Source organism: Embiotoca jacksoni, unplaced genomic scaffold (genome assembly GCF_022577435.1).
Source record: "Embiotoca jacksoni isolate LCO1_2020_lvr unplaced genomic scaffold, fEmbJac1.0.p SCAF_12, whole genome shotgun sequence".
Classification (NCBI taxonomy): domain Eukaryota; kingdom Metazoa; phylum Chordata; class Actinopteri; family Embiotocidae; genus Embiotoca; species Embiotoca jacksoni.
The window spans coordinates 2,467,903-2,612,081 of record NW_027185252.1 but is presented as its reverse complement, the minus strand read 5'-3'; the positions used below and the strand labels follow the sequence as shown (position 1 = coordinate 2,612,081).

The 144,179-nt window shown below is 41.4% G+C and overlaps 2 protein-coding genes across 2 annotated transcripts; one reads left to right on the top strand and one right to left on the bottom strand.

Moving 5' to 3' along the window:
- The first annotated feature begins 14,759 nt into the window (after positions 1–14,759).
- LOC138195123 (uncharacterized) lies at positions 14,760–22,534 on the top strand. The gene is made up of 6 exons (XM_069144209.1): positions 14,760–15,022; positions 17,144–17,271; positions 18,066–18,093; positions 18,592–18,630; positions 19,368–19,461; positions 19,562–22,534. The coding sequence occupies exons 1-6, from the start codon at positions 14,959–14,961 to the stop codon at positions 19,923–19,925; spliced, it is 717 nt and encodes a 238-aa protein (XP_069000310.1). The 5' UTR covers positions 14,760–14,958; the 3' UTR covers positions 19,926–22,534.
- A 27,467-nt stretch (positions 22,535–50,001) lies between these two features.
- Positions 50,002–136,918, bottom strand: LOC138195122 (contactin-associated protein-like 4). Its single transcript, XM_069144208.1, has 26 exons — positions 136,839–136,918; positions 121,041–121,162; positions 112,352–112,645; positions 96,716–96,826; positions 90,267–90,460; positions 85,489–85,636; positions 82,658–82,861; positions 75,667–75,842; positions 75,347–75,493; positions 73,778–74,045; positions 73,129–73,278; positions 72,846–73,020; positions 69,850–69,956; positions 69,506–69,625; positions 69,141–69,341; positions 67,969–68,131; positions 67,593–67,720; positions 67,295–67,465; positions 65,304–65,522; positions 63,169–63,408; positions 61,712–61,945; positions 58,209–58,342; positions 56,532–56,619; positions 55,515–55,730; positions 54,364–54,435; positions 50,002–53,120 (listed from the first exon to the last, which is right to left on the bottom strand). Exons 3-26 carry the CDS (start codon positions 112,434–112,436, stop codon positions 52,924–52,926), a joined length of 3,948 nt encoding a protein of 1,315 aa, XP_069000309.1. The 5' UTR covers positions 112,437–112,645; positions 121,041–121,162; positions 136,839–136,918; the 3' UTR covers positions 50,002–52,923.
- Between the last annotated feature and the right edge of the window lie 7,261 nt (positions 136,919–144,179).

Here is a 144,179-nt window from a genome sequence, read left to right as displayed (position 1 = left end):
CAAATTGTCCATCAGCCCTTACAAATGCTCTTGTAGTGTGTGGAATATAGATCTGCTTAGTGCATATGAGGGCTCATATGTTGTACGATAATACAATATAATTTGGGTTGTCTTCCACCTAAAAGTCATGTATATTGATGTATTCTTTGTTGGTTGGTGGAGGTGGGGGTTGTCTTCCTTCACCCCCTGGAGTCCTCCAGACAGCCATCTGATAATGCCTCAAAGAACAACTGTATGTGACCCCACAGGTTGCAGACCTCCTACTGTGACCTTTTGGTTTGGCCAAGCAGTATCACTCACATTTACATACACAGCCTTTTGTCTACACCTTAAGATTGGTAGTGATGGTACGACCTATATGTAAGTGATATGATATGATATATATATATATATATATATATATATATATATATATATATGTGTTGTATTGTTGTAAACATATCCTAGCACAGAAGCTCAAAATATATACTGACTGTAAGCATTGTAGAACACATTGCTTATGCAGGAACTTATCACATTGGGGTCACAGTGGGGTGCAACTCACTATCAGATCAAAAGGGGGATGTGGTTCAAACGGAGGACAGTGGAAAAGTACTGAGACAAACATACTATGCAAATGTTCCCGACTCACTGTAGGTAACACCTCTTCCTATAGTATAAGTGTATGTGCCGGAAAGGGGGAAGTCAGAATCCAACAAAGAGACCTCAGGTTGATGTTGGGCTCTCCAAGATATCTTGTAAACTACGCTTAATAAAAATCAACTAAGACCGGTAAATGCCTAAAGACTGCTTCTATCAACGGACTCGGGGAAAACAATTGGGGACAACAATTTGAGATACAACAATTTGGGGGCTTCGTCCGGGATAGAGGCATATTCGGACCTGATTCAGTGAAGCACAGGCACTCAGAGACCAGGTCGACCGCACGAAGGTAAGCAGAAAACCAAGTTTAAACTGAATTTCTGCGATTGACTACTACTAAAAAAGTCTCTGTGAATCTGTGTAAACTGAATCGCTAAAAAGGCTAAATAAAGTTGTGGAGAGCGGAATCTCTCGGGAAGAGAAGCGAGTAAAGTCCAGGTCGTGGCGGACCAAACCAGGGCCTGACGGGGCACTGGTAAAGCTGGGTGAAAGGCCCGGGGGAAGTAAGGAAGCCCCCGAATTAAGTCCTGGTGGTGGCGGACCCTACCAGGGTCTGACGAGGCCTTGGCAAGCGCTGGGTTAGAGGCCCGGGGGGGATTTCAGGAACCCCCCGAATTCTGTGGGTTGGAAGGCCCGGGGAGCGTGAATCTGAACAAGAGAGTTAAAAAGAGTTGTAAAATATAATACTCAGAGAACGGCGACTCTCAAAAATAGAGTGGTTGAAATGCCCGGGGAGTAAATCTCTCAAAAATAGAGTGGTTGAGATGCCCGGGGAGTAAATCTCTCAAAAATAGAGCTAAATAGAGCAGTAGCGAAGCTCAGAGAGCGAATCTCTTAGAAATAACGTTAAATAGAGCTGTAGCTTTAATACTGGGAGAGCGGCGTCTCTCAGAAATAGCGTTAAATAGAGCTGTAGCTTTAATACTGGGAGAGCGGCGTCTCTCAGAAATAGCGTTAAATAGAGCTGTAGTTATAATACTGGGAGAGCGGTGAATCTCTCAGAAATAGTTTTTTTGTTTGTTTTGGGTCGAAACGCCCGGAGTGTATGAACTCAGAAATAGGTTTTTTTTTCTTTTGGGTTGAAAACGTGGGTGGCTTCCAAGAACTAAGCAAGTTTTATAGAGACATCCAGTCTCGGCAAGTTCTTGTTCTGTGGGGACAAAGGGTGGTGTTGGTGAAGAAGTGAGCGTGAATTAAAAGATTTGTGGTATCTGGGGTGACCCCTAGAGTGAGACCGGACTGAATTTATTCAGCCTAGAAGCTTGTCTCACTAGATCCACAAATTGACCTAAAGGAGTCATTCACACTCAATCTCCACGTGTGTGTGTTGAATTATCACTGTGTGGTAGTGTTGAATAAACAGTAAAAAACAAATTAAAAAAGGAAAAGGAAGAGATGCAGGATAGGAGAAGAAGTTTGCATAATATGGCATTAGTAGGCGGAGCCACACAGCAATTGTGGGAGAGTAAACGGAAAGAGCAGGTGAAGAAAGGACTAGATGAACAAAATTACTGAGAGAGAAGGATAACATAAACAGAGGCAGAATCTCAGTCAGAAATAACAAAAATTGAAGTAAGCAAAAAATAAAATCAGAACACAGTAAAACTAACGCTGAAAGATCGCGCTAAAAACTTAGAACAACGGAGACAGACAAATGACTAGAATAATCCAGAACGTAACAATATATAAATAAAAGAACGGGAGCAATTAATAATAGTGATAAAAAACGAAATAATAAAAAAAAAAGATAGAGAAACAATATGGTTAAAAAAGCCAATTAAAAAAAAAGAAAAAAGAAACAAACATATATGGGTTAAAAATTGAAGAAAATACATGAATAAACAAGAATAACCTAAGATAAGTGATAGCATAGAGATAACAGAGGAAAAAGCAACAGGAGGAGGAGCTGAGACAGGCACAGGCTCAGCTTTTAAAATTCCAATTAGATGACGCCAGACGCAAAAGCTACTGATAAGTAAAAAGGACACAAAACAATGGGGAGAGTAAGGGAGAAAATTAGGTTAGAGACAGCAAAATCTGCATCACAGCCCCATGAGAGCCCTAAGGTGGGAAAATCAAACAAACCCACAGTAAAAACGAGAGCTATTTTAAGATGCAAAGATCATGGACAGATTGAGAGGGTTTGGGTGTGGTAGCCAGAGAGGGAAGCAGGAGGACTCTACCAGTGCAGAGGGAAATGAAACTCTGCAACAACACAGTCAAGACACCCTGAGAGCAAAGGAGGCAATACAGCAGACCAGCACCATGTCTGCACCGCAAGAAGTGGACAGAGAGAGTGAGGACAGAGACAAACACTCCTCCTCGGAGCAACCACCAGCAACAGGCATCAAAATAAAAACCAATAAAAAAAGAAAAGACACTGAAATCATGACAAGAGGCAGTAAAACACCGAGATGGATCCGGTGGCACAAGTACGGGAGGCACGGACAATCTGGGTGTCAGAAACAGTTGGCTGACCTCAACAGACTCCACCGACTCGAACTCCTTTCATACCTGTCAGGTGATCACTGCTAAGAGACGCTAACAACAGAATGCTACAGGGGACGAAAGGGGGCGGTGATGTAGAAAAATGCGTTAAACAATCAAACAGGAAGTCTGATGAACCAGCAATTCAACTTCTGAAACAGTACCTGTCTCAGAAGAATAGTTGTTTGATTGGATAAGATAAAGTAAAATAAATCAACTTAAAATAATATGAGATTAGTTAGAGCTGAGTTAATAGAAAAGATAGAACGAAGTTAAGAGATCAAAGTTAAGGATAAGATAGATCAAAGGAAATAAGAGAATACTAAGTTTTAAGACGTAAAAGTTAAAATTTAAAGGGGCCCAAAGACAGTGTAGTATAGGAGAGCGCTAGTCACACCAGAAGTAGAAGGGCGGATTAGAATAAGTAGATAAATAATAATAGAACCACAATATAAATAAAAGAAAAGATAATGAGCAAAAGACTATGAGGAACCTTACTGCCGCCTTATTCTGGACCGCGCAAGCGGCAATGGTGTTTATATCACTCAAAAACGCTCTTAGCACTGTTTCTGATCTTGCTGTCCCTGACTACAAAGTTCCATTATATCTGGATGTTTCTGAAACAGCCCAGACAGCAAATGGTGTGCTGTTTCAGAGAAAGGGGGGACAGGAAGGTGTTGATATACGTAAGTGTGAAACAGGAAGGTGTTGATGTACGTAAGTGTGACACTAGATGCTACAGAGAAGTGACACTAGATGCTACAGAGAAGTGACACTAGATGCTACAGAGAACAGACACCCCCATGCACCACACTCATACAGTACGTGGACGACCTATTACTGGCCTCTGACACAGCGGAGGATTGCCTCACTGACACACGGACACTCCTGTTGCATCTCTTTACACACGAGTTTAAGGTTAGTAAAAACAAACTACAAGTTGCACGACAGCAGGTGTCATTTTTGGGTCGATTAATATCACACCTGCACACCGAACATCAATCCTGCACCACACAAAGTCACTGACAGTCAAAACCATGCTCTCGTTTCTGGGCCTGATCGGATATAGTAGACACTATATACCCGATTTCACATGCCTCACCCAGAGCTTACGTAACATGGTGAGAGAGGTGGGCATATATAATCTCACTGGGCCGCTAAAATGGACGATCACGGCCGAACAGGCATTCATTACACTTAAACAATTATTAGCCAACTCGTCCGAGCTGGCATTGGCGGACTACACTCTACTCTTTTATTTGGATGTTTCTGAAACAAACACAGTTGTAAATGGTGTGTTGTTTCAGAAAAAAGGAGGTGATAGGACAATATTGACATATTTAAGTGTCATGCTGGATCCAATGAAAAAAAGGCATCCATCATGCACAAGACATGCAGCAGGAGTAGCCAAACTCATTACAAAATGCGCGCACATAGTCATGGGACACCCACTACACATCCTAACATCACACAGCATAGTGGCATATGTGAACTCACAGACTTCTACCATGACATCACTGAGACAACAGCGACTCTCAAAAGTCTGGAAGCACCAAATCTGGTGTTCACACAGGAAGGAATCAACATGGCAGACAGAATAGGAGAAGGACTGGTACATGAATGCGTACGACGAGTAGAAGTAGAGGACAAAGCCAGCACTGGAACCGCAGCGGACCCTGGAAGAGGCGAGCACCGACGTCGCCACAAACACCTCGAGCCCGGCTGGACCAGAGGACATCGCATCAAAAGGGGCAGAATAATCCCCTCAACGATTAGATACTGAAACAGTCTACTATCGGTATCCGAAACAAGAAGACAGCCGACTCGAACGAGGGAGGGCTCGTTTGCATCAAGTGTCTGCCACGTCACTAGAAGATCGCAAGTTGAAGATCCACATAAATAAATTTTAAGTTTTGTTTGGCTATTGATACCTGTGCTGTAAATTGATACAATAATTCTGTTGACAAAGTATGATGAACAAGAGAACCAGCCTCTGGGGTGACTGGAGATGGCTCATGGCCTTGGGACTCATCTCTGCAGGTGTAGTATGTGTCATATTATGGGAGATAGGAATTTCAGGTGTGCCATTGGGACCAAAGGAGCACCATAACCAGACAAGGGAACTCATCAGACGAAAAAGAGGACAACCAAAGAGGGTACAGTTCACCTACGAAATGGGCACCCAAACCACCTACCAATTTGACCTCTGTAAGATAATTACATGCGGACATGACACGGGTGCATGGAGAAATAAGAATGTTTACATGTGTATGGTTTATCCAAGAAGTGATGGGCAACTAAAAGGCCCTTTATGCAACAGTTGGAGTAAAGTATGGTGGACCACTAGCTCTACGGGTCATAAGCCACACATTCCCGGTAAAGGTAACCCATATAAAGATTGGAAAAAACACATTAGCCTGAGTAGAGGTGAAGGAACCGGTAACCCATTAATTCTGACAATACAAAACATTACCTTGACAATAGACTGCTATACCCAGTACTTACCCATAGGAGTAGACACTACCGGCACTGACCCAATTGGACTATTTAAAGTCACAATGATAAAGGTACACAACAAGCGAACATTATTACAGACTAAACAATTAGATGAGAATGGGAAAGAGGTAACTATAGTAGCAAAAGTTACCCCGGTAGTACTGTTAAGAATCGCTACTGGCTACAGTGAAAGAAACACTTGGTTGGATTGGATGTCAGCCACAGCTCTGTCCCAGAATATGTCTGAATGTGTGGCATGTTCTTCTGCACGTCCCACTTTGTTCACAGTGCCTGCTCCCTTATTTCCAGACACGGACCCGAATGGATTGAGGTGTGTATTAAACCTTACTCTGTCAGAGAAACCAGACGGATGTGACATTCTAGGGAATGTATTTCCAGTAGTGAAAAAGAACATCATTCCACCTATGTTCACGCCCAAAGCCGGTAATTACACCTGCTTTAATGGGACAGGAACAAACGATGTTGGATCCATAAATTCGGACTGGTGTATGAGATATCTAGACACCTCAGACTGGGCCAGCACAAAAAACCAACAATTAGGACAATGGGGACGGGGTGATTTGTTCTGGTACTGCGGAGGACTAACGATTTTGGTTCGAATGCCACTTAACTGGCGGGGGAGTTGTGCACTTATAAGGTTAGGTACACCTCTCACCTTGATTGGACAAAAACTAAATCAGCACAGAAGCAAAAGAGATGTAGGCCCCTTCGATTTCACCTCTACTACATATATGGATTCCATTGGAGTGCCTCGTGGAGTTCCAGATGAGTTTAAATTGGCAGACCAGGTGGCAGCTGGGTTCGAGAACCTACCCATCATTTCAGCACTATTCCCCATCACTCCGAATAAAAATGTGGACAGAATTAATTTTGTGCATTATAATGTCCTCAGATTGACAAATGCCACACGAGATGCTGTGGCTGGTCTCTCAGAGCAGCTGGCGGCCACCTCCTTGATGACTGTACAAAACAGAATGGCATTGGACATGTTATTAGCAGAGAAAGGGGGCGTCTGTCACATGTTTGGTGATCAATGTTGCACATACATTGCGAACAACACTGCCCCCGATGGATCAGTGACTAGAGCTTTGGAGGGCTTGCGTACATTATCTCAAGAGATGCATGAAATGTCTGGTATCGATAATCCCTTTAATTCTATGATGACTTCCCTGTTTGGAAAATGGAAGGGTCTTATGATGTCTGTCATGATCTCCATTTCTGTGTTCTGTGCTCTACTGGTGATTTGTGGTTGTTGCTGTATACCTTGTCTCCGCGCTCTACTGGTAAAACTAATCAACAATGCAGTAGGTACTACTGATCCACAAGTATTGATGCCTCTCCTCGAAGACGACCAAAAGGAGGTATTTGATTTGGAATTGGTGATCTCTTAAAAGAGATCAAAAGGGGGATTGTGGAATATAGATCTGCTTAGTGCATATGAGGGCTCATATGTTGTACGATAATACAATATAATTTGGGTTGTCTTCCACCTAAAAGTCATGTATATTGATGTATTCTTTGTTGGTTGGTGGAGGTGGGGGTTGTCTTCCTTCACCCCCTGGAGTCCTCCAGACAGCCATCTGATAATGCCTCAAAGAACAACTGTATGTGACCCCACAGGTTGCAGACCTCCTACTGTGACCTTTTGGTTTGGCCAAGCAGTATCACTCACATTTACATACACAGCCTTTTGTCTACACCTTAAGATTGGTAGTGATGGTACGACCTATATGTAAGTGATATGATATGATATATATATATATATATATGTGTTGTATTGTTGTAAACATATCCTAGCACAGAAGCTCAAAATATATACTGACTGTAAGCATTGTAGAACACATTGCTTATGCAGGAACTTATCACATTGGGGTCACAGTGGGGTGCAACTCACTATCAGATCAAAAGGGGGATGTGGTTCAAACGGAGGACAGTGGAAAAGTACTGAGACAAACATACTATGCAAATGTTCCCGACTCACTGTAGGTAACACCTCTTCCTATAGTATAAGTGTATGTGCCGGAAAGGGGGAAGTCAGAATCCAACAAAGAGACCTCAGGTTGATGTTGGGCTCTCCAAGATATCTTGTAAACTACGCTTAATAAAAATCAACTAAGACCAGTAAATGCCTAAAGACTGCTTCTATCAACGGACTCGGGGAAAACAATTGGGGACAACAATTTGAGATACAACAAGTGCGGCGAACTTTGTCAGTGTTGGACTTGGGCTCATGCTAGTACAAAGCCAAAATGTGTCAGCCCCCAGTCCTGCATGTTCTTTAATGAGGCAATAGGAGAATATGTCAGGCTTCAAGATATTTATTTAACAGAACAGAATAACCAGTTTACAGAGCTCTGGGTCCAGACTATGTTTCCCTGACTGCAACAGAGTATGTGTCAGTTCACGAAGTCTGACCTCCTGACTTTCCCTGACCCAGTCTTCTTATAGTCCAGACACCAAAAAGTCATGTGTATTGATGTATCCTTTGTTGGTTGGTGGAGGTGGTGGTTGTCTTCCTTCATCCCCTGGAGTCCTCCAGACATGATAATGCCTCAAAGAACAACAGTATGTGACCCCACAGGTTGCAGACCCCCTCCCGTGACCTTTTGGTTTTACACAGTACCTCAAAGAGAAACAGAATATGACCCCAAAGGTTGCAGACCTCCTCCTGTGACCTTTTGGTTTGGCCAAGCAGTATCACTCTCATTTACATACACAGCCTTTTGTCTACACCTTAAGATTAGTAGTTGATAATACGACCTATATATCAGTAATATGATATGGCATATATATATGTTGTATTATTGTAAACATAACCTAGCACAGAATCGCACATCAGTAGCCTGAGGTCCTATTGTGATCTTGTTGTCTGATGTCTGATTAAGAGGTATGGTAAGAGGTGACAAGTACCCCTATTGGTATCACCTCCCTTTGTAGCCAGACTTCACCACAGGGGAATGCCGGTTTACTTAATCTGGTATGTCTGTGTTATGTGGTTCAGGCAAAGGTCTCATCCTTTTGCAATGGCTGAGGTGTATCCAGGAGGTCCGTTCAACAGTCCGAACTGCTGTTGGGGTAGCCAGGAGTATCTTGAAGGCTCCTTCCCATCTGGCAGAGCTCCAATATTTCTTTTTTATCACCTTAATGAAAACCCAATCCCCTGGCTTTAGGTCTATTGACTGGTTTTCTACCACCTGCGTAGGAGGGACAACAGAAGACATAATATCTTTTCTTTTTAACATTTTGGCCATGTAGTCTGCAGTCGTCTGGTCAGTGGGCTCTTTCTTGTCCACAATAGGTCCAAGTTGTGGCATGTGATAGGGATGTCTGTGTATCATTTCAAACAGTGAGATGCCTCTTACACTGGGTAGAATATGCATATTTAATGTTATCAGTGGAATGCATGTTTAATGTTATCAGTGGAATGCATCTCATCCAATTCCACCCTGTTTCTGCCATCATCTTTCTCAATTTTAATTTGATTGTCTCGGCCTGCTGACTGTGGATGGTATGAGCAGTGATGTCTTAACTGTGTCCCAAAAGCTGTGGCTAGGTGTTTTATAATGTTGTTCACGAAATGTGTCCCGTTGTCGCAAAATATCTTTTCTCTGTATCCCAAATCGTGGTATAATGTCCCTTGTCAGCGCTTTTGCTACGGTCAATGCATCCGCTGTTTTAGTTGGGAATATTTCTACCCACTTTGAAAAGGTGTCGATGATAACTAGACAATATTTCTTTTCTTTGCATGGTGTTAATTCAATAAAATCCATGCAGAGATGCTGGAATGGATACTCTGGTATAGGGAACCTGCCCCTTGTGGGTCTCATGTTTCCTTGGGGGTTGTGTTTTGCACATATAATACATTTTTTTGAGTAGTTTGTAAAGCCATATGTTTTAAATGCTTGGTTTATTATAGATACCATCCCTCCTGTTGAGACATGGTTTATCCCATGGCTCAAAAGGCCGCATATCTATATAAACTTTTTTGGAGTATCATCTTGCCTTCCTGTCATCTTCATAAATCATCGTCTTTTTGTTGTGATTTATTTGTCTTCCACTGTTGTTTTTCTTTTTTGTTCTTTTTTTTGTTTGTTTTGTATCTCGTTGTCTAGGGCAGGCCTGGCCAACCCGCGGCTCCCGAGCCGCATGCGGCTCTTTGCCTGGTTTCATGCGGCTCTTACGTTCATATCGAAGTTTGTGTTTGGTTTTTTTGGTTTTTTGTTTTAAAATCTTTTTATTGAATTTGCAAATACTTTAGACAGAGAGGTAGGACAGGATTACCCCTCCAAAAAAATTGGGATATACAGAATAGTACATTCAGATGTAAGTCTCTTGGAGGTAGTGTTTGTGTTTTTTTTTTAATGTGCGTGTTCGCTTCGCGTGAGTTCAATACGGTATTTTCGTCAAACGCGCATGTGTGTGAAATGAAAATACCACAAAGTTTCCCAGTAGGGGCAAGATCATTTGAGTAAACAATTTGTGTCCAGTCAGAACCTGACCCTGCAGGGTAAGTTAAAAATGCTGCCTGACCTGGTGCAAAGTGTGTTTGCGTTTGTCAACAAACTGAAGCTGTTCAAGGCGCATATTCAAAAGCGAGATTTAACACATTTTCCCACTCTGCTAAAAGCCAGCGGGCAAGTCACCAGCGCCGCCCTGAATAAGCAAAGAGCCAGATATGCAACACTGATTGAAAACCTGCACGAAAGCTTTGTGACCCGGTTCCACAATCTACAACTGAAAAGGCCACAGATTACGTTCCTCGTCGACCCATTTAATGCGGAGACGGACTGTTTGAAAGCCCCGCTAGTCACAGATGAGGCCGCAGCTGAGTAGGAGATGATCGATCTTTGTGAGGAGGACCAACTGAAACCTACTTTAAGGGAAGGGACCATTGAGTTCTGGAAAAGTGTGCCAATGGAAAAATACCCCAATGTCAAACGGGCTGCGCTTAAGATACTGTCAATGTTTGGGTCAACATACGTCTGCGAGTCTGTGTTTTCTACCCTGAAACACATGAAATCAAAGCATTGATCTGTTCTGACTGACACCCATGAGAAAGAATTGCTTCGAGTGGCAACAACAGAATACAAGCCAGATTTGAAGAGGATTGTTCAAGACAAGGAATGCCAGAAGTCCCACTAAGCAACATGCATAGTAAAAGAAAAACGCTATTGTAAATTATTATATTTTTGTTTGTGGACTTGGTTGAACTGAGAGTTTGTGTGTGTGAGACAGTGCACACAATGTTCATTGTTGAAAATGACTGGCCTGTGGTCTTAGTACTGTAGGAGTCAATTTCTGTCATTATCATGTTGATGTGTGACATTTACAATAAATCTGGCTGAGCAGAGGTCTGTGTGTGTGTGTGTGTGTGTGTGTGTGTGTATGATGTGGCTCTTTGCGGTAACACAGTAAAAAAATATGGCTCTTAGTCTCTGACTGGTTGGCCACCCCTAGTCTTCAAAGGTCTTCAACAGCAAAATCTTTTGTTGATTAGACAATTTTTTCATATTTTTCAAAATCGTTTTCTGTTGTTTCTGGTGCCCATTGTATTTTATCGTGGGCAGCCATAAGGTCATCATAAATGAGTTTAGACAGTGGGGAAGTCGTTTCTGCATCATCTGGAATCCAATTCCAACAGAAATTTGTCATTCCTAAAAATGAATCATTTGTCTTTTTGTCTGGTTTTGGTGCCTTTAAAATGGCCTCCTTATGTCCTTTGTCTAGACTCCTAATAAGTGACCTATATGCTCCTGAATCGCACAACAAAGTTACTTCAATCTCTTCTATCAGTAGAGTCACAAAAGGTTTATCTTGAGTATTTCAACTGTACGTATCTCTAACACATCTTCATCTTTTATTTCTAGTTGAGTGTATGGAGGAGGATCGGGCCGCTGTCCCATGTTGGTTCGTTTTTGTACCACATAATCATCATCTTCATCATTTTTCCGGGAGAAATGTATTTCAATTATTAGATATAGTATTGGTGCATTAAAAGCTATACTCCCTTCCCCCGCCTTTTTGTTTTTAATCTCTCCCATCTCCTTCTCTTTCTCTTTTTAACTTTTCCTCTTCTCCCTTTTAACTTTTTCTCTTTTCAATTTTCCTCTTCTCTTTTCAAATATTTTATGTTATCCGCGCCTCGTGAGTGCATGCGTTTTACGTCTCCCTCCAGAGGTATCTCTTCGATCTTACTACAGCATGCTCCCATTTTTTCTATCTGTGAGTCAACCAGTTTGTATGGAGTTCACCCGAGCAACTGGTCTTTATACAGTGTACCGTTAGGCTTCGGCCCGCCTTTACACTGTAGGACACTCACAGTATCTATTCATTCATTTATTGATTATTTATTATTTATTTATTTATATCCATGAGCCAACCAGTTTGTATGGAGTTCACCCGAGCAACTGGTCTTTATACAGTGATATCTGCTTTTGGCACCGTTAGGTTTCCGCAGAGGAGAGTTTAGGTTCACACCGCAAGGTTTCGGCTCTCCTTTACACTGTAGGACACTCACAGTATCTATTTATTTCATCTTCCAGAAGTTTTCTTATATTTTTATTTATTTTATACTCCGGAAGTTTTTTTTTTTTGTAGGTCCCTGACCTATCTTTTAAGTCCCTGACTTAGTTACCTGTAGGTCCCTGACCTATTTTTGCGCGCGCGACTTTTAGTTTACCTCGTCTATTCAGACTTTTTAGTAGGTCCCTGACCTAACTCTTTAGTACAGGTCCCTGACCTGACTCTTTAGTACAAAAAAAAAAAGTCTTACCCGGGTGTCCGATGTTTGATGGTGAATCAGCCTTGTTCTAGGATCCCGTCACCCTTCCTCTCTCCAGTTAGTCCTGGCCTCACCAATGTCCAAACTGTTTCGATAAAGGAACAGGGCGGAGGTCTTTCCTCAGGAGTCCCAGACTCCCCCGTGCACGGTTTCATGCTGTGTCCGGAGAGAGGAGGAGATGTTGGGATCGGCTCGAAGGACCAATTATGTTGTAATTATGGTTGTAAAACCACTAATAACCTGAATATCAACTTGTAAAACAAACAATAACCTGAATATTAACTTGTAAAACAAACAATAACCTGAATATTAACTTGTAAAACCACCAATAACCTGAATATTAACTTTTTAAACCACCAATAACCTGAATATTAACTTTTTAAACCACCAATAACCTGAATATTAACTTGTAAAACAAACAATAACACGAATATTAGCTGTGTATTAACTGTATTTCCAAAGGTTTGGAAAGTTAGTGTGACTCATGGGACTGCCTAAATATGACAGATACCAGTCTGTGATAATCCATCAAGAAATTACAGTTTTATTACCATTATAATAAAAATAATTTACAATTTTCACTTTTTTTTCTCAAATATTAGAACAAATTTAATGAAAGTCAGGTGTATTGACCATAAATTAAAAAAATTAAAAAAAAAAAAAAAAAGTGTAAAACCAGTGTCAGTAAGTTGGAATCAAGTTGGATGACGAGGTTTGGAAAAAAAAACATTTTTGATTAATTTTCCATTGGAAAATATGAAATGGTTTAAAAAAAAAAAAAATATTCTGGCTAAAATATGACAGATACCAGTTATAATACACTTTATGCCTGTCAGTACCTAACGACAACAGCAGGTGTTAGCCGAGTCAAAGACAATAGATTTATCATTATCAGCATGACTTGTCAGTGGGAACAAGGAGGAGACTGACAGGCGTGACTGGGCACGTGCCCCAAGACCGCAGCTTTCCTATAAAAGGCTCGAGTGACGTTGCACTTATCAGAAGGGACGCGTGTCGTGGATGAAGGAGAACGGCAGCCGGTAGACGTCCTCATAGCTTCCTTTCAAGCTGGAAATACACTGAACCCTGAGAAAGACAAGCGGCATACGGCCATTCATTCATCGGCAGCTGGAGTTTATCGCTATGCACGGAGCAGGTTTTTGTTTTGCCAGGATGACGCAGTTTACATGTCACCTGTTGATCTCTGGTAAGTTTACTAGAACTTTTTATTGAATAATTATAGCGACATAGCCCGCAAATAGATTAGAGTGAGTTATCTGTGTGCAGTGGTTTATCTGATGTACACCGGAGAGATATGTAGGTTATTGAATCAGATGAGTCACAACTGAAGCTGCCCTCTCTGTTCCTCCTTTTAGAGGGGGGATTCACAAATAGGTTTAATTAATCCAAGCTGAACAACACGCTACTCGAGGACTAATTTATTGGATGTCTGTTTTTTATTATTATTATTATTATTGTTATTATTTTTATTGTTGAGCCATAGCGTTTCTTCTGTGATGGTGCATCACTCTCCGAGAGTCTGCAGTTCAGGTAAGGACAGGCCAACTTCATTTATAGCCACTAATTTACCAATAATAACCTGAATATCAACTTGTAAAACTACTAATAACCTGAAGATGAACTTACAAAACAAACAATAACCTGAATATTAACTTGTAAAACAAACAATAACCTGAATATTAACTTGTAAAACCACCAATAACCTGAATATTAACTTTTTAAACCACCAATAACCTGAATATTAACTTTTTAAACCACCAATAACCTGAATATTAACTTGTAAAACAAACAATAACACGAATATTAGCTGTGTATTAACTGTATTTCCAAAGGTTTGGAAAGTTAGTGTGACTCATGGGACTGCCTAAATATGACAGATACCAGTCTGTGATAATCCATCAAGAAATTACAGTTTTATTACCATTATAATAAAAATAATTTACAATTTTCACTTTTTTTTCTCAAATATTAGAACAAATTTAATGAAAGTCAGGTGTATTGACCATAAATTAAAAAAATTAAAAAAAAAAAAAAAAGTGTAAAACCAGTGTCAGTAAGTTGGAATCAAGTTGGATGACGAGGTTTGGGAAAAAAAACATTTTTGATTAATTTTCCATTGGAAAATATGAAATGGTTTAAAAAAAAAAAATATTCTGGCTAAAATATGACAGATACCAGTTATAATACACTTTATGCCTGTCAGTACCTAACGACAACAGCAGGTGGTAGCCGAGTCAAAGACAATAGATTTATCATTATCAGCATGTTGTTTCAGTGGAAACAAGGAGGAGACTGACAGGGGTGACTGGGCACGTGCCCCAAGACCGCAGCTTTCCTATAAAAGGCTCGAGTGACGTTGCACTTATCAGAAGGGACGCGTGTCGTGGATGAAGGAGAACGGCAGCCGGTAGACGTCCTCATAGCTTCCTTTCAAGCTGGAAATACACTGAACCCTGAGAAAGACATGCGGCATACGGCCATTCATTCATCGGCAGCTGGAGTTCATCGCTATGCACGGAGCAGGTTTTTGTTTTGCCAGGATGACGCAGTTTACATGTCACCTGTTGATCTCCGGTAAGTTTACTAGAACTTTTTATTGAATAATTATAGCGACATAGCCCGCAAATAGATTAGAGTGAGTTATCTGTGTGCAGTGGTTTATCTGATGTACACCGGAGAGATATGTAGGTTATTGAATCAGATGAGTCACAACTGAAGCTGCCCTCTCTGTTCCTCCTTTTAGAGGGGGGATTCACAAATAGGTTTAATTAATCCAAGCTTTACAACACGCTACTCGAGGACTAATTTATTGGATGTCTTTTTTTAATTATTATTATATTTATTGTTGAGCCATAGCATTTCTTCTGTGATGGTGCATCACTCTCCGAGAGTCTGCAGCTTCAGGTTAGGACAGACCAACTTCATTTATAGCCTATAGGCTTGTACAGTTATGTCCTGTACAAACCAGTTCTCCGCAAACATCAGACAATTAAAACAAATGCAACTTCCCCCAAGAGATTAAAGTAAATTGAGCAAATCACAAACGAGGAAACATGCAGGGCGCATTAATTAACGCAATGAATGAACTAATACTGGAAATTAAACTCTCTAAAGTGATGGTAGCAGCGGGGAACACCAGATCGTGCGTAAAAGTGAACCAGGTCAGACCTCTCGGGCTTTACAGTGACTCCGCACCAGACAGAAGCGCATGGGCCATTTCTGTAAAATAAAATGATTCTCCAGGAGGTGGCGCAGGGAAGATTAAAAGCCATTGGAAATATTTGGTATGAAGTCAAAGCAGCTAAGAAAACTTTGGGCACAATTTCGAGGCTCTGGTGCAGTGCGGTGTGACTGAAACTCATTTTGTGTTGAATAACTGATTTCCATGGAGTATACTTAAGTAACACAGTAAGCCAACTAACGGATTACTTAATATGATGATGGGAGTCTTGAGTAGGGAGCATTGTCAAATTTGTTATTTTAGCTGTGTGCTTAGGGTCATTGTCTTGTTGGAAGGTGAACCTTCGGCCCAGTCTGAGGTCCAGAGCACTCTGGAAGAGGTTTTCTTCCAGGATATCTCTGTACTTGGCCGCATTCATCTTTCCTTCAATTGCAACCAGTCTTCCTGTCCCTGCAGCTGAAAAACACCCCCATAGCATGATGCTGCCACCACCATGTTTCACTGTTGGGATTGTATTGGGCAGGTGATGAGCAGTGCCTGGTTTTCTCCACACATACCGCTTAGAATTAACGCCAAAAAGTTCAATCTTGGTCTCATCAGACCAGAGAATCTTATTTCTCATAGTCTGGGAGTCCTTCATGTGTTTTTTGGCAAACTCTATGCGGGCTTTCATATGTCTTGCACTGAGGAGAGGCTTCCGTCGGGCCACTCTGCCATAAAGCCCCGACTGGTGGAGGGCTGCAGTGATAGTTGACTTTGTGGAACTTTCTCCCATCTCCCTAGTGCATCTCTGGAGCTCAGCCACAGTGATCTTTGGGTTCTTCTTTACCTCTCTCACCAAGGCTCTTCTCCCACGATTGCTCAGTTTGGCTGGACGGCCAGGTCTAGGAAGAGTTCTGGTCGTCCCAAACTTCTTCCATTTAAGGATTATGGAGGCCACTGTGCTCTTAGGAACCTTGAGTGCTGCAGAAATTATTTTGTAACCTTGGCCAGATCTGTGCCTTGCCACAATTCTGTCTCTGAGCTCCTTGGACAGTTCCTTCGACCTCATGATTCTCATTTGCTCTGACATGCACTGTGAGCTGTAAGGTCTTATATAGACAGGTGTGTGCCTTTCCTAATCAAGTCCAATCAGTTTAATTAAACACAGCTGGACTCCAATGAAAGAGTAGAACCATCTCAAGGAGGATAAGAAGAAATGGACAGCATGTGAGTTAAATATGAATGTCACAGCAAAGGGTCTGAATACTTATGACCATGTGATATTTCAGTTTTTCTTTTTTAATAAATTTGCACAAATTTCTACATTTCTGTTTTTTTCTGTCAAGATGGGGTGCTGAGTGTACATTAATGAGAAATAAAATGAACTTTTTTGATTTTAGAAAATGGCTGCAATGAAACAAAGAGTGAAAAATTTAAAGGGGTCTGAATACTTTCCGTACCCACTGTATACCTGGAATAAAGGCCACGGCCAAATCACGCTTCTGCTGATGTTTTTGTCTTGTCTTTCCCAGCTGTCGTAGTACAGCTCTGCTTTGCACAAGACATTCCTTGCAATGTCACTCAGGAGCCTGGAGGGACCCGTTATAGCATCCCCAAGCTCGAGGGAACCGACTGCACGTACTCGTGGAGCGACAGCAACGTAAGTCACACAAGCCAGAGGTGCTCAGTTTAGCCTTTTCAGATTATTTGTTTTTCTGACATGAGGCGTCTCTAAATTTTAAAAATCCCAGGGCACAACACCATCTTAGATAAACGTTTCTCATGACAAACATTTTGACGTGACGCAGGACGAAAAGCAAGACAGTGAAACGAATAATGTTGACGTTGCCTGGGTAGTATGTGACACACGTTTGCAGTTGCAGTCATGTGCTTGACAAATACTGAGTCACACAGATGAATTGCAGGTAAATCTCTCAAAAAATGTTTTGATCCCCTGGTCCTCCTGTCCACATGCCAAAGTGTCTTTGGGTAAGATAATGAAACCCTAACATTTGTGTATGAGTAGGTGAATGGGTGGCAAACTGTAAAGCGCTTGTAAAAAAGTGCTGTACGAGTTCAGACCATTTTCATGTGATTCATGAGCTTGTTTTAAATGTAGATCTTTTGATTCCAGTGTTTCTGGAGGTCACTCTCTATTCAATCTTAATTTCTGATTTTGATTGCGTTGCTGCTGTGATTTTGTCATCTTCCACCTGTTGACTTTAGGAACGTGTGCTGGCGCATCAGGAGGGGCATCTAAAAGTGTGAACATGGCATGTTAATGTGGAGAGTTACAGTCTAATCCCTATTGATTGTGAGGGAGATTATGAGAGATTATGAGTTTTAGATTCCTCTTCAATTACTTTTAACCCGACACGTGGCATTTCAGCCGAAGTGGGGAGCCTGAAAGCATCATTCTGCTTAACAATCATCTCTTCTTTTATTTCTGCTCAGGGATATGAATACACTGTGAACTGTTTCAGTAAGTATCTGTTTTCTTATCACGTCACAGGTAGTTTATAATGTGTTTCCCATACCATTGTCTTGGGAGGGCGGGCCTGCAGTTATGTTTACTTACTTGCTGCACACCTGTTTCATTTCAGCTCAGTGTGTGACTCGCTCATGTGTTTTTCTGTCACTGAAAGTCGCACTAATTTGTGTGTTTCTCTGCTCTGCTGCGGGTCTGTGTTTTTAATGAAGGGTCTGTGCTTTGCTAACACAGAGACACAGAAGGTAGACACAGGTGAACGTCACCCAAGTTGATGAACTACACTCGTTACATGACTGTAAAAAACGTGGAGTAAAAGCCTAAAGTTTAAGCGATAAGCGGGGCGGGATGGCTGTCTGCCCCAAGGGAAACACTGTACACTGTATTTATTTCCATTTCCATCTTAATGTTTAGTTTTCTTTATTTATTTTGACGTTAAATATATTTTACTTGAATCAGTGTTCTGATGTAAGAGTGTCTCCTTTTTTCCAGCCACCTGCATTGAAAAGACTGTGCATCAGAAGAAAGGAGGTCAGAAACAACTACAGGAAACTAATTATAAATAAGATTTGTAACAGAGTTACATTGGAGAAGAGGTTACCTAAAAATCAGATAAGACTCAGATGTGAAACGTGATCTGAACTGAGCTGGAACGCATAAAGTCTCAGACTCAGTTAATCAGTAAACAGGAATTAGGGACACATGACATAATCTTACAGTGAGTGAACACTGCGGTTGCAAAAATTGTAAAGAATGCACCTCATATCACTTTCCATTTAATTGCTGTCTAGTCATGTAGCCCTGTTTATTTGACATTTGTAAGTATGACCCCCTCTTAGTCCCAGTTAGAGTGGAGCTGGTAAGTGTGTATTATCTACACAATCTGTTCAGGACAGGAAGTGGGTTTTTAAAAGTGTGATGAGTCTGACAGTCTTACAGTCTAACACATGGAAGTTGACACAAGGTCACAAGATGAACATTTCCAAGGACAAATACACTTTTTGCTTTCTTGCTAAGAGTTAGATTCAGATTTAGAGTAAGAAAGTGAGCACCCAATCTGACCTATCACCCTCACGTGCACCAGATATAAGGGCCAGTCGGGGCTGATGCAATAGACTAGGTGCACGACCAACATGTTGAACTTCTTTAAGAGGCCTACGTGGCTCCTTGTTGTGTAGATTTCAATTTAAATTAGGTAAGAATTGACATAAAATAAACCGTTATCTGTTTTTCTGTGTATTAACTGACGAACTGTGTGCTCTTCATAGCGACTCCCCGCAACCACTGGAGTGTGTTGATCGTTTTCGTGGTTTGGGTTCTGGGGTATAATGGGCCACGCGCTTTCATTCTGGCCATTCGCAGGTACAGTATTGTTAATCGCATTTGATATGAAGTATGGAAATCACTGACTGCCCTGATCTGACATGTTTTCTAATAAATCTCTGTTGTTGTTTGCACGCAGAGGTGAAATACTCCTTTTCATGATGCTGCAGAACAATCTCCAAGTCGTGGAGCCGGAGGCGGGGCGTCGACCTCCCAGGAGGACGGAGCCGGAGGCGGGGCGACGACCGCGTTGGAGGCAGCAGGAGCCGGAGGCGGGGCGTCGACCGCGACAGAGGCAGCAGGAGCCGGAGGCGGGGCGTCGACCGCGACAGAGGCAGCAGGAGCCGGAGGCGGGGCGTCGACCTCCCAGGAGGACGGAGCCGGAGGCGGGGCGACGACCGCGTTGGAGGCAGCAGGAGCCGGAGGCGGGGCGTCGACCGCGACAGAGGCAGCAGGGGCCGGTGGCGGGGCGTCGACCACGTCGGAGGCAGCAGGAGCCGTAGGTGGGGCGACGACCCCGCCGGAGGCAGCAGGAGCCGGAGGCAGCAGGAGCCGGAGGCAGCAGGAGCCGGAGGCGGGGCGTCGACCACGCCGGAGGCAGCAGGGGCTGGGCATAGCGTGGCTAGAAGGATGTTTCCATCCAGTTAATCTGGTGGCAGTGCCCCAAGTATATTCAATATATCCATTTTATTAGTCAACTGCCTTTGCTGTATAAAGGCTCGGCTTCCACCGGGACTGGCTGTGTCTTGTTCCGGCTCCGACACGGCCACCAGTAGCTGATCGCTGCTATTTTACAAAGCTTTTTAAACCACCAGACGCGAGCAGCGCGCGTCCGAACCACCGTGTTCCGCTTTGCCGAAAATAAACGTGGAGTGCATTTTTGACGGAAGTTGCGCAGGAGCACACCGGTTTTTAAAATACCACACTGCGGCTCCTGGTCGTACATCACATCACTACATCAACGTCTAACTATTCACTGCTCTTTCAAGTAGGACACAAAAATGCACTGTATGTAAATTATAGTTGCAAAATCATTCAGTTTACCTGCGGAGTCATAAAGTCACAGACCCGTGCTCGGTGGAATCCACGTGCAAGCTTCACTTTACTGTTTCAATAGTACTTCTACATTGACGCTAAAACTCAAAGCTGTTCTCACTCTGCATTCAAATATTCTTAACAATAATCTACTGCTTCTTCTGAACATTCCTCCAGTTTGTCCTGATGTCCTGTTTAAGCTCAGACTCAGTGGCAAACTTTTGTTTCTTCTCAAACACCAGCAACCGTCTCAGCTTTCCGTTATGTTTTATAAAGCAGCATTTCAGTTCGGTTACTAAACTTTGTCTTGCAAAAAAAACAAACCCAAATGTTATTGAAACCTGACTTCCACAGCCAATTTGTGCTTTTCAATAACTTTTGCAAGGAAGGATTTTGAGGCCGACGGTCTCTCTGCAACACTAGAAAGTGCACTTACAGAACCAAGACCAGTAACAATGCAGTTCCCCAGGTCCAAACAGAACACCATGTATGTAGCCTACTGTGTCTTTGAGAACCTAATCTGTGTTGCAGACTCACAGGCCTCGTTCAGACTGACAGCCACGAAACCAGCGTAGCTACGCGTATGTCGTTACCACAGCAACCAAAACAGATAAAGGCTGGTGAAGTCTGGACACACCAGATCCGATTCGCTGACTTGCAAATAACCGACAATCCGTCCAAAAGATCCGATTTGAAAAAGAAATCAGATGTTCTGCAGTTTGACCGAAGCCGCGATGGGGCGCCAGAGCTCTCCACTAGCATTACAACAACCCCTCCGACGTGGACCCGAAACCTTCTCAGTTAGTCATTTCTTTGCTTTTTGATAATCATGTGTAGCGAATTAAAAATGTCTATGCCAAGTACAGCACTGTTACATATTTTAAGAGGAGTGTCGCCTCAGATTTTCGTACGATTCCCAATCAGACGTTTACATTGAGCACAGACCCCCAAAGCACTTACATCAATGCACTTTTTATTCAACACCAACAAGTGCCATTCCAATGTATTAACTATGCATGTCGTTCTTATGCAATGTATTATAAAGGACACCTTTCCAAAGGTTTGGAAAGTTAGTGCGACTCATGGGACTGCCTCTTTACTAAAACATTCGTGAAAAACGTAATGTGGTTCCAGCTAACGCTCAGGAAGCCGTCCTTTTCTTTTTTAACAAGGATGTAACGGCCTACGTCTTTTTTACTACAGACTGTTGATACCTCATTAAATGGTTTCGGAGATGCGAGTTCTTCACAGTTTTTACATCCAGTGCCTTCAGTGGAACGGCGTCCACCACGATCATTTTCTCTCAGACGTCGTGGTCGGTTCACGGTAGATTAGCGTGACTAAAGCTTCATGCGTCCACAGTTTAAAGCCACTAAAAAAAAAAGGCACATATTTGGATCAGATGATTTTATTAATCGTATTGTATTATTTTGGTGGAAATCGATTTATTTAAAACACAGCTCTATGTCTTAATTATCACGATGAATATACACCTATACACAGGTGTATTCATGTTTTTTTTTACTAAATGTTTGATAATGATAAGACTTATAAATAAATACGAGTTTAAATTAATTAAATTCTAAACAGTATTTTGTGAACGTAGTTTGTCCTGTTGAAGTGAAACTGATGTTTTTATCTCGTCAGATTTGGAAGTTTAGGATCAAAACTTGACATTGAGACTTTTTTTTCTCCTCCACACTGGTCTCCACCCCGCCCTCCCCCGTGCCTCTACACTTTGCTTTTCCACTTCTATACCCCTCCTCCCACTTTGCCAAGTTTACACTTCTCCACCCCTCCTCCCATCTTGCCACTTTACACTTTTCCACCTCTCAGTTTCTCCTCCACATCCATCCCTTCCCCTCCCCCTGCGCCTCCCCAATTTGGTTGCCCACTCTCCACCTCTCCACCCCTCTTCCCATCTTGACATCTGAATCTGTAATTTCAATCTACGTAATTTAAACATCAGTTTCAACTGTACACGGGATGTACTTGATTGCATTATATTGTGAAGCGGTGCAGACATTGTGTGTGTGTAGCTTTGTACTGTATCACAAGTCACTCTGTAACCCTGCTTGCTTTGACTTTATTTCTCTTTAACTATTTTCTATCATTGCTATTAAAGCATCTCTATTAGAAAATGAGTGGTGTTGTTTTATTTTTATTTTTGCTGTGCAGTAAAATGTTTGTGCATCACTTTCTTATGACGTCATCCCTCTGCGACAGTCTTGCGAGAGGACATGACTCAGCTGTCTGTGGTTCTGTCATAATTAGCTGCCCAGGCAATTTCTTCTGGAGACTGCAGGGTGGATGAGCAGAGGCTTAGGTGGCATGGGGACATGTAACTGGCACAAACCGGCCGGGGCAGGACACAAGCAGAGAGTTAGCTGGAGGCAAAACTTATGTCATGTGGTTATTAAAATCTTTGTGAGTCACTTTCTTATGATGTCATCCCTCTGGGACAGTCTTGGGAGAGGACATGACTCAGCTGTTTATGTTTCCATCAGTGACCCTGATCTTTCCTACATGAAGAGCACAATGAGGGCTTTATGCCTTCTCTGCCCCTTCAGACTGCAATCTTACACAAGTACTTCCATTATTTTCTCTTAGCTGGAGGCAAAACTGATCATGTCATGAAGGAACACACACACACACACACACACACACACACACACACCAGCAGTGAAGGAATGTCAAGCTGATAATACTGGGAAACACAATGGCCAGGGAGGTTTATAAGTATTTATACCATGGGGAGAGGGAGAGGGGGGTGTAGGAATAGTATGGGGAGAGGGGAGGGGAGCACGAGGCAAGACAGGGAACATGCAATAAATCTGACAAATGGCCGCCAGCCATCAGGAGATGGGAGATAAGAGTGAAAATGTGCTACCTGGGTGTGGTTACACGGAGAACTCCAAAGAAACCACAATGAACACATCGGGCAAGCATTATCACACTATCACACACTGATAGTCCATCATACGACGAGCACTCATACACACACAATAAACAACTTTTGACATTTAGACTTTGTAGATTGGGTGTTTTCATCAATCAATCAAATGTGGTGCAGCTCCTCCAGAATCTCTGTGCAGTAGCAGACACTGGTCTGGGTCTGTTGCGTCTGCGACTCACTGCCTCACCCTCACGGTTTTCAGGTTCCTTGAATTCTGTGGTTGCGTGTCCATATTGCACGGGCTCAGATGGGAGGTCCCTGGCCTCCAGGACGGATTCCTCAGCCAAATTGACCTGCTGGGGAAGCTGTACTCCTTGAAGCGAGGTATCACGATCGGTTCTTTTTTGTCGATCATGTAGCCTGGAGAAAAATTGGTGTTTTTTTCAGTCTGCTGTAATAATTGACCCACTGTTTGTTATGATTGTTTGTATAATTTAAAAATAAGTTTGAAGAAATGGAGCACAAAAAATAACTTACCAGAAGGACACTGGTGTTGTTTACTGTCACCAGCACCAGGTTGGTCTGTTCCAGTATCTCTCTGCAGTCTTCCATGAGCTGTTTAATATGACAGTATGTCATAACAATTGACTGCGGATTGCCAAAAGTTTTTTCCCTTCGAGTCTTTTGGCTGATTTCTGGCTTCCCTAAACTCTTTAAAAAGTCTGAACGCGACACACTCAGCGATCCTGTTCGCATCAGGTCTGTGGGCAGCCTGGCCGTGAGTCATGAACAGTCTGTGCATGGATGAAAAGATCAGTATCCCATCTTATTATTCAGTATTACATGTGTGTGTGGCGCTTGTGGGTTGTGTGGTACCTGTGATGTAAAGTGGGCCTTGTACAGCAGTATTGTGAGCCAGTGATGCTGTAGGAGTAGCAGCAGGTGGATCCACAATTGAAGTGTTCAGATCTGCAGGACTCGCAAAAACATGGACTGTCTCTATGTGCTGTATCAGTCCAATTGCCCCCCAGACCTTCACACCACACTGCTCACGGCACTCTTCAACGTGGAAGTCAGACAAGTGCTGAGAGTAATCCTCACTACTCACTACTCTGCTACACAAACAGCATGCGAGTGTGTCCGGCGTCGCTGATGCTGAAGGAGTCCCTGAAGTGGTCTGTCCAGCGGGCTCGTTGGTTGCTGAGGTGCCCTGTGGAGCGGTGTGGTGGCATCTGGCCTCCAGCTCTGGAACCGCCCGGCTGACTCTCACGGCTTTGCGAGGTTCTTGCCGTGGACTCCGGCTGCTCAGTTGACTGGGAGAAAAGAGTTCACATTTTTACTCAGCCTGACAACACATGTACTGAATTTTGAATTCACGCTGTGAAACAATTTAAGCACAACCAATAAGAAAACAACGCATTTTCCGGTGGAAATATTTCAGTTAATATAGTTAATAAAACCCTAGCACAGGTTGAATCAATTAAATATCACCACCTACCTCATGATATCCACGTTTAAAATCAATCCGTTTGCCAAAGATGTCAAAGTTTCTGACAAACTGATTGAACACAGGAGTCAAAGGACAGGAGTCAAAGCGTTCAACGACAGCCCTCCATCTCCTCATCCCTGGTCTCTTGCCTGTGGAGAAAGTAAACTTCCCCTGGGCGTACAGGAGCATGACACCTGCCCAGTAGGAGTCTGGTTGACCCGTCTTTGGCATTCTGCAGATATCAGGGGCAAAATGTTACACAAAATATGGAATACAAGTTTTAAATGACAAATTTGCAATTAGAAATTAGGTGGAATTATTTATTGAACAACTTTACAATTAGATAACAGGTGGAATTACTTTATGAACAACTTTACAATGAGAAAACAAGTGAAATTACTTCATCAACAACTGCTCAAATCAGGCAACACAACTTTTTTTTTTTACTTCAGAGTTATGTAAAGGAAAAGAACAGTACTCTGTAACAGGACACAATACAGTAAGCTGCTGACATTTATCAGTAATTTTGATTAATTTTCCATTGGAAATCTGAAATGGTTTCAAAAAAAATTCTGACTAAAATATGACAGATACCAGTTATAATACACTTTATGCCTGTCAGCACCTAACGAGAACAGCAGGTGGTAGCCGAGTCAAAGACAATAGATTTATCATTATCAGCATGTTGTTTCAGTGGGAACAAGGAGGAGACTGACAGGGGTGAGTGGGCACGTGCCCCTAGACCGCAGCTTTCCTCTGAAAGGCTCGAGTGCGGCTGTCTTTATCAGAAGTGACGCGTTTCGTGGATGAAGGAGAACGGTAGCAGGTAGACGTCCTCGTAGCTTCCTTTCAAGCTGGAAATACACTGAACTCTGAGAAAGACAAGCGGCATACGGCCATTCATTCATCGGCAGCTGGAGTTCATCGCTATGCACGGAGCAGGTTTTTGTTTTGCCAGGATGACGCAGTTTACATGTCACCTGTTGATCTCTGGTAAGTTTACTGTAAATTTTTATTGAATAATTATAGCGACATAGCCCGCAAATAGATTAGAGTGAGTTATCTGTGTGCAGTGGTTTATCTGATGTACACCGGAGAGATATGTAGGTTATTGCATCAGATGAGTCACAACTGAAGCATCCTTCTCTGTTCCTCCTTTTAGAGGAAATAGGTTGCGTTAATCCAAGCTGTACAACACGCTACTCGAGGACTAATTTATTGGATGTCTGTTTTTTATTATTATTATATTTATTGTTGAGCCATAGCGTTTCTTCTGTGATGGTGCATCACTCTCCGAGAGTCTGCAGCTTCAGGTTAGGACAGACCAACTTCATTTATAGCCTATAGGCTTGTACAGTTATGTCCTGTACAAACCAGTTCTCCGCAAACATCAGACAATTAAAACAAATGCAACTTCCCCCAAGAGATTAAAGTAAATTGAGCAAATCACAAACGAGGAAACATGCAGGGCGCATTAATTAACGCAATGAATGAACTAATACTGGAAATTAAACTCTCTAAAGTGATGGTAGCAGCAGGGAACACCAGATCGTGCGTAAAAGTGAACCAGGTCAGACCTCTCGGGCTTTACAGTGACTCCGCACCAGACAGAAGCGCATGGGCCATTTCTGTAAAATAAAATGATTCTCCATGAGGTGGCGCAGGGAAGATTAAAAGCCATGGGAAATCTTTGGTATGAAGTCAAAGCAGCTAAGAAAACTTTGGGCACGATTTTGAGGCTCTGGTGCAGTGCGGTGTGACTGAAACTCATTTTGTGTTGAATAACTGATTTCCATGGAGTCCACTTAAGTAACACAGTAAGCCAACTAGCGGATTACTTAATATGATGATGGGAGTCTTGAGTAGGGAGCATTGTCAAATTTATAAACCAGGATTAACAGCACTCTGACCCAGTGGCATCAGTTTGTGTAAGATTAACATTGCTCCAGATAAATGTCAGGGTGGGGCACGTCAATTTATTGATGGATTATCACGGAGTGGTATCTGTCATATCTTGGTCAGAAATCTTTTTTTGAAACCATTTCATATTTTCCAATGGCAGCAAATAATAGCAAATAATCACACCGGCTGTCCTCCCGGGTCAAATGTGTCCGAATTTTCCATTATGCCTTACAAGCAGTCAAACCAGCAGGGTCACATTTGACCTGGGAGGACAGCCGGTGTGATCATTGCAGTATTATACCTGGAATAAAGGCCACGGCCAAATCACGCTTCTGCTGATGTTTTTGTCTTGTCTTTCCCAGCTGTAGTAGTACAGCTCTACTTTGCACAGGACATTCCTTGCAATGTCACTGAGGAGCCTGGAGGGACCTGTTATAGCATCCCCAAGCTCGAGGGAACCGACTGCACGTACTCGTGGAGCGACAGCCACGTAAGTCACACAAGCCAGAGGTGCTCAGTTTAGCCTTTTCAGATTATTTGTTTTTCTGACATGAGGCGTCTCTAAATTTTAAAAATCCCAGGGCACAACACCATCTTAGATAAACGTTTCTCATGACAAACATTTTGACGTGACGCAGGAGGAAAAGCAAGACAGTGAAACGAATAATGTTGACGTTGCCTGGGTAGTATGTGACACACGTTTGCAGTTGCAGTCATGTGCTTGACAAATACTGAGTCACACAGATGAATTGCAGGTAAATCTTTCAAAAAATGTTTTGATCCCGTGGTCCTCCTGTCCACATGCCAAAGTGTCTTTGGGTAAGATAATGAAACCCTAACATTTGTGTGTGAGTGGGTGAATGGGTGGCAAACTGTAAAGCGCTTGTAAAAAAGTGCTATACGAGTTCAGACCATTTTCATGTGATTCATGAGCTTGTTTTAAATGTAGATCTTTTGATTTCAGTGTTTCTGGAGGTCACTCTCTATTCAATCTTAATTTCTGATTTTGATTGCGTTGCTGCTGTGATTTTGTCATCTTCCACCTGTTGACTTTAGGAACGTGTGCTGGCGCATCAGGAGGGGCATCTAAAAGAGGTGGTGAACAAGAACAACACGTCTCTTCTGACCTCCGAATGCCTGTCGAACATCATTTACAGGCGTCATTGCGACTTGGAGGTAAAAGTGTGAACATGACATGTTAATGTGGAGAGTTGCAGTCTAATCCCTATTGATTGTGAGGGAGATTATGAGAGATAATGAGTTTTAGATTCCTCTTCAATTACTTTTAACCCGACACGTGGCATTTCAGCCGAAGTGGGGAGCCCGAAAGCATCATTCTGCTTAACAATCATCTCTTCTTTTATTTCTGCTCAGGGATATGAATACACTGTGAACTGTTCCAGTAAGTATCTGTTTTCTTATCATGTCACAGGTAGTTTATAATGTGTTTCCCATACCATTGTCTTGGTAGGGCGGGCCTGCAGTTATGTTTACTTATTTGCTGCACACCTGTTTCATTTCAGCTCAGTGTGTGACTCGCTCATGTGTTTTTCTGTCACTGAAAGTCGCACTAATTTGTGTGTTTCTCTGCTCTGCTGCGGGTCTGTGTTTTTAATGAAGGGCGGGGGCTGTGCTTTGCTAACACAGAGACACAGAAGGTAGACACAGGTGAACGTCACCCAAGTTGATGAACTACACTCGTTACATGACTGTAAAAAACGTGGAGTAAAAGCCTAAAGTTTAAGCGATAAGCGGGGCGGGATGGCTGTCTGCCCCAAGGGAAACACTGTACACTGTATTTATTTCCATTTCCATCTTAATGTTTAGTTTTCTTTCTTTATTTTGACGTTAAATATATTTTACTTGAATCAGTGTTCTGATGTAAGAGTGTCTTCTTTTTTCCAGCCACCTGCATTGAAAAGACTGTGCATCAGAAGAAAGGAGGTAAGAAACAACTACAGGAAACTAATTATAAATAAGATTTGTAACAGAGTTACATTGGAGAAGAGGTTACCTAAAAATCAGATAAGACTCAGATGTGAAACGTGATCTGAACTGAGCTGGAACGCATAAAGTCTCAGACTCAGTTAATCAGTAAACAGGAATTAGGGACACATGACATAATCTTACAGTGAGTGAATACTGCGGTTGCAAAAATTGTAAAGAATGCACCTCATATCACTTTCCATTTAATTGCTGTCTGGTCACGTAGCCCTGTTTATTTGACATTTGTAAGTATGACCCCCTCTTAGTCCCAGTTAGAGTGGAGCTGGTAAGTGTGTATTATCTACACAATCTATTCAGACAGGAAGTGGGTTTTTAAAAGTGTGATGAGTCTGACAGTCTTACAGTCTAACACATGGAAGTTGACACAAGGTCACAAGATGAACATTTCCAAGGACAAATACACTTTTTGCTTTCTTGCTAAGAGTTAGATTCAGACTTAGAGTAAGAAAGTGAGCACCCAATCTGACCTATCATCCTCACGTGCACCAGATATAAGGGCCAGTCGGGGCTGATGCAATAGACTAGGTGCACGACCAACATGTTGAACTTCTCTTCTAAGAGGCCTACGTGGCTCCTTGTTGTGTAGATTTCAATTTAAATTAGGTAAGAATTGTCATTGGACAGGTGACATAAAATAAACCGTTATCTGTTTTTCTGTGTATTAACTGACGAACTGTGTGCTCTTCATAGTGACTCCCCGCATCCACTGGATTGTGTTGATCGTTCCCTGTGTTGTCGTGGTGGTGGTTTTGGGGTATATCGGGTATATTCTCAGGTACAGTATTTTTGATCACGTTTGATATGAAGTATGGAAATCACTGACTGCCCTGATCTGACATGTTTTCTAATAAATCTCTGTTGCTGTTTGCAGGCAGAGGTGAAATACACCTTTTCATGATGCTGCAGAACAATCTCCAAATCGTGGTCGATGGGCGGGCACAGCGTGGCTAGAAGGATGTTTCCATCCAGTTAATCTGGTGGCAGTGCCCCAAGTATTGCAAAAAAACCAAACCCAAATGTTATTTAAACCTGACTTCCACAGCCAATTTGTGCCTTTCAATAACTTTTGCAAGGAAGTTTTTTGAGGCCGACGGTCTCGCTGCAACACTAGAAAGTGCACTTACAGAACCAAGACCAGTAACAATGCAGTTCCCCAGGTCCAAACAGAACACCATGTATGTAGCCTACTGTGTCTTTGAGAACCTAATCTGTGTAGCCGACTCACAGGCCTCGTTCAGACTGACAGCCACGAAACCAGCGTAGCTACGCGTACGTCGTTACCACAGCAACCAAAACAGATAAAGGCTGGTGAAGTCTGGACACACCAGATCCGATTCGCTGACTTGCAAATAACCGACAATCCGTCCAAAAGATCCAATTTGAAAAAGAAATCAGATGTTCTGCAGTTTGACCGAAGCCGCGATGGAGCGCCAGAGCTCTCCACTAGCATTACAACAACCCCTCCGACGTGGACCCGAAACCTTCTCAGTTAGTCATTTCTTTGCTTTTTGATAATCATGTGTAGTGAATTAAAAATGTCTATGCCAAGTACAGTACTGTTGCATATTTTAAGAGGAGTGTCGCCTCAGATTTTCGTACGATTCCCAATCAGACGTTTACATTGAGCACAGACCCCCAAAGCACTTACATCAATGCACTTTTTATTCAACACCAACAAGTGCCATTCCAATGTATTAACTATGCATGTCGTTCTTATGCAATGTATTATAAATGACACCTTTCCAAAGGTTTGGAAAGTTAGTGCGACTCATGGGACTGCCTCTTTACTAAAACATTCGTGAAAAACGTAATGTGGTTCCAGCTAACGCTCAGGAAGCCGTCCTTTTCTTTTTTTAACAAGGATGTAACGGCCTACGTCTTTTTTACTACAGACTGTTGATACCTCATTAAATGGTTTCGGAGATGCGAGTTCTTCACAGTTTTTACATCCAGTGCCTTCAGTGGAACGGCGTCCACCCCCCCCTCTGTGCCTCGACACTTTGCTTTTCTACTTCTCCCACTTTGCCATGTTTATACTTCTTCACTCCTCCTCCCATATTCTCCACCTCTCAGTTTCTCCTCCAAATCCATCCCTTCCCCTCCCCCTGCGCCTCCCCAATTTGTTTGCCCACTCTCCACCTCTCCACCCCTCTTCCCATCTTGACATCTAAATCTGTAATTTCAATCTACGTAATTTAAACATCAGTTTCAACTGTACACGGGATGTATTTGATTGCATTATATTGTGAAGCGGTGCAGACATTGTGTGTGTGTAGCTTTGTACTGTGTCATGAGTCACTCTGTAACCCTGCTTGCTTTTACTTTATTTCTCTTTAACTATTTTCTATCATTGCTATTAAAGCATCTCTATTAGAAAATGAGTGGTGTTGTTTTATTTTTATTTTTGCTGTGCAGTAAAATGTTTGTGCATCACTTTCTTATGACGTCGTCCCTCTGGGACAGTCTTGCGAGAGGACATGACTCAGCTGTCTGTGGTTCTGTCATAATTAGCTGCCCAGGCAATTTCTTCTGGAGACTGCAGGGTGGATGAGCAGAGGTTTAGGTGGCATGGGGACATGTAACTGGCACAAACCGGCCGGGGCAGGACTCAAGCAGAGAGTTAGCTGGAGGCAAAACTTATCATGTCATGAAGGAACACACACACACACACACACACACACACACACACACACACACACACACACACACACACACACACACACCAGCAGTGAAGGAATGTCAAGCTGAGAATACAGGGAAACACAATGGCCAGGGAGGTTGTAATAATAGTATGGGGAGAGGGAGGGGGGGCACGAGGCAAGATGGGGAACATGATGGTAATTCACATGCTATTTCAGTGCAATAAATCTGACAAATGGCCGAGAGCCATCAGGAGATGGGAGATAAGAGTGAAAACGTGCTACCTGGGTGTGGTTAGTAAAATCTTTGTGCATCACTTTCTTATGATGTCGTCCCTCTGGGACAGTCTTGCGAGAGGACATGACTCAGCTGTCTATGTTTCCATCAGTGACCCTGATCTTTTCTACATGAAGAGCACAATGAGGGCTTAATGCCTTCTCTGCCCCTTCAGACTGCAATCTTACACAAGTACTTCCATTATTTTCTCTTTGCTAAAACAAACAGCAAATGGCTCTTCTGTGTAGAAACAAAATGCACCTGTAAAAGCCGTTACGACCGCACTGATATAAAGAAATACACAAAGTCTGACTGAATGTATTAAAAAAAAACGTACGGAAAAAAAACCACATGAATATCACGTATAAAAACTCACATTGTGCATATCAGTGTGCAAAGCTCATGTAGATTCCCTGTGAAAACTTTTCCACATGTTTCTCCTCACGTTATCAAATGTTGAAACGTGGTAAAAGTGTGTCATACAAATGATCACGTCTCATGTAGAAAACAGGGAACTAGTGATTTTTTTCTGTAAGGCCAATAAAATAATTCATTGTATTCTAGCAAACTGCAGCCTGACGTGTTTTAATTCTAGGTGTAAATTACTACAAACTTTTTTGTAACTTCACTGGGTCATGATTATTATATAAAGGATGCATAGTCGTGTGACAGCTTTTCAGTTTAAAATGTGAATGTAAAATGGTGCAAACAATTTCAGTCAATGTGCACAGAGGGGGAAGTAAGCAGGCAGCATTCCTGAAAGAGTTTATGTGAGAAAAAAGAACAACCACAGATGTGGTGACACATGACACCTTTCTCATGTATGATACGTCACACCCCCAAAGCAAAGTATGAACAGTAACTGGAAGCTGACTGCTCAGTTTGTGTTGACAATGATATCAAAGTTAGCTGACAGTGACTGTCTGGCACTTAAGACTACGAAAATCCCACAAGTACAAGTCGTGAGACAGAATCTGAGAAGTTCAGCAGACAAAATCAAAGCATTTTATTTGTTGGACAAAGAAGTGCATTCATCAAGTGTGGGCAACCATAGCATTAAACAAAAACTATTTCTGCTGTGTAAGCACTGTTTTCCCAAAGCAGGAAACTGTTGATTGCCATATTAAGGCGAGGGCTCGTCTCCCCCACGTACAAATGTCCCACCAAGAAACTAAACTTTGACCTCCAACATCTGATCAGCTCATCTTGAGCTCACACCAGTGCCACTCTTGGGAGAAATGTCAGGAATGTCCGGAGGCAAAATTCCTTCAAATGTGGCACAAACTGGATTCAAGAATGAATTGAATAAAAAGGATTAGTCAAAGGTCAAAAAAACACTTTTCTTGCCATTATATAGCAGCATAACTCAGGAACACAAAGGGAGATTGTGACCATATTTGACATGTCAGATGCCGAGTCGGTAAAACTAATCTTGGATGTCCACCCTTAACATAAAAGATTTTCTAATCTGTAGTGTTTAGGATGTGTGTGAAGCATCTGCATCTAAAGTTTATTTGAAGCATTCCCAGCTGTCAGTCACCTTTTTTGGCCACGCATGTGAACACATACAGATTAAACAACACGCAGCTTTGTTTAACCGTTTGTGTATGACCGTATTTCCAGTCGATCGAGCTGGAATGTGCCGACTCATTACTAGTGTAACTGGGTGATGTCATGTTGTGTTTGGATTGGGAAGTCCTGCTGACTGTGCATACTCTGTTTTACTGTATGACTGTTTCACAACTTAAGGAACTGAAAAATACACAAGGAATGTCCACTCAAAGCAAAGCAACCCAGAGAGCCTAAAACACTGGAGGTGGAGGAGCAGAATATGCATGTTTAGAATTTTTCTCATTTGTTTTGCAGGACCCAACAATTTAGAAAGTTTCCACTGGAGCAAGAGGCCGAAGGAAAAAGTCTCTTTTAATCTGAGGTCGCCACCAACAGAACGAGTCTCAGAGGGTGGGGTCTTCTGCCTCTACCGGTGCTGGGAAGAGCAGAGATGACTAATGAGAATGGCATTTCAGGTTCCCTGGAAAAACACAGGTGCTGGACAACAGTTGCAACATCAGACTGCAACATCTGAAAGACAGACTGCCATAATTACAATTTAGAAAACAGAGACAAGACTTGACAGCTTGGGAAATTGGGAGAGACACAAATCGACCAGCAGGAAAAGTAACCCTCAGAGGAATGCAAATGAAATGTGAGAGAACAGATCTTCATTATTGAAATTGCAACACTTAATGAAGCTTATGCATTTAAATACTTTATACTGACTCAATAATTAATCAAATATTCTCCTTTTATTCTCAGTTCATCTCAACCTTGGATCCCTTCATTCATGTTTGTTCAGATTTGTGTTTGTGTGCATAGCTGCATGTTTGATAAGTTTGCGTAACAGTAATGATGTGAACAATAGCAGAGGGACTTCCCGCGAAGAAAAAAAACAACTGAGGAAGTTGACAGCTGTGACCTTCAATGGATCCAAGTCGTTGTTACCAGATCTACTTAAATACTGCATTAATATGTTGTAATGCATTCATTGTTGAAAAGAGACAATTACATAAAGTAAAACAAGAAAAATGTTTTATCTTTTTCTCTGATGTCTCCTTAAGATTCAGCCACATAGACAAAACATAAAGCATGCAGTGTATGCATCTTGCAATTTGGAGAAGTTCCTAACCCAGCTTTTCAAAAGATCAGATGTGTGACATCTATAGAAAAAGTTTGCACACACTGACAAAAAAAAAAGTTCCAGAGATTCTTAAAATGCAAAAAGACTAAATATTGTGTGAGGGGGACAAAATTAGCTGCCCGGGCAATTTCTTCTTGAGACTGAGACTGCAGGCTGGATGATGACACTTGTGTCCTCATTTCACCTAAAGGCATGACTTACAGGAAATAGCTTCATGTCTCTTCCACAGAAGTTGTGGCCAAGACACTCATGTACTCATGTACAGATTCATTTGAATGAAGGTTTTTTTTATTTTTTGAAAAACGGACCTCTGCTTGAAAGTCATGTGAGCACGACCTAAACTCTGAAAGTGGTTTCTCTGATAGAGGTATGGCATTACTGGAAGTCACAAGTGAATCTTACTTCCCTGGAAAGAAGTGGTCTGTGTTTTGACTGGAAGGTTATTTTTTACCTTTAAGATCGACACAAACACAAACACCATCAGTTTTCTGTAGTTTTGAGTTCTGTGATTAAAAAAAACTAAATCAGTTCACGTTAACTTCTAGGGTACAAACAAATAAGAGATAACAAATGGCAGCATAACTTTAAGTCACTCATGCACATCTGAACGAAGCAGTCTAGCTTCCTACAAACAGTTACGACCATAGAAGTGAAAGGGAAATCCAAACCTGATTCACTGCAGAACTTTTTTTGTATTATTTCTTTTTAATTTCTTAAAAAAACATATCCACTCGATATACGTTTGTCTGTTGACGCCTTCAAAAGAGATCTTAAGACATATGTTTTCAGATTGGCCTTTTGCTCACTACATGATAACCAGTGTGTGTATTTCAGTGGTGTTGTTGTGTACTGTGTTTGGAGGTTGCTTTTAATATTGTTGTATTCTGCTGTTAGTCTTATTAATATCTGGGTAGCAATAACTTCTACACGGTATGTAAAAAAGGAGACATACTTGTAGCCTATCTTATAACATTTCATTGTATATTTGTGTATTACCTCTCAGCTATTATAATTTCTTTCATGTTCTTAATGCTTATTAAATTATTGTACTGATGGAAATTCACTTTTGCTCCAAATAATATTGGCTCTATTGCTTTGTCTCTTCATACTTGTGTCTGTTTGTTCCTTAACACCAGAAATTTCCCCCTTTGTGGATAACATTTTTTATTTTATTTTTTGCTGTGTGATGGTGTAAATTTAGTAAACTTACGCAAAACATTCTCCAATTTTATATGCAGTCTATACCTCTATGTAATGCCAACATGGCTTGAGTTGAAATGAGCCAATAAAGGAAATTGTAAGACAATTTGTTCACTTTGTCCCAGGAGAAGAGCAACATTACTTTGCATTTTGGTAATAAAACTGGTGCATGGTAAACCAATTTACTATCACAATCCAGATAAAGGTAACGCCCAAAAATATAAAAGCAAAACTGAATACTAAGGGTGGGATCCGTGCTGAAAAGACGGTTAAATACTAAAGTTGACTGCCACAAGATGCCAGCAGAGCTCCAATTGCACATTTTGAATCCCAAGAAATGAGGCCTTCCACTTCTTTGTGTTCTAAATTATGACTTAAACAAAACCAAACAATTTTACGTCAGTCACTATAGTTTTAGTGTGTCTACACATGAACCATAAGTAAACGTAATGATATCACAAAGTGGGAAAATTTAGGGAAATGAAGCAGCCGACAGACCACTGGACATTTTCCACAATAGAATTTCGATTGAAGGTTCTGCACACAGAGATTAAAGAAGTTCTTTTAATGATAAAAGATTCGGTGTGATGTCCATAAACCACATAACCCTGAGATGAGATAGCATCATCTTTGTGTCAAGAACATCAAAGTTATTAATTGTTATTGTAAAATGTTGAAGTATATGTCATTGGCAGCCCTACTTCCTCATCGGTTGAATTGTGAATTAGCATGACACAGCAGGTTTGTCTTTGGTTCTGTGGTCGGTGCCTTGAACTCTTGTCATGTGCACAAAGAGGATATTTTAGTGATTTAAGTTCATACTTATTTAATTTTTGACTGTAGCTGAGGTCACTTTTGTAAATGAAACTTTTTGTTGGGTGTTGCATATTGCTCAGTGATAGGACAGTGCGAGGACACAGGGAAGGAGCTCACGAAAAAGCTGCAAAGCTGCTGAGTCATAAAAAATATCCCCTTCTTTGAACACTTTTATGGCCAGCAAGTATTTCTTGTTTTAACAGGGCAGAGTAAGTAACTCAACACAGGTGGAAACAATCAGGACGAGAAAGACACGAGTGTAAAAAGAAAAGTAAGTGGAGACACCAGAGATGAAAGACAAGTACCTAAATAAAACAGGAAATGGACATAATGGAAAAAAGAACAAACCACACTATTGAGACATGACCTCTGTAGCTTATGCAACGGTTTTCTCTCATCATTAGGCTCAGTTAGGTGTATTTTTATACCTCCACACCTCTGATAAAGCCTGACTCTGCTGGACAGCAGGAATTATGTTTTCAGGTTGTCCGTCCTGTTCTCATGAACCGCATCTGAGAATTTTTTTTTTAGATTTTATGTTTTATATCTGAAAGGTCATAGGTCAACTTCACTGCGATGCAAAAACACTTTTTTCAGGCCATCATATAAGACCATCAAAGGAACAGAAGCAGAGGCTCTGACAGTATGTCTTGAATCTGAGTTGATTGTCTTCCATGCTGTCGCATTGAAGATATCTTTGCGGCAACTTCCAGATCTGAAGCATCGTCTGCTGTCAGTCAGCCTTAACAGTCAAAACATGTGACCACATCAAAGGACTCCTTCACAGTCTTTACAACAAATGTTATCTAAGTATGGACAGACAGGAACTGCAATTGTATTTGTTAGCGGAGGCATGCAGCTACCTTTTGCTAAAATGTGATGAAAGGAGAGCGTCTTGCAGTCCACTCTGTTTGTACAAGTCCAAGGTCTTCTCTCAAGATCCTCACGCAGCCTTACGAAGGAGGAAGTACATGAGGCGTAGCAGGGTTCGACACTGAAGTGTCTTAAGAGCATTACTTTTGTAAACACTGTTTAAATGGCTGCTGATTATCTCGTTAATCTGCACATTTGTAAGGAGTGGCTCGGCTTCCCGTCTCGCCTGAACACACACAGAGCCCGTCCCGCAGATCATCTCTCCCAACTGCAGAGCTGTCAATCAGCTCCAGCTTCGGTCTCGGCTCCCAGCTCTCTGGCCCTTTGCCGCCTCGTCTTACACCTCAGGCAGCAGAACCAATTAGTGTCTGAAAGCAGAGCAGAGACCTTCTGCCCAAAACTTCTGAGGTCGTTTATTTTTTATTTTTTTTACCCTCTCTGTGACCACAAAACAATTTCCGCCATTGACCCCCCAGCATCTCAGGTCAAGTGGAGAGATTTTCCAAGATAAAATAATGTTTTGGTGCGTCACTGTTAATGGAAAGAGAAAAATTAGTCGGGTTTTTCTTGTTTTTTTGTTTTTTTTCAGAAAATGATGCTTGTATCCCGGTGTGCATTTGGAAATTCATACGTCCTCACTACATTTTTAGGACGTGGATGTTTTAGCACAACAAATACTTTTATGCCAGCCTTCTAAATAGAGATGAAACCAAATAATGGCCCTGAGGGTTTCTGTTTTTTTTTTGCTTTATCTGCATTTATTTGCATATAAAATGTGCTTTCTTGTTTCCTGGTGAATCACTGTGTGTGTTTATGTGTTTGGCTGACAGAACAAGATTAAATACTCTGATTGTTTCCACTGGACAAACCCCAGCGCAGCTTGTAACAAAGGAAAACATTATCCTCTAATGTCTAATGTGGCATAATCGTCTCATCAAAGGTTCCCTCTACTCTTGTAGTTTTAGAAGCTGTAATTAAGCCCGACATACCTCAGCAAACATTTATTTCACAAAGCGCTGAGTAAGGACAGTTTTGTTGACCTGCGTCAAACACTTTGCTTTCTGCTTGACTGACCGTCTGCGCGGCTGAGGTGTTTCAGGAGAAGATTCATTTGAGATACAAAACCTCACAGCTCACTGAAGGCATGTGAGATTGTTTTAAATCAGCGTGGGAATTATTTGGTATATAAATAATTTTCACAGTCACCGCTGTGATTCTTGGAATCAGAACCGTTTGGTGCACGTTTAACCACATCTCTAAACTGCTCACTGCACTCTGATCTGTGGGCGTGAGTTTGTTTGTGTGTGTGTGTGTGTGTGTGTGTGTGTGTGTGTGTGTGTGTGTGTGTTCACAGCTTCCTGTATGAGGAAAAGTCTTCTTCTTTTTGAATCATTTTTATGTTTGTATCACTTGCAAATCAGGACGATTTTATCTAAAAATGACAAAATCTTCAATTGAGTAATTCAAACATACAGTAAAACCAAAAAAAGGTACCAAATGTTGACACTGAACTGTACTGAACTCATTAAAAGAGGTGCAGAGAGGCATCAGTGCTGTCTGTCTGTTTTGTATCTGTTTCTATGAAAAATACTCATGTTTTGTTTTATCCTCGAGTGCAATAAATACATTTGTATTCGTTAAATAAGTATAAATGAACGGGACAACGTGTAATCTCGGCTGTGGAACAAAAGGCAGATCATTTCAAAGAGAATCAGGAGGCTGGATGAAAACCGGGGAATCTCTCCGGTGAAGCAGCAGGAAGGAGATACCACGATACGGAGAGAAACGTGGTAGACCGACTGACAGGAGAGAGACGGAGATGAGAGCTGTCAAGGTAGACAAAGGAAAGGAAGAGCTAAAATTTTTTTTCTTTCTTTCTTTTTATGATTTCAGAAGAAAGGGAGCTGTGATGAGAAGGCGACAGAGAGAGCGTCGACTCTACTTTTCAAAAGCTGCCAGAAATATATTCAGCTGTTCTCCAAAGTTTGCGATTTGTTTATTTATCAGAGACATGAGATTCAGTGCTCGTTAGCCGGCGTGTACAAAGGCATTTCCTGCTTTCCCGAGGAAAAAAGGAAACGTCTCCAGCTTAGCTCAGTCCGGTACAGCACCGGCCTCACTGCACTGATCTGCCTGTCAATCTCCCTCCCTCGTGAACGAGAACCCTCAATATCTGAAATTGGGGCGGGAACTCCGTCCCCGACAGGAAGCAGTCCGCCACGGCCGCTTCCCACTTGTCTGCAGACCGCCCCAGCGCAGGTCAAAGGTCACGGCCTGATGAAGCCAACAGAATCTCAACACGCGCAAACAGCAGAGATTGTGAGACATTTTCCTCCCCCAGGATGCCCTTTTTAAATCCTGCAGGGACATGCTGTTTGGCTTAGTGCCGAGACTACGGACACAACTCTCCCTACAGTTGTATTATCATTATTTATTACCAGATATTCATAAACAAGATGTAACAAGAGAAAATAGTTGTCTGTTTGAGAATGAAATTTGTACATATATCAATTTCACTTGTTTGTCCAGATGTGTGTCCTTTATTGTGTGCAGTCCAAGCTGCCATGAGTCATACCAACTGCAGCAGAGACTCATGGACTTCACACAACAAGGGAACTCCCCTGAGCCTCCTTAACACCACATTAACACCACATTATTCCAACGTAAACAGTCTTTCACTGACTGTATATTTCCCCACAGGGGACGGGATTTAACTTGGTGATATCTTCACAAAAGGACAAGATCATAACAAATGGATAAAAATCAGCCCGAGAGAAAGAAAAGGGAAAAGAATCCATCTCGTTTTCACACGTGTTCTCTCCCAGAACTCAAACCGGCCGGGAAAAGGAGGCGTGTGTGCATTGAGCTCAAACACTTCCCTATCATCGGGCAGTGTCATCGGGCAGTGTTGTGTGTGTGTGTGTGTGTGTGTGTGTGTGTGTGTGTGCGCGCGAAAGGGTTTTTAAATTCCTTTATTGTTCCTTTACAACGAGCCGTTTTCATTCGGGATTCGTAACGCGTTTGATGCCTGGTCTCTCTGAGGGGAAAAGGAGGCGTGTGTGCAGTGAGCTCAAACACTACCCGCCGCTGATGGATGGCCTCAGCCGCTAAATCTGCAGATCAAATCGATGCATCACTTCTGAGAGCTGCATGCAAGTCACACAGACTTTACTCAGAAGACATATCTAAAGACGTCCAAGTCTTCAGATATGTCTTCTGAGTACCTCTTGTTGTAAAAACTTGACACCCTGCATGTTAACATAACTAATTGGCTTCCAGTAGAACCGGTGTAGAATTTATCGCACCAGGCGTGATGCTTCAGCCACATTTCCTCTGTTTTTTGTTGTTTTTGTTTTCAGACTCCACTTTAGTGTTTTGGAGTTAATTGCCATTGACTCCGAGAGATAACTGCGCTCGTTTCTGCTTTAATTCGTTGCTAATTTCTGCATTCTGTATGGACGGCGCTCCGGTTACCATCTTTTCCCCTCAATAACCATTAAATGTACTTTTCCCCGTGCTGGATTTAAATTGCAAACTAACGCACAAAGGTTTCACAGGAAACTTTTTTTAGCATGTGATCGAGTGTTACCGTTTTCACACAGCAAGAGGACTTAAAAAAATTTAGACAAATACGGACATGAAATGTTCCCTACTGTTGGTGCTTCACGTCAGAAGCACAGAACTGGTGAAGCACGGCTGTGTTTTTCTCGCGTTTAATTCAAAGGTGGGTTTGTTTTTCTGTGCAGAAACTGGAAACATGAGCTGACTCGAGGAAGTGTTTGTGGTAGATCAGAAACGAAACATGCAAATTTCTTTTCAAGAAGGTGACATAACTGGTTGGGGGAATTCACTTTAAATGGTTACTCTGGCCTTAATTTAATGCAACATTTTGCTGCGGTTAAACCATGCATCAGCGTGTTTTTAACTCTTTCTAACAAATCTCTAAATACTGCAGACGTCTGGAGGCACCAAACAGAAGCGTTGTATTTACACCTGCTGAGGAGAAACGATGCACCTTTAACCCACAGAGACGAGTATTTGATTTGTATTTTAAACTGTTAACCCTGGGTCAAGTGCTTCCGTTTGAAATATTCCGCCATAAAAAGCTTCGGCCATGTCATGTACACTGTGTGTCATAATTACAGAGCCGGCCAGCCCTCATCATGTGCTTTGATTTGAAATATGTAAATCGGCATCACGGCCGAGCAGCCGAGCCGTCGGTGAGCTGGTGAGCAATCAGAAGTCAGATCATGACACTTCTGTTTACACGGAGTCAATGGATTGAAGATTACCCGTGAGCCTCCGGGACTGGACCATGGCGTGCTAACAGTGTCTGCGGATTTGACAGAGTGGGGAGCTGTCCGTCGTCCCGCGGGGAGCAGGACGCGGCGACAGACTGAATGCAGAGTGCGTTTTTTTTTTTTTTTTTTAGAGACTCAGACACACTTCAGATGAATGTGCTTGCTGCTTATGGTTTCACCTCACATCAGACTCCATGTAGTGTATTGATTCAGAGGAAATCACTCCACCTACAACAGGGAGGAAACTAAAACCACTCTTAAAAGCCTGTGAAATTGATAAAAAAAAAAAAAAAAAAAGATAAAAAAAAAAGTGCATTAAAAAGGATTGTTCTAGTTTTTTTCACACAAATCTCCTACTTCACCTCTCTGCCCTTTGTTTCCTCTGCTGGTGTCTGCATACAATCAGCATGGTTAAGATGTCCCGGCTTGTTTTCCTCCGAGCCATTTGTGGTGTTTAGTATGACACCACCACATCGAGCACAGCCACATGATCCATCAAAGCAAACATGAAGTCATGATTCACTTCTGTGTTTTCACATTAGCAGCTGCAGCATGTTAAAGTGGGCTTTCCGTCAGTCACACAGACGGAAGCCTCCGACAGGAAATTAACCTTGTCAACTTACAAACTGTCACGATTTTTCTTTTGTTTGGTCTTTATGATGTTTTGTGTGCGTCAGTGTGATAACGTCATGTTAAAAATTGAATCTGCTTCGCGGCTGTACGCCTCCGCCAACCGGTTCAGTTGTAGATTACGTCTATGTTTTAGTCTATATGTTTTATGTCTAGACGCGTAATAAATGCAGTGAAGACTTTGGAGGAACTTAACCAGTAAAGTTGATTCTGTCGTAGGCGTGACAGCGGACGATGCTTCAAATATAGATGTTGCTGCAAAGAAGCAGTAAATTCTGAAACGTGGTTGACACGTCATCACGATCTCCCTCATGTGCCCGAGCTTTGACATCACATTCACAAGAATGAGCTTTGACCTTTGACCTTCAACCTTGAAAATCAGTTCATCTCTGAGCCCGAGGGAGCGTTTGTGCCAAATTTGAGGAAATTCATGGTGTCCCCGAGATGTCGCGTTCACAGGAATGGGACGGACAGACGTGTGTGTGGACGACATTTCGGACAGCCTGAAAAGTTCAACACCTCGGAGCCACAGTTGTCGTCGGTATAATGAAAAAAAAATCGGACTTAATATGGGGGATAAAAAAAAAAATTAAAAAAATTAAAAAAACAGAGAAGATTCACGAAAGTAAATTATAAGCAGAGGCCATTAAACACAAGTGATTTCTACTCAGGGGAATGGTTGATTAAATAATTTTTTATATTTTTTAAAAATATTTTTCCCCCACAATTTTTCCCCCACACATTAAATGTCTTTAAATACACATTGACATGAATCCAACATATTGTAGCGAATGGATAAATGGAGGCAGAAGATGTTATCTCTCAGTCAGAAATGCACACATTCAGCGACACACAGGAGCTCTCTCAAGATGGCCACGGATTCACTCAGTGTGAGACTAGCCTGGACATGTCCCTCCAAGCCTCCTGCACACAAAGAGGAGGCCTCGCCCCTATCCCTGCTGTGCCAATCACAAGGCTGCACGTTACATGATTGCTCTGTCAGGTTCCCAGTGATTGACCAAGAGCCTATTCAGTCCCCAGCTGACTAAGATCCCAGACACAAAGACGCACGCTGCTAAAAACACCAATTTAAATAGCTTGTATGGATGATTATCATGCAATTGACAGACAATGTTGATTTTTAGCATTGGTATCAGTTGACGAGGTCTGTTTATAAATGGCAGCGGCACGGCCACCCTCCTCACTGTACCTTGCACATGTTTAAAATAAAAACATGAATGTATGAACCTGTGTATTATTTGAATAGCTTAGTATTGAATGCACAATACCAAGGTATGTTTATACATGGCACTGGGCCCAGTTTAATATAAAACAATTTTATACAATATATAAAGTAGGGGGTCCCTGCTCCATATCTTTATCAGTTTGGGGGTCCTTGGCCTGAAAAACGTTGAAGACCCCTGGATTAGAAGATTGATATCACATTTATGTCTGTGCTTTACATGGAACTGGAGCTGATTAACTAAGACTGACAACAGCAGGACACAGCTTGCGAGGCTCATTATTCAATCGACCGACCAGTACTTCTAAAGCCGATTAACAAACAGACTGTGTATAAATTAAATAAATATAACCAGAAATGTAAAGAAAAAAAAATATGTGGATAAAAAAAAAAGAATGCAGAATATTCTGGCACAAGTTTTCAGGCACTTGTGTGTTGTGGACTTGATTACTTAACAGAGGAAACATTTATTTGAGAAAATATTGCATCTGCATTTTAAAAACACACATTCACAATGGGATATATGTGCCTAACGTTTCTTTAAAATGAGTGCAGCATTTGATGACAAAAGGTTCAAACAGAAATGTCTAAAACATCTGCACCAAAAACAAAATCCCTTCCTTCTTTACCCGCAGCTGAACTTTCCAACAAAATTTTATTTCATCTATTCACAGTTTAAAAACAATAAAATAAAAATGGACCGAGCTTCAGACTGATAATAAAAGAATCACACTTCTTGTTTTGCATTTTGAGCCAAAAGCAGAAAATATCAGAAAATATGTTGATTTGCTGACTGAGCCAGCAGATTGTTTATTCTTTATCCTCCTGTGTCCAAACACACTGATTAACAAACACGGCTCAAAACTAATTTCACTAAAAAGAGACGGGTGCATTTATTTACTCCACGAAAAGTAATGAAATAACTTTTAGAAAAAAAATGAAACCGTTTCAATGAAGAGGACATTTTTTAACATAATTTAAAAGTCAGATGAGATGGATGAGAGTAAACAACCAAATGATACTCGGATATCATGACTGCAGACATTTTCCAGCCTGTGTTCTCACTAATGAGGATGTTGGTGTGATTTAAGTGGTTAATACATAATGTATGTGCACTGAGAGTTGTTGTTATTACTTCATGTGAATTGTGCCCACATGGCACAAAATCGAAATGAGGACAAAAGGTAAGTATTCATACTGCTGCTGGTATGCATGCGTGTTCTGCTTAGTGTTTGTCAGCAAAACGAGAAAACGAGATTCCTGTCCACAAAGGCCGAAGATCTTTTAAAACGCCAACTTGTTATCCGATAACACCTTCAAACACACCCAACCAAACAAGCACTAACCCTCAAACTCCCCAACCAAACATCCACTAACCTTTCCACAACCACATGCACACACACAGATTGCGTAACCATTGACGTGTCTTCCCTTTGTGCATGCACATATTCGTGTAGCCATGAATGCCACTAGCATCATCTGAAACATCATACTGTTTTCCAAGAATTAGAAATGATTGTAACATTTGAAATGAGTCATCTGCAAACACACCTGCCAGCTTATGATACAAGATAAGATATATCCATGACAGTTAAACAAATAAATGTGTAGTATATTTAATGCAAAACAAAAATCCATTAGATGACGCGAAGGAGGAAAAGAAATGAAAGAGGTTGACACGGAGATACGCCCTCTATCCTATGAGGATCCACTGAAGACCATCACACTCAGAAAAACTGAGGCTGCTTTTCCTTCACTCACTTTAAAAGGTGTCAATATAAAGACTCCAAAAAATAAATAAAAAAAGGTCTTTCTTGATTTGCTGAAATCGGTCACTGTCCTACAGAGTTCAAGACTCTGGAAAACAGTAATCCATCACCGCCTCGGCCTTCTGGACATTTGGCTCCGACCTTGAGCCACAAACAGCATTACTGATGTATTACAGAGACTGAATAATTACACGGGGGAGGACCCTCGGCGTGGCTCGCTCACCTACGGCTATAAATATGGATAGAGAGGTGTGATTGGAACACAGATAGCGCTGCTATACAGAGTGAAACCGTGGGTGGCGATTGTGATAGAGCTGGAACATCAACTCACGGCGCCTCCGAACCCCCCTTCTTCTCTGTGTTTAATGAATATGCACTCGCCTGAAAATGTGACGTTTAACAGACTATAAGGAGCCAAAATGAGATGCTGTTACATGAGAAAAAGCGTGCATAATGGTTGTGATGTGTAAAGTTAAACTTGGGCAGAGGTGATTAGTCTGGGTTTAATCCTAAAGATTTAGAGGTGATTATAGGTTAGAAGAAAAAACACCCAGGAGCTCTTCATTAGATGGGATCAATGCGAAGGTCACAAAAGTCACATTTAGGTCTGAGAAACAGTAAAATATTTGGATTAAATATGTCTGCAGAATCTGCTTTGACAGATCTTTACTACAATCTTCCCAAATGGACTGAAGTTTTCCTTTTGGTGAAATCTGACCGCAGCAATCAGACTTCTTTGTTGGCTGAGCTGCTTCCATCTGAAGAAATAAATGCAGAAAACTCATCCGGGTCCAAATAGATCCATTTGCCAATGCATTATTCATATCCCTCAGGTTACCACAAACACTTTTTAAACTCAATCTTTAATTCATTACTTGAACAACTGTCTGTTTTCTTTGCACTGGGCGAATACATTGTCCTTTTACGAAGGGCTCCGTTGGTGTGCGCTGCAGGTCAGGACTAATGAACACATTCTGCTCTCTCTCTCTCTTTTTTTTTTTTTTTAAGTGTTTCTGTGTCATTAAATACATCTTCAGGGTTAAAACAAACCATGTAGGAGAAAATGAGGTAGTTTTAAATGCCACTCTGTTGCTGTGAAGTATATTAAACATTATGAAAGACATTTGTTTTGTTAAGATTCGTGATCATAGCAATCCAAACTTTAAAAAAAGAGATTTTATATAACACAGGGTTGATAATTGTTATTTCTGAAAAAACACCCGCTCGTGTGTTTTACTGAGTTTACAGCTGAACTCAAGTTGAGTCAAAGTAATCTCTGACTTTAACAAGTACTTCACAGCAGCACAAATGATCTCCGCCCACACTGCTTTTGGTATTGACTCGATGAAATGAGAGACTTGGCAAATAGTGTAATCACACCCATGCTTTTGATCAGTAACTGTTTCACCCCCATCAGTATCATACAGTGGTACTTGTTTTATTGAGAAATACAGATTATATTATATAAGGCAGTAAAAGTTTAGTTTGATCAAGCCATTAGAATCGCAGCTTTTAAAAACACCAAAAGGAAATGTCAATATTCTTTAATGCTTTGTGATAACCAAACATGATAGATTTAAGTTAAAAACAAGATCCACGTGACGGTCAAAAACTGATTTTTCTGTTCAGGACTGACAGAAAAGGGGCTAAAGTTTCAGTTCTACTGCTTCTATACAAATTAATATGCAAAGAGGATGAACAACCTCCAATTTAATTAGCAGCTGCTGGGACATGCTTCTCATTGCTGATGCTGTATTTGTGGCACCAGTTCAAATTGGAGTAGGAAAGAAGTTGTGATGTGGAGGCAGTCCCGTGTGGTCTGGTGTATCTGGGCTGGATTGATAGCACAAATGGTGGCGGGAAGGACGAGCGTCTCACAGCAACAAACTACAATGATAGTAAATTGTGGTATGCCCACATTGGAGGAGGTTATGTAAGGTATGCCACCACTGCTTTTTTCTTTAAACAAGAAAATAAAATGTCTGTTAACTTGGCGGCAGCAGCAGCGACTTTCTGAACTCCTGTTATGTGATTTTTTTTTTCTCATTAGAGCAAAGTCACGTCATATAAAGTGTTGCACACACAAAGTAGTGAGGAAGGAGAGTGGTGCAAACGCAGGTGGATTTAAAGAATGTGGATAATTAGGTGGTGAAAGTCAGGTGTGTCACCTGAGGCAGGTGAGGTGGGCGTGGATCGTTTGTAAAGCTGCCTCACAGCTGATCAGGGTTAAAATCCCCCACTTTCCCTTTTAACTATTTAACTATTCAAACAGTCAGAAAAAAAATCTATTGGATTTTAAACAGAAGTGAATATTTGAATAAAACCCAAATCTCTTACTTACGATGACCAACATAAACTTAAAAATGAGTCCTCTGACATATATGACACTTCAAAACTTTTTCTATGACCCCAATTAAATAAAAAAAAAACTAAAAATAAACAATCTGCCGTAGCAGGGAAATAAAAATAATGTGAAACTGGACTAATACTTTGATGTGGCCAAACCCACTTTGTGGATGAAAGCAGAAAAGAGGCTTTTTTTTTTTCAGCACAAAGAGATGGACTCAATCTCATCTTCAGAGAGCCTCTGATTAAACGCTGTCCTCCAGAATTGTTATTATGGCGTTGCAGATTAGCTCAACATCCTCTGGGTGTGTTCATTCTTCATCACAGAACAGCTCAGCATTATCTCCGTTTGGGAGTTTATAGGCAGCTAAGCACCCAAACGTTGTGAGTGAAATTGCATTAATCACGTAGATATTCCCAACAGACCTGTGGCAGTTTGTGACCATTTAAACCACAGCAGATTGTTGTTCTTTCACAAGGGCCAGTCAAATTAACCCTGACTATAAAACTCTGGTTTAAAATCAATATGGTTTAAGGGAAGAAAAAAAAAAAATAAAAAAAAATTATATACGAGGAAGCCAAAAGAGGACACACAACTTTTGAGAAGTGGATCCGGTTGTTGCATTCTGCAGGGTGGCTGAAGGGGAAAACCACTCTTGGTTGGTGGGAAAATAAAATAAAAACCCTTCCACACCCACACACCCACACACACCCACCCATAATTCTCACACACACTTCTTACTTCTCTTGTCACGAGCCACGTTTGAGTCTGTAGGAGTTTTCGCATGAGCAGTCCAACCTGTGGCCCGCGTGCAGCTCAACCCTGACGACTGCAAACAGAAGCAGTCTTCATGCTGTCTGCAGTTTTTTTTTTTTTTTCCTTTATAACAGCGCTGGCCAGCTGACAAGAGAAACAGCAGCTCAAGGCCTAGGAAACCTTTAGCGTCAATTAATGCTGCTTTCATACTGTGGATCGTATTTCCCCCCCAAAAAACACAACAGCACAGACTGCTTTTGGAGCAGTTTGTGTTGGCGGTGCTGCAGTCCCAGGAGATCTCTAATCGGACAGACCGCATAGTGTTTGTCGGAGTATAGGACATCATCATCATCATCAGTGCTCTCATGTCCTGCTGTTCATCACTGCTTTATTAAAAAAAAAAAGAAGCACCGTTTTTGTTTAAATTTGAAGTTTGTCAGCAGCATCGACTAAGGAGGACCTAAAACTTTGCGCCCCAAGTAATTTAATTAAATTTTTAATTAAATGGCACCAAATCACAACACAAGGCATCCCAAGTCACTTAATATAGTAAAGTCCTTACAACACAAACACAAACTTAAACAGGATCCCAACAATTTCTGCGAGTGACAGCTGGGAGGAAAACCTCCTTTTTAAAAGGAATAATCTTCCGACAGAACCAGGCTCAGAGTTTTTGCGGCCATCTGTCTCTACCGGTTTGGTTTGGGGAGAGTGGAGAGAGAAAAGAACAGCATAGAGATATGAGACCAGAAACATGCTACTCCAGGGCCATAACAGAAGCCATAAAGATGCAATGGTGGCACAGAATGGAGAATGCAAGAGAAAGAAGAGGATAGGAGCTCAGTGCATCATGGGAGATCCTCCGGCGGCCCTGGTCCATAACGGCATCACTAAAGGACGGCTCAAGGTCACCTGAGCTTTGTCAAAAAGGAAAAGTTTGAAGCCTAATCTCAAAAGTAGCGAGAGTTTCTGCGGCGTGGGGCGGGGCCTGAAAGGGGAAGGCTCTTCCTCTCATTAGACTTTTGGAAACTTTAGGAACCACAAATAGTGTCAGCTGTTTGAGAGTGAGGCGCTCCATTAGGGTAATACTATGGTGTCATTCGCTAAAGTCATTCAACTTCAGCGAATGACACCATAGTATTACCCTCAGACAACGAATAAGAAGGAGTGACTTTAGCGAATGACACCATCATGACTCGTAGAAAAAACTTATCGACTTTGTATTTCACGAGAGAAGTTGAATGGGAGTCTATGGAGCCGGAGCTGTTTTGGACGCAACCCCTAGTGGCTCTCGGTTGTATTGCCCTTCATGGCATTCCGCATCGGCCCCAGAAGCTACGTCCACTTTTATATCCAGTCTGTGGTGTGACGGATAATATAATAATGGTTATGACGGTTTGTTGTTCTTAACCACATGGGTTTAGACATGGTTTGGTTTTCCTAAAGCATGAATGCTGCCTTCAAATGGGGTCGTGTTAACAATGTACACATCAAGAGTCCATATGAACAGCCCCCACCGTAGTATTTACGACATCGGAAATTTAACATTTTTGGTAATCCCAGAGTTCAGGATTTGTGACGTATTTGCTGACGTTCACGGAAACCGCGGAGGCTGTTGAAGTTACATTTTTATTGAATGTTAAGCTAATAAATTCCATTTTTAGTCTAGTAGAGTGTTAGAAAAATTACTCAGAGGCTGGATTCAAAATCAAACATATTGGACATTTATTCTTGCAAGAAGGAGCAAATACATGTATATTCAAAGAAAGATGTCAAGCATTGCTCAACGCCACTCCCTCTGTAGTTCAGCTTTTATACAGTTGACAGTCCCTCCCACTTCCTGTCATATGACTGGTTTTGCAGCTAGTCCTGAGTGCGGTTGTAGGTTACAAGATAAAGCCACGAGATGTCGTAAATTAAATAATAGAAACACCCCTTACGCAACAGATAGATAAGTACATCATAGAATTTCACTTCATGACTCAAATAACGCACATCTACTGTATGACCACAACATCCTTCCTTTATAAAGATGAGCTAACAGGGCATGCCACTACAACAACAATTCATCTTGGTGTTCTCCCTAATGAGGCGTTATTAGAGGCATGAATGTAACCTTTGCTGTAAATAATATCTGGGAGGCCGTGGGAAGCACACTCGCATATCAAAGCTTTGTGTCCGTGTTATTGTTTCAGCTCAGAGAGGCTACGAGGACCTTTGACATCTTCTGCACCGGAGTGCTTCACAGAGCAGCAGACGGTGAAGTTATCGCCTCTCTGCAGACTGACGCATATTAATATCCATCAGAAATGTCACACGGTGAAGAAAAGACCCACCAGAGAAAAAACCTTTATTAGGCCTAATATTAACAGATGCTAATTTATGGTAATTAACTTTGCTGTGTTCTCGGCTTCATTTAACAGAGATAATTGATTCCTACATTAGTTTTTCTAAATCCCAAATGATGTTGCTTTTTTGCAGGTGTTAAAAGGTGTCCATTGATCAAGCTCAAAATTTGATGTTGATCGATTCCACTTTGAGACTCTGTTGTCACGATGTTAATGGAGTCAGTGATAGAAGAATTAAATGTAACAAAACAAAATAATGCAATAGAAAATGTGAGATTATAATTCAGACCAGAGGAAAGATAAATCCACGTCAGAAAGAGATCAATTGTTTTATTTACATTGAACAGAACTGTGTTTGTTACTAAAATAGCTGTACAAATTAAAATCTAACAGCAGGTCTCACTCGTTGACGCTCCAGTAACCATCCAGTACTGTAAAAACCGTTGTGCTGTTCTAGTTCAGAGAAAACAAAACTCAAAGACGACTCCTTAAAAGAATTTAACATTCAGTAATCTGCTCCAGTGTCCTCAGACTGTCGCTTTGCTGTAACATCCTGAATCACCCGGCTGAAGCAGGGTTTCGTCATAGCATCCACACACTGAAGGCCCAACGGCACGTTTGTGTGGCTGAAGAGTGGAAAGCTACTGCTTTTTCCCAGCATGCCCTTTTCACACGTTATCACCTGTGCATTTTATCTACAACTTTTGAACACCAGATTTGTCCACATTTTCATGAAGGGCTTTAACTCAGTTTGAAAGTGTTCCTGCAGAAAAAAAAAGTTTGATATGAAGAAGTGGCTTATGCCAATAATGCAATAAAATGCGGTCACAACAGTGCTGAACAGAGAAAAACTCCACAAAATCCAGTTCTTAATCCAAATTAAGAGGAAAAGCTCACAATTTGCAGTGAAACTGTCCCGTATAAAATGAACGTTTACTGTACGTTCAAGCAGCTTTTTACGTTTCACTGTTACGTCCCCAAACGGCCGAAGCAAATACGATGTTGTGCAGAGGAAACGGTGAGCTGATGTTTTATAGCGGGGCAGCTTTTGTGTTTGCAGGTTGGGGTAGATGGACGGGTCAACTAAACATTAGATACTGCTGTTTGGTTGCAGTTTTAAACAGAAAACAATGTTTTTTTTTTACCGTGACTGTTCTTAACCACTAAACTCAGATTTTTTCCCCCCCCAAACCTAATAAATTTGTTTTTGTGCTCCATGTTCATTACTGTGCTGCGCTCCTTTTAGTCAACATAGGAAAAGTCTGGGAAGCTTTTCATCGCACCTCGTATGTGGTCATTCAGCCTGACAGACTTGTTAGTTGCAACACAGCAGGTTGATTTTTATTTTGAGTTCCTGTGGTCGGCGCACTGGTCCGACCTGAATAATGTCCCAATGAGGCATTTTTCATCATAATCTTTGCTTTCCATCAGCTGATACTTTCATACTTATTGTTCTTCACTGACTCAAGCAATTTGAGTTTAAAATGTAAATAACAAGTTTTGGATGAAAAGATATTGGGAACAAAAAGGCTGGAATATTTAGTACTTGGCAGTAAGTCCTGTATGTCTGTCTCGATATCTTTGACATCTCAGAACTACACTGACAACTGGAAAAAGGGAATGCACGAAGAAAGAAATCAATTCAAAAAGAATATGATGGAAGGAAATATGAGCAGAAAAAGCTGTGATGTAAAGAAAGAAAAATGATGACTTAAACGAAAAATGAGAAATGTTCAATGTGAACAGATGCATTTTGCTTTCCCACAGTTCACACGGTAGGTGCAAAAATTAAAATAAACCAATAAAGAAAAACAAAACATGTGAAAAAGAATAAGAAATTAGATTACGAAGGCTCAATAACTCAAAATACCGAACATTCATTATTCATGTCATCCAAGATCTAATGAAGCCGCTTTATATTTCATACCAACAATTCTTTTTCCTGTAATTCTTTCAGAAAAACGGAGAAAAGACTGATATAAAGTCATCGCTTTAAGATTTACGTCATTATTTATTTACAGTTCTTCTACCGACGGCCTCGACACATTATAAATTCAACACTTTGTATTGTCACACAGTCTGTATAAAAACACAAACACAGAAGGAAAACCAAAAGGAGAAGAAGACAGAACATGAGCGTACGGTTCTGTTTGTGTCTCCCCTGTCTTGTTTCGAGCCACTGTTCGGGTTCAGTTTGTGGTGTAAAGCACTGAGGCTTGACAAGGCATCTCCATCTCCAACGCAGCAGGGTCAGCAGCGAGTCTAAAACCTCCCACTAAATGAAATATTCCTTCTGGTTGTCTGTCTGACCGTTGTGTGAGCTGGCCTGGCTGCTGAACGGCAGCTCCGGGCTGGCTTCGGCTTTTACAGTTTTCACCTCCTGGCTCTGACAGGCCCATTTCCTCCCGTACAGGAACCGGGCCATCACGGCTAACGCAGACACGGTCACGAAGATCACCACGGCGATCACGCCTGCAACGCAGAAACACGGTCAAAGTCACAGCGGCTGGGGCAAAAAAAAAAAATCATGACCTGGCAGCTACCAACCGTGACGTCACCATCTTGTTACCAGTGACCATATTTGGACGAGCTGGGGAAGAGCGAGCGGTGGATCTGACTCGACACTACACTTCCCCAACCTCTTGCGAAAACCTGACTTTGCCCCAGGCCTGTCGATCAAACAGACACACCCCCAAACATGCTGCTTTTTGAAGCTTAATTTCGAATTAATGACGGGATTATTTTCAGATGGAATGCCAGAAATCTAATAAGAAGGAGTGACTTTAGGTAATGACACCATAATGACCTGTAAAAAACAATGTAATGACTGTATTTAATAAGACAAGTTCAATGGGAGTCTATGGAGCCTTTTGGTGCCAACCTCTAGTGGTCCTCGGTGGTATTGCAGCTTAAAGCACTTCTGCATTGGCCTTATTTTCCAGACCTGGAAGCCACGTCCACTTTTATATAGAGTCTATGCTCATGAATCACAAATTAATTGCCGGTTAATTGATTTAGAGTAATCTAAAATATACTTTTAATGTGTTTTTTATTTTATTGTTTGCATTTTGTATTTTCTCTCTAAAATGTATCTGTGAGTTTGTCAAGTCGTGAAAACTGAGTTGTTATTTTTGTCCATTTAAAAATGTAAATTTAAAACGTGGATAGCAGATTATACTTTAACGTGTCCTGTTTTCAGAAGGGACACTTTCGAAGTGAAGAAGCAGCACGTTACGAATTAAAACTCAGACTTTAAAGCGACCGGTCAGCGGTCCAACGGGATCGGAGAAAACATTAAATTGCTTTGCTGCATCATTAGCAGTGCAGTCTGCTTATTCTCTCCGGGCTCCCTGGGCAATTTCAGCTATTAGAAGGCCTCTACACTGATGTTCGCAATAATAAAAATTGACAGACGTTGTTCTCGGAGTCTAAAGTCATTTGTATTATAATTAGTTGCGTTTTTTTCTTTGTGTTCTCAGATACGGTCGGGGCGGCCGAGAGACAACTGCGGGCTTTTCATTTACACGGCAAGCAAATTCAATTTTTAATCATCGTTTCACCGTCAGTCCTTCCCCACCGGAGTGAAGATAAAGACACGGGTATGAATTAAAAGAAATCCAAAATATAAGAGCTGGTAGCTGCCACAAGTCTCGTCCTCCCTGCTCGCTTTACAGACGGTTTCTATCTGTGTCTGTTTAAGTTGTTGCCACAGTACCTCCGATGAGAGCCGAGTCACTCCGCATGGCGTTCACTAAGGGCTGACCTGTTCCCACTGATCCAGACTGGCCTGCAAGCACAGAGGAGCAGAAGAAACAGACAGGACGTAACGGGGAAAACATAAAAAAAACAAAAAGGTTCGGGGCGAGAAGGGAGAGATACGAGAGGACATTGCAGAGGAAGGATCGCGGGGGAATAAAACGAGTGATGAGAAGGAAAAAAAGATGAAATGAAGTTGAGAATAAGAGACGAGGGGAAGGAACAAGAAGGCCATTAGAGACATGAAAAATAGAAATGGAGGTACTGTAAAAAGATGCTCAAAGAAGAAAGGGCAGAGCAAAACACGAGTCATGTCATGAACATACAGTCAGAGCAGGAAATGCGTATCAGACACAAAAGCAGCATAAATCTACATGGGCGACCACGGGGTAGGGGAGGATGTGGAGAAGGAAGCGGTCTCATCGTCGGGCCCTTAACTTCCGTGTCATGTAAGAACTTTACTGTCAAGTGCACTGACATAACTTGCAAATCAATGTGGAGGGACTAGCTCAAATTAAAATAAGTGATTCATCTCGGTGGATTTTCACATCATCTTCATATTTTTTTTTTTTTTTGTGCAACGTATGCAACTTTTAGATTTGAGATTGTACAGAGAAGGAGCAAGCATTGTTTTAATGATGATATTAAAAATGAAGACAATTTAGTTGATTGGTAGTTGGAGCTTCTAACAAAGAATAGTTTTCCATGAGAGGGGCCTTTGCTACTCGGAGAAAACTGATGAGGTTCAAATAAAGGCTTAAAACCTGTCACGTATGACCAGAATGTCCTCGCTTGTTAACAACTGGACTGATAAGTCAAATCTGCAAACAAAAAATGTCCTGTCACGTCTTCCTCAGTAGGTTTGTAGATTTAACATATTTTTAGAGAGACGCAAGTCAATAATAGATCATGTTACGCAGAAATGTATACGTTTAAATTATTAGTCCAGATTGCAATCTGCTGTGTGATCTGGCCACCGGAGATGCACTCGTGTAACTAAGAGTACACCACAGTGTATTAAACTGCATACAGACTTTATTAGACACTTAAAATGCTGCGAGTAAGCGGAGCCTAACACCAGTGAAGAAAACAACAAAACATCTCTCTGACCTGACAGGTGGTGCGTCGTTTCCGTCGCGTGGTTATTGGCCGAAGTGGAGCCACAAACGGACTGGACCAGCGGGCCGGTGACGCTAACGGGGCTGCTGTTCGGGTGGAGCAGGGCGGCTTTCAGGGGGCTGACGGAGTTGAAGAGCACGGCGGACAGGCAGCCCGTGAAGCCCAGAGAGGCGAGCCGAGCCAGATCCGGATCCAACTCACCAGAGTCTGGAGAGAAAGACAAGTCGTCGACAGATGGTTATGTTTTTGTGTTCCAGTTGGGTCGTATTGGGTCAGAGTCGATGACCTGCAAGTCCTGAGGCTGTTATGCACGAACAGTGAGCAGCACAGTAATGTGCATTGAGCAGGAGGAAGCCGTAACTTTCCTAAGTTAGTATTTCAAGTTGCGTCACTCGATCAACATCAGCACCCGAGTTACACGTTTTAGCGAGCAGTGGTCACAAAAAGCACGATTTGACCAAAAAACGCGAACTCGGTAAGAAAAACATTTTTATAGTGAGTTTGCATTTTTACAGCTCGTCATATTAATACAATTTTTTTTTAAAAATAAAATACGTCAGAAACATGGAAAACACGAGCATAATTAACATCCATCATCACAGAGCTGATCGCATGGCAGCAGAAGCTTATTTTCGAACATTTACAGGTGAGAGTATTCCTTTAAATTGTTTCCTTAATGTCGGCATAGCAACTAGATTCATACTGCTGTGATTTATTATTCTGTCTTTGAATTATACAAGAAAGTTTGTTATAGTCAAGTATAAAATGTTTTTTTTTCAGTCTGTTACAGAAGAGCCTTGTGTGTTCTGCATCTACATACATTTTTCTGTGTTTGTTCCCTACCTGCTATTTCCTAGACAACAGCGTGTGGCGGTGATGCAACCATCATTAATGGAACTTTTTGAATGCCTCATTGTCTGATACAGCAGAACGTCTGTGAAATGAGTCTGTCTGAGTGCTCTGCGGGCTGAAAGGCCTCGTCTGGGTTTTTGAAGTCGTCTTGCTCACCGTGCACTCTGCCGAGAACCAGCGACCTCGCGCCATTGAATTCCGCATCGGATGTCAGGTTGAAGTTTTCTTTGGCATTCTGATCAACCTGAAAGAAAAATGAAAGGTTTCCCTTCAAAATGAGCCCATAAAAAAAACAATAAACAAACACCTCACAATCCTGGTAGGTAAATACTTCAAAGCATACAAGTGGATCAGTCATTTACAAAGACCTTGAGCTGACGTGATTTAACAGACGTAAATGATTTAGGTTTTGTGATTGTGAAGTTTACCTGAGCTGGAAAAACCAAGAACACAACTCAAAGCATAAAGATGTAACAAACAAAGATGGGTTGAGGCTCTGGCTGTCGTAAAAATCAGGATCTAAGACGAGAAATACTTTCAAACAGACGTCTGACTGGTGTTAAACTCAGTTTGATTTGTGACTGAAAGGGTCGACAAGCATTGCCCGATTTGGCTTTGACTTCTCGGACGAGGGACGATTTCAAGGTGAAAAGCAAAATTCAAATGAAGCGGCAACACCAGCGGTCGTTGGTGATCAACACTGAGATTCTGGCAAGATTTTAGAGTGCAGGAGCTCCTCGCTGTGTGTGGTGAGGAAGATATTTCTAGAGGCAGATGAGCGGAGCGGTGAGGAGCACCACTGATACACAGATTATCGTTCTGCCAGTCCATTCACTCACACTACTCTTTTTTTTTTTTATTGAGGTCATGGATCCTGGAAGATGTTTCTTTCGTTTCTGTGATTGGCGGATGGCTCTTCGATTCAGCGGCCTTGTTGTGTTTGCACATCAGACACACGGCGCTCACCGATCTGGTCACAGTCCATTTCTAGTCTGCGAGTTGATTGTCGTCTCTCTCCCGAGTTGTGACCCAGAACCTACGTGAACCGTTAAACTTTGAACTGACAAACGTCGCCTCATGGCAAGAAGGTTCAGGAGTTCGAGCCTCTGCTGGGGCTTGGTTCGAACCTGGGCATGTTCTCCCACGTGCCTGCGTGGGTTCCCTCCGGCTCCTCCCACCATCCAAAAACATACGTGTTAGGTTAATTGGTGAATGCGAGTGTGCATGTCTCTTTCTGCGTTGGCCCTGTGATGGACTGGCGACCTGTCCAGAGTGCACCCAGGAGCTCCAGCTCCCTGTGATCCTATCCAGGACAAAGCAGGTAAAGACAATGGATGGATGGCCGTGAACATGGTTTGATCCAGGTCATTGGTGTGAAGGAGGTATTACTTGTTACAGGTAATACCCTATCCAATTTCTAGCTTGCTTGATGTTTTAATCACTGTTCTTAATTGTTTTTAAATGTCCTTTTCTTTTGCCTTATGTTTTAATGGTTTTATGTGAAGCACGTTAAATTCCTTTGTTGTTGAAATGTGCTCTACGGATAAACTTGCCTTGCTTTGAGTTCTGTGTGATTTTTTAAAAGCCCGATCTTCAACAAATGAAAAAAAAAAAAGACATTGTGAAGAGTGTTTCCACGCTGACAACACCGGCTTTATTATACGCGAGTATTTCCCTGCAGCTTGTCAACTGCTTTCTGTTTGCCGCTGACGTCCTCTGACAGAGATTCAGATGAGAACAAGAGGCTGCCTCAGGGTTTACACTGACTGAGAAAAATGGTGCTTTCATGTGTGTGTGTGTGTGTGTGTGTGTGTGTGTGTGTGTGTGTGTTACCTGCACAGAGACAGCGTCGGCCACTCTGCTGATGGTGACAGCGTGGAGCTGCCGGTTGGAGAGGTTCTTCACATTGCTCGGCAGGATCTCTGCGTCTTTACCGCTGTCCAGTCTGTACCTCACCTCTAGCTTATCTGCACTCACACAAACCAACAAAAGCAACAACACAAACACACATTCGTCACACATCAGAAAACACAGAAAAAAAGACAAGACCGTCCAAAGAACAAATACAGCTGTTAAAATGTAATCTCTAAAGCTCCTAATATTTAGAAAAATCTCACGCAGTATGTTCTGTACACATAAACACAGACACACTGTGGGTTTTTGGCACACAGCATTATTCTCAACAAATAATGAAAACATTAACAAATTTGTGAATTTATTTATTTATACAAGCACTTTGAGCATCAAAGATTTCCCTTTTAAAATAAATGTCATAAAATTCCCCCCCCCCCAAAAAAAAAGCCAATCGGCTATTTAAAGCAAAAATAAACTACTGAAAATGTATTTAAATATCTTTTTTCACTAAATCTGTCCTTATTATCAAGAGGTGTCTGGATATTCAATGGCAGCAGCTGCTGAACAATAAAACAAAAATATTTAAATATTAAGAAACTTACTACCAATAATGGCACACACAATAAACTTAATTTATATTATTTTGACTGGATTTAAAAGGATTATTTCCTGCAATAATCATGGTGGGAGGAAGATGCATTACAAATCAGGAAAGCATATTTTCCATTCTACAGTGCACTGAATATTTTTTACTCCAATTCATATGTGCACATGTCGTATAATAAGTTTAAATTCTGTTCAGACCACAGTAACAAGGATAAAAGAGTTTCATATATATACATATATAAAGGAAATAAAAAAAAGTCTGAGAAAAAAAAGCTTTTCCAAGTTTTCAAATCACATAATATGCATATTTTTCAGCTCTTCTAATTACTTTTAACACGCACTTGCCTTTTGTACCACACAAGAGAAGTGCGAGGCAATGTTCGTATTGTAATGACCACGATTAATGAGTCAGAGAAAGTGACTGCAGAGCTGCGAGACACGAATGACTGAATGAAAGAGCTTTGAGCTTGGAAAAGGTGAAAAGTGGTTGACCACTGAACTTTCCTCTTCTCAGAGGTTGTTGACACCCGATCTCCACATGTCCTTGATGTCCTACTGTTGCTGAGTGGGTCTTAAATGAAAATACATTTGTTCTCTTTCAGCACTTTGAAGTTGTGGTAGCTATTTAATAACGCATAGATGAATCATGACTACAAGTGCAGGAGAAAAGCATCTGTTTCCTCTCAGATGTGCAGTGATGGAGAAACAAGAGGAAATAAAGGCATTCATATCCTCAATTATAAGAAACCAAATAGAAATTGGTAGAAACCAAATAGAAATTTGGATTATCAAGGATAATAGTTTACAATCTCCTATAAATAATTCACAGTAGGGTTGGAGAGTTTTGTGTGTAATTTAGGTTGGTCTGCAATTATATCTGTACAAACACAGTATAAAAATGAGGCATCAGGAATTTGAGAATCAGCTGCTGCTGCTGCAAAAAGCCTCTGACCGGCCTTTTTAATACAACAAACAATATTAATACTTCTTATGATATCAGTGTGTGCTGGTGCTCCGTTTGGCTTCTCTTCAGTGTGATGTTCAGTGAAACAGCTTCTGAATGTCTTAAATTTTTACAAAGAGACAAACAAGAAGATTTCCCAAAACTGTGTCTGTTCACGGCTGCATTACAACACAACAATAATGTCACTTTCATAATGCAATAAGGAGAAGATCATAATGGATTATTAAATCAAGTTTCATGTTTCTGAAAGTCAACTTTCACACCAAAACTAGAATGAAATGGAAACCGAGACAAAAGACTCAGAAGCAGTTTGATGGGCTAAAACCACCAAAAGGAAAAAGTTGGTAAAATGTTTTTTTTTTTTTTGTTTTGTTTTGTTTTTTTACTGTCATCAAATCAGAGGAAAGGACCAAAACAAACAACCACTCTCCAAAGCGCTCAGCTCTAAACTCGTTGATGGGAATTCGAATTTGGCTCCACAAATCAATTGTTGTTTGTGACAACCCACCGTGACATGTCAATCAAACAAGACACGCCCCCAAAGAAACCTCTCTTTGAGGCCTAATATCTAATTCATTATGGAACTATTTGAGACCGACCACCAGCACTCTGATCCGAAGGAGAGGATTTATCTGGTGAAACAATAATGACTTGTGGAAAAAACATGATTGAGTTGGTAATTCATTAGAGCAGTCGATGCTTTTTGAATGGTTGCCTATTGGAGGTTTCTGGGAGGCAGCCCCTTGTGGCCCTCTGTGGTATTGCATTTTAAGGCCCTTTGCTAATGGACTTTTCAGCGCCGTCCACTTTTCATATGCACCCAATGGTATGGTCACTTGGTTTTCTTGTTGGATTTATTGAAAATGATAAAAATATGATTTAAAGTTATTCAAAGTTACAATTTAAAGTTATGAAATAAAATACCAAAACAGTGCTGAACAGGACACAATTTGCCCGTTCAAACTTACACAAAGGTGACAATGCCTCCTTTAACACAGCAGAGCACGAACCCAGCTGCTCACAGTGTAAGCGCACAGTTTTATCGGCAAAAGAAACCTGTTAAAAAATTTTAATGGGGTGTTTCGGCTTTTCCTGTAGACTGCCACATCACCATGGTAACTCTAACGACCTGTTGGCCATCAATTTCCTCCAGTCCGGGTTATTAAAATAGACCATTCACAGCCTATTTACAGTTAATCTAGGTAGACTCCTGCTTATAATAGGTTTATCAGCCTTCTTTGTCCTCTGCAAATCACATGACCCCCTGCTTGGCTTTTTTTTTTTTCTGTCTGAACTCACGACGAGTTGATTTAGCACAGAAGTGCATGGCAGCAGAAGAGAGAAGGATGATGAGAGGAATGAGAAGGTGAGTGGAAAGTTGGGGCAGAAGAAGATGAGAAGTTTAACGAGTGTTGGTTTAGGAGAAGGTGAGGAAGAGGAGGAGGTTGGATGAGGCCATAAAGTCTGCACACATTAGCTCCTTTACTGTATTGTTGATATAATCTAACTGCTGATGCATAATCAAAAAACAAAAACAACAAACTCAGAGGCTTTTGTAATCAGCAGCACAAACTGATAAAGAAAACATTAAACAAATTGGGATGTTTTAATTGGTCAAAATATATAAATTGTATGTAAATAAAGTTTTTTTTGTTGGTAATACTAACTCAACAATTTGTGTAAATTAAAACTCTATAGTTGTACCAAGCATCTTCAATATTGATACTACACGGGATTACCGAGGGTCATCCGGTGAAGGAAACAAGAACAAATAACTGGATGCGGAGCTTCTTCCCAGGATAAAACAAAGGAAACGAAAGTTCATAATGATTCCACAAAGACCGAGTCGATGCGTCGAACCAACAGAGATATAAATACTCCTTTTTAAAAGTACAAAGATCGGAGCTCTCACCGTGCTTGTTGAGCAGCACGGCCAGGTACTCTCTATCGGAGGAGCCGACGAAGAGGAGCAGAGCGGGACTCTGGCTGGTCCTGAAGCTGAGGGACACGTTTTCTGCTCTCGGCGTCATGTCGGAGGAGGACGAGGAAGACGGGAGGGCGCCGCCGCTCCTGTTCGGCTCGCCCACCATCTGCTCCTCGAAGGTGTAGCTGACGGATGTTCCCGACTTGAAGCTGGCGGAAACCTCTGCAGGGAGAAAGTCAGAAAGTTTGATGATCAAACAGGAGTTCCAGCAGCTTTCTCATTTGTTGAACTGGTGGCAGGGCAAGAAAAAGGATGAACATCCAATGAGCGTGTTTTCATATTTTGCAATGAAAAAGTAGATTTTTCCTTTGTGTTTCACCTGATAAATGAGGCCCAACAACATTTCATCCAGAGCAGACGCTCTCTACACATTTCACTTTACCACATCCACTTCTCCCAGATGCAGTATGACAGGATGATTTGCATTTAAATTTGCATCGGTACATCCAGGATTCTTCCCACTGACTCTAACTAACAATTAATCTCGCAGGGGGAACATATGCACAGCGCCTCCACTGCACTGACAACGCCTAATTAGTGAGCTGCTGAAAAGGCAGCCCCGGCTGACAGGTGTAAAAAAAAAATATACAATACAAAATCTGGCTTTCTAATTATGACACCATCGAGTATTATGGTTGTGATTTACGTTGCAGATATGACCTGTGGATGAATTAATATGAGGCAGCGTTACTGTGGTGATGTGAAGACTCGAAACTCGTTCCTCGTACGATTTAAATAACAAGAAGTCGAGATTTGGAGTCTTGAAGCGTTTTTTGAAAGAGTGTCTGGAATTGAAATGGACAACCAGAGTTTTTATTTTACAGACATTTTAAAAGCAATCTGAAGCATTTTTTGGGGTCAAAAAAATCTGCACGCAGCTCTTGCTTTCCGTTTGTATGTCATGTAATATAAAAAGCCTTTATTGCAGTATGCTAACAATTGTGTTTGCAATTGTACAGATCTGTACAGATCACCTGTTAACCACGTGTTCATCAGTGTTGTCATGACAACGAGGGTCCATCACAAATGGCCTCTTCCGTCATGCGGGTATGAGGACACACTGTTCGAACATACCACAAGATGAACCGTCAGCCAAACACAGATATTGCGACATATAATGAAGCTTATAATCTGCCTCGAGACATAGTAAATGTCCAGTTTCCGACAGGCATAAAGAAGATAAGCAGCTGTGAATAATAGGAATGTGATGTGTTTACCTGCGTGACTGTAGAGCTCCTCTATATCAAGTATGTGTGTTTGATTTTTCAGACTCGATAGTGACCCTCTTTTTGGGTGGAAGATATTTCTTTTGCATATCAAACTGTGTGTGTTATATAGTTACAGACCGTATCCTGGTGCTGCACTGTACGTAAGACGTATGTCACCTCTGTCGCAGAAGGGTCCGGTGTACGCAGAGGAGCCGCAGTCGCAGGAGAAGCTGCTGGTTCTCTCCACACAGCGACCCTGGTTCTGGCACAGCGAGCCGTAGCTGCTGCAGTGACCCGGACATCCCGCCTGAACCCCGGGGGTGATCTTGGCTCTCTCCTCCAGGTCCAGGGTGACGCCATTCAGCTGCAGAGAGCGAATGCAACCCCGAAAGCCCTTCTGCCTGGACGCCGTGCCCCCTGAGGAGACGCAGCAAAAACTTCAGCATGTTGGAATAAATTCTGCAAGTTCTCTCTGTGTGGGCTTTTTCTTTAGGCTGCAACTCATCATTTCTTCCACTGCAATATAATTGCACCGATTTTTTTTTTTTAAAGAACCTGCAAAAAAACTTAAAAATATTCAAAATGAACATGAAACACAGAAAAGCAAATAAATCCTCACATTTGACAAGATGTATCCTGAGCATGTCTGGCATTTATGATTTTGTGCACAAAAGTGACATTTCTGAAGGCTGTTTCCTTCAGTTCCATTATCTGATTTCTGGAGCAAAAAAAAAAATGCAGATGTGATAACCGGTCTAACAGTTTATGTCCATTTCCAGCCACTTGACCTCATGTTCTCAGAGGAATTTAATTGACTTTGAGACATTTCAACCTTGAGATAATATCACTTTTAAGTTTCTTCCAGCCTTGAAACTTCCACAGTTATCCTTCACAGTGAACATCCAGTCTGCTCTGCATTATTTTTGCGAGTATTATTGCATTAAAAGGAATTTGATTTAACAGGTTTGCGTTGCTTTATCTCTTCAAAGTAATCTATCTTTTTTTTTAACTGAACACGAACATTATGTTTTCTAAAGCTAATGCAACCCAAGTACGTCTTTTCATAAAGATCAGATCAGATTCTGGAGTGACACTGACTGATACCTGATTTTATTATTAATGGTCCGAACATACTCTGCCCTCCAGGAACAAAGACATGTCACCGCTCTCCTGCTGAATTTTTAAAGTGACGAAGTGATGAAACGTGGTGAAACACAAACTGGCAGGTGAAGAATTCAAGAAATTGACTTTTCACTTGGTGCCTCTGCGCTTGGCCTGCACCATGCTGAGTGTTGATATCTGGGAAGTTGGGGAGCTGTCAATCTCTCTGACAGTTTGCTTGTCCTGTCTGGTTGGTTGACAGTGACTGGAAAATATATATATATCTCGGCAGAATTTAAAACTCCAAAAGTTATTGTTTTCCAACTTCTTGCTTTACAACCTCCAACCGTCCTCAGAGTTCAGGCAGTGCAACGTTATAATTGTCTCCGACTGCCAAACTGGCAACCTCACCACTGTTATGATGAGATAAACAGCTTTCCAGGACGGCGCAGCTGATGAGGTTCATATCAGTGGCCCAGAGTTTCATCAGGAGCTGTCAGGAAAGGACTTCCTTAACTAATGGACACTACACCAAGGTTACTGCAAAGAAACTGACCACCACAAAGTCACATCCTCAGATATTTCCATCAGTTTGTGGGGATTTTCTCTCCGTCGATGAAGCGTCTATAGAGCAAGTATCGTTAGGAACTTGTTTTCAATCTGTCAGTCTCGATGTGAATCAATAACCAGAAGCTGCAATATGTTCTCTGCAGAGTACAAACTTGGATGTTAAGCTTGAGTATGGAGTTTTGTTCCTGTCTGCGTGCCCTCAGGAGGAGCACAAGAGGCGAGGATGTAAAACCACCAGCCTCCCGGTGGTAAATGTGCCACAAGAGCACAGAGGCGCTTTTTTGTGTGTGTGTGTGTGTGTGTCTGCCGAAAGAAAAAAGTGAGCAACAGAAAGACAGATAGGAGGAGAGCGGAGGTTTTAAGGAACACAAGGAGAAAATCTCTATAAAAAGACCGGTCTGAGAAATGGAGACATCGTGATTGAAAATATCCCCAGAACTGCAGAGGAGTAAAAAAAAAAAAAAAAAAAAAAAAAAAAAAAAAAAAAAAAAAAAAAAATCACAACTACAGGAGACAGAACTCGGTTGAATGGTGAAATGTTTTCGTTCTTTGTTGCCAGTTTAAAAAGGGCAGCTTTGAATTGCATGTCAAATATGTGCAGCAGTCTTGTCTCACACACACACACACACACACACACACACCTATAAATAACTGGCTGTTGAGCTGCAGGTGGATGTGCCCGTCAGCGGGAGCCTCCTGCGTGGCCGCGGGGAGCTCGTCGAGGCGAAGCGAGGCCTCTTTAACGTTCCGCTCAGCTTGAATGCGATGCCACCTGTTGTCGTTCAGCGGGAAGCCGGCCTCCACCCGGACCTCCAGCGGGCCGTTACCCACGTCGAAGGAGAAGATGACCTCGGTGGAGGCTGCATCAGGGGGAAAAAGGAGGAAAACCAGGATTTGTTGTACATATTCGAGAAGAGTCCCTTCTTCGTGTATGTGCCTCCCTGCAGCCTCTTCTTCACTTGCAGTGCTCAAACCCACACTCTGGCATTAATACAGCATTTAAAAGCTTCTGTATATGTATATTTGTAAAACAGAACCTGCATGTCAGAAATTGTTCCCAATTGAGCACATTTCCTTGCTTTGAACACGCTAAACTTTCTGTACTTTTCTCATTAAAAGCTACACTTTAAAGGGTCCCTTCATCTTGCTGAACTCTTTCTTGTCGTCCCCTTTTGACTCCCTTTCACCGAGGACCCGGCCCGCTCCGATGAGAACTTCTGCGGATTGAAAACAAGATGAAGTGGGTTTTTTTGTGTTTTTTTTTTGCAGCGGGAGCTTGAAGCCGGCTGACGTTTTAACACAGCTGGAACTTCGATGAGAAAACCCCTCCCCCCTAAAAAAAACATTCAGACTAAAGTAATGCATCCCTTAAATGATGCAAACGCCAACCGACGCCAACCAGCTCACAAGAACGCCGCACAAAAGAGCAGTTTCCACGGCAACCGTCGACTCGTGGACGTCCAAACTGTCGTACAGTAGTTGCAGCGACCGGCTGCAAAGATAAAGGGCTACTTAAGGTTGTTTTCACAGATACAAGGAGGCAAAGACCTGTATTCAGAGGACTGACATATATTAAAGTATTACATCAGCTCTTTTGAGTTTTTGTAGAAATCTCATTTTTTAAACCTCACAGTTACTTGATTGCTGGAACTGGAGGGAAAAATCGTTTCGCTACTTGTGATAAATGTGCCTTTTATGATTTACGAATAAAGAAAATAAGATTTATAATGATGTGTATTTGTGATTATTTCCTGGTGTTCATAAATGCATTTACCAAAAATAAATGGAACCCAACCTGAGTGAATATCAGTATTCTACATAAGCAGTATATTTCCTACTTTAAATTTATTCATCTAATCGCTTTTATTTGGAAAAAACTTTCTGTGAATATAAATGTCTCAAATGCACGTATTTTTTTTTTTTGCATTTACTACATTTAACCTTCTGTTCAGACCTCCCGAGCTCTTGGTAACGATATCCGCAGAGTTTCCTGATTTGCTTTGTGGTGAATGAGTTACAGTTATAAATTGAGTTACAGTCTTACTTTCTAAGCAAAACCTGGCCTAAAGCCTGAAACTACCATCTCGCTGCTGATGCTGTCCTATTCTTAAAGACCAAAAATTGCAGCTTCATACTATGTAATAAATGTAAAATATGCCACCATTGGTTCAACGATAACAGATGTGACAGCCAGCTGCAGCCTTGAAACTTGATTTCTTGCAGCTTCTTGTCCGGTTAAACAGTATTATTCTCTACTCTTGTTTCCTTCAAGACCGGCTTTCTCAAGAGCTGTTGTCATAAAGGAGAGTTACAACAGCCCCACTATGTGAACTACGAGAAAGTGCTTCAACACCAGCACACTCCAATGATAGAGAGAAATATACTCTCCTGTGGTTATGAAAGAAATGTACTGCAGTGGGCTGCAGCAACACCAACCAAGTGATTTCCCCGCGGAGGAGAAATAAATGGAGGCGCAGCTGGTTAAGTGTGTTTTTTCTGTGTGTTTTTTTAGGGTTGAGAGGGACTGAGGTGGAGCTCCAGGTAAAACTTAAACTCCCGGGTTGATGCTTCCTGCTCCGGCCAAGTGAAGTCTGAATTAGACATCTCACCTGAGAGGTTTTTTTTTACTCACAACTGAGTTCGATCCGAATGAAGTCTTTGATGCCCAGGTTTTCCAGGAAGACGCCGGACGACGAGGTAGTTTTAAACAGGAAGGAGATGTCTGCGCTCAGCTCTCCGTGGAACGTGGGGAAGTGGAGGTACGACGTCTCCTTGTCGAAAAACGCGGCGTTCCAGACGTTTTCTACAAAAAAACACGTGCAGACGTATAAATCAGAGCTCAGGGATCACAGCTAAGACACCAAAAGCAGGTCTGACACGACACAAAAACATGCGCGAGGTGACATCGAGGGGCTCTGAGTGGGACTTACTGTCTCCATGGCAACGGAGAGGTCCCACCTTGTAGGCGCTCTCGGAGCCAGGCCGCTGGACATCGCCCAGAACCAGAGATCTGACGGGGAGCGTTTCCTCGTGGGTCAACAGGCCCGAGTCATTCGCCCTGCGGGGCAGGTAAAGGGAAGGAGGGAAGAAGCAGAATTTAAATAAGAAACCACAAACTAGATGGGAAATAAATAAATATTTACCCCAAGCAAAACAAAGAATGACAAAGCATGAGAAGTGTAGTTGTCTTTATAATGAGTGACGGGAAAGGAAAATAAAAAGGAAGGAAAGGGAGATGTCGCGGAACAAAAAAGGAGACAAAGATAAGATGGCATGTTGTGGCCTCGATGTGAGTGACTGCAGTACCATTCAGTGCGGTCAGCGTCACAGTTGCAGTAGTGTTTGGGATCCACGCAGTTCCCCTGCAGACCGCAGGCACACTGTCGGCTGTCTGGTGGAGCTCCGCCCCAGAAGGTCTGCACTCGTCCTCCAGCCGGACCTCCGACCCACCAGCTGAGAGGAGAGCCCTCTGGAGCACACAGAGACATGTTCATATCAGGCAGGCCTCTTCAGACACACTGACGATACTGTGAGACAATCTGAGTAAAGAATGACACAGTCACAAAGATTCAGAGCATTCGACACTTTACGAACAAACGTTCACAGGCGAAGGGGAAGATCTGTAGCGGCGTGACTGAAGGGGTGAGCCAGCTTAGTGTCACACCAAAGTGTTGGGGGTCGTTTATGGCGTCCGTCTGCTCAAACCACCACCAATGCTTTCCGTTGGATCCGATCCGGCCGTTGTGGTCCTTAACGGATCGGTAATCGCTTTTGAATTTCCTCCGTTTTTTCCCTGCACTGCAGAAAAAGTTAAAGCTAGAAGTTCAAAGACCTGTTGGTATATTTTATAATATCTCCGTCCAGTTCTCGCTGAATTCTCTCGTTGGCTGTAAAGGAGAGGAACGTCAGCACTTTATCGTTTGACCCCGGCGTGGTTTTATGCAGCTGCTCTGTGGCTCGGCTTTTTCACAATGGCCCGAGTGCGGGATGTCCCTCAGGCAGTGAAGCAGGGATTGTGACGATTCCCTCTGACCGATAGTGATCTGCAGTGTTTTCACGCCATCTTTTAGTAATGGCTCAAAGCCCTCAGGACCCTGGAGGAGCAGGTCCGAAGAAAAGTATCTGATGGCACTCTCCACTGACAATGGAAAGCCATAAAAATGGAAAAGAGGCATAATACACCTGCCAGTGCACCTCACATGACACAGGTCATGATAGAGAAGTAGGTTGGGGGTGGTTGGATGATAATTCACCAGATTTTCATGCAGGAAATGTGAATCCATGAGAAAAGCGATGTACTTTTTTTGTTTAAGAAATCTTTTCCTAACCAAGTATTTCTGGTGACGCCCCACGTCGTTTTGTTCTCCTAAATATAACCACATGCTTTTTTTTGTTTTAAATCCCTTGCAAACCAAAACCTTGACACTCACAGGCTGTCCAATAATAATTCTAGCCGTGGGAATATCAAGCAGCGTCACCTGGAGTGTGGAGGAAGCGCGACTTCCTGCAGTGATAGACCACTTCCTGTTCGCAGTGCTCTGACCGGTTGATGATCGCCGCCAACTGCTCCTCGTCAGATGCGTATTCAAAGTGAGCCGCGTGCTGGTTCGTCCCCGGCGACGGGCGGACTGTGGTCAGGTCTGTGTTGTTGTGCTGGATCACCGTCCACGTCATGTCCTCTGGTGGTCGAGAAGGAAAGAGAAAGACAAAATTAATTTTTTAAGGTTGTCTGTGGAAAAACGTCTTACTCAGCAGGGCTGACAGACAGGAAGTAGGATGAAAGGGGGGAGGGAGAACGGACAGCGTGTGTGTGTGTGTGTGTGTTGATGTGTGTGTCGGCTACCTGTCATGTTGCAGTATATGAGCTGCGGTTTGACGGGTCTGCTGCCGTCCACGTCGATGTGATAAAACCCTGACGTGTTGCCTCTGTGTTTGTATGCCTCACAGGACTGCTCGTAGATCGCTGAGGAGAGAGAGACATCGTCATCACCATCATCATCAGTATCACAAAGGTTTGACCTCAGGTCGACCTTTCGCCACAACGACGTCCCAGCAGGTTGTCTCATAAACAGGAAACACACACACACACACACACACACACACACACACACACACACACACACACGTCAGGAGACGCCACGTTTGCGACCTTTGAACCTCAATAACCAACAAGAGTCAGGTGCTTACAGCTGTGGCAGGTGGCTCCACTGTAGCCGGTGCCGGAGCAGTTACAGTGGAAGGTGCTCCACGACTGGCTGCAGCTGCCTCCGTGTTCACAGTGACTGGGAGAACACCTGAGACACACAGGAAACAGAGCACATCCTAAAACTCCAGTTTATACGTCCACTTGTTGAAGGGAGCTCTCTCATGCTGCAGAGTTAAACTGTGACGACAGCCGTTTATTGCATGTTTTTTTTTTTTTTATTTTTATTTTTTTTTATACAGTTCAGATAATGTCCAGTTTGGTGGTGAGAAGGTGGACAGCAAGCGAGCATCACAAATGTTTGTGAGCAAAATCTCTGAAATAATCTCCAATCCCAAACGGCCTCAGAAAGGCTAAATAATAAGAACATAAAGCTGCCGTTACAAAAATTTTAAAAAATACGTTCACGTCTCTTGCTAAAAGTGGCGCCGGGCATTTGGTGGCTCATCTGCCGACCGCGACTCGTCTTCAGCATCGAAAGGTTTTGTCTGACCGGTGAAGTTCAGCTTTGTCACTTGGACCCTTGACAGTTGTTTTTAACAATGTAGCAAAGATAAAAATAAAAAAAAAATAAAAAAAAACCATTCATACCGCTTGTTAAAATCAACGACTGAGGAGTCTGAATCTGACTGTGAAGCTGAAGACGTGAGCGAAACACCATTTCGGACGCGTCATTTCGTCACCCAACATGGCTGAACACGGGTATATAGAGATTCAAAAGACGTCACTGAGTCTGCTGACCTGATTTCTTCCGACCGAGGCTAAGAGCGAAGGCTCTGTCACCATTAGTTTTTTTTAGCTGCGCCTCAGGAGCAGATAAAAGTCCTTTGTGTGAGGATCTCCGGCTACGCGTTCAGACTAATTTGCAACAACGAGGCCAGAAATGGAGCGACTCTATGGAAAAAAAGTTAACAATTAAATCTAAACATTTGCAACATTTGGCTGCCTGAATATACTGTAGTGCTGACAGGGAGTAAATCAGAAATGCTTCATCTGTCACGGTGTGTTGCATCACGCCACCCAGTCCCACTGGATGTGTCACTACATGTGTGTGAGGCGGCGTGAACAGCTGAGGCGAAGGGAAAATGTTCCCATCATCCGCAGCGTCTCCCTACCTGCCCTGAAACACAGTTCACACACGCAGATGAATGTTCTCACTGGAGAATCTCTGGTTTTTCTGGTTATTCTGTGGTTTTGTTGGGACTCGGCAGTGATTTATAATCCTGGAGTTGGTCATTTGTCCTGCAATTAATTAGTAAGTTTGCCATGTGACTTCGACCCTGGAGTTGAGCAAACTATGCTGCTGTTAGTTGGATTTTTTTTTCTCCATCTCAGTCATGCCCTGTGCTAAAGAAAAAAAAAAGAAGCCTAACAAGGAAGACGAAGAGGACTAGGATGTTAGAGACAATGAGAGGAAAGAGACAAAAATAACGGAGACACTGAGAGAGAAAAATTCAGAAAAAGTGAATTATAAGTTGAGGGAGGAATTGAGGAAGAGGAAGGAGTAATAATGGGGAAGTTGAAGTTGGTGTGAATGCAGCTCAGTGGGCGAATGGGTAAACATATTTGAGGGGGGAAAATGAGGCCAGCGAATTGTGACTGCAGCTGATGGAGAGCAGCATGTATTTTTAATCTGTTAGTCAGTGGGAAATTCACTGTTAGAAAAAAGCCTGACTCAGCAGGCTTGTCATATTCTACAGTTTGGTTTTTAGCACCGATTTTCTTTTGCGTCCTTTTTTCTTTTCAAAAGTATAAAATTGGAGGCAGATGCAGCACTTTGTATTTCCTTCTATACTTCGTGCTTTAAATATGCATTTGTTCTGGTGGTCCACCGCCGCCTCCCTTTATCTGCAAACCTGTCTATGTTGCAATCCTTTTTCACGAGCTGCAGAGTCGAGCCACGAGCCCGCCGCTAAATCCGGCGTTCGGATCAATCAGGCGTCACTTATATCTGGAAAGTGCTCTGCCGGGGTTGGAGGTGAGGGGTTGGAAGAAGTGTAAATCAATTTTTCAAGTTGACATTTCACTGAAACAAAAGCTGCTCGATGGATAATATGTTTGCCATTTACCGGCGAGCTCTAATGATTTGGAAAAAAGGTCTAATGTCGTGTTCTGGGAGCAACGTGTTATTGCTCGCACACGGCACAACATTAAACTCACACGGCCGAGCTCGACTTGACATTTCCTGCAATATGGAAAAGAAAAAGGCGACGTATCAGACGCCGCGGTTTCTACGGTGTTTTATGACGAAGATGTGTCGGGAATATTGACCTGTCAGACGGTAATAATGGATTTTTTTTTTGTTCAGCGTACGATATTTTTTTTTTTGCCTCCAGCAGGTTTGTATACAGCAAACGGATCTTAATTCCTTATCAAATATTGTATTGTCTATTAAAAGCAAAGCAGCAGGAGTCAAACACTGCAAGAGTGATAATGACTTGGCAGCAATCAGCAGAAATAAATAAATTAGTTTTGTAACAGTTGCTTATTTAACTCTGCTCTCTGCTAAACATTGATAATGTGTATTTATGTGTCCAGTACTGGAAAGTGTATTTCAGAAACAGTCCACACAGACACAAAGCAAAACCACAACAAAGGAAGCTGCAAATCACATGATGCTAGAAGATGGGAAATAATAGGATTGTTTTCCGAGCGAGGAAACATCGAGACCGAAACACTGTTGTTATATTCTCCGTGTCTAATTCACAGCTGCCTAATAATCCACATGTAACCTTGTTTCACAGCAACCCAGCCGCAGAGTCTTCAGAAGGAGATCAAGAGGCTTTATAGAGGAAGAGCGACAGCAAAATTAAAACATTTTAACACCACTCGATCCTCTTTTGTTTGTATTACATAAAAAAAATATATGTGCAGAACAAACGTTTCCTTGATAAATAAATAAATAAAAACAGAAGTAATACCATATTTAGTCCCCGTCTGTATAAATGGTAGTAAAATAAATGGTGCTTTTCGGTCTGACCTGTCGATGATGCCACACATATCGATCTGCAGGTGACTGTAGTTTCCCATGAGCCTCTGCTGCACCTTGATCAGGTCCACCGGCTGCTTGTCGACAGTCAGCAGACGCATGCAGCCCTGGAAAGCTTTAAAAGGGTTCACACACTCCTGGCTGCTGCTGCTGTCGGCCGGACAACCTGCACAGGAGAGAAAACATCGGTCAGGAAATGAAACGCAAAAAAACCAAACAAAAAAAACCAAAACACGGCCTCCCACCACGAACGTCTCGTTTATCCGTCGCTCACCGCCGAAGAAGAGTTGAGCTCCGCTGGTGACGAGAAACGAGGGAGAGGCGTGGGTGGAGGCTCCTTCGTCTCCGTCCACCGTGACGGTCAGACGTCCTCGTCCTGAGATCAGATACACGGAGTGCCACTGACCGTCGTTCAGAGATGAACCTGAGGGTAAACACATTCATTCTACATCGGTGTCGCCGCTTTTAAGCATCTTTTTACCACTTGTGGTCACGTAGACATGCAGAAACACCACAGCTTGACGTGACTGTATACTGCTGACTGTATGTCTGTGACTGTTGAGGACAGGTATGGTAATCTCTGGAGGGAAATTAACTGTGACAGCCTTACACGGAGGTCAGGGGTCAAACACAAAAACGTGCCATTGGAGCTGGTAACGATTCTGCTCAAAGACTCCTAATTAAGATGGATGGATGGCAATAGAAGGATTAAACCCAAATCCACTCGTTGAAGGATTCACTCTCTGGCTTGTAGACATATTGGGGCCAAGATTGCATTTATATTTCTTGAAATTTGTGACATTTTTGTCCTGTAACTTTAACTTTCCTCTTTGCTGCAGCTATGATGAAATATAGCTGCAGACAGGATGGAGACAGTCGAGGCGAGAGAGGGTTTTAAGTTGAAGGTCGTGCGTCACACTGACCTGCGATGAGCTCCAGCGGTGCCCGGCCCGGCTTGTGGACCTGCAGGTGGAGCCTGGCTTTGCTCAGGTACAGCCACACCGCACCGCCTTGCTTTGGCAGGTCAAAGGTCAGCAGGAGCCCCACCTTGTTCCACGTCCGAAACTGAAGCCCCACCGACATGCCCGTCGATGACGACTCTGCCCTTCCCGGCAACCAGAGGAAACTTTGAGGGCTGGTGAACGTCACGGCAACAAAAACGGGTTCGGCACATGAAAAGGTCACATTGCCCTGAGATAGATGAAGAGGAGGAAGAAGAGGAAAAACGATACGGAGAGAAAAAAATGATTACTGCAAAAGGGGGAAAACACGATAATGCATGAATATGAATTAATTTCCAAGGCTGCATGGAGGCGCCCTGATGCACAGAGATCTCATCAGCGAGTCTCCTTAAAAAGCAAGAGAGTATTACCATAACGATAATAGCCGGGCTTCGGATGAGCACCGGCGGATCTAACTGGAGGCACCAATGTCAGCCAAAAGCTATCTGAGGTCATAGAGTTAGTGAGCGGGGGAGCGGGAGGGTTGAGAGACAGAAAGAAAGGGAGAACGATAGGGAGTAGCGGGTCATCTCCGCAGGCTTATAGTTTTTTGAGGAGTGGCAGTAAATCGACTGCTGGGGGCCAGCGGCAGTGATCTGATACACCCCAGCTTCCCTGATGGGGATACTGGGTTTCTATTTTCAGTTGAGCACGCAACAGCGCCGACACTTGATCAAATCTAAAAAGCTCTTTGTGGGCCAGTTAAGGCGATATGCAGTAATGTAGATTGAAGAGGGGAGAGCTTCGGAGAGTCGGCGGTGTCGTACATCAGCTCCACACACACACACACACACACACACACACACACACACACACACACACACACACACACACACACACACACACACACACACACACACGAACACACACGAACACACAGGCGGAGACACACAGCTTCTCATTTGGAGCATTTATATGAGGGCTGTAAGTGGAAGAGCACTTCAACCATAACATCTTAAATATTAAGACTCAAAAATAGATATTGATTATTTAACTTAGCATCTACTCCTTTATTATCATTTAGTTTATTTTGGTCATGACGCAGCGCTGCTCAATAACATCTTTGCATAGTATAGTTCAACAATAGTCAAAAGCATGACGGTGACTGTGATTGATTACATCGATCAGCCACAACCTCTAAACCACTGACAGGTGAAGCATGAAGCAGTAAACGCTCCCTTTATGGGGATTATAATCTTCAGTTATGACTGAATCTGATTCAGAGAAGTGTTAGATTTATGTAAGACTTCATTTTGGAGGCTGTAGTTTGTGGTGCTGTTGAACTGGACTGGGTTATACCAGCGGGTGCTCCTCATTATAAATATATACCAGCCAATTATATACCAACTGCAACACTGAAATACTTCTTAAACACTGATATATGAAGAATTGCAAAATGCATAAGTATAATATAGATTATTCCTGAAATTCACACACACACACACACACACACACACACATTTTCCAACAGCACATTGGGAGCCAGTTTACCTTCACGGTAACCCGCTGGTCCTTCTGTTTAGCGAGGTCCACCAGGTTCAGCCCGTTGTAAACCAGGTTCTCCAAACAGCCGTGGAAGTTTGTGCTCGACCCGATCGACCGGTGAGAGCCCAGACTCTGGTCGGCTCCGACGCTCATCTGCACAGGGAAACCGCAGACAAATAAACACACACAAGTATGCTGAAAAACTCCAATGGGTGCAGGTGTGAATGTGTTTCTGTACGTTTGCATGTGTTTATCATGAGTTCCCCCTTCACACACACACACACACACACACACACACACACACACACACACACACACACACACACCTGGTCGTGCTCCCAGTGGGTGAACCTCGGTGGGCTCTGCACCCACACTGTGCTTTTGTCCACGGTGAGGTTGAGGCGGCTGCTGTGATGCTCCACTGCGACGTGGTGCCAGTGCTGGTCGTCCAGCAGGCTGCCCACGGACACGACATGCCGGCCGTCGGGAGACACACTCCTGCCTGCAGCGTGGGAGGAAGAGGAACAGGAGGAGGAAGAGTGAGGTGATGGTAGACCGAGAGGATGAGGGGACATCTTGAACTTGTTTGTTGTTTTATAAAACTGTGTTTCAATTTTCCAATTGTTCTCCTCGGGGGCGTTTACTGTCACGCATTTGTATTTTGAACATCATAGTAGGAACTCATCTCCTCCGTCTCTCACTGGGAGCAAAGTTTACAAAGTTAGTCCTCATAAACTGGTAATGACTGCTGTTTTCTAGGTCTCCGAACTGCGTCACACAGAACCGAGTCCACATGTGCAGCGGGGAGACGAACCAGAGACGGCAGGTGACGACACGTAACGACACGTACAGTAATTAACACTAAAGGGGGTCGAGGGAGAGGAAGGCGGGCATGAATAAATGACATTGTTGCTGGCTCTCTTTTTCTCCCTGAAGCGTCAGCGGAGTGAGGACTTTTTCTGCCGAGAGACGGGGAGACGATGCACTCGCTCATTAAATCTGAATTAGATATTGTTTGAAGGGGAGAGTATGTTTTGTGTGTGTGTGTGTGGGGGGGGGGGAAGAGAGAGAATAAGAGGACGGCAGGCTGGGAGACGAAGCTGAATGTGTTCAAGTCATCAATCGCCATCGATCTGTCAGACGGATACTTGGCATCACAGAGGGAGCGAGAGAGAGAGGAAGAGGAAGGAGACAGACAGGGACGAGCGAAGGGAAGAGTGAAGCGGATTTAATCATCATTGATCCGCAGACGGATGTTGGCACTTGGCAGAAAGAGAGAGAAACAGGGAACTGAAGGGAAAGTGTATTTAGCATAACAGCATGTTCGCTCTCTGGATTGTGTCACCAGATACTGGAATTTCCATCCTGAGTCCTCCATATGGTTGTTGTTTTTTTTTGGTTAAATATTTAATCAAATAAAACACGCTGCCTCACGCTTCACGTGTTTGTTGACTGTTTGAACTCAATCTCGCGTCAAAATTTGCACTAGCGGGCGTCTTAGTTTATGAAAACGGATCAAAAATTGAGAGACGCCTACATTTGAGACGGTTGTCGAAGAGGAAAATCAGGTGATGGAGAAATAAGAGTGATAAAATCTGCGCAGAGAGGAGGTCGGAGGTGATTGGATGGAGGAAACACTTCCACCCAGAACACCTGTTGAGCTGTTTGAGCCAATGAAAAAGCAAAAATCAACGTGGATTTATTTTAAGTAACGTAACATGTGGAACTTATGCAACGTACATGTAACTTATTTACTTATCTATAGACCATGATCTTTTCCTGACCAACCACATGTTGTTTTGTTGTCTAAACTTAACATAGCTTGGGCGTATCGCTGAGTTGCCAGCAGACTTTGACAAAACCTCGTATTTGCTGCTGAACCGGTTGGACAGTCACATGACACGGACGCAGGCCATAAAAAAAGAATAGACCAGCTGACAAACCGTCTAAACCAGGGCTCTCCGACCTTTTTTTTTTTTTTTTCCTCTGAGAGCCTTAGTAACATTTATTTATTCACATTCTTTTTTTTAAAGATCATCTTCCCGCCACATCAGAAAAGAACATCTAAAAAGCTCTCTTCTACATTTGTTTCACCATTTCTAAAAAATAATCACAACCAAAGCCACCATGTCATGTTAGAGATCAGCTATTTTGCAACTTTTCTTGTAGTGCAACATTATTTCTGTTGTGTCATTTGTCCAGATATTTCAGATTTGGGATAAAACAAATTTTATTGACCAGTGTTTCTTATTTCTGGGTCCACTTTTTGTCTCGGCACACTTTCCCACCGATGCTTCCACACTATTCAAGTGTTCATCAGGTGTCAGTAAGGCCTTAAAATACACAGCAACATGCCAGCAAAGGCAGAAGAGTGAACGACAGCCGGCAACTATGTACGAGTGTAAACAAAGTTTCAAAATGTCCAAGAAATCTGCTTAACAAATGTTTTATGAGGAAAAAAAATAAATGCATTCAGAACTTTTGTTAGACCTCAAGGATACACAGAATTGATTTTGGTGAATAACAACAGAATATAAACATGCGTTTTTTTTTTTTTTTTTACCAGAAAACTGCATGGGGCACGTTTAGATGTTTAGGAAGGACAAGGTTATTAAAATACAGTTTTAATAAGATGCAGAACACTCATCCTCCTTTATACCCTAAAGATAAGCAAAAAGTTGAAGCTCTGGAGGTGTTTGTTGTTGGAGTTGTTTAACTTCTAATTAGCTTCTCCTGCGTTGAAGATCCTTCTCAGCGATAATGTTTGCTCTATAAATGACCTTCATGACTGAAGTTCCTCAAGAAACTTTAGGAAGTTCTCCTGTCTGAGGTCATCTTCATTTTCAACGTGTTTCCAGGAACTCTCTTGTTTTTAATCCTGATAAAAAGTTCCTCTAAGATTTTTGTATTTTTTACAGTGCAGGTTTTCGTATTAGATCATTCCAGACAGCTACCAGAGGCAATATCACCTAATAATCTGCCTTCTGCTTCGGCATTACAGCTCTTCGCTGCAACTCTAAATCTAATTTTGACGGGAAGACAGGCAGGTCTTATCAGATGACAGACTGCTGTAATTGTTTCAGTATTTTCATTTCATTCCGTTCAGCGTAAAATGATTGAGATGGCGCACGCAATCAGTCGAGACAGGCGTAATGTACGACCTCTGAACCTGCTCACAGCTCGCGCTGCGGGAGGAGGAATCTCTGGAAACTTTTAAGAACAAATAAATGAGAAAAAAGTATGACTGCATTCATATTCTATTGCTGGCTTTTGAGCTCATTTTGTTTTTTGTTGTTGCAAAAATTCTAATCTTTAAACATCCTGCAATTGAATGCGAGTTGTCAAATTGTCCAAAAACTGCCTCGAGAATCAAGCAGACACGCGTAACTCCTGCTTTTATTCACTTTTCTTTTCTTCTCTAAGACTGTAACTCTCCACAAAATCAATGAACGCTATCAGCACATATCCATAATGACTCCAGAAACACTTGGACGTCCTCCAAAACAAACACAGGACCGTAGGAGCCTCAAGAGGGAACGCAGCTAATCAGCTTGACATTGTGGGCCAAACATCTCTGGAATGTGTCGGCTGCCGGCAGTAAAAATGAAGCGCAGTTGGCTCTTTCTGACACAGTGCTCGTGGGATGAAGGCTAAGCTGCTTATTCACAATCCTGTAAGACAGAACACGACTGAAAAACACCTTCCTATAAATCACATTAAGGACAGTGTGGAATGACAGGCCGAGTCAATACTGCAGTATTGAACGGGACGCTCAGCGCACTATTCACTGTGACACCTGATCTGACAGACCATATCCAGAATAAGTCATCATCCACGTCCATCAGCTGGCATCTGTAGTTCTTTTTTTTCTTTTTTTTTTTACGATTTAACAAGAAATATTTAAATATTTCTGACCTGTAGCATTTTATTTAAAATACCAATTTTCTGTCGAGAACGATAAAAAAAAAAAACCAACTAAAAAAACTGATCACTTCCCCTCATGATGACTTTTTGATGAGTGTTGTATGCAGACATACAGTAACAGAACTGCACTCTGGGGGCCTGATTTACTTAAGTGTGTAACATCACATGCAAACTTCACACCATCTACAAAAACCAAAACAAAAAATGTACGATGTGCAGAGCGAATTACATCTTTAAAATGTGCAATCTAACACACATTGTCCATTTTGCATGTTTACCTGAATACATACATAATATTGGATTTTTCAACTTGAATGTGCAAAATACTGGGAGGGGAAATAAATTCAAATACATACATTTAGCACCTGTAATGATATTTACCAAACCTGCTAGTAGAAATAGGAGAAATGTTTGCGCGTGTATTTTAGTTTGTTTGACTGAAGTTTCACGTATTAATCAGATGTGTACATTGGAGAAGAGTGGAGAACAAGGTTTTACACCTGTGTGAACATTTTTGAGGTGACGGAGGCAAAAATCGGCATCCTTTGCTCGTATTCAACGGGATTAAATTTCCTTTTCTTTTTGCGGTCGTCCTGTTTTTTATGGCTGGAATCACTTTAAAACACGCAACCCACTCATTGAAATAGAGCGATTTGCACCTGATATCAATGACGTAATTACTCTTTAGTGAAAGACCCGCAAAATGGGTGCAAAGTAAACATGCAAACTTTTGGAATATACACGCAATTTAGCACCTTTTATTTCAGATCTTTGTTAATCCGGCCCTGAGGCTGTGTGCAGATGGATGTCAGCACGTACGTTATGCAAACTGCAGCACAAAGAATGTATATTGTTGTACATAATGCATATCTGTCAGGCTGCTTCTTCTGTTTCAGAAGAAAAGAAGCTGCGTGTTTCAACCTCGCTGCCTCTCCGACACCCTCTTTATTCTTTACCGAACAAAAAGCTCCAACAGAAGAAAACAAACAGCTGCTGCCTTTAATTTGACAAAATATTTCACTGCCAAGAAAAAAAAAAAAAAAAAAAACTGAGCTCAATTATGAGCCAGCGAGCCTCAGAACTACAATCCAACATTTTGATGAATGTATAGCGGCGATGAAAGGAGGATGGAGGGGGAAGTTGGGGGGGGGGGGGGTCTGCTTTTATAGAGAACACACGTCTGGATAAGCCGGTGGACTTATTCAAACAGTTTGGACTGAGCCAGGCAAACGGAGTGGAACTAAGTGTCTTCTGTTAAGTGCTGCTGAAGGCTACTTAGTGGAAATGGACAAACATAATGGGTTGTAAGCACCTCCCCACCCCTCCACACACACACACACACACACACACTAATGTAAATCTAAAGGTGCTAATTCGTCAATTATAACGTCTGTTGTGGTTTGCAGAGTTAAAGCTTTTTAATTTTAAGAGGTGTACTACAGCTTGGAATTAGAAAAGGTGGAAGCGCCACAGATGAATGCACTGAATTAACAAAAGGGCTCATGGGATGTTGCACTATGGACGTGTAGTTCTATGCAGGCAAGTGCAATGAAAAAGGTTCGAGTCTGTTGCTGTTGTGCACGAACAGAGTGCAGCACAGTAATGTGTATTGAGCAGGGGGTGGGGGTGGAGGGTGGGGGTAAATACATAAATAAATAGCCCCGTAATGTTATCAAACGTGAACTTTGTTGATTGTTACATAATGATTATCTCAATTTTACAGGTAATTTGTCCACTTGGACCAAACACGGACACACGTGGAACAGATTCAGATTTGCTCTGTATGACGAATGAAGCCAAATAATTGAAGGTGGCACTAACATGCCACCTAAAATCTATCAGTGTGCGAAGAACAGGTTACGATGCTGCGAGAAAAAACAACAACATTCAGCAACAACATCTGCTTCAGGCTCCAATTCAGAAACAAAACACAAGAGGCTGCTTCTCTTCCTGCCTCCAAGTCTCTTTTCTGTATCTGCAGCAGAGTGGAAAGAGATGATCGCGCTCCACAATTAACCTCGTTGTCACTGTTCCAGGATGGTTGCATTTCTGTCATGACCACTAATAATCAGAATTCACTTCCCTCAGGTGACGTGCAACAAAAACGAATTCATATTTTTCTGTCTGTCTATTTTCTGAAATGATGTTCACATGCAGTTCCATAAAAACTGTTCACAGCTGGAACATCCATTTTGATGCGGACATTCACCTGCTACATTTTGAAGATGTATGCTTTCACTCAGCAGCTGCTGCTGGAAGCTGCAGAGGAATCTGTGTCACTCATGTAAGGTGTCTTTTTTCAAGCTGTTTTTTTTTTTCTTGCCATACAGCCAGGCAGTGACTTTTGTGTTAGCACAGATGAAAACTCATCTGACATTTAAAAGACAATAAATAACTCACTGAAACATACAGAAAGCACACAGGGAATCTTGTACCATGTACCATATGAAGCTGTCGTAAAGTCCTGCTCACAGAAACAGATTTATACTGTTAAATCGCAGGACATGTTCGCAAAGCTGCACAAATGATGTTGTTTTTAGGTTGCAGATGCATGAGGAATGAATAGCAAGGAGGCAGGAATGGAAGTGAAAAGGCTAAAGCAATGAAACACAATGGCAGACCTAATGGAAAGTAAATAACCAGATCTCAAAACAAAAGAAGGCGAGCAGAGAAGTGCAATGACATATTTGAAAGGGTGGCGATGAATCACAAATACGGGCCTGTAGAGGCAGAAGTGGAAAGTGAGAAGGGAGGGCAAAGAGGCAGAGAGAAATGAGACCGAAGCGGTGAATGAATTACAGAGGCACGACAGACAGGGAGAGAAAAGATGTCGTGAAAAAAACAGAGAATATGTAGAGTTGATATTTGGGCTCTTGTGTCATCATTCCCTGCAAACAGCAACACCAAAGCTCAGAGAGCAGAAACCGAAGACTGAGACCAGTGAGCCCAAAGAGAACCTACAGTTAAGTGTATATATACACATATTGTACATGCAGTAGGTGGACAATCTCTTCTGACATGTTCCTTGCCTTCTCTTCAGTTCGTAACTTGCAGCTGAGCGTCGGAAGAATCATAAACTATAAAACATGAGCTGCTCAGCACGGGTTTTTTTCACCACAAATTCTGCTGGAGAGCAAAAACACATCTGGTTTGGTAACCTCCAACCTGAATTACTGCAAAGCTCACAACCACAGACTACTGCTTAACTAATGTCTGTGGTTGTACACGTCTGATGTGTAATATACTACAAGTGGTAAAACATATTAGCCATTAAAGTATCACCCAGTGGTAACAGGTGTTAGTGGCTTTAGACAGCAGATAAACGGACATTCCCTGTCGGTGCGGATGATTTTAACAGCAGACCGCAACGTTTCAGAGATTTCAACGTTGTACCTTTTCTGAGGAGCAGCAGAAGCTTTCCTTTCTCTAACTGCAGCGTGAGGCTGTGCTCGCTCCGACCCTCCGCGTGCAGCAGGATCCCAGAGTTCTTCAGGGTTTTGAACTTCAGACGAATGCTCTCGCTGGACATCTGCCTCGGCCTGGGACTCAGCCTGTAGAGGAGGCTGCTGTGGCCGTCGAAGCTCACCACGTCCGAGTCTGAGAAACCACACGACCATAAAAATCATTCAGATACACATCTAAAACTGTATGAAGGCAAAACAACCCTGAAATGTGTCTGTTTGTAGGATACATCATAACCACATGTATTTAAAAGTTCCTTATATTTCTGTCAACAGACTGAGACCACCAGCAGCCTCTCTGTAAATAAAGTTCAAAGATAATTTTAGCAAGAAGTAAACAAACATGTATTTACAGAAGAAAAGTCTTAATCAACAAAAATCAGGGCATTTTTAATTGTGAACAAGTCACAGCACCAATTTATCTGCAGAATCTAACTGTTTGGCAAACTTTTACCAAACAGACACAACATACGTTTAAGATAAAAGTGAATAATAGTGCTGCTCAATACAAAAGGCCAACAATCAGGCAGTGTGGCAAAGTTAATTCACGATATTATTTATATTATCCCTGTTCTTAAAAGATTTGCGAGTTCTTTCTCTCAGATTCAAGACGGTTTCTTTAATCCCTTAATCCATCTCTCTCAGAAGGATTTGGCATCATATTTTAAAGATCAGTAAAATCCAACAAACTGATCTCATCATAAATCTTTTCTTAGCAACTTAAACTTAAACTAATATACAATCAAATACTCAGAGAAATATGGGTGGCACTTCAACTAAAAGTCTCTAAAACTTCAGAACGTTTGCAGCTCTACTTTAAAATCCACGGTGAAATGTGAAAATCATTTTTGTGCCTTCACTTATCGTCACTAAAAAAAATACTTCAGGTGTTGTGTAAAAAAGATCTTTGATTAATTTTATATGTAGTTTTGATGTGAAATTAGTCTTGTATATACTACTTGTATATATACTTGTATATATAGTATACTACTGCAGTTTTTACCTTTAATTTCACCTTTTTCTTTTTAATGCGTTCAAAATTCAATTATAATTTTGGCATCGGCATCTTTTAATGAACAACAAAGGAAAATCTAATCTTATCTAATAGATCCTGTTTCATACAAATATTTTTTGCTGGTATTGATTTGTTTTTGCTTCATTATTTATGTGTTTATTCAGATTTTGTGTCAACAATGACAAAACATCTGTTTGGGCCACAGATTCCATCTGGGACTTTTATCTGTTCTGTTAAGATCAGTGATTAAGTATGAATTAAACCTCGAAGAGAAGCCAGTCTTTTAGCAAATACTTCCATGAACTTTCATGTCACGAAAATAAAGTGCTACACGCTCCTCTCCTGGTTGTGTTGCTGATGTAAACAAATCTCTCGCTTATATTGTGTCGCTACTGGAGCATCAAATTAGAAATGTCAGCTGAGATGCATCAATTATTGCATCCGGTGCACGTGTACCTCGACAGCTGGCAGAGATGCTCGAAACACCACAAACACGCACTTTTAAGAGTCAGCACAAGTTCTTTTTTTTTTTTTGAAACCTTTCCTCCTTTTTTAAAATAGATAAATGACGTATTTCCAGCATCCTCGAAGTTTAGTTAAAGCTCATTTCTTCTAGTTAGAAAATACCAAACAAACAACTACAAAACTGTAACTTTTATCCCAATATAGTGAAATGTAGAGTTTCTTTTCAGACTTTAGTTGTTTTGTGTTTTAATATCACAATATTCAATGTTCTGTCTTTTGCAAGGCATGCAGCGTTCTCCTTTTTCAGTGCCTTCGTCCACCCAGTTGGACCTGGCTTGTATTTTTTTTTATTTTTTTATGACTGCACAGATGTGTTTGCGCGACAAGTCTGCAGAGATGCTGTTTGGGTGCAGAGAAGAACGGGATCTCTTCACGCTGGCTGGACTCATCATGGACCCGCTACTCCTGCCGGTGTTCATGTAACATCATTAAACTTCTCTCTGGGAAGCAGCAGACAGAAGAGGAGGCAGGTTTTCTGTTCGTGTCACGGCCGTGTCCTCTCCCGTCTCCTCTATCCTCACTTCATATGCTGGTTCTGGTTCTACTGGTCATTCCTCAGGACCCAGCTGGGCTCCCTCAGTCTTACCTGGCGCTCAGTCCTCATTTCCTCTTTCTTAGCCTCATCTCCATTTAGGGCTGTATGTAGGTTGTATGCATATATATTTTTATGCATACTTTTCATTTGCACCTTGAGACTTTCGATTTATTTGACATCCTGCATGCTAAAGCACACAAATACTGTCTGGGTGAGGTGGCACAGTTGCAATACAAGCTAATGAAACTAATAAACAAATATGTTCTTGTTACGTCTCACTGCTCCATCAGAAGAAATCATAAATTAAGTGTAATACTGGAGGGCGCATGATCACCTTCTTCTCATTTGTGTCTGATAAAAAGGATATGGATGGATGAATGAAAACAACTTAGTTCACTGAAATCAAAATAGCACGAATGCCATCGTAGATTATGGAAATCAATCGTGCATCACTTGATTAATTATGTGAACCTGGCAGAGTCATTAGATGTTAAATTTTAATAGAGATATCAATGATAAAAATGCTTCAAAATGACTCGAACTTCAACAAAAATACTGAATCTTATGTCTCGCTTCATGATGTCAAACAATAAGGCGCTAGCATTAAGGTAGGCGGTCAAACTTCTGTCATGTTTTCACTGAATTTCTGCAAGTAGAGAATAAAAAAAAAAAAAAAGCCCAAACTGACTGTAAGGACATCCGTAGGTCTCCAGCCTGAGTCCGATCCGCCCGTTGGGGTTCCAGTCCAGAGGGATGAGTCGGACGTAGCGAGCGATCACCGCATGCTGGAGCTTGTGTTGGACCACACTGTCTGCGTTACTGTTACCTGGAAACGCCTGGAAAGAACCACATCAAAAAAAAAAAAAAAGAAAAAAAAAGTCAGCTCGTTCTGCGGCTTTTCCCTTTTCATGCATCCATCTGTCCACTGATATTTCTCCCTGTGGATTTTCATTTTACTTGAGCTTATTACTGAAGTTCAACTGCAATCCTCCCAAGGCGCCCGTGAGAGGTGATGTGTTTGATTTTGCTGCTAATGAAGGGAATATTGTGGAGATATAGGGCCTCGTTCCTGGTGAACGGTTTCTCAATCAAGTAGAAAATTAGATCTGTGAAGCAGTAGTTGTAGTTTTATATGTATTAGACGCTTTGGTAAACACTTGGTCCGTAGAGATTAACATTTATTAACCTCTGCGATCCGAGCACACACTGTATTTGCTTTAACCTTTAGTTTGGACTTAATATTTTGAATATGGTCTTAGCGTATTTATCTTTTAGTCTGCTTTCACTGTGATGTAAAAATAAAATAGTTGTGTCACGAGGTCTGAGGTATTTTCTCTAGTGTAATCAGTCTGGCTGTTCACTATTTCCACGCCCTATAAATCGGTTGTATTTGGCACCCCCATAGTGTTAGTAGAAGTCTGCCTTCAGGCCTTGTTAGTTAGTGAAAGAGGAAAGTGACTGTATTGTTTTTTTCTGGCACGAAGCCACAGAGGCAGACGTTTCCTTTGTGCTGCGCTCAACCTGCCGCCCTGCTTGTCAAATTGTGTGCGCGCTTATGTCATGTTCATGAACATCTTGGAAGAGAGAAAGTTCCAACCTCAAAGTGGGAGAATAAACCTGAACTCCAACAAATGAGGATGTTTATTATGTTTTGGATTCTGATGCTTATTTTTTCAGTCTGTTCCCTGTGCTTTATTTGTTAGATTTTTGTAACACTGAATCTCTCTCTTTTTTTTAATTTTAAAATTTTTATTTTTTTTATCTTGACCTCGCTTTTGTTTTTATTTTTTGGAGTCTTGAGTTTGGATCTTTGTCACAACTCTGATATGTATTTTATTGTGCTCCAGTCTTCTTTTTCCTCAGATTTTTCTTGATTTCCTTTCCTTTTTGCCCCTTTCCATCAAAGCATTTCACTTGAAAAGTTATTCTGTACCAACTTTGATCACTTCCTTTATTTTTAATATATATGCAAATACTGTAAACTCAACCTGAACTAGAAATAATTCAGCCTTGCTTGGAAATAAAGGAGCCGCGGGGTGGTTTAGTGAGCGATGTCCTTCAAATGGAGGACATCGACCCGGCAGAAATGTCCTTGAACAAACCACTGAATCCCTGCTAGCTTCGGGCTGTTGCTCCGTGGCCGATCTCGACCTCTGGTCTTCCGACGGAGGTGAGCGAGATAAAAGAGAATTTCTGAACAGGATCAATACTAAATATGACAATTTCTTTGTGCCATTGTGATCTAAATGTGGCTGAATGTTAAAAAGTGGGACGGGGAGCTATTGTTGCACAGAGTGACAATTCAAGTCCATTTACAGTGTGAAATGTTCCGCCGTTCTCACTGCTTCAAATACCTCAACCTACACAAACGACTGTTTCCTGATGAGGAGAAGAAGTGCCTCATTTGATATATGACCTGTGTAGAAGTAGAAAATCCTCCAAAGAGAGTCTTTAGTTGCAGAGTGAAGGGTAAAGTAAGGCAGAAGGCAGTTTTGAGGGGGAGTCCCAGAAGCAAATGGAATTACCATTAAAAAAAATTATGTCGTTTTGTGTACCGCATTGTATCACTGTGGACTTTTTCTGTATTAAACCAAACCACAATGTCTTCATAGCTCTGACAAAGTGCTGTGAAATAATACCACAAGCGAGCTTGACTGAAACCAGGAGAATTTGGTGGCAAACAAATATGTTGACACTGAACATTTCACTGATACGTTCAGAATCGATGTACTTGCAAACTGCAGGAACCTACAAGCTCTGTGGGGAAGTACTCAATCAACAGCAGCATCTTTGCCACCGGTCTTTGAGCATTTGCGATTTCCCCATGAAATTGGTTAACAATGCCGCTCGCGTGCAAGTCTCTCACCCTTAAGAACACAATCGTCGCTTCCCACCACTCTTCCTCTCCCTGTGACTTCTTTCTGTTCTCCAAAAAATGTGCTAAAGTTGTAAAGGTGATCACAAAAGCGCTTGTTAAACGTTTCCAGATGTTCTGACTTGAGGCACATGAAGACCATTTTTGCATTTCAGCACGATGCACATGAATCTGAATCGTTACGTGTCCTGTAGGGAAATCTGTCCACTACCTTTCCTTCCATTAACACTTAAGGAATTTGTATTCCCTGATCAGAGGGGAGTGTATAGGTGTGCACTCCCAACACCATCTGCTCTGTTACACCTTTCGCGGTTGATGCCAAGCGTGAAAAAGGAGAGAGGATGAGGAAATTAGAGAATTAGCACTTTATAACTCACAAACTCTGTCCTCTAAACTGAAAGGTAAGAGAGGTCCTGGAGGGATTGTGACTGATGAAGCAGCTTTAGCGGTTGACTATGTACCCCGAATGCCATAATAAACTGGGCTGACTAATGTGTGGAGCTTTAAGAGGGACTTTTGAGAACATGCTGCGGATTTATCCCGCTTTCATGCCGGGTGTGAAATCAACAAGCTCTTAAGCGGCGAAGAGCCTTTTTTTTTTGTTGTCTCTCAGAAGGAGACATAAGTTGACATTAGTTTTGCCCTCGCTGTGAGAAACTCTTACCTCTCACAATCTTTTCAAACGAAGCTGTTAGTCACAGCGTCACTGTAACAGGGACGCTTTTCTTTCTTATAACAGGTGCTGCGAGATAGATTTGATGGCTTTACTCAGCATCTAAGTGTAATGTGATTAGCACAGTGTGTGAGAGAACCCTTGGAAAAAGAAATACAAAAAAATTGAAAGAATTTATGTGAGTAAATGAGATGCTAAGTCCTTTGGGTTTGGTAAATTTGAATAGATTGGAGGGTTTTCCTTGACATACAACTTGAATTTTCTGTCCGGGCAGAATGAACGTATGAAAGCTCAGTGAAAGCAGATTTTCAATTAATTGCGCTGCTGCGGTGCAGCACTGTGCCTTGCAATCTTTTTTATTATTCATGGGGTTAAGTTAGCCTATCTGATAAAACCTAACTCATCATTGAGAGAGAAAAACTAATGATGGCTGGTAATGAAGTGCAGGCTCGTGGAAAAGGTGGTGCCCGGTGCTCGTCCAGGTTTAAATGCTGTCTGCAGGATGTTTCTGCTCTTTTTGTGAGGGCTTATTAAAAAGATATCTCCCTGAATATGTGCTGGTTCTTTGCAGTGTCTTGGACAGTTTATTATGAGAAACTGCAGTACCCACTAACAGTAACATTTCAAACAGTCCCGTGTGTATTGCAGTATTTTTTTTTTTTTAATTATTTTATGATTATCTGATTTTTAAGTAAACTTCCTTCAGACACCGACCATTTGTGGTAAGTTTTGATGGACAGTAGCTGCTTTATGATGTCAGTAGTTATGTATTTAGGCAAGTAAATGGCTAAAGTACCATTTAAAGTGACCAATACACTGTCTTTTTGCTGCACTGTTTTGTTTTTGTGTTTACAATAGCAGAATATTTGCTCCGTTGTTAATATTCAAGTTACTGTCAGGTTAAAAAACCACAATCAGTTTGAGTTGGTCTTAAACCCTCAGTAAGTCTATAAAATGTAAAAAAAACCAACCAAAAAAACATCTTTAACACTTGTTATACTTCATTTGTGCAGACGTGTGTTCAGAGGGCCATACGTTCCAGAAGCTTTTTCCTGTTTTTGACAATCAGTCGACATTTTAGTCAAGCTGATGGATGCAGATGTTGAAAATGGGCCGATAACATGTTATGTAATATGGTTCCAAACAGCCTTTAAATTAACACTGATGTTGAATTAGCAGCATTTTTTCACATTTTTCACAGGTGACAATTTGACATGTCACAGTAAAACCACAGGTTTACATAAGAAAATCAACAGTGATGACTTTCATTTAGCCGCTTCCATTTCAAAGTCCTGGTATTGTATCTCACTGTCACCCACATGTGGATTTCTATTCTCATGTTTCTCGTCCAAATTTGTATTTGAATATCAAACAAAAAAAAACCTGAGAGGAAACAATGAAAACAAAAGTGTCACAACTATTTTTAGGTTCGGTTGAGGTGAGAAAGTTGGTGTATTGATCATTGAAGAGATAAAATGCAATAAAATGAAATGGAAAGATGCTTAAGGGAATAAATCCATAAATGCATAAATGATCACATTAAATTAACATAAATGCTGTCTGGTTTTCCATTGATGGAGGTTTGACTGAGGGTCTTTAAATCTCTTCGTAACCTTTCCCTCTGTACTTCAATGGAAACCACCGGGAGATTCAGCACAACCAAAAGTTTATCTTTATGCCCACAACTCTCAGCAGTACCTGTGCTTTTTTATTTATCTGGAAATTCTGTTTAAATATGCGTGAAAATGTATTACCACGGGTGCTTTTCTTTCAACAACAGATCACAGTATCTTTTTGAAAATGGTTGAAATCGACTCTGCTTGTGTCTTTGCAGGTGCAGACTCACTTAACACCGACGACTCGGTTTCTTTCTACGGTTTCCGTAGCAACACAGCAGTTTCAACACAACTGAACTCACCCCGATGGTGCCTTCCTGTCGATACTGCTTCCAGTTGTGTCCCGTGTCGCTGAACATCAGCAGATAGCCCGTCTGCCAGTCGGAGCTGCCGTAGCGACCCTGCGTGGCGACGGCGGTGATTTGCGTGCGCCCGCCGAGGTCGACCTCCAACCACTGATACCTGTCTGAGCTCAGAGGAGACCAGCCTCCAGCTCCTGGGCAGAGAGAGAAGTGACAAGAAAAAAACAACCATAAGCATTAAGAACTGATTTTTACCTCTCAGTGCAAAATAATATTATATGCGTTAAACCAGCAGGATGACCAGACATTGATAATATCATTTAATTTCCACTTCTCTCAAGGAGGATAGTTAAGAGTGCTGGAGAATTGAAGGGGATTCAAATTAATTAAAACTCAGCTATACAGAAAGATCTGCTGCATCTACTCCTGCATTAAAAAGAAGAACGTTTTCAGTTGTTCCTTAAAAGAAGACAAATTTTATTTGACTCATTTCATCAGACTCGAACTCTTCTGTGGTTGAAAAAAAAAACCAAAAGCACATGTTTTATCAGCTCCTTTGTTTCATGTGCGAATTCGAACAGTCAAAGGATTTTAATCAGTAGCTTCAGGTGGATAACATAAGCTGCAGATGAGGCATTTCAGACAAACACTGCAAGTGCTATACAATATTAAAGGGAAGTCAGTTCGTAGCAGACCTGCAGATTATCTGAGTACAGGGCAAAGGCCCACAAGATGAAGATATATTAAATAATTGAAACACCAAAAGGTGCGTGCTTGTGTGCTCATGGGGATGGATTTCACTAAACGCATGCGTCTGCATTTCTACACCCGTGAGGACCTTTACGATAATGCATAATGTATTACTTTGAACCCATCTCTATCATTAATTCTCTTACCTGGCCCCTTTTATCTCTTTACAAACACTACATGGATACTTAACCTTAAAAGCAACCTATGGAGATTTTTGACCACTGGTTGTACTTTGGAGAAATGTTTTTACAAATGGGTCCTTATTTTGTTAATGTGATGCACAAGGATGAGGCAGCACATTTCCAACCCATACACAGAAACTATGTTTATATAAAGTGTCACCCGATGGTTTGTGAAGTGTGGTTTTCATTTTGGCTGCCACCAGCTCGGTTTCTTTGGAGCCAAAAGTGACCATATTTGACCGAGGGGGTCGATCTGACTGAGAACTCGAAGACACCATGCTGCCCTCCTACACCGGTAACCTGACTGCAGCCCGGGTGGGGTCACCAGGTGACCCTCTTTATGTGGGACTGCACAGCATTTCTATCCCTTGCCCCATGTTTCACACTTTGACTGGCTCCAGTTTTCAAAAGTCAACACTGCAGGACAGACGCTTTTGAAAAGACATTTCCACCGAAACCTAAAATTGATTTCCAGACAGATAAGGACACGGTAGCTGAAATAACTGTTGTTCGCTACACTGTGCAGCATCCCAGTCCTCCTTCCTTTCATGCTTACTGTGTGTACTTAATGTGGGAGTTTGGAAAGTTGTATCCAAATCAAATATTTGCTTAGTTCTTCACATGCTTGAGATCAAATCTGTAACCTGCATTGTCTATTGCGTGTTTTTTTTTTTTTTTAATGTTGAATAGATATCAAAATGTATTTTGGACTGCCTCTCAGTATTGGTAGGTGTCCCACACTGTCTCACACAAACATACTCTTTGCCTCACAGGCATGTCAATCAAACTGTAGACACGCCCCCAAAACCCTTCTTTGAGGCCTAGTACATAATTAATTTTGGAATTAATTTCATTAACATTTTATGAGAGAACTTGATGCCTTTTGCATCAGAGTGTATTGGAGACCGTTTTTTGTTTTGTTTTAGCCAGCCTCTAGTGGCCCTTGGTGGTACTGTACTTTAAGACTTTGGCTTTACTTTTTAGACACGGCGACTGCGTCCATTTTTGTACACAATCTATTGTCTATATCATAGGTCTTCAACAGGTACTGCAGGGGGTCCGTGAAATTTTTGGTTGATTAGACAATTTTTCATATTTTTTTCCCCAATTTTTCCCCCCCAAATTTAAATGTCTTTAAATACACATTAACATGAATCCAACATATTGTAGCGAATGGATAAATGGAGGCAGAAGATGTTATCTCAGTCAGAAATGCACACATTCAGCGACACATAGGAGCTCTCTCAAGCTGGGCACGGGTTCATTCAGCGTGAGACTAGCCTGGACATGTCCCTCCAAGCCTCCTGCACACAAAGAGGAGGACCCACCCCTATCGCTGCTGTGTCACAATCACAAGGCTACATGTTACATGACTGCTCTGTCAGGTTCCCAGTGATTGACCGAGAGCTTATTCAGTCCCCAGCTGACTAAGATCCCAGACCCCGCTGCAATATTATTTAAACAGAAGATACCGTTGTAAAAAAACAACGACATTTACTTCACCCACGGTTTGACCTATTCAATCCGCCATTCGCCTTCACCTCCGCTATATGCAACATCGGGATGTCATTTGGGAGGGGGAGGGGGGGGGGGGGGGCTACAAAACAAACCATAAAACTTCTACTTCAACCTCAAACAGCCTGGTTAAGAAGTACAAAAATGGTCCTCACAAAGATAGAAGTGTTATTATTTTACCAATAAGTCATAACAGGCCATAATTCATACAGATATTAAAACAGCTTGTTTCAGTTATAAAAGTTTTTTCTCCATATTTAAAACTTGGACTCTTGGGTGACTTTGAAGACAAATCTCTGATTAATAACGACATCCACAGACCGACATCAGTGTCATCCTTTTGTCACTCCGGTTCCTTTAGTGGCGACCGATATTAAATTATATCGATGTGGTGTCAGTTTTTCTTTATAAAAAAAAAACGTTGTGAGTCTTGGTTCCCTGCAATTGAGCCAGTTGGTAGCAGTAGAAATTAAAGGAAAATCGCTTGCTGCTATTTGGTGCTTTGCATCTTCTAATAGGAGCAAGTTTAAAGATTTTCACCAAGCTGCACATTAGAAGAATACCGCCGCAGTGTCATGTAAAAATTAAGTGACCAGAGTTTTACGCAGGAATTTTCCTCCCAAGGGAGATATTTTAACTTTGATAACTAATTAAAGTACAACTATAGACAAGTGTTTTGAACCTAACCTCAAAGATAGACTTTGTCTGTCTGCCCAGAATAAAATGTGTTGAAATACATTTTGAACAGAAGGAAGCTGGTAGTTTAGATGTCTTTGGCTGGATATCAATAGATCCTGACAGCATCGCAGTACAAACTACATCAGGACGAGGAGGATGTAGAGCTCCAACTGAGAGATTTTCAGTTAGTACTTCAGAGAATAATGTTTGTGTAGAGATTTCATAAAATAAAAACATGCACAACAGAAAGCAATATTTCTTCATTACTTAGACTTTGCAGTTCGTAGCATGTGATAAACATTTTTAGGATAAACGTCACTTTTCATTATGAAGAAGCATCGAGCTTTGTTTCCCTTCATGTTGAGTCTCATAAATTGCACAGAATGAATAGATTTAACAGATTAAATAACAACTTCATCGCAAATTTCATAGTTTTTTCAATTTCTGTTTCCTTCAGCTCGTTGAAATGTCTTTTATTTTTTTTTAATTTATTTATTTATTTATTTTTTTTAACGTATATATCTCCAACAGGAGCTGCAGAAATGTTCAAATCCTAAACTTGGGGACTTTAGTCTATTATTTGAATAATTCACTTGAATAGCTCATACATCTTTTAAATCAAGCTTGCGTAAAGTAAAGAACATGCATCTTGTATTTAACAGACTTTTGACAAGTAAACAATGATAAAAGATATACAAGATGGCAAATAAATGATCTGAGCATAATTTGCATACTTAACAATACCCTCTCAGATGAAGAGTGCTGCAGAGATCTCAGCGGGAAGCAAAAATAACTCTACGCTTCTTAAACAGATCTGTGTTTTGTGCCGTGTGAGTCTCTGCCCATTTTGCTGGTAAATTAACTCTGAACGAGGCAGCTCCTCAGAGGACGCCTATAGAGTATGAGGAGTGCGAGCACCAGCTGCAGGAGACGTAAACGAGCAGGAGCCCTTAATTTATTCAGCCATTACTTCGGAGACCAGCTAGGATTTTGAAATTAAAGCAGTTTTTATCTTTAATTCTATGAGGCATTTTTTTTTCTACATTATGGATTCCTTCAGAAGTGTGTTTTGCTTTTGAATGAAGATTTATTGATCAACCAAATTCAGTTCTTAACTTTCAATTCAGATCTAGAACAGAGAATTGATGAAGCTTTTGTAACCTGGTCTTGTTAGCAAGACATTAGTGATGAGCAATTGCAAGAGCTAATGAGCTAAACTCTCAACCATAATGAAAGGGAGGAGGATGGGGAGCACTCACAGCTCTCATGTCATCTCAGAGGTGCTACCGCTTTTATATTTGCACATTTAATATATGTTGTTTTGTTTGCATGCAAATCAGCTGCAGCTCAGTGTGCACAGTTTGAATCCATACCATTAATACTTTTCTAACTACAGGTGTTAAAGCTGTGCTGCCAGAAAAAACATTTGTATTCCGCATCTTTAGTTTCTGTGTCTGGGTGCCGAACACAGTCAGTCTCCATGTCGTTTCATTGCCTCTTCATTTCTTTGGCATCTCTGTTTTGTTTTTTTCCAGCTCTGCAAAAAGAACCAACTTTACGCCGTGCCGCACACACTTGATCCTCTTTTAGAATCATCACATCCTCCTTTATGCAGATCAAACCCAGATTGGTAAACAGACAGAGCAGGTTGACAGAAGTGAGGGAACACAGCAGGCGTGTTTGCTCACAGCTTTCGCCATCAAACGCACCGAACAAAACGGCAACCTGCGGGCTGCACTTCCTGCAGTCTCCCCAGTGGTGGAAATCATTCAGATCCCTTGTTGCGTCGAAGACAAAGACATCACAGCGAGCGCTTCCATTCGTTTTTTGTTGTTGTTGCGTAAACCAGTGAAATGAGCTGCTAGTATGCAGCAAAAATGCACACGTGTTCTCAACAGCCCTGTAACAGCACATACGAGCTTTGTTTTTACCTTTTGCAATGTGATAATCTTACTATTTATAATACAGCTGAATACAATTCTCCAAAATCCTGCAGGTTTGAGGCAACAACCACCTCACTCTCTCCCCCCGACGGAGATGCTGCGTGCCGTGTCATGAGCGTCACACAGAACAAAGGTAAACTTCCTTTTGCATCTTATTTAATCTGGAAAGAACTGGAAGTTGAAAAAAAAGAAAGAAAAAAAAAAGAGTAGGAGAGAGAAGAAGTCAGGGATGCAGCAATAATTTATTGATGTTAAACTGCTAAATTATATATGTGAGTGTAGCTGAGGGAGAGATGAAATAGTTAAAAGATCACATCATGGTCTGCCTCACATGTCTCAGGCCTGAGGGTGCTCCTGTTTCTTACGAACAGCAACATCCAGTCCCCTAAATGATCAGTCATACATCATGATGTGAAGTTCATCCTTAATTTACCTGTATTCTCCTACAGCGAGGTTAAGGGTTAAGAGGGGTATAAAATATGGTTTAAGGACAGATACCACCGAGGCGTGTTTGGGCAATTCACGTGCACAGCTCCAAACTGCAAGAGTGAAGCGAGCCTCTACAGTGGGAGGGTATTGTGGTTTAGAGCAGCGCCGGTGTAAGATTTGTGGATCCATAGTAGATTATTATTTTAAGATAAAGCTCTCGAAGGGATAGAGGCTGAGATTTGGATGTGGTTACATTTTAGATCCAACAGCAAAATACCCGGATTTGTTAAGCTATGATGTAAACAAATCTCTAAGCAAAGATGATGAAAGCATGACATCAGCAACAAAAGCTAATTAATCCCACCCCTATTTATGACTTTATCTACTTGCAAATGTTGACTTTGTCACAGTTTATCAAGGGGAAGGACCCAAATGCTCAATGTTGAGACAGGCTGATTTGACAAACTAGTAGGTGCAGACTAAAGGTAAAGTACACTGAAGGGCTGCAGGTGGGGCAGATTGAGGAACTGGGAGCAGGTGGGGTGAGCGTGTCGGGTCGAAGACCATGTGTGGTGGGTGGAGGCAGCAATACAGAGAATAAACTGAATAACGGAAAGGCAGAAAGGCCAAAATTGAATTGAAATTATATAAGATATTAAAAAACATTTAGATTTAAATCCACAGCTGCCTACAGTTTCATATCGAGAGTTGTGCGTGGGCTGCTGAGATAAAACAATGAAAAAAAAAAACTAAAATCTGCAGTTTTGTATTAACACTCATTTTATAGTGTTAATATGAAAGTATTGCTGCGTGTGCTGATTCCCTCAACAGTGGCAAGAAGTACAGTCCAACACTTAGAGGAATTGTAGTTGAAAGCTAATGAAGTGTGATTTATTGACCCAATAAAAGAAAGATTTCAGCCTCGGTGAATGCAGTAAATACAGTTACTCACCTTCTCTTCGATTAAGCTTAGCGAAGCCGGGCCCATGGCTGCTGGACAGCTGGGAGGAGCTTCTGAAGGACGATGGCAGTAGATTGGACACTAGCGGAGAGTGACATATCTCTGAGAATCACAGAAGAGAGAGAGCACACAATTTAAAAACAACAAGGAGAAGGACCACCCATCTTATCATCAGCGCTGAGTTGAAAAGCCAGCATCCGTGACGGTATAGGGATACTTTAGTGCACATGGCATGGGTAGCTTGCACATCTGGGAAGGCACCATTGACGCTAAATAAAACCTGTACACACAGGTTTTATTTAGCGTCATAAGATATATATTTACATACAGGTTTTGGAGCAACATATGTTGCCACCCAGACTTTTCAGGGAAGGCCTTGCTTATTTCAGGAATGGGACAACATTTCACTTTCAAAACTCCAGCAACTGGGCTCCTTTGTCCCCAAACGTTTACAGTGTTGTTAAAAGATGAAGTGATGCAAAACAATGGTAAACATGCACCTGTCCCAATTTTTTTGAGATGCGTTGTTGGCATCAATTAAAAATAAGTTTACATGTTTCACAAAACAATAGAATTTTTCAGTTTCAACATTTGATATGTTGTCTTTGGTCTATTTGCAATTAAATATGGGTTTGCAGGATTTGCAAAACAGTGCATTCTGTTTTTATTCACATTTTACACAGCGTCCCAACTTTTTGGGAAACGGGGTTGTACAAAAGGTATGCATGACGCTCTGCTGGATAAGTAATGTACCGTGTCCTAACCGCCTGACAGAGTCGACAGTAACAGTAACTCTTGTGGAGTGACTTCAGGTGAGTCGAGAAGTCTAGTGGTTGTAGTCTTCATAACACTGATGCTGCATGAAACACAAGTCGTATTTACTATCTCTTCTAACTGACTTGCATGCATGTAAATATATTCTTTTACAACTGGCTCCAGGCAGTACATGAACACACATAACGCATTCAGTGTTTTGTTTTGATTTATTTCAGTGAATTAGTGCATACGGAAGCAAGGGAGTATTTAGTAGTCAGTTCATATGCGTAAGCTGCACAGAAATCTGTAAATTTGTGAGTATTTGTGTTTGATATGATTTATTAGATCAAATGATCTAAGTGCCTGAAGGTTAGATTTCAGCAAAATCCGCCTAGTTAATGGATGTTTCCTCCGTGGCTGAGAGCCAAATATCTGCGAGAGCTAAAACAGAGATATCTCTTGGTTAGATTACATAAATAAAGAATCTCGAGCTGTCGTTACTTTGTTTCGTCAAGATTTTATCAGACTCGCCCTTTCTCGGCTTTCATATCGGATTCCTGCCTGTCCTGTCCTTCCTGCCTAAACTTTCACAGAGAAGTTTGACTTTGGTTTCTCTTTCATGGGACTTTGATTTTATCTGTTGTGTGTGGTTTTCAGAGTACCACTATACATAATCAGAAGGTGCTACATTAGCAACCGTACACTGTTCTCGTAAATATGAACATTACTTTCAGAGGCTGTTGAAACTTGCCATGGACTATAACCTCAAATAAGAGTGTTTCCTAAATTACCACCCCTGTTTAGAAAACAATTTAACAATTAAAATTATGATTTTAACCGTGTTGTGCATTAAAGTTACCACCTCCCTTAAAGTTACGCAACCCTCGTTGTCATAGCAACAGTACATGTATTTATTTATTTTTTATTTTAACTCCCAGCTTGTAGTTGGAAGCGACCTCTGGTCACCTGCACTGAAATCAGGTGTTATATCCGTGTTGAACCATCCATCAACATGCCTCAACGTAAGAAGGAAAATCTCGCATCATACAGACGTCACCTGAACTGCGTCACTTCTACGGGACACAAGATTGTCGTCATTGCTACGGCAAGAAGTTGCTTAACTTTAAAACCGTTGTTTGTAATGATCTGCTTGCACAAAATGACTGTCGGGTAATGTTTTTCAGAGAAGGACTCTGACTTTAACACTAATAAGAAGTAAAGGAATGAACAATGCAATTAAAAGCTGAATCACTCTGAATCATCCCTGAGTAACAACAGGCCAAGAGTAAATTTAGCCACAGGCCAAATGTAATTACAATATTTATGTAGTATTAAAGCCTATAAAAGTTTTGAAAACTAAATGTGCCAAATTAAGGAATGAATAAAAACATACACCACTGCAGCTCTGCATCTATTGTATTTCATTTTAATATCCTGCTGCGAAAGCTCCACATCAACACCTTTGCACTTCATCGCCAAATAAAAGCCCGTATTGTTGGCAGTTGTTACAGGAGAACAACTCTTGAAACAAAAGAGAATATTTGATGATAAAAATCTACTAATGCCAACGTGATACTTGAAAGGTTTTCCCAGGTGGCTTCAGGAAATTAAAGTAAGTCTATGCAAAAAACAACAACAATGTCTTTTTAAATTTGAGGTAAGTGCTGGACTTAATCCATAAATTAGCAGTTCCCTCGAGTGATAAAACAACTGTTGTTTTGCAGTACATCTTTGTTTTTCTTTCACTTTCTCTGACAAGTGTAGGTGCCATCTCATATGCATCTTTTCAATTACAAGCCTCAGGTTTTTATTCATCTCCCAGCCTGGGTATTCTTAGAATTGTATATTAGCCTTTAATTTTACATCAAACGAGCTGGTAGACACTGAATGTAGGAGAACAATGAACTGGGAGAGGTTTTAACGTAACTAATATCATTTCTCTACATAAATATTGCAGAATTTGAGTAAAATTTCACCAATATCCTTCCAGTTCATTCATGTAAACCTAAGAAGCCTAATGTTAAGGGTTTGAATTTTCCAAAATATTTTCTCAAGACTAGATTTGTTTACAACTTCATTTTCAACCCCAATTTTTTTTTTCAGAGATTATGAATGTATTTCTCACACAAAATAATAAAAAATGGAAATACCAGTTGCTCCCCCTCTTACTGCAAGTAGGTTAAAAAAAATATTTTTTATTTAATGTTTCTGCTGCTTTGAGAGACTCAAAGTACGTAAATGGCAGAAAACGTTTTTTTATGCATCAGAAATCAGTTTAATCTTAATGCATACTATGTGTGATTTCTTTTTTTTCCTCATTTAAAAACAGCGCAATTTACTGTGCATAAAAAGTAGATGGTTATAATATATTCACAACAGCGGCTGAACAGTTACAGCTGACAATCATCTCTGTCATGGTTCGTGTGGCTTCACTAATTAAGTGGTAAACGGTCGGCACTTACACACCACCGATTTACATTAGAGGTCTTCTAATGCTTTACAAGTTGCCTCCCATTAAAATTTTACATTTACATGCACACCCCAAACGCAGCAGAGCTGCCATGGAAGGTGCTCGTCTGCCATTGCGAGCAACTTGGGGTTCAGTGACTTGCCCAAGGACACTTCGGCACGTAGGCCGGAGGATTTAACCGCCAACCTTACAGTTAGTGGGCAACCCGCTCGACCTTCTGAGCCACACATGCCTCAGAGTAAATAATTAATTTCAACGGTTGACGTGGCTTCCGCAATTAGTACAAGAGCTGCAAACGTTATCTCACAGTACTAGAAAATATCTTCATGACTGTCACAACCACACACGTCTTCTGACCTGGAAATCATTTCATAAAGGGTAAGACCTCTTTCTGGCCCAGTGGCTGACACAAAGCTGATTTCCCATCTGAGTCTGGGCAGGAAGTGGAGAAAAATATGCTGAGGACGAGTTGAATGTGGTGATGAAAATGCAGTGAAAACTTTGAAACGGTAGCTCTTTCTGTCCTTCAGAGCTCTTCCTTTCAGGGTCTCAGTCCTGAATGTTCTGACAAATGAGCCTTTTTAATGCTTTTAATCAGGAAAAATAATATATCTGAAAAGTAGTCCATCGGTTTAAAGAGTTACAGCCTTGTAAAACTCTATTAATTGAGTGCAGTTGGACAATTTTATTTTCCCTCTCATTTTCAGCTTTGATATGCGACTTTTTGTGGTAAAATTAACAAGCCCAGTTGAGCTCATCTGTCCGCGCACGTGTCCTTTTTTTGGCGACGACATCGATGAAACACAGATCTGCAGCAGGTTTACTTTGCGACGACGAAGAAATTTCCACACGTTGTAGCACATCTATAATCCAATAAGATATTTTGTTTTATTTTCATGTTTTCTGTAAACGTGCAGAAAATAGTTCATTTCAAGACGTTTTCATGATGGATAAAATGCAATTGAATACCTGTCTGACCGGACCAACATATGGAGCAGTGGTAAACCAATAGGGACTATACGAGCTAATTATTCCTCATTATATATTTGTCAAAGTTTCCAGTGTCACAGTTGTGCTCTGAGCCGTGTTTGTTATTCTGTGTATTCACCTCAGGAGTCCCACCTCACCTGTTCCCAGTTTATTCCTCCCGTGTTTAACTGTACCTCAGTGGGCCGATTGTACAGTTCCTGTACAGTTCCCGTGCCATTGTTTTCCAGCCCTTACCCTGTGTTTTTTTTTTTTTTTATACCCTGCCTGTTTTTAGACCTCTTTGCCCTGCTGCCTGTGTTTGTCTGCCTGCCTTCGTTCTGCAACCGTGTAAGGTAACGCTTTGCAAGCCTCAAGTATATCTTTGCAACTTTTCGCCCGCCAGCTTGTGTCTTGCTTTTAGGTCACGCACACGAAGCGCACCCCGAATGACACGCACACACAGAGGGCTGGTAAAAAAAAAAAAAAAAAGCAAAGTAAAAAACCTTATGGGTTTTTCTTTGACAGCTCGCTGATGTAGATTCGAACCAGTATGCCCGTTGGCAAGTGCACTGCTGCTCTTGCCTGTTATGAGATGATAAATTTCCTCACTACTGTAGCCAGCAGTAGTGACAGTATGTGCCGTGTATATAGTTGTGATGATGCAATGTGAAACTCCACTTAAAAGAAACTGAACACACATAATACAATGTTACAACAATCCCAGTTTTCCTTTACAGATAAATAATGTCCCTCAAAATGCTGTAAACCAATGTCGCCACATATTTTCAGATAAATAGGAGGTAAAGTTTATAAATTACATTCAATAAAATAAATTCAGTCAGTCAAGCCGCAAACTGGAAAATCACCGAAGGTGCTTTCCCTGTAGCTATCTTTAGCATTAGCTCTGAACTCAGGAAAGCACCCCAGGCTGTAGTAACTGTCTGTTTCCATTGGCAAAGTTAAGCTGCCACATAACACAGCAAAGAAATTACGTAAATGACAATTCTGATTGCGAGTACTATTTGACTGGTGTTATCTGCTTGTTTCTCATCTTTGGAAACAGAATCAAACAGAAACCACACGGTGCGTTTCACATCCATGCTCTCGGCTTGTGCCGTTACCTCCGCTGAGCTCGCTCTTTTTTTTGTCAAGTTATTTTAAAGCTAACTAACGTAGTTCTTCACAAGCACCGTGACAGTTTTAGCACAGTCTTAACACGGCGTAGAAACATTTCAGAGACGCACAGAACCGAGTGTTAAGGTTGCTAATGGCAGCCTGACAGCTCCCGGCCCGAACCAGAGATCCTGTGTCAGGTCAGCTCTCACGTTGAAAACTCTGAGCTCGAGAGCTCCATAAATGTTGGAGAAGCCTCTCAGGATTCTCAGTACCTTGCATGGCATACTGTATGTTCAATCATTATTTATCCAGCAGAATCAGCTTCCACCTCCCCGTATTCTCTCTTCCCTGCTAACCCTCCATCTATATCTTCTGCTTTACCACAACACTGAAAGGACATCCAGGAGTAAATCAAGCTGATGAGCATTCCCCACCTCAATAAACAGCAAACAGGAAATTTACAGGCTCAGAGCCCCTTTGAGGATCCTGGACTTTCAGCGCTGCTCTATGTGCATCCGTCACAGTGATGTTACAGCGCAGCCATGAATCACCGAGCAAAATAACTGCGCCAGGAACCCTGCCTGTTCCCCTCTAACGTGAACCGCTGAACTCAAACTGTGCTCATTTGGGAAATACAGCAGATAAAGGCCCGGGTTTTCCGGCACATTTGACTGCCAGGATGGAAAAAGGTTAATCCAAATTCTGTTACAACTGCTTGATTTTGAAGTGTGGAGGGTTTTAGGGCTCGGCACTCGCACCGAGATCAAACGCATGCCCTTCTCTCCCCGCTGCTGATGCAGCCATTAAAGTGTAACCAAATAGAGAAACCCTCAGAGGGCGAGCATAAATAGTGCATGAAATGTACATTCACGTTGCATTGGACATTTATAGTATTGAGGTGTAACTTTAATCCAGAGTGATTTATGTTCCGAGTGCTTGAAAGCGCTCTGAGTAAAGCCATCCTCCACTTCTTGCAGAAATACTAATACTAATAATAATAACAATAATAATAATAATAATAATAATAATAATAATAATAATGGGGTTTATATTGCCAGAAGATGCCACAGGGTTACATACATCTTTTGCTGTGATAAATCGCGTTAAGTTAAATTTCATTTCCTCACATTTTCTGCCAAGTAGAAGGCTCGATTGGGCTGCATTATATTAAACACATCTGACCTGTCTGCAGTCCTCCCAGCATGTTTCTCCGGCTGGAGAAAAGGACCCGTCTGTCTAAAAGCTACTAAGTCGTAAGAATCAGCATATCCACTGCTGAGAAACAGTTTCCAGCCCTTCGTCTGCCACTCACAAACACACCTGGTGTCGACTTAGCCTGAAGCTTACGGACGAGTTTGTACAGCTGCAAACATTAAGCTACATTTTTTTAAGAATTAACTGTGCATATAATTGGTCTTCTCGACAATTTTGATACAGAATCAATGAAGAAACTACAAGTTTTGTGACAAATATAATGTTGCCGTTAAGGACAAATGATTCTGCAAAGTCATTTTCACTGTAATTGCCGTTGCAGTTATAATATATGACACCTTTTTGACATATGCATCATGTAAATACAGCAAAAAAAAAAAAAAATGTAAGCAAAAGGTTTGGAATCACCTTTTTTGGGGGGGCAAAAAGTTTCAAATAAACTGCATTATTCATCGCATGAAGAAAATGAGCCAAATATTAACATTTCTTCTAATGTAAAATTAAAATAAGGGATGTGTTCTGGAAATTGTTGGTAACGAACAGAGAAAACATCCCAATCGCAGACCACACGGAGAAAGTTCCCTGTTCCAGTGTGCTTCACATTAAAAAAAAAATAATCTACCGGGCTTCTGCTTCTGAGCAGAAAGTGGAGCCTCGTCCCCCGGCGGGAGGCCCTGACCCTCGGCATGGTGGGGAATTTTAACGCTGTGTGCGCCCTGTGCAGAACATTTCAGGCAACAGGGAAGGCAGAAGTCCTTCCTGCTGATGTTAATCTTATGCTCACTGATGCATGTCCTAAGTGTACTCACTGCCTCACCCACATCTAATTTAGGACAAGGACACTGAAAATCATAAGTAGCACCTTGGGAAGTACACTTTAGCGAGGAGTTTCAGACCAATTTATAGATTCAATAAGCTTCTGGCTGCACGTCAAGAGAGCTCTCTTCATCACTGGAACTTCTACATGCCAGACAAAAAGCCCTTTACTTTAGATTACAGCCACTTCAGGAACACACACACACTGTGCCGATTATTGCACCCCTTTAATTAGAAAAAGGAGCAGAACTCTGCCTCAAATCCCTTTTCACAGGTTTAACTTTCAGCTCATCAGGAAAATGCTGCAGCGACAGAAAGGTTACACGATCTGGCTGGTGAGGAGAAAGTCAGGCACTTTAATCGCTGACCTGGTGGGAAAAATTCAACTGTCATTGTGCCCTCGAGAGAGACATTTGACTACCAAATGCTTTAACAAAGTGAAAAAGGAACAAAAAGATCAAAAAGAAATTGGTGCATAAATGGGAAAGCTTGTTAATGGCCCTGTTTAGCTTCTTTTTCTTTCTTTTTTTTTTTAAATACTGAATAATAAACTCATCAAAACATTAATTCGATGATTTGTTGGCGTGTCTTTTAAATAGCTGGTAGCTACTAGCTGATGATCTGTACGTGAAATAAAAAATTCACAGCAGGATGTTTTATTGTCTTTGTCATTTGGGCAAACATGTTTCACATCTCAGAAAACAACCTCAAGGCAAACATTTAAAAAATAATTTACGCAGCACTGTACCATCCAGGTTTTGTTCGACTCACATGACCTCTTCAAAGATGGACTGACTGTGTGTGTGTGTGTGTGTGTCACGTATCATTTCACAGCATTTCATCCTTCATCGCGACTTCACGTTTCAGTTGTTAAAATGTGATCACCAGCTGAAAAGTTCCACACCGATAAATCAGCATCTATTTCTTTTGTCTTACTCTATTGATTTCCCAGATTCACAAAGAGATGAGTGCACAGGCGGCAGCGACTGATCAGCACTCCCGGAGTTGGCGGGGCTTCAAGTAGGACACGCAGACACATTTTCAAAAGAAGTGTGCTCACGCAGGGGACTGAACACAGACTCCGTTTGAAGCACAGACCCCTTTTTAAAATCCAGTGTCCTCTGCTGCAACATGCTCTTAAAAACCTTCAGTAAAGTTCTGTAAGTGTGTTACAATCCCGAACAGTGGACGGTTGGTTTCCTTAAGGATAAGCATGTGACAAAAAGAAACTAATGACTGAACAGATCACGGTGATATTTATTAGAAATCATGTCTAAATTACTTCACAAACTGTAACGTTATCTCAAACTTAGTCTTCAAAATTCTCTAGCTGACGAGCAGATTGATAGTTTTGACTTCAACGGTCGATAATAGTAATAATAAAAAACACCCTGTCCTTGTTGTCTTAATTCAAAAATCAATTTTCGTCCTCAAGTTCTAACTTCTTCCCCTCAATCACTGCACACACACTGTAACTTGAATTTCCACATTACAATGACTATAACCAAATTCAAATTCTAGTACGTTGTTCCACCGAAATATAAACAGAATTATCATAATAACAGCATTCGTATGTTGACAAGTACAAATCAACACGGAACAAACTTATTTCTAATATTCATGGACAGACGTTGCACAAGCTGTTATGAAACATTCCTGCTATAGTTTGTGTCACAGTTTGTTTGAGGTCAGCATAACATTTTTGTAAAGATGCAGATTTGTTCATGCAAAACTCGAGATTTACATCTTACATGGATTCAATGACAAAAGCTCAGATACTTTCCTTGTTATGGTTATGAAGTAGTTTACTATTTTTGGTGGCACATTATAATATAAAAGATTTGGGAAATCTGACACAGGAACTTTTCACTACATTTAATTGAATAAGCTTTTAAATCAAAACGTGGGTTTTTTTCATCTAATGCGCGATATAAATTAATATTTTTCTCCATATTTCAGTGTAGGAGGGGAACCTTTGATACTCATCTAAGTGAGTGCATTTGCAACCATGGCTGTCTGTGTTTTGACAGATTTTATTATTACAAACAATCCTCTGATGTTTGCTCCTCAGAGGGATCGGTATGCGATGGAAATTGGAGAAAAAAAAAAAAAATAAATATGAGATGAGTCATGATTTCACAGACACCAGCTAATTATTTTGTACATATAAAAACGTACCGGTAGGAGTTTTACTCGGCTGTGCTGTGTTGATTTGTCTTTGAATCTCTGCCAGCTGCAGAGCCACTGTTCTGAAACTGACCCTGAGCTGAAGTACCATAAAAACGAGGTGAAGAGGGAGAAAGTTTCTGAAACGGTCCGGTGGAGCTGAAAGGTGTATACAATCTCCTCTTTCTGTGCCGTCTCTTCCACCTCATTAACTGAGCCATTAAAATGCTTGCGAGACACTTTGTCTCCATTTCATCTTAAAGTTTTGGCTTTGTCCTGCGGTGTTCAATGTCAGCTACCGTCTTTTAAGAGCGATGACATTTGGACTGCGCTCGCATTTACCGACACTCTGCATCTGATCTCATTACAGTCTCCCTTGTGGCGGGCCGGTGTGTGTTAGAGGGAACAGATGGCGATTTACAGTCCGAAGGACCGCAGAGACGATAAAACATCCACTGAAGTCATTCCCCGAATTCCTAATGCACCGCACTGGCTCTGTCCTTTATTTAAATATGTATGTTAGCGACGGCAGCATCCGTTTGAGCTACGTGAAGTTAATATATGACACTCAGGGGAGTGGCAATAAATGACAGGTTAGCAATATACAGTAAGAAGCTGGGAAGATATGTTCATTAATCAAAATGAATACACAGTTATGGTATAATTGATTTTCTGGGAGGGTTTAGAAGTACTGTTGAAAGGTTTGTGTGTAACTGAAGAGTTATTGGTTCTATTTTCATGAAGAAACAAGCGTAGAGACATGCATGCGTAACTAATGAGAAATTATCACATTTTTCTTCTTAATTATTGTCTTTATCTCCCTCTCGATCGTCATAATTATTATTATCACGACAACATCCTCTTTAAAAATCATCCTTGTCATCCTTCTTGTTCTTCCCCTTTTTTCCCCTGTCATCTTTAATAACATCATTAGCTTCTTCAGAGGCAGCAGCCATCATCATCCTCACCTTCACCTTACTCTAATGGAGGAATTTGCTGTAGCAATGATTTATCTATGACTTTAGTCATTTTAAAGTTTCGCTTCAGTTTGGGTTTAACATCAGCTAATTAGACCTTGAACATGAACTAAAATTCACTCCTTTTGATCATTGATTAGATATTAGATCTTAAAAAAAGAGGTATGTTTTTTTTGTTGGTTTTTTTTTTTTTTTTTTTTTTTTTTTTGGGGGGGGGGCGTGCCCTGTTTGATTGACATGGTTGGGGTGCAGTCAGGTTTCCAGCATCACGACGTGCAGGGAGAACAACAAAGCTTTAATCTTCGTCAGTAAAAAATCAGCACCAGAGTTGCATATGTTTTTGTGAGCAGTGGTCCGGTTGAATTGGCAATTCTTCACTCACATATAACTTGAGCAGAGAGCGCACATCAGTCCCTGAACTTTCGGATCCACCCTCGTGTTCTCGGGAGTCTCAGTACGATCCACCACTCGCTGAACCGCGGCTCGTCTAAATATCCGTCACATCTGACTCTAAAAAAAACACTAGATGGCGACGACCAAAATGACAGATTAGTGTCTTTAAAACAGCAGTTCACAAAACAATGGGAGGGCCGTCACATGGTTGGACTCCTTCCAGATGAAGTGAAGTCTCTCTACTACAGATGAGGACCCACTACGACGCCGTGACAGAGCACACTGACCTCAGCGGTGTTTGACAGATTCTTGGACCAAAGACAAGTCATCTAAGATGATGACAGGACCGAGTGATGAATGAGTGTGTGTTTAGTGGGGGGCCAGAGATTCAGGAGCGCCGGCCTTGAGCACATATCAGTGCGCGACAAACTCTGACCGCAGGCCTCTTGTCAGTTTTATCACTTAACTACTTGTCTGCGGGTTAATAAATCTAGATCCCCGACCGACAGCTCCGACTTAACCCCCGCTGCCTGTAACGCGGCCTTGAGTTCGTCGGCTCACGTTCGTGGCTCCCACCATTTCTCCGAAACGCACATTTTCCTAAATGACACTAAAGAAGAAATATGACGCGGAGGTTCTCCTCGGCTTCCTCTCACTTTTCCCATCTCCGCTGCCAACGAACCCCGGCGTCTCATGAATCATTCATCGCGGCGAGGGCAGTGTTTTATTTTTTTTTGCACAGACGCAAACAACACATTCAGACTAATTAGAGCATATTCACGGGTTTACGTTCATCTGAGGACACTGAAGAACATTACACTCCGATATGGCACAGTGAATTGGTTTATTTATTGGAAGAAACCAGCTGTGAGAGAACACATTTACTGACCTCGCACATCAAAATCCTCACAGTCTGATGAACCAATTATTAATCTGCATCATCACTGATTATCACCTGGATGACCAAACCGGAGGGAAACATCACATGTCCAGCAGGAAGCAGCTTCCTGTCTGTGGTTTACCTTCATTGCAGGTAAAAATACAAGTTGGAAATAAACTAAATCGGATTTTTTTTTTTTTTTTTTTGTGTGTCCTTGTTGAGATTTCTATTTCTTCCTTTGTCGAGCTGATTGACAGGAAGCAGAGCGAGACATGAAACCTGTCAGCTCGGGCACGTGCTGAAGTCAATAATAAGGGAATGAAGGTAATGATGTGACGGTGTGATGATTTGTTGCTTCCTAATAGACGCATGCATCACGCTGCTGAGTGACACAGCTGCTGGAGCTGCTGAAAGATTTCTCGTAGATGAGACATAATGATGTCACAATAAGACAGCGTGATTGGCTTTTCAAGTAATCACGCTCCATTCATGAGAAGTGAGTAAAGTAAATCTCTTCAGGAAAGGATTAGAGAGACAAGAGGTCGTTTCATGTTGAAAAGTGTGTTTGTTTAAACTCTATTCTCATGTAAACTGGCTTTCTCGGCCGACATTATGTGTCCTAGTTTTTTTATACGTCAACGCTACGACACTTAAACTTCCCTCCATGAGATGAACGTGTATCTTATTCTTATTAAATTTTAGCTGCAATTCCTTTAAACAAAGTCATTGTATTGGCCTAATCAATTGTAAATAACCTCAAGTTTTTCATTTTTGTAATCCTGGAAATGAGTTGTAGTCTCAAATCACTATTGATTTTCCCTAATCTGAACCAAAGCAATGAAATCCTAAACAACAACTTTAAACTACAACTTAAAAATAGTTAATTATTAATATTGTCACTTCAAGAGGATTTTACACAGCAAGACTGGACGTTTTGGTGGAAAATAATACTTTGTAGTGAACATATTCCTGATATGATCAGTGTCTATGTATCTGCAGCTTGCCAAAGGTGTTCAATAGCACTGTTTCTGCAAGATGTTAATAAAAAAACGTAACATGGTCACAACTTTGTTTGATACAAAACATACGGTCGTGATTTAGTTTTTTCCCCGTTTTTTTCTTGAATAACAAAACACGCCACACTCTACAGCTCAGCATCCGTCATCAGCCAACAACCACCACCTCTGAAGAGGCTTTGAGGGAGAAAGACAAATATAGCTAATCTGAAGGAAGACAAGGAAATCATACTGAAACAACAAAGAAGTTTAGTTCCAATGACTCACGAAGTTTAGTTTTGCAACGCCCTCCGAGGCCAAACACGTACACACTAGACAAGAATACATCATTTGTCAAAGCCACATACACGACCGCTGGAGAGTACCACCGACAGGTGTACCGGACACGTGTTGTCATAGTAACAATTATAAACATGTAGCTATGAAATGGTTGCAGTTTGGTTTAGGAGAAGATCACAGTTTGGGTTCAAATTAATACGTTTGTTAGAGTGTGTACGTGACATAAGTTTGACACTTTTTATAATACGTCACCTTACTTCCTCTTTTGCTCCCATCATGGTTACTACGGCAACCAAAGGTCAAACAAATGTGAATACGAGTCGAATTCATCTACGTGCGCGGATGACCTTCACAGCTGGGTTTTGTTTTTTTTAAGAGGAGTGCATTGTTTCATCTGCTTTTTTTATTTATTTATTTTTAAATCGCCTCTTCACCTCCTGACATTATTTTGAACCTCTCTGTGGGATTCATTCATTTGCCACTTGCGTACACACAGGCGGAAATAAACCCCACACACTTAGGTCACCATGTACACAGATACGCCTTTACTGTCCCTGTTGTCGGGTTCACATTCATTTCCTATGAGGAAAGCGCACACTCCACACACAAGCACACTGATAACACGTGGATATGCTCGCACGTGCGCGCGCGCACACACGCACACACACACACAGAATAGGGAAGCAGTGGTATTATCTGTCATCAGGCTGCGATTAAAAACAAACACTTCAGTGACTCTTATCAGCTGAGAGGAGACAGCGATGGTGAAATACTACAGACAGAAAGAGAGAGAAAGATCTCTTAAACCTCTTTTGTGTGTCAAAGACGCAACTTAATTGCTGCAAATTCACAAGTGACAACATCTTTGAACACTGATGATGACTTCTTTCAACTTCCCGTCCCCCCCGCCCCTCAGTGAGGCCCCTGTTTGTGCTCTCTGACTAATAGCTGGAGTCAGACCTTGCCGGTGGCACTGGCTCAGCACTAACACAAAGTCAAAAAAAATGAGAGAGGTCTGTGCGTTGGAGATTATTAAGTGGATGATGTACTGTGTGTTTGCTTTCTAAGAGGGCAGAAATGGGTTTTGCAAGCACAACTTATCGATTTGAGAGAGACGGCCGCAGTCTCTTTTCTCCCGGTTATAGTTTCTGATGCACTCGGCTGAGTCCTAACCATTTCCCCCGGGGGCAAAGAAATGTCTTTATCTGCTTTATATTTCACTCTTTCAAAGCCCATAATGTCAGCGTAGTCTCCCTCCAGTGGCTGCTGTCTGTCAAGGGGAATATAAACCTGACATGGTAATATCTACCATTCATCTGTCTGTCCAGCTCTGCCCCCACTGAATCCCTCTGCGGTATTTGGTTTCCTAAAACTGTTTAATAAATCTTATTTGCTCAGGCATGTTGACTCAAAATATAATTTAATACAGCTTTCGCCCCAGGACAGAAATTTACTCTCCGACATACTTTCTTCCTCTGGGTTTGCAAACAGCTCCTACGTGAACTGATCCCTCTTTTGACATTTCCATCGGCAGAGTGTGTGATCAGGATCCAAGTGCTGTAATAAGCTTATGTGACCCAAGCTTTTTGGGATGCCTTTTCTTTTTGGTAACTGCATGTATCGAGCCATGCTATGCCAAGTCGCCACCAATCAATTTAGAAATAGGATTCTATTTCAAAAGTGTCTGATCGAAATCCAGGCCTGCTTTGGTGCTTTAGGCCTCATTATGATGGTTTATTTGTTTAGAATCAGTTGAAATGCACGGTGTAGTTTCTTTTCTTTCTTTTTTTTAACTATTGGTGTCTTTCATAAGCATGCACGGGCTGGACATATTATTTTTGCATCCAAACTTTTATACTGTGCACACATGAAATTATTTAAAACCAGTAAAGGAGAGAAATATATATATTTTGAAACGTAAACATGTTCCCATGGCCTTAAAACATCATACTAACAAAGAATCTGAAGAAAAATCAGGCAGGCGGAAAAAAAAGAGTAAGATAACATTAAAAAATACATTATTTTAGTCTGAATATTGCTTTTAAATTAAGTAAACCAGACAAGCCCAAACTGTCTATTCTCCTCATGCTTCTTTCTTTCTGAGAGACATTTGCTCACTTATATCAGCATCAAAACCTCTGAGAATACAAAAAGAAAACAAAAGCCTTGTTTGATAAGAATTATGACCCGCTTCACAGTCATGCTGCCACACTTTCCAAATTGTACGCAGCTCCATTGGAGCAGGTGGGGACTGAGTGCCTTGCTCAGTGGTAAATACTTAATAAGCTGCAGGAGAGGGAAATATTTCTCAATCACATACTTTGTACACTGCCTCCAACTGCCCACAGTCCAGTGGAAGTCAGTGCACGAAGTTATGTATGAAACCAAATCAATGAAAAGATATTGCTCTGCAAGTTCCCAAAATCCAGAGGCTTTAAAAAAAAAACAACCAAAAAACACAAATTTGCATTAGAAATAAAAGACAGAATAATATAAACTACACTTCAACTCGCAGCAGAAGGAAAATCAGCTTCATCTTGTGAGACATTTGAAGTGAATGTAAACTGGAGAACTCACCTGCTTTTGCTGCCCCGTACGAGCTGCAGAGTATCAGGGTGACCTGTGCAAATATTCCCCAGACTTTTTTACACCAGAGATCCATAATGAAGTGAAAGGATGCTGCAGAAAAGCCCAGCGAGTGAAGGAGGGAGACGGTCTGCCTCTCCTCTCCACTCCTGTCGTTTCCACACTTTCACACTGTCCAGATCCCTGACGAATTTTGCACTCCTGCGTCCGCAGCGCTCACCGACCTCCGCCTGGCTCCGCGGAGATGGCATGAGACGCAGAGGCTGCTTTCTGTTCGGCTGCACTCTGCAGAGTGATGGGGAAAGAAGGGAGGGAGGGAGAGAGGGAGGGAGAGGGAGGGTGGGAGAAGGAAAGAGAGAGTGAGAGAGCTTTCACTGCTGTCACAGCTCGAGTGCAAAGTACTTTAGTCATTAAAAGGGCTTCAAGACCTCCTGGTCTGCTAGAATCCTTTAGCAGAAAAAAAAATCCCTGCAGGCTACGCTATTGTGCTCCGACAAGGTTTAAGAAAGAGTCATCTGGGGTCCCATTAGGCTCCGGGCTGCTGATCACAGTCTGTTTGTCTTCATGTAATATAGCGGTTCAGGTCCGGCGGTCAGGGAGGGGATTCCCTGCACCCTCAGGGACAGTAAGTCAACTACAGTAGCCCCCTCACTGAGGATACAGCGACCTAAATGATTATTCAACAATTAATTACAAGTTTTATTAGAAAAAAAACATGATTTTTTTTTAGCTCATTTTGATCAAGAAATCTAGTGATATTATTTTATGTAGCAGGTAAAAGTAATTGAAATTTGACCTGGCCCAGAAAGCTGAATAAAAATCTATAGTTGTGGCGATGAATACAATGCAGACGACATAAATAAGTTCGGACACTGTCAAAGCACAAAACATAAAGCAGTTAAGATGCGTGTTTCCAAAAGCATCCACATAAACTAAAGTGCTCACCAATCGTGCCATTTTTCCAGTTTTTTTTAAGTCTGACTTGAATTCATTTGGAGGAACGACCTCTGATGATTTCAGGTCCTTTCTCCAAGTGGAAAGTGCATCACGAATAAAAAGATTTTTGCCCAGCAGCCCTCTCGGGTAATGATGAACCTTTTCAGGAGTGCAGACAACACTGCTTTTGGTTTGACAACATTAATGACTCCATGAGGGATATTACTTGATTTTAATAATATGATGATGTTTGAATACCCTAAATGTAATACAGCATATATAAAAACGTGCTGTTTATTTGCTCTGAAGCTGCTCTAGGCATTTATAGACCTAACCATTTAGCCTTCGAAGCAAATGTGGGTGTTTTCGCAAAATAGTCGATGGGAAAGTCTCAGCCCTTTCAATGGTGAAATTTGAGTGTTCAGTACAATTCATCACTGAAAGCTACAATTTAAAATCTAGGAGTTACATTTTCTTAATTTTCAAATAAGTCAAATGGCTTTATTGGCATACAAGAAAGAAAAAGCCAAAGTACAAATTCAGAAAATAATACAAAGCTTTTTTTAAATGACATTTAGGCTCGAAGCCTTCATGATAGTGTTGAAGTAAATCTACAAATATACATCCTTTTGTACAAGTCCCATGGAAATCACGATTGGATGGGTTTCTATTAAGCCTTCTTATCCATCTCCTGTGTGACTCCTTCATTCTGACATCCTTTCAGACACCTTTAAATCATCAGAAACACATCCTGAGTGTCAATATTTGTTCAAAGGAAGAGAGAGGACCCAAACGCACTACACCAAACGCCCTCCATCTTTTTTATAATAAAAAAAGAAAGAGTGAGATATCCAAAAGGGGAAACAAAAACACAGCGAGCCATCTGGGGCTGAATCCAAAAGAACACAAAAGAGGAATTACACAACTAAAACTTTTTCTAGGAAACAGAATGAGGAGCTGGGAAAGGATTCAAAACTTACAAAATGACAGTGACGCTGAGAAACGGGACCGGACAGGCAAACAGAGACTGACACAGAAGGAAGGAAAACAAGAAGGGGTATAAAACGGAGGAGGCCGATGGTTAAGTGGAAACAGGTGAGGTCAATAAGAGATGACAAATTGGACACAGCTGAGGAAGATCAATGGGCAGGAAACACACGAGAGCAGGAAGTGAAATGAAAGGACAGGCAAGAACTTCAAAATAAAACAGGAAACACAACAACCACACCGAAAGAAAGACTAAAAGACAGACAAGAAATCCGAAACATGATACCGTAAAATGTATGGGTCTACATCAGAAAGTCTGTATATAAAAGTGGACCGAGCTTCCAGGTCTGAAAAATGAGATCAATGTGCCTTAAACTGCAATACCACCGAGGGCCACTGGGTGGGTGGGGGGAGGGCGGGGGTGACTCCAAAAAGGCTACAGCTCCATAGACTCCCATTCAACTTCTGTCATGAAATACAAAGTTTGAAGAGTCTGACATCGCTCTACAGTCATCTGCCATTTAAAACCGACACACAATGAGGGAGGTGAGAGAAGTAATTTCTCTCTCTAAATTGGGTTTTCACGCTCTGATGTGAATACCGTGTAAATCTCTCACTTCTGCCGAGTGAAGCCGTAGATTTACACCGCGGCCTTTATCGGCATCATCGCAGTTGGCGTGTAACTGCTCCTGGATCACGTCTCGGCGCTTGTTTAATCTGCCACGATGTTTTACCATGCAGCCACACAGGGATGTTAAGAGAGGCTTTTCAGGAGCAGGGTAGGCAGGCGGCATATGAATGAGGACGGGCTGAGAGCGGAGAGGGGGGGGGGGGCCGAGATACCAACTAAAGCTGCCTGCGCCGTAATGGAAAGGTTTTGTTTTTAAATGTTTTAGAGGGTGTCAGGGAGCACTCTCTCTCTCTCTCTCTCTCATCCCCGGGCGTAACAATAACACACCTTGTGTGTTTTGTGTGTCTAAAGTAAATTGCACCTATCATACAGTATGCTAATATTGTGTTCATCTCTGCCTACATTTGCCTGGATTATTAACATTTCAAAAGGTTTTCTGCTCTGCAAACTACAGCGGTGGTGTTTTTTTTTTTTTTTTTTCACGCCCGAGCTGATAGTAAATATTTCCATGGGTAACATTTACATGGCATTTGTAAGCAGTGCAATCCTGTTTGTCATCGACAGGATTCACAGCCGAAATACGGATGTGGCGGTAAAAAAAAAAACATCCGGTGCATTCATATCATTTTCAATGATGTGCTATGTGGGTTTATGTCTGACATTTTAATCTTCATCAAAGAATATAACAGCACCCTGCTGTACGGTAAACGTGACAAGCTAACACCCTGCAGCTATTACGCTGGCGTGGCCAGCGTGGCTCCGTGGATGGAGCTCGGTCCGTCGGTCGGTCCGGCCCTTTGATTTCGAAATGTCTCCGTAGCGATCGGATGAGTTGCCTCGAAATTCAATCGATACGTTGATCGTCTTCAGAGGATATTAACGAAGTTCTCAGATGTTTTTTTTAGTGAAACATCTTTGCAGCTCATAAACTGATCGCTTCAGAATTTGCCTCAACGAGTTATAAAGAGGATCATCTCTTCAGAAATGCAAGTGGAGTTACTTCATGCTCTCATGCAGCTCAAGACCTGCTAATAACAAAAGTACATGCAGCAGTGTTTCTCTGTCAGGAGAGTTAAAACGCAGTTTCAACCACGTTTTGCAGCATGATGTCATTTCTTTGCAGACTCACGACCAAATTCTTGGCTGTACTGTAAGTGGGCACCATGCCGTGTTCATGTGGCCAGGTAGATACTGATTATTACTCTGAGTGTGCATAATTTAACATACTTTTAACTGTTGGAAGATTTGAGCTAGTTTTAGAAAATATTCTGCAGGAAATAGCAAATCAGTTTGAGTAGAAACAGAATTCTGCAGGAGAAATGTAAGTTTTATTGTGTGGTGAATTTAGATTTGACTTTGTTTATTTTGTGGTGAATTACACTGTTGACCACTCAAATAGCTGATGAACTCATGTGATTTGTCTTTCAGTAAAATGCACTGACTTTGCTTTGACATTGTGTGTTTTATTTTGGTAAATTAAAGCCTGTTTTTGCTTTGACTTTGTGGCTTTGCTCTGTAGCTGTACCGGAGCCCCCGTGCAGCCTCCTGCCAGGCCTCGTTTTGTATAACTCATTTTTATTTTGCATACCAAATGAAGCCAGCCAATGACTGATGCACTCCCACTCTACTTTATATTCACAACACCTGCTGCAGGCTGTGTAGGGCTTTGGGTTTTGGTCAAAAGACTCTTAAATGGATGTTTAAAACCTGGCGAATAGGTTGACAATAGATTCAGAGAATTATTCTCTGTCAAACCTAAACGTGGAAGTATTTTGTGTGCGATAAGAGCTTGCGATATGTTTGTTGTCTATATTTTTAGTGAGAAAAGTTTCTCTTTCTCTTGCCACAATCATAATCTAGGTTACAGACACGTTTCTCTTTAGGTCAACTGAGATTTTTGACATTGCCAATTAAAACTGTGACATACTTTAACGCTTCTCACAGCAGTACTATGTCATGTGTCTAACACTAAGGAATAACAACCCTCCTCCCAACAAGAATAAACAGGATTTGGGCTCCAGTGTAACAGTGACGAGGACGTTTCACATTTTTCATTGATATTTATGAACATTTTCCTCTCAAGTCTAAAAAAAAAAACAAAAAACAAAAAAAAAACAGAAAAGAGAATTGTGGGGAGAGTGATTGAGGACAAATCTTCAAACTGAACTTAAACTGAAACTTTTATGTCTATATACTTTTATCTTTTATGTCATGTACAGCTACAGCAGCAACAGAGTGTCTGGGAGTCTTAGTCTCATATTTATGGTGTCCAACTCCGGTTGGATGAGTTTTTACTAGCTCATCATAATTCATGTATTCATTATTTTCTGCTTTCAAAAAAACTCAATGGCACAAAGTTGTGATTATAAAATGCTGAGGACTAATACTTAACTCTCGAGGATCTTTTATCGAAGTAAATCATTTTAAAACGTGCGTCTCTGATGTGCCTCTTTCTCCACAGCATCAGCAGCTGAACCTCAAGGGTAGAGTCACATTTACAGCCATTTAAGTCCCTTCTTTTTTATTTTTATTTTTTTTTTATTCCAAACCAATGTACAAACAGGTTTTTTCGACACAAAGTTGAAATGATGAAAACTGATGGTCAAAACAAAGACCTTAAAAGGAGACTCCTGTGTTTGTTATTGAGAGAATGTCTGCTAACCTTCTGGGAACTTTAATCTTCTGTTGTACCAGAAAAAAAAACAAAATGCCAGCTTTAAAAAAATATATATATATTCTTCTGTTGTGTTTTAATGATGATACACAGATTATTTTGTCACCCTGTTTGAAAATGCTAACAGGGTGAGAGTCCAGTGCTCGAATGTGAATGAAGTATCGTCTCACAACATGCATACTGACTGTTCTTTTTACGAGGGATCTCTGCACAGCGCTGCCGTGCATTGTTTATTGGGATGCCCGAAGCATTTCTCTCCAGAAAAGTTCTTCAGTTTGGAAGCAGCACCGTTTTCGTTTTTCTTTTCTTTTTTTTTGTCAATTAATTGCGCAGCTCTCACCGAAACAGAATGACAAACAACAAAAGCTCCACCGCACAAAGGCTTGTGCTTTCAGTGCAGCTCTGTCCGCTGCAGCTCATTTCATAGATTGCGGCTCTTTTCATTATCGATGTCATATTTTTTTGTTTGTTTGTTATTATTGACCACAAGAAATGTTTGTTTTCTTTGTATTTCAGCTGACCTCCATACATCTACCTCATGAATAGTTTTCAGAAACATCAATGAAAGGGACTGATTCACACCCCCGCTCTGTTTGAAAATCAATGCCATCCGTGAAAGCTTTCTACATGCTTAGTGTAGCGATCTCAGCTTCTTCTCCACCTTAGGAGACAGGTGGAGAAACGTGGATCGTGTGTGAGCATTTTAGGTTACGAGGAAAGAGATGTTGAGGGTTGGGGCGAAGCTGATGAAAATACAGTGAAACAAGTGAGGCAATGGATGGATTTCATGCCAACGAGAGTTGTAAAGTGAGGCATTCAGGCTGCTGCCAGAAGCTCCTCAGATGAATAGATTCAGGTTACTTCTCAACAGTTAACGTCTTTAGATTCTTTTAAAAAAATTTTTTTTTTTTTTTTTTTTTTTTTTGTAATTTGGGAAATATCACGTTTGTTGTGGGAATTTTTTCTTTTATATCCGGAAATTCTTCATTAGGATTAACCCCGATATTAGGAATAACCCCTTGAGATGTGCCGTCTCGTTTCCATCGGGTCCTCAACGAAACCGACATGCAAAACATAAAACCAAAACATTTCAAAAAAGGAAACAAAAATCACAACACGATCGTCACAAAACAAACAAACAAATGAATAAAAAATATGAAAGAAATAGGGCAAAATCAGGAGACCATACTCCAAGTAGACCATAAAAAACTCATCTTTCATTCATAAATTATAGAAAAGTATTTTTGACAGTGATTGCTGTTATAGAGAAGTATTCGAGAGGTGGTCATGTACAACTCATCCTATGATCATTTTTGTACATTTCCATTAAATCTTAACATGTTTTTTTTGTTCTGCCTATTTCATTTTTGCATTCCTGTCCATGTAACCTACTGGAAAAACTTTGCATTATTTTATTTTTCTATTCTTAGAATAGCTGGACGGAGGTGCAAAAATGGCCATGCTAAAAAAAAAAAAAAGGGGTAATTTTTGTACATGTCTTGGGCTATTTTCCTTAAAACCTTATTCTCTCCAAAGCTAAACACTAAAAATATTGTATTCTTAATGTTGAAAATGAGCTTTGTGGAAACAGATTCAGGCAGCAGCCATTTGAAATGTAGATATTATTCAGACTTGTCAGTTGCCTGAATTAGACAATCATGACAGACTAATGCTGTAAAAAGCTGTGGGTTGTGACAGCTTGTGACTTCAGACATAAAAAAAAATCTAAAATCTGAAGTCAGTTCTACAAGTTGTGACTCTTTGACTGACTAATTGGTTTCCGTACTTACTTGGATGTCTGACGGGTTTGCCAGCCGGCTGACTGGCTCTTACATTTCCCAGACAGATGACGGCTGATTTGTTCTTGGTGGCTTTGACCTCGGCGAGCAGCCGGGTGAATGACAGTATGTCCTTTAGTGTTCTGGGAGCATTTAGGCTGAGCTGGGCTTTTTTTTTTTCCCACCGTGCTACCGGGTATTGACCGGTTTGTGAAGCGTGATATTAGGTGCAGGTCTTCGTGCCGGGACGCCTCAGAGCCTCAACGATCCCCGAGCATTGCTGACCCGTCGGGCGGTGACTGACAGGAGCTGCTCAGCTGGAAGAAAACTACGCTTTGGGGTCCAACTTTTACTAGTTAGACAACAGGAGAAGAGTCAAGGGGGTTAACGTGCTGCACGAACACAGGTGACTGAACAACATGGGACATGCGGAGCATACGCAAGTGTCCAAAATGTACAGCAGCATGATTCAGTTAAATGGTCTGATTTATCTCGTGTAGATTTTGTATTTTGTAAACCAAACTTCATAATTAGCACATTTCTGGATTGAATTTGTTTCAGCTACATTTACTTTTGATTTAAGTTTAACAGCCAAATCTTGCATCTACACCTTTTTACATGTCTTCAAAACAAACTACTGACCAACATGTTAATTACACTCAACTACGATGCTAGCTCTATCCAGCTTGTGTATAACACTTATGGTTTTCAATGATAGCCTACTTTGTCTTTATTCAAATGTGCAAAAACTACATGTAATTAAAGATAATTTGACTATTAATTCTACCGCTCATTTAGGCCTATACAATTGGATTGCTTGATTCTCAAAAGTTACCAAGGAAGAAGGCATGCTGGGAAATGACCCCACTCCTTGTTATTTGGGAATGCTCGCATTGCAATAATGATTTTTTTTTTTTTTTTTCAAAGACTGTTCAACCTTTTAGAAAGAAGCTGTTCAAGAAATGGACAAGAAGGTAGCAGCATGTGCTAAATGTGGTTATGTGTGTGGTCTTGTGTTTTTTCGGGGATGGGAGGGGGCCCAAGAAAAAATGTTTTCACGGGAGCCAATCACAATTATGTCGCGCTGCAGGAGCTGAGCGAGAAGAATTGGTCCTCGCAAAGACTTCGGTTCACTGTATAAATGTCTTTTGTAGGGCGGATTAAAAGATGAATTTGACAACGCTGCCGTCATCTTCAGCTTCGCCTCCGCCGCTCGGAGGGGAAATTTGCAGCAGGACAAAACATGTAATTGCAGATAGATGTGATTAAGCTCCACAAACAAGACGTGGTCCAGTGAAATTGGTTTTTCAGATTGATACCACTCTGTCTGACCTGTACGTCTGTTAACGACATCACACGCGCTCGGTAAATCAGTCCGAGTCGTGACCTTTGACCTCCGCAGTGGGTTTGTTTTGCGAGTAATCACTGGATGTAGTTGACCCCTACAGATTTCTTTTCCTCTCTTCGCCTTATTGTCTGGCGCAGCGGCCCTATAAATATCCCACATAGCTGGCCGCCGTGAGCGCTGCGTTAAATTTATGAAGGCTGCTAAAATCTCTCCGCAGTTGCTCTGCAGATTCCCCCCCCCCCCACAACGGCTCATGACGCCGTGATCAGGAACAGGTGGATTTATATCAGAGGCAGAGACAACCTCTGCTCCCTCTGCCCACTCACCATCCATATCCAGGCTTCTCTCTCTCTCCATCCACCTCGATCCTTTTGTTGTCTCCTTCTCTGCTTTCTTCACGTCCTTCTCGACCGTCGCTGCCAACACCGGCTTCCTCTCAGCCGAACTCCTGCTGAGAAGAACAGCGGGAAACTGAATTTCTCATTTCACGGAAGGTAAAATACAGCAGCTCGTTCTTCTCTTCCGAACACTTCTGCTCAGGTTGTGGTGATTAATTTGAATTTATCTTTATTGTCCGATTATTCTTTGTCTCCCAGCCATCAGTTTCATCACTTTCTGTCACGTTCAGTCAACACAGGAGCTGTAACTGTAATCTTAATGTATGTGCGTAATAATTGCAGCCTTGTAAAATACAATGAAGGGAGGTAAAGTGAATATTTAAGTTCAACAACATCTTGAAATCCAAACTCACAAATCGATTCACATCTGTATGAAAACAAATGATCAAATATTTTCATACTTGATTTCTTGTTTCTTGCTTTACTTTTTAAATCATGTTTTGGGAGTGGGTATAAAATGTGCTGAAGCAACATGCATCATTTAAAATCAGGTACAAAATATGAGATTGTTGTCAATTTTGTGTATTTTCAGATTATTTTTTTTTTGTATTCTGTTTTGATGTGCATTGCTTTGGGCAACTAATTCACTTAATTATGTGATCTCTTAAAGGTGACTCTTTACTTTGCTGGAAGTAAACGTGTCTCATGGCAGCCCTCCCACCCGCATGTAAAACTGTCAAATTGATGCTCATCTGTACAGATTAAACGCCTCTAATTGCTTCTCGTCAGTCCAAAAAAAGTAGAAGCTCTCAGTAGTTAATTCGACATCATTTCGATCTTCTAAAAGCCGTACAGCTCTCTGCCTCGCAACGTATGAAATGAGATCCATGTCAGCCGCCGAACATTTCATCACTTAGCGGTTTGAAAAGCCCACCGCTGGCAGTTTATTGTGGTAAACCAGCCGAGGACGGAGGTGATGAATTCATGGAGAGCCTAACGACTGTACGATGGTAATGGAGCTCTTTGTGCCTCAGTGGCTCCAGGTTCACAGGGCTAATGGGGTATTACTCGTCTAGGACCGCAATGGCAACTAATCTGCTATCGAGGGCTGAGAGTTAATGTGAAGAGGAAGGAGCGCAGCAGGCTGAGGAGGGGAGAGACGCTAAGCAGTTCATTTATAGCGGAAACCGGAAACCACAGGAAGTGATGAAGAAACTCGGATGTCTTTATTGTTCGTCTGTTCGCCATGACAAAGGGTGGATACATTTAACCTGTGGTTCATTGGTAATAGTTGATTTCAGGCATTTTCAAAGCATTGTTTATGAATTCCAACAAGTAAAGATTACTTTTAATGTATAAATTACACTATGTAGTTTAGCTTCTCAGCTTTGGACGAAACCCGGAAGACAGACAGCTTTACAAACTCCCAATTATTAACAGAGCTGTTAGCAGTTTGTTTGGTTTGTCCAACCGAACAATGTAGGCGCAGCTTTTTTTTTTTTACACGTTTTTATTATCGAGTGTGAACAGATTCAAACACCTCCTCACTTAAAGAGATTTTACATCTCTGCAGAAAATATCTGTGTAAAACTCTTCAGGTATCACCACTCCTTTAATTACACTTTGTGCTCTTCCGTATTTTTGCTCTGTTGCTTGAACTCCTTCTCCTGCGTGGCGGTTTTGTACTTCACATTGTCTTTTTGTTGCGTTTCCGTTGCAGTGTTGCAGTGTTGCACTGAAGGTCGTCATGCGGGCAGTTTTTCATCTGCGCTGAAATTAATTTTGTCCGCCCGCCTCGACCTACGTCTCCCGTCTGTTCGGAGGAAGGGGGTGATAGATCAGATATCTTAACTTTTCTTTTTATCTGTGAGGGCAAACAGGTCTGCAGGGAAGAAGTGAGAAAGAAAACGTTCTTTTTTCCTGAAGGTAGACGGTGACACATTTGAATGTGATCTCGTGTTGTTACAGAGTTTGAGTGGTTGGAAGGCTTTGGTTAATTATGGAAGCGCCTGTGTTTTAACGTGTTAATTTATTGAGCGTCTTGTTAAAGTTGTTTTGACATCATTATAATTGGAGAAATGCTCGGGGAAGATTTTTTTTTTTATCAGATTACAAGTTGATAAGAATCAAACAAGTTTGAATTACTGCTTTTGCAATTTCTGACATAAATTCCCTCTCTGTCAAAGATGTTCTTGAAATAGCAACAAAACAAACAAGAAGTCGCTGCGAATCGCCTCCAGACAGCGTTGACACTAAAGTATAAAGTCGTCAAGAAACAGCTAAAATTGGTTCCCCGGATGCATTTCAGTTTGTCGCACGAAAACCGCTGATCAGGGAAATGAGAAAGAAAGTTTGGGATTTCCTCCCAAGTTTCTACAAATAATTTTTTTTCAGTTTTGTCCTCCTTCATTTTTAGAAAGTCTCCAACTCTTAAAAAAAAGATTCTGAAAAAGATCATACAGGTGGTTTGTTTGACATTAAAACCACAAGATTGGGTGATTATTGAAGGGTGTTAAAACAACCTGTATCTGCGTTTCTTGCAGCCTGGAGTGGTCGTAGGAGTTATGACGGGAGCAACGGAGGACGTCAGGTGACGCGCTATAAAGAACTGCAGGGAAAGGAGCGGGAAGGTGCAAGGTGTTTCGGTGGAAGGAGTTTTACATGGAACATGTCTGTGACAAAAGTCAACAGTGAGTGGTTTTGACTTATGTAATGTATCTACCAGCTCACAATACATCCCAGGACGCACATAACGTACACAACATTTAACCTGATGTAGTTTTGGTGCCCAATAAAACTGCAACCATTTCACAACATTTACCTCATGCTCATTATGGTTATCATGAGGGCACAGGACTGGTGTGTCTGTTCCAGGCCGTCTTTAGTTAAAAATACACATCTTGTTGTGTAGGTGGGAGGATCTGTCCTGTAGACGATGCTTAAAATGCTCCTGTTTTGCTTTGGGAGTCAGTCGAAATCGAATTATTGCTTAGTTTTTCAGGAAATGTTGGAAGGATTAATATTGGTGCCGAGCCATTTCTAAGGCATACCAAAAGGATTAAGAATAATTCTCTGGTTTCAGGTTCCCTCGCTGTTGTATTCAATGAATCTCGGATACTAAAGGGTTTATCAACATCTTTGTCAGGAAACCTACGCTACATAATACATCATGGAAAGAATAATGTGGATCTGATCATTGTTAATGGATGATAACGTGACCTATTTCCAACGTCAGGCTGTTCACACAGGAAGATTTTCTCTCAAAAAAGAGGGCTCCTGGAAAATGTGATAAAAAAAAAAAAAACCCGTCCAAAATATAAAGTAGAGTATTTACTGTATCTTTACCTACTTGGTGAGCAACCTTCAAGTGCAGGCTGGTTTTGAAAAAGACCAGCAGTGATATAAAAATTGATGCGAACAGATCAATATTTTTTTTTAAAGAGAGTAAAGCTCAAATATTCTTGAGGATTTCCTTAAAGGACTGGTGTACCGTCGTAACCTCACGGTGAGAGTGAAGTATCTGAAGGAAGTTTCTCAGATTTTCTCTGGTTTACAATCTGAAAAAAAAACAAGAAAAAAAAACAACAACCTCTAAATGTTCTTCAAGGCCTTTTTTACATTCAGAGTGCAGCTGCTTTTTGCCACGCTGCCATTTAGTATTCTGTTTATGACTACGGAAACAGAAACTGTCATTTTTGCTGCTCTTGCACAATCAAAGCGAGTCCAAGAGCTTTGATTACATCTTAAAAACTAAAAAAATTTGTTTTTTTGTCGAGCCCGCCTGCCTCATCGCGGTATTGGTTTCTTTTGTTTACTCAAAGGAATCTGTGATTGGGAAGTTTACCTGCCATCAGCTCCTCACACACACACACACACACACACACACACACACACACACGCACACACGCACACACTTCAGACCAATCAGTAGTTGGAACAGCCGCCTGCATTGCTCCATTAGCGGACTATGAAATGGAAGTTAGCAGATTTCGTACCGTGAAATATTGGCTGCAAAGGCCAACGTCGGGGGAGTGGGCTGAGCAGAATCATAATGCTGCAAAAAGTACTCAACGTAAAAAACTTTTCCTGACTGAAGGTGTGCTCCACGTGTACGTCCTCATGTATTATTCATATCTTTGTGTATGTTTTGACCATGAAAACAAATCTCCCTGTGGGATAGTAAAGACTATCTGCAGCTGATACGAATCTCTGCTTTCCTGTTGTGCATATTTAAGTCTGTGATAGAAAAACTGAGAATATAATGATAACAGAATAATGAAACTCCTGCAATGTGGCAAGACTGGGGAACTTTTTTTTTTCATTTTTTAAATTTTTTTTTTTTTTTTACAAGATAAGCTAATAAATTACATTTTATTATAAAGTGCAGGATATGTTCTACAATCAGAAAATATTCGAAAATACTGTTATAGTCTGTGAAATTACAGAGTCTGTGTTCACTGCCGGCTTTCTTCAGCTCCTCTGGTGACTCTACAGACGCTGTTTCAAGGCAGACAGCTAGTCAAGATGAGTGACAGGGCGGGTGGGTGTGAGCTACTGAGGTCAAGTATAATGGGAGTCACACATTCACGGGTACAAGGCAAAAACCTGCATGAAGTGGCTTTAATCATTATGACATATTTCATTTCTCCCAGTGGAGAATTTATCTTGTTAAAGTTTAAAGGTCAAAGTCAGATGCAGCGCAGGAGCTGCAAGAGATTCACGGTGCGTTCAAATACCCAGCTGACCGTATTATTTAGTATGCCGGAAAAAGATTTAGTATGTCTCAATACATAATAAGGAAAATGTCCTACTGCATCGTTCGCAGTAAGCAAGCTGTTCTGACCCACAATCACTTAAAATGACAAGCTACAGATACGACCATGAAGGTCTAAGTTCAAGGCACATTTTCACAAGAAGAAGAAGAAGAGGAGTGACGTTAAGTGTAGCACTCGTTTCCAAAATCGCATCTTTTTTTCCTTTTAATTCAAATGTCACGCAATGGACTGTAACAGATATGACCAAGAGGGTCAAAGTTCAAGGTGCATATTTTTAGGACAAAGTAGTATGTTTACATACCTCATGCAACAGTACATACTTTGTAAGGGGAGCTGCAGTACCTACTGAAAGTAAAAATAAAGAGTATGCAGAACACAGCTTTGCTGAAAGACACTAAAACAGTGTATTATATATACAGTATATGCTTTCCAAAAAAGCTGGAGACCCCCTGCTGCTCTCCAGACCTCCCCGCTGCCCCGGCCGTCCTCTGCTGGCCTCCATCTGAAACTTTAAGGTTTTGATGCTTTGCTACTGAATAAATAAGCGGATTTTCCCCGGCGTATGTTGCAGAACTTTCATCATCTTTTAGATCTATACTCAAAGCCATTTCACACGTAGAGTAAAGTGTAAGGGTGAAGATAAAAGGCGCTAAAGCAACACTTCCTGGGGACTCCTGCTTTATTCGCACATCTGCCATCATTTATAAGGTCTTAAATGGTTACAGTATGAAAGCTGGAAACTGAAACTTGATTTGATAAGAGAAGAGAATGAATACAAATAAGATCTGAGTCTTATTGAATAAAAACAGGCTTGATTTGATAAACTTCTTCATTATTTATGACAGCTCTATTCGCTATTTATCAACACACCAGTTTTCACATTCACTGGCCAGTGTGACAACAATAAGGCTCATAGTTTTAATTAAACAATCCCTATAAATGTGTGAAGTCGTGGGCGACTTTTTCTGTATTAGAGAAGACTATTTTTGTCCTAAATGAGTGCTGTGAGTGTATAAACATAATAACTAAATAGTTTAATGCTGCCGTTGCCGAGTGTCGGCGGTTCTTGTTACAGCAAGAACTGCCATATTTACAGTTATTATTTTAACACCGTCATCTCAAGATCACGGGCTAATTATTTCTGAAACTCGCGAAATCAAACTGGTTTTCTTTGTTTTTTCTCCTGTATGCGGGTTGTCATGGCGCTCCAGAGCTCTGACAAACATTACAATCGCAGGAAATGACCTTTTGGGTTCTCATGGCAACGGGTTGATAATCTAAATAAAAGAGCATGAAAAAGAATAATTTTGTCTCGTCTTTCGGAGTATTTGCTCCTTTCTGAACATATTAATAATCGTTCCGGTTCACTTTGATAGAAAACGTAATTCAGTCACTATCGTGTTTTTGATCAAAGTCAATGCTATTTTAATTCAGAAAAAGTAATTGCGAGCGACAGTGCGGGTTTCGAAGCGGTATTATCGTGATTATTGGAACCTCCATTATTTTTCTTTATTCTAGCAGCATGTTTGGGAGCAGCTGGCTGATTGTGTTTGATGTCTGCTGCCTCGCTCCCTCGCCGAGCACCGAAGATCTCACGCACTTTAATTAATGACACGATAACCGTCGAGGAGAGAGCGCGGGCACCAAACACACCGGCGAGGAGCTGGAGCCGAGCTAAACGGGATTTCTTTCCACCTGGTTCTCCATATGCTCTGCATCTTGTTGTGTTTACCCTCTCTGGTCGCCGTCCCGCTTTCCATCTGTCTCACTGCTTCACTCGGTGGACCTCCTACTCGCTGGTTTAGTCTGTCTCTCTCACAAACACAAACACAACCACTAACACTAACACGCAGAGAAGCAGACTTACATCTCAAGCAGCAGGAGGCATGAGACTGCGTAAGAAATCTGTTAAGAGCCTCACAGACACTTTGCCACGGGAGGAGGAGTGTGTTGTTTTGTCTCATTAAAAAGCAGCAGTGGCTCCACTCGTATCAACACAGTGTCAACGGCGTGTTACTGATACGATCTGCGAGACAGCTTGGATGAATAAACAGCGCTGCACAGTGAGAGGAACTGGTGATTACTAACTGTGGGGTGGAATCTGTTGTGTCGGACCTTATCAGTGTGCCGGTGTGGAGCGTTAAAGAGGAGGAATGTGTGTGTGTGTGTGTGTGTGTGTGTGTGTGTGTGTGTGTGTGTGTGTGTGTGTGTGTGTGTGTGTGTGTGTGTTTGATGTGATAGCAGTGTTCGAATGAGGCCTAAGAATACAGATGTTGCAGTAATATTATATATTCTTAGTACAGTTTAAATGTCGCTTTTCTTAAGTGGCAAAATTAGCAAAGCCAAATTATCATGTCTTTACACATTTAATCCATTTAACCCCCTAATGTGTGGAGTTTTTTTTCTTTTTCTTTTAAATAATGGTGTTCGATCGCCGTATTTGCACTGCTAACTCGTTATTTTATTTATTTTTATTTACTGTACATTTTTACTGCCTTTTTTTTTTTTGTATTGTCAGTTTTATCGCTTTTTTTTTTTTTTTTAAATTCTGTATCTTTTTAACCTGTGCTCCCTGACAGACTTCCTGAATGGACTGCAGAGAGCAGGGCCACGCTATAACATAAGGTGGTACGGGTGAGTTTCTCACCCACGACAATACAATCATCGCTCCCCCCACCGCCCCGACGTGCCACATTGGGCTCCCTGCAACTTGTTCCCCAAAAATAAGTTCAGATTGAAGGGTCGCCAGTTTGACTCTGCGGGGGAGATCTAGCGAGAATCACAGATGCTGCTTGACACGCTTATAGTATGAGATCTAAAGGGATTGTTTCAAGTGGGGCAGGAGCGCTGAGAGCAGAGTGTCACTGCACCAGGTGACTACTTTGAAGGGACAATATGGTTTTTTTTTATGTTATTGGCATAGAAAATAAACAGACATGCATTAGTGTAGCATTTACCTTTAAATAGATGTTGAAAAACTAAAGTTTGCTCTATTTCACATGATTGTTCCCACATGTATGCGTCAGCCTCTTTTTGATTCATCGTTTGCAGAACAAACTGTATATATTTTTTTTTTTACCTTTATTTAACCAGGTAAAATCAATTGAGAACCAATTCTCATTTACAATGATGACCTGTCAGCACAGTCCACATATATACATATATACAGTTGATTTGACCTGTCCGGTCGAGTGATCTCTCTCAGAAGTAGATGAATCATTTTCAACATAACATTTGTATATCTACGAGGCACACTTAAAATTCAATTTTGCAGCGTAGTCCTTCACCGTTGCAAAAACAAGTGCAACTGTAACGAGGAAAGTGTGCAAGTAGGAAACAGAGATGGCATCTGCAAACTAACAACAACAACAACAAGAGAAGGAGAAAAAAAAACTCCCCAGGTCAGGATGTGAAAGTTATTAAAATTCCTGAATTTGCAATCATGTATATTTGCACCCTGCATCCTTGAACTAACTGGACTGCCCATGGAGAGCCACTCATTCTAGCGCTGGTTTGGTTTCCTCATTATTCTCAATATTTCATATTCCATTCAATTATATATGCACAACAAAGGGTTCACTGCCGCATGTCTGCAGCTCAGCATTTTCAGAGGCTGGAAGTTTGCATTTCAGACTGTTTGGACTAAGAGGATGACAAATGTGGACTTGTACACTCTTGCACGCCCCAAAAAACCACAGGCATCCTAATCCCGAACTGGTGGCCGGACACTTTAGCCTGGCTCTCGCTCCACTTTGCCCTCGTCTACCTCTGTGTGTTTTGTTGGCAGCGTGTGAAGAGCAGCCATCTGTTTGGGAGGAGAGCTCATCCTTTGGCTGCCTTCTCCTGTTAGAAATAAAACATTTGTTGAGCTTTTCTTTTTTCTTTTGTTTCAGAAAACTAGTTTTTTTTTTTTTTTTTTTAAATCTCATCAAAAGAGCCGTATTGATTGTTCAGGCTTTGAGTTCAGGTGTGTTTATCTGGAACATTTGTCTCAGTGCATCTGACTGTAAGTACGGGAAGTAATCCTGCTGTCTCCTGCAAACTGTATCATTGAATTTTTTTCTCTATTTAATATCTGTTGTTGCTCTTCATTTTCAGCGATTCAGTAAAGGTGAAATTAATAAAATGTTAAGAATATCCTGAGAAATTCTTACAGGGTATGTTATGCGTTATGAAAACATGAATCTACTTAGAAAGCCTCTGAACTATATGCAATTAGTTATTGGTTATATGCAAACACTATTTGCAGGTCTATGATGGAACATCTATTTGCACAAAATATGTGCGGTTCCAATGATTCCCAAAACGACATGAGTGTTTTCAGCGCACTCTGGAGGACCAACATGTCTTCATACCTAAACAAGAATAGCTCATTTAATATTTTACGACAAATATTACTGTTGGAGAGTACCGATGGCAGGTGTACCAGACCTTTGTCGTCACGATATCAACAATAAAGACATAGTTAACATCACACAGTCACAGTTTAATTCGGTTTATAGACACCAAAACCACTTGGTCAGGTAGAAGAAAAGAGTTACATTTTGTACATGGTTTTCACACGGGACAAGAACATACACATGATTCATCTGACTTCCTCTTTTGCTCCTGTCATAACTACTACAGCCCCCAAGCGGTTGCTATAAATGTAAATAGGGGTCGTATCACCCCACTTGCACAGACGAGCTCCAGTTCGGCTACGCCCACTTATTACTCGAAGCTTCAAATCTGTGATTAAACCGTGTTCGCATTAAGGTTTGCTCAGCCACTCTGAAGGGTGGACCAATCAGTGACCAGTGGGGGAGGAGGGCTAAGTGAGAGGATGTAGAAGTAATTCCAACAGTGACAGAGGTGGTAGAGTTTTGGCGCACAACAAACAGTTTTTGGTGTTTAATGCAGATTGTTGAAAAGCTGCTTTAATAGTTTCAAAATTTGCTCAAGGTCTTCGCCCAGTAGGATGCAACAACTGGAGACAATCCCCAGTGGAGCGTGGCCATATAATCACACAGCGAATTAGATTGTGGTAATACCAGACTACAGACTACGTACGGTATACGGCCGCATTTTAGTCTTAAAGCCCCTCCCCATTGGACCACAACCCAGCGTAGACTCATCATTTTTATAACTCAGTTTTTCTACTGATTCAACAAATGAGAAGTATTAATGTTCATTTGTATTCTTTAGAGGTGCTGCTGAGTGGATTTTGTTCCGTTCTGACAGTCAATTCTGTTTCCAGGCTGTTATGCTACCTAATTACAGGTTTAAGCTACATTACCATCCCAGACATGAGAGGGATATCAATTCTCTCATTTAACTTTCGGCTAGAAAATAAAGTTGAATTCCCCAAATGTTGCACTGAGGCTTTTAGACATTATAATGATTACCATAAGCAAATATGTCAGGAGATAAGAAGCTTCTTTTGACCTCTGCACTGCAGGAAATACTGATATTCATGCAAATGTGCCAAGAGATGGTGTGATTTCTCAACACTAATTACACCAGTGAAGCACATTCAATTGTATAGTACTGTGTAAACTATTTAACTGCGCATTTCTTCAACTTCAGCAACAATTTAATGTCTAAATTCCATCCCAAAAAACCCATTTTTGATCAAACGTTCACAGTAGTTCAGCTCCGACTGACTCCACCATTACTGAGGCTCAGGAGGGAATTAAATAAACTCATATGTAAAATAAATACAGTCTTACCTCATTATAATGACCCATTGTCAACAGCACTTTAAGATCTCAAGCTTCTCGTTATTTAATGGAGGTGACTGTGCATGAAGTTACAGAGAAAGATGACCTGGATGGACCAGCGCTGAGTTGTTTACACAATCGCCGACATGACAGCTCTCCGTGCTTGAGCACATTTTGGCATCTTTCGCTGTCAACTAGTCACTATAAATAAAGACCTGCCTGCCGGTGCTGGGAAAGCACATCAACAAATTACCAACATAATGTGTCATATGTTGATATTTGATCTCATGTACAGCCGGTGACAGACTGTCACGTCATTCTGATCAAAGGAAACTGACCACAAAGTCTCTGAAGGTTGTGCAGAAAATGCCGTGTCTCTGATGAGACTGGGAGCCGGCTCACGTTTGAACATCCAACTCAAGTGAAAAGCAAAGTAAAACAGAAAACTTTTGACTTGCATTCCAAGACAGGGAATATTTCATTTAGATTTGTTTTATCCTAAAATATGAAAATGTAATTGATGTCTACCTGACTTTCACATATTGCATAAAAACTCGCTAAAAGTTGTGAAGTTTTTTTTTGGAGGACTTTGCTTTTTCACTCTGGAAACTACAAGTTTATGTTTGCGTAGCCTTTAAAATACAGAGTATATTATTCTGCATTTAAGTGCTGCTGTGGCTTCATTAGCTTCTACTAATTTCCCTAATTGTAGTTTTAACAGGCCCTCCATTATAGCACCCTGTATTTTGCAGAAGTGCCAGGTTTATCTAATGGTCTTGCCCTGGACCTCAACAGTTACTCTATAAAAGGTTATTGTGCTTTGGGTCATTGGAAACCTTTCACGGGGCCCTTAAAAGTAATTATGAATTCTTCACCCTGGGCAGCTTAAATTCACAAAGGCATGAAGCAGCTCTGTCCTCTGCTGCGAGCCTGAATGCTCTGAATGGAAGCTATTCAGAGCAGAGGATGTCTCTAAAATCCAACTGATTAAGGTCCATTTCTTTAAAAGGAATTGAAAGCCTTGCAAGGACAGAGGAGGCGATCGTGAGGACTCTGAGGTGAGTCTGTGGACAAGTGTTTTGCATTAAACTACAGTTGTCACTGATTGCTGATGAAGTAGGAAAGCAAATTTAAGTCATCTGAATTAAAACGGGACTTCGAGGGGCATCCTGGTGGCCAACTGGTTAAAATGCAAACCATCCAACTACCATGTGCCCAGTTTGAATCCAGCCACTGTTAAACTCTTCTCCGTCTCCTCAACTGTTTTCTTAATAAAAATTGACTGACCGATTATTCACCAAAAATCATAAAGATTCACCATTAGGGATTCAAGAATGTCTCTACAAAATCTACATGTGGCTCATATTTTTCTTGTTTTTATTCATTCAAGGAAAACCCCAGATTTGAGGTTTGAGTTTCTTCAATAATTTAACATTGTACATGTGTGCTGCTGTTCCTGCTGAGGACACAGTTCCTTTCCTTTATCGACTGGGTCCCCTCATGGTGAGAAAAACTGAGTATACAAACAACTGCTATAAAAGTGAAGGGAAAATGGAGCAAAAGATATCATTTTATAACCTCGCTTTTACTGGCTTTTCTTCATTAAATTTTTTTTTTCCAAATTCCTTTTTTTTTTTCCAATCTGTTTTACTATTAAAAATATCTTCAGCGAGTCTTTGCAGGAACAAATTAAATGAGATTTACCTACAACACCCAAACGGCATTTAAATCATCGCAGGCTGCCAGGCGCTCTCTGCGTGGCAGCAGCGGTGTGGTAAAGCAGAACCGGCTAATCAGTCCAAAACTAATCCGGTCTGAAATAGTTTCACTTTAGCAGCGCTGCCGTTAACATGCCTTACATGGAGCAAATTGATTTTTCCGGCCTGATTGAACTCAACTTGCTTACGATTGGTGCTGTTGATTGACTGCTCAGTGATTTCCCCAACTGATTCCGGTGGCTGTGATTGCCAGGACCTGTTGTGTTGCCAGAGACTTCATTGAAACACAGATTAGGAAAAGGGACCATCTGAGTTTTTACTTCCAGGCCTACGGATTTTCAATTTGCAGAGAACTCTTCCCAAACAACCCCCCTCTATCTTTATATTTATTGTGTTATTTTTTTTTATTTTTTTTAGAAAGCAAAAAGGCTGCGAAGGCTGACGATCAATACAGTAACTGATGGACTGTGGGGCTGTTACAGAAGCCTCACAGGAAAACTCGCATATAAATTCCAACCTTTTAAACTGAACCCATAACCAACGTTCAGTTGTATGTCGTCCTCAGTGAACGGTGTCTTTAGAAAAAGATCCCCGAGCCCAAAATTAAAAAGACATACACATATGTTATATGTGATCTACACCCGTCATCCAAACGTCAAAACCACTGACAGGTGATGATAATAACACTCATTATCTCTTCACAATGGCAGCTGTCAAGAGGCGGGACGTATGAAGCAGCACGTGAACAATCAGTTCTTGAAATTGGAAGCAAGAAAAACAGGGAAGGATGAAGGTCTGAGCAGCTGACAAGGACCAAACTGTGAATTATTGCTAGCTTTTGAGTGATTGTTCTGAATGCTCTGAATATTAGATGTCAATAATGATGCTTTGTTTGTGATGACAGTTTTGTTTAGTTTTAACAGCTAGCACAAAAATATTGTGGATGTCGTCCGAAATATGGAAAAAACAAGTGATACTATAGCATTAAAATGTATTAATGGGATTTTGGGGGATAACATTTGTGGTAGTTTGGACATAAATCCGAGAAGAGTTAGAGACACCTTTTAATTTTTGTTATTAATGTTTTTGTATTAGGTTTTTGTCTTGTATTGTCGTTGACCTTTGGTTTGGTATTAGTATGACTGCATTTACAAAGCGTAAACCTTGTGGCTTACCCTTAGAGGGACTCCCTCTCCATGAACCATGAGGATTACCTTGAGCGGGGCTTGAACCCGTGTCCTCATGAAGCGGGGTCGTAGACCGCTGGACTATCTTCAGCGCTGAAGAACGAGTCGCGGCAGGAGAAAGAGTTTCACGGAGTTCACTCAGAGCTTCCAGTGACTCAACCGACAGTCTGGTTAACTCAACAGGTAAAAGATTCCACTTCACCCAGGTTGCTATTAATGGTTCAGATTCCACCTGTTGATGGTGATTCAACTTTTAGTGAAGTTGAAACATTTGGAGAAATTGAAAAAGTTTTGCATCCGCTACACATTACAGGAAGATATTTAATATCACTGCTGACCCCCTTGAAAACACGTATATCTACTATCCAAAGAATGTCTGTGGCAATTTTGGTCGCATTTGAATGCATATTTGTGGACGGTGGAGTTATAGGTTGCAGTAGGCCAAAGATTTTACACAATGCTGTCTAACTCCTGGGAAGATAGATGGTGCAGTGGTTAGCACTGCTGCCTCTCAGCTCCATCGGTGCTCGGGCCCTTATAATAATAACTCTTTGACTAACAATAGGTTTTTCGCACCATTGGTGCTCGGGCCCTAAATATTCTCAAAACAAAAAAGGGTTAGAAAGGATTAACAATCTTTTTCCTGTTTTTCCTTCCACATAAGATGTTTCTGTTAGAGCGCTCTCTGTTTTATTATCAGGCTTTTATCTGCTGTCTGTTCCATTTATCATGTTCACTTGAGCTCGCGGGACGCACACATAGCTGCGCCTGTTTTCAGAGTCGTGTCATGTTCGCAGCACCATGAAGAACCAGCTCTTTACTGTAAAAGTAATAAACTATTAAATACATAACCATCATTTTCCTGAAAGGATTTAATGGTGTGAAGATGGGGTCTCGTCCTCTTGTTTAGCCTGTGGGGAAAGTCTGTTGTTCTGGCCACTAAGTGATCAGTCTGAAAGAGGAAGAAATGCCATTCGATCAGCAGACTGGCCTTTGTGGATAAATCTCATTAACTCAGGAACATGCCATTCCCCCGTCACTCATCAAGGCAAAATGTCACCGAAAATTGGCACCTTTGCTCCGGGTGCAGAGAGAATTCATATGAGCCCATATGAAATGTTCAGCCTCTGGTGTGCAGCGCTTTACTAGAATTTCAGGTTCATTTTTTTTTTTATTGAGTGCTCGGTCTGAATGATTTTCCTATTCGAAGAATTGAGGAGGAATACCTGGTAATAAATCACACCGCGTACGGTTTTGAGTAAACAGAACAGGAAGTGCTTGTAAATTATCTGAGATCAGAACAGGTTCAAAAGAGTCTAAGCTTGCAATTAGATTTTTCGAAAATTATTTCACAACCTGCAGTTACATATGATGTGAAACAATTGCACAAATAAAAGGTGAAATCTTATCATCTCATCCTCAACAAAAAAGGATCAACAGTCTATTCCAAACTGTTCTTTTAGAGCCATTTTCATCTCATCTGAGCAGGACGGCACTCTCAGTACAAGACAACCTCAATAGGTAATGTGCTATTGGAAACAACCGAACAGTGCAAGAAACTTTAATGCCAAATCTGCTTCCAGATGTGAACGGCTTCAGTGGGAATAGGCAGCCGTGTTTCTAACGTCCAGAGCCAGATTCAGCCTCCTACACCGACTGGGCAAGAAAGGATCAATAACGCTCCCCTTCCTCAACAGGTATCATCATGATACCCTTGAAGACGACATTCATTTTTCAACAGGAGATGCTCGCAGAGGTCACGGGATCGGAGTGTGGTCAGCTGTTTAAAACCTCTGTGCGACTTGGTCAGGGTCAAAGTACGTGTGTCGGTGTGAGATATGTGACTAACAACATACGGTGATGCGATGTGATGTTCTAAAAGAAATTCAGTTCTTGCTTTCCCTGAGGAGGAGATGTTTGTGTTTGTGATTCAAGAAAACTACAGGATTTTAATCAAACTTTTGGAGCGGATCCGAAATATGGGACGGGTGCACAAATTATTTGTTATTTTCATTGCAAGATAAGATATTTAGCCTCCTAAATACCATTTACCCTTAAAAACCCGGCAGGTTTCGGTTCAGATCCAAATTCAATAGTGGCAAAACAGACAATTCAATCATGCCATATCAAAATCCACATTCAATGGTAGCAGTAATCCTCCGGGACACACACTTCCTAAAACTCAATACAGCAACCAGTTGTTATGGTTTCATCCGAGAGAACCGGAGGTGGTGCAATTCTAACATTGACACATTTTTAAATACAGACATGTATAATGGTTGTAGTTTTTGAAGGCATAGAAAAGACCTCAGCAGAGTTCTGCTATCTCCAAGTGCCCCTGTTGTATTCCAAAATGTGACACTGTCACAGTCACATAAGAATGAAGCTCGCCAAGAACTTTACTTACCAGGGGGGGAGTTGAAAATACAACGATCAGGCAGGTGAGCTCAATCCAAGGAGAGAAAGCAGAGTCCAAAGTTGGCAGGACTAGAAAAACCAAGAGAACAGAAATATGTTAATTAAAAGGTAAAATAACCAAAACAGGCAGACATGTTTGCAGGTGATGCATTCAAATGTAGACAATTAGACAAGACTACGCTGTCAAAATTCAAAGTTTCAAGTGTACTTGCATGTAAGCGTCCTAATGAAAGTATGGGTGTGGCCGGCAGGGGAAAGAAAGGATATCTGATCAAGAATTCCTGAGTCCTCGCTGAGACAGCGGAGTAAAGCCCCGACCCTCCAAACCCACTCAAATAAACCACGTTAGAGGATAGCAACATTTAAAGACAAGCACAAAGTCAAGGTGTTAAAACAACCCAAAGAAGAGGGCGAGAAAACAAGAAGCTATGCAATATTAAGATGCCGTTTTACTACTCCTGTCTCAGCCCAGATCATGACGGTTTTGGAAGTGACACTTTTTACAGGGATCGAGTTTCAGTCCTGAATCCTGTCTTTACCGTCTGATTCTTCCGAGGACGGCGCACTTCTTCAGCTGTCCAATCAGGAATCCTCTGTGTGACAGACAGTCCGGCGTTTGTTTGACGAGAATATTAAAAAATTAAATGAAACATGACAACGCAACTGAGTACTGCATTGTAATGTCAATTTAAGGATGGAGTTGACATTTGCGTAAAGAAAGAAAAGAGAAACCTGAAACCTGAAACCTGAACAATCATATGACAACTGATCTGCTTTCATGCTTAGAAGAAAGCGTGTTCAAGTACGTTTAGGGAAGTCAAAGATGATTCAGACGTTTAGACCAAGTAAGGGACAGCCTACGATACGTGTTTATATTTCACATACAGTGTCCCATATTTAAAACAAGGGCACAGTTGAAGGCTCCTTTCTCAGCATGCTGTACAACCGCCTCTCCCCATCCTCACTCTTTGTGATGCTTTGTATTGTCCCTGCGGGTGTTTTTGCCTCTACGCTTTGAAAACAAGTCTTCAGTGTTTTTACCTTTAGGCTGGGTGGGGGGGAAACAAAATGTAAAAGACAGAAATCATGCAAAAATGTAGAACTATTTCTGGGACACAGAGAGTGTTTAAAAGCAGCTGGCTGGAGGCAAAAGAAAAAAGAAAAAGAGGCAGCTAATCTCAAACACTGCAAAACTGTGGATAACTAGAGAGACGGCTGGATGCTTTCCTTTTTTTTTTTTTTTTTTTTTGGCTGGCTAATATGGCAGCTCGAACAGAAATGACAATTTACTTTCTGGACGCAGCCCAGAGTCAGAAAGATGCACGGCCAGCAGCACCCCACAGAAAACGCCCTGCCGCTTCACAGCTACTTCGAATGAAATCATGACGACATGTCCAGCTCACGGAGAGAAAAACGGACCATTTACTTCCCCACAATCTGTGACGTGACCCCGGTGACCGACCGGAGTGAGAAAAAAAGTGAGAATAATCAGCAAGCTGAATGTCTTTCGGAATACATTAACGATGGACAACAGCTGAGTTGGGAGAAAATACACTCCCAGGCTCTGTAATTATTTTGCTCCCTAATCATGTTGGGATCACAAGTTTTTACAGAAGTGATTCACAGATTTGTATTGGGTGATTAATGCGTCGTTTGCATACAAAGACAATCCAGTTCTTTAGCAGGATACTTAGATTTGGATTGCAGGCTACAAACTTGCTCCTCTGGGTTTATTTTCTCCAATTGTTTTTTTTTTTTTTGCTTGCACAGTTCATTTATTCCCCGCAGCGCAGAGCCTGACCCTTTCCAATCTGCTGGAATGATTAAATAATATGAGCCCGAATAAACACAGTCAGGTCGAGCCTGACAGTTCGGGTTGTGAATTACAAATTTGAACGCTCTGACATTTACAAACGAGAAATACGTCATCAATTTCAAATATACGGCGCATTAAAATGGAATCCAGTGGGCAACAAAGAACTGTGAACTGTGACTGGATGTTAAACCCAAATGTAAACAGCCTCTCTGTAACGGAAAATTTGCTATGCAAAAGAAGCATGTGCACAGACTGGTCTGTCTGTTGTTGGGGTTTTTTTTTTAGAGCAGTGGACAGCTAACTGCTGCCACTCATGATAATCATAAACAAATTCCGCCAACCCAACCTTTTTTTTTTCTAAATGGAAGAATAATGTTCAGTCTTGTCAGAGCTTACTGGCCGCATGCACGGAGGTATTATTTGTTTGTGTACTGAAACCCTAACCTCAAGCTGCTGTTTATATCCAATAAGCTGTTTATTCCAAACAGCCTTTGTCGCTGCTGCCTGAGACGTGCAATGAATCTCGTCTGGTGTGAAAGACATTCTCGAGGAAAATCTTAAATAGCACGGCAAATGTGTACGAAATAAAGAGCAAGATTGTTACGTTAGCATTGTCTTTATCTTCTCTGTGCTGTGGGATTTCCAGCTGCAAACGATAAAGTCGGTTGGAATTGATGGATGCGCGCACAGAAAACCCTCCAAACAAATGAAATAAATAAAGCAAAAAACGGCCGTCCCTTTGTTCTAATAGAGTCCATAAATAGGACAAAAGAGTCCATAAATACAGAACCATGTTCTGTGAAGCAGAACAGTCTCCCCGGGGTTTTATTCAGCCGGTGCTGCGCTCGTCTTCCTCCCAGTCCTGTTACAGCCTGGTTTTGAATTGCTTGCCATTATTGAGGACAGTGAGCTCAGCTCTTGAAGCCTGCAGTCACTCAGGCCTATCTTAATAGAGATCTCCCGCTCAGACCCAACAATCTATTGAATTGCATCAATCTGGCAGTGAATGCCACGTGAAGACAAAAGTTGTTGAAGAGTTAATACCTGTAGAGTGATTTGGGGGGGGGGGATCATGTGTTGCTGACAAAATACACAAATGGAGATTCAGTTTTACAGAATGGGCTAAAAGGTTTGTAGATTTTATGCTTTGCTGGAAACACGTTTTTTGTTCTGGTCTGTTGACAATTGGCCTGGAAAAGATTCACATATGAGAATGAAGTTATGAGAAGGGAAATGCAAATCCAACCACAGCGTTATTGATTAGAGAAGCTCTATCTGCCCTGGTGTATTAAACCTTGAAAACAAGGTTCTTACTGAGTTGAGATCGGCTTTTTGAACTGTTAATCAGATTATTAAGTTGGACACAGAATGTCTACAATCACTGGTTTGTTAGACAGATGTCAGCTGAACACTACATTTTTTGTTATTGTTAATTCACATGAATCTCACATAAATCTAAATAAAATGTACTATAATGTGAATACCTGTCTCAACCTTATGCCAATGATAAATCCAGATGTGCAGGGGACTGTACATGTGTAGTAGTTTTAACAGCCCAGGATTTTAGCACAAACTCCTCAGATCAATATCCACAGAATATTAATGACATTTTTATTAATCATATATTCCAGCCGAGTTCTTTTCTGAAATGCCAGCAGTCTCTAAACTCACTGAAAATCCACAGACCAGTGTAAATGTTGGTTTATTCAAAAATATGGGAGCTGATTTTACTTTATTTTTTTAGTGCTTTCCACCTAACTGCTATCCCTTGCAAATTTACATAATTTGTTTTGCTTTCACTGGAGAAAAGGAAAATATTTTATTCTGGAGCCCCCAATCTTCAGTTACCATTATAGAAAGAGCAGAGTCATGCATCAGACAGAAACTATTTGTGCTGCCCCGTTCCTTCTCTCCTCCACCAGCAGCCAGGGCGCTAAACCCTGTGAAAGCCCCGATAGATCACGAGCGCTGCCCTTAAAAACACATCCTTCCTTGACGCTGTCTCGTTTTGGAGGTAAATAGGTCGGCGCACCGCTGCAAGTTTCCACCGCCTCCGGGAGAAACCACAAAGGGTTCGGAAGAAAAATAGCCGAGACAGACAACAATAGACAATCGGTACCGAGAACAGCAGACGTTCCTGCCAGAACATAATTACAGCAAAAAGGTCAACGCAGACCCGACCTGCTGCAGTGGCAGGGTGGCAAACGCTGGCCCGGGCCGGCCACATTGAGAAACCGCTGCTGGCGGTTACTGCAGCGGTTTCACTGGCCCGTTTGTTGTGGTTGTACTGCACCTCTGTGTTAATACTGTTACACACACACACACGCAGGCGGATGTAATCCGCTTAAATGTTTGCAGATGGAAGCTCGTACACACCGGCCGTTGTGTGTATTTATTCATTGGTCTCACTTTTAAAAAAATAAAAAAAAATCTTTTTATCTAATTTAATTTATTGTGTGCGTGTGTCATTTTTTTCTTATTGTGTGCACCTTTTTTTTTATTTCCTACCCGTGTTTCTGTGCTGCTGTGACCGCCTGCCTCCTTCCAAGTTCTCACCGCGTATATTATATGAACCTGGACCGACGTGTAAACTGCAACTTGGACTGGTTTATAGTTAACGCAGCCTTGCTCGTGTTTCCTATTTAGCCTTTGCAGTTATTTGCTCTCCTTGTTTCTACAAGATTTCAAATCAAGTTATTGGAACAGGAAGTGATGAACTCAACAGACTTTTTGAAATGAATGCGCCAATAAAACCGTACAAAACGTTTCATGTTTTTCCACAAAGTTCATTGTCATTTGCAAATCATTCTAATTCTTTGCAGGTGTGAAGAGCTCCTCTGCTCAATCCTTCTGTAATGTGGAATTAATAGCTCAGGATTTGTAGTTGGTTGGGGAACTCCAGCTGCCGTGGTGCATTCACAAGTGTGCAATGATTTTTATCGTCAGTGATGTTTATGAATACCAACAGATCTGCATCTCTGTGTGGCTCTCCAATAAAACACAAACATAAAAAATAACCAACACTAGTGCACAGGCACAACAACAGTACTGACCAGCAGCCGTAGGCAGTGCCGCGGGCTGACGGATGCTCATAGCATGCCTTTGAAGAACTAACCCAGAAAATTTGCTGCTAATTAGCAAGTTGCTAATATTACAAAACGACAAACACTCGAACTGAAGACCACTATAATTATAAAGCACTTCAAAATAATCGTGACGGCAACGCGAGTCTAGAGGGCCGTGATTGGCTGATCCTTGCCAACCAATCTGACGACAAACAATCATCACCCCACTTCCATCCGTTAACTCTGTTGTGTTTGGCGTAATGACTTTCGTACCTCCGGTGTCCCCCATCGTCTCACCGTTTTATTGCGCTTTAATATTTCATGCCGCCCTCCTGAAAACATCCTTGTGTGACACTGAAAAGATGTGAACTGGGACCAGAGCATAAATCAGCAGCGCACTCACAAAACAAACGGATTCGGGTACGCACGCTGACTTTTAAGCTTAATGTGGCACTTTTCGCTACGACGTGATTGAGTTACGTTCTCCACATATTTACTTAAATACTTGTTCACATCAATGTGTAGCTGCGATTCTGCAGCCTTAGGCTGCGACGGCGGTAGAAGAACATAACCTAACACCATGAGCTCCGCCTGCACATGCGCTCCGACATGCTGTACACAGAACACGCATCAAAAACCTGCATGCATGAAGTCTGACTTCAATGTTTTATTTGCCATGGGTGTTGTTTTCTCCCGCTGAAATCGATCTCGCCTGGCAGCTTCAAAACAACAAAGTGATGCTGTGTGTTGGTGTAAGGCTGCAATTATAAATTCATCTGACCTAAGGTGGAGCTGCTCCTCTTTTTCTTCACATAATAACACAAGTCCAGGTAGTTTAAGACAAACACACCTCCCCGCAAAACAGGGACCATCATCAGTTTAGTAATCCTTTAAAAGATGACAGCGTTTCATTGCAAAATTAAGATTTACAGTAAGCCAATCTTAAAAAATATAAAAAATATAATCTCAAAAGCATCAATTCTTGGATCAATCGTCTCTGCCATGCAAAAGATTTCATATCTTCCAAAAAAAGACTTTTAAAAGCATTTTCTGCTCGCAGCAGCGGGTCAGACGAGCTGTTGACTCCCACCTCGGTCAACTACAACTTCCTCTCAAATGTTTTCCGATTCTGTGGACAAAATCTTACCACTTTTTTTTTTTTTTTTTTTTTTTAGACTCGTTAAAACACATCCACAGGTCGATTTTTGCTGTTGTCATTTTTATGCTCTTCTGCTGGTGAGGAAACTTTATAGAAAATTGTTATTGCAAAGTACCTTTTGAAAGACGAATCTCCCACAGTCGGGGAGATGGTGTAATAACACGCTGTAGTGATGGAGCAGTGGGAGGGGAAAGGTGTGATCCGAGTCATCAACAACCGGAAGATCATTTGTCACAACACCCAGAGTGGTTTTAGAAGAATGGAAAGATAAAAATCCAGAGTGAAACGTGTATATGAGCTAAGAATTTGATATATTAAAAAAACTGAGGTGGGTTTATATGAAGGTATTGTTACGTCGGTATTATGCAAGCTGAAAAAAATTTTTTTTAGAGAGCTCATTTCTCACCAATCAAAACTCGAGTTTGTAAGTAAAAATATACAAAATGATAATTTTGCTTTGCAAACAAATTTGCAGATTTTTTTTACTTAAAAACTAAATTTTGTTGATTGCAGTACGCAAACTTTTTTTGTTTGTTTGTTTGTTTGCATAATAAAGACACAAAAAGACCTTTATAGTTTGCTGACCGTTTTCAAGCTGACGTGAGGTCACGATTTAAAACGAATGAAAATAAACAATGAGACGGAAAAAAAAGGAAATGTGAATTTAACCGGATCGAGCTATGGTTTTGTTATTTGGCACATTTGGTGAAACATCGTCGAGCTTCTTTTTGTGCTCACGTTCGAAGCTTGAATCGATATCAAGTTCTTTCTACCGCTACACAGTGTGTAGTGTGTCACTGTCTGCACGTACTCCACCACTATCTTATGATCCTTTAATAGGGAGCTGTGAAAGCCCGTCTTTTCTGTTTCTCCCTCGTCCCTCCGGAGACAGGAGGTACATTCATCATAGCCCTTCTTACATAAATTTGATTGAAAGAGAGAAAAACAAGCAGGACCCCGGTACGGCGCTTTCCTGAGGTTCACTGGCTGGCTGCTGAATAAGCCGGAGTGTCTCTGTTGATGCCTGTCAGCCTATTCTTTTTTTTCTTTTTTTTATTTCATATCTCCGTTGCCTCTCTGCTTTTAGAGAATAAACAAGACCTCTGCGACCGTCTTCCTTGTCAGAACACGCTTGTCTTTTTCTTAGTGCAGATCAATAGTTTTCCTCGTTCTACCTTCTCCACAAAAACGTGAATGTAATGATTTAAAGCTGCACACACACACACAAAAAAAGATATATACTGTCCTTGCAATCCAATCTGAGTCTTTTTTTTTCATCACCAGATGGTC

Coding starts and splice junctions, on each gene's coding strand:
- LOC138195123 (XM_069144209.1), top strand. CDS start 14,959: ATGCACGGAGCAGGTTTTTGTTTTGCCAGGATGACGCAGTTTACATGT. Junction 17,272..18,065: donor ACTCGTGGAGCGACAGCAAC/GTAAGTCACACA, acceptor ATTTCTGCTCAG/GGATATGAATACACTGTGAA. Junction 18,631..19,367: donor TGTGCATCAGAAGAAAGGAG/GTCAGAAACAAC, acceptor TGCTCTTCATAG/CGACTCCCCGCAACCACTGG.
- LOC138195122 (XM_069144208.1), bottom strand. CDS start 112,436: ATGGATCTCTGGTGTAAAAAAGTCTGGGGAATATTTGCACAGGTCACC. Junction 73,021..73,128: donor AGCTCAACTCTTCTTCGGCG/GTGAGCGACGGA, acceptor TCTCCTGTGCAG/GTTGTCCGGCCGACAGCAGC. Junction 65,523..67,294: donor CATTCGGATCGAACTCAGTT/GTGAGTAAAAAA, acceptor CCCCTGATGCAG/CCTCCACCGAGGTCATCTTC.